At 46.1% G+C, this 144,179-nt stretch overlaps 2 pseudogenes; one reads left to right on the plus strand and one right to left on the minus strand.

Annotated features, from left to right (window-relative positions):
• Positions 1–137,199: 137,199 nt before the first annotated feature.
• On the minus strand, positions 137,200–137,318 carry LOC134946181 (5S ribosomal RNA; annotated as a pseudogene).
• A 2,653-nt stretch (positions 137,319–139,971) lies between these two features.
• On the plus strand, positions 139,972–140,090 carry LOC134946193 (5S ribosomal RNA; annotated as a pseudogene).
• Positions 140,091–144,179: the final 4,089 nt, after the last annotated feature.

Here is a 144,179-nt window from a genome sequence, read left to right on the forward strand (position 1 = left end):
AAACCACCTTTTTAGACAGTCTGGAGACAGATGCGTCAACTATAGGTGGGTTTTCCCATTTTTTCCTATCCTCCTCAGGGAAGGGAAAAGCAACCAGAACCCTTTTGGGATCTGCAATTTTTTCTCCGGGTTTTCCCAGGATTCCCAGCATTTAATTATTTTGACGCAGGGAAGGTTAGCAAGGCTTTCTTATTGTCAGTGAAGTAAGCCTCCTCAACCTGCTCAGGTGGTGTGTCATTAATGTTTAACATGTCTCTAATGGCCTCAATCATGAGCTGCACCCCCTTTGCAAGGGATGCCGCTCCCCTCAGCACGTCCAAATTACCGTATGCTGTATCAGAGTCGGTATCCATGTAATTTTGCATAATCTGGGCAAGTGCACGTTTCAGTGGGAACATACTAGGGGATTTTGCAGGAATAGGAACAGAACCAGACCAAACTGCCATAGAGTTCTTTAGCACTTTAGAGTTTCAGTCTCAGTATGAGCTACCCTGGTAGAGATCTGAGAGATCATCCCCATAAGAGAGGACAACCACTCAGGCTCATTAATTGGGATCTGAGACAAAACAATACAATCCTGTGTACATGGAATGGATCCCTCCCTAGAGGAAACATCCTCTGCAGCATATGACACAGAGTCCCTAGACATGGCTATGTGAGACAACAAACACCCACACACATACACACAGGGAAATGTCAAACACAGTTTCCCCCCAAGTATGCCACAGAGAGACACAGAGATTGGAGCCAACCCACACACTGCGCTTACTGAGGTAGATATAATACAACTACCTAGGGCTTGCTGTGTACCTTAATAGACTACACAGAATTTACACAGCCTCCCCCCTTCTACAACCCCCTGGTACCGCACAGGATAGCTGGAGTTGCTTGGAGGGACAGCTCTCCCTGTCAGCGTCTCTGTTATGATCTGCAGGCAGGAAAATGGTGCTGAACGTTGCTGGGTCCGCTCTGAGGAGAAGCTCCGTCCCCTGAACATGGCGCTGCTACCCGCTCTTCCATTCTTTATACTGGCCTGAGGATTTCTGCTGGCAGTGTAACCGAGGTCCCTGACAGGCTTTCTGACCAGTGTAGGGTGTAGGCGCTGGCTCAGGGCGCCCCTCACAGCACCGCACTATATACCACTGAGCCTACGGAGCGCAGTTAATACTGCGCTCCCACCCTGTTGCCACCATCTTCACACTGGCTCCCCGCTTGCTGAGGTGGGCCGGTGACTCACACGCCACCGGAATCTTCTGGCTCTGTTAGGGGGTGGCGGCATGCTGCGGGAGTGAGCGGTCGCTTGGGGCGGCTAACGATCATCAACCTCAGGAGCTAATGTCCTGTCAGCGGAGATAGTGGCTCAAAACCCCTCAGGGCGGACACTACTCCCCCCCTAAGTCCCACGAAGCAGGGAGGCTGTTGCCAGCAGCCTCCCTGTGCCTAACTTACTCTTAGAAAAATAATAAAACTAAAGAAGCTCTAGGAGCTCCCCTAGCTGTGACCGGCTCCTCTGGGCACATTTTCTAAACTGTCTGGTAGGAGGGGCATAGAGGAAGGAGCCAGCCCACACTCTCAAACTCTTAAAGTGCCAGTGGCTCCTAGTGGACCCATCTATACCCCCATGGTACTAATGTGGACCCCAGCATCCTCTAGGACGTAAGAGACTTTTTTTTTTTTTAATAGTATTTTGTGCTTTATCCTTCTAATATACATCCAGGCATGCTTCGTCCATCACAGGGTGCTGTCTCCATAGCTCATATTCTTACATTATAACTTACTGTCCTATTTTCATAATTCTTATCACAACATTGTGATTCATTCAAATTAATATTATTAATAATAATAATTATTATAAATTAACTAAATTGAAATTAATTTAATATAACTAAACTCTCCACACTTGAATAGTGAACCTTCTGCATGTTGAATATATCTTTGAGGAATAGAAGATCTTAATCCTAATTTGAAAATAATTTTTAACAGATGATTAGCGAACCTTCTCAATGTTGAATATATCTTTGAGGAAAAGAAAAATTTAGGAGTCTATTTACTAAGTCTTGGAAGGAGATAAAGTCGCTGGAGACAAAGTACCAGCCAATCGGCTCCTGACTAATTTTTCAAACCCAGCCTGTGACATGGCAGTTAGGAGCCGATTGGCTGGTACTTTATTTAGGGCCGTCTTTTCATATGGCCTCAATGGACTCTTGCCCAAGGGCCCCAGGAGTATAAGGGCGCTAGGCTGATAGGTGGGGTTCCCCTCTTTCCAGGGGTACTAGATTTTTGAAAATCGGCCCTGTGGAACCAGAGAAATCGGACTTCAAAGAAGTGGTCCCCATCCAGCCTGTTATTTGCTCTTCCCAGCCAGATATCTCAGGTTCTGTCTGACATAGAGTTTTTCTGAGGGTATACTCAAAAAGCTCCCCTTTCAGATGACACTGGCAGCTTGTCCCTACTATGCCCAGAACCAGAGATATCAGCCTTTCAGCAGCTGGTCACTGTTCTAGCTCCACCCGTCTGGTTTAAAATATTTGTCTAAGGATTGCTCTGGCTCCTGAACTCTAATCCCCAGGAACTGGTGATATCTACAGTCAAGCAAGCTGCCCTCCCACCAGAAAATGATGAATATTAAGCCCACTCCAATATCCACCTCTCCCCTGCGTATTAAACACCCCCTACCACCCTGTAAGTCATGGACCGGGGCCCCTTCATTCAGCCAAATTCCTCCTTCTAAAGTTTAGTGTTTTCCTTCCCGCCCCATCTGTGCAGTAAAGGAGGAATTAGCAGAAATTACTGCTCCAGGTCCTACATGCTGAGCGTAAGAAAGAACACCCCCTACCACCCGCAGGACATCAAAGCTGCCAGTGATAGTACCCCCCACTCCTACCGCTGGAGAATGGGTAGGGGCCCCTGTACATTGCTTTGCCCAGCGGCCTACACTGCTGTTAAGACGGCCCTGACTTTATCTCCAACGACTTTATCTCAATCCAACGCTTAGTAAATAGACCTTTTAATCCTAATTTGAAAATAATTTTTAATCGATGATTAGCGAACCTTCTCCATGTCGAAGATATCTTCCAGGAACAGAAGAATTTATCCTAATTTTAAAATAATTTTAACAGATGAATACAGCATTTAAAAATATATTGGCCCTCATTCCGAGTTGTTCGCTCGGTATTTTTCATCGCATCGCAATGAAAATCCGCTTAGTACGCATGCGCAATGTTCGCACTGCGACTGCGCCAAGTAACTTTGCTATGTAGAAAGTAATTTTACTCACGGCTTTTTCATCGCTCCGGCGATCGTAATGTGATTGACAGGAAATGGGTGTTACTGGGTGGAAACATGGCGTTTCAGGGGCGTGTGGCTGAAAACGCTACCGTTTCCGGAAAAAACGCAGGAGTGGCCGGAGAAACGGTGGGAGTGCCTGGGCGAACGCTGGGTGTGTTTGTGACGTCAACCAGGAACGACAAGCACTGAACTGATCGCACAGGCAGAGTAAGTCTGAAGCTACTCTGAAACTGCTAAGTAGTTAGTAATCGCAATATTGCGAATACATCGGTCGCAATTTTAAGAAGCTAAGATTCACTCCCAGTAGGCGGCGGCTTAGCGTGTGTAACTCTGCTAAATTCGCCTTGCGACCGATCAACTCGGAATGAGGGCCATTGTTAACTGCCATGTGTTTGCTGCCCACTGCTGTCGCTTTGCTTAGTCATCCAGCTACATTGGTGCAACCTTTTGGCCTAAACTGGATAAAAACAATATTGTGAGCTGTGAGGTGTTCAGAATAGACTGTAAATTAGTAGAAATGAATGTTATTGAGGTTAATAATACTGTAGGAAAAAACCACCCCCAAGTTTTTATGATTTTTTCAAATAAATCCAAAACCAAAACCCACAAGGGCGGTTTTGGCAAAACCAATGCACACCCCTACCTAATAAGCGTTAGCCTATTATAGCCTATGTGCTACACTTTTTAAACTAAAGTAACCTCCGGAAACCTCTCAAGCAGTGGCCGCTGAGCATGCGCCATTCCAAAGATCTCACAGGGATGGGCTCCTTTCAGAGAAGATAGTTTTAGACTGACTTGCCTGATGTGAAATACCTGAGGAGTCTCATTGCCCCTTGTATTCAGACCTGAAACAGCTCCTTAAAAGGCTGCTGTGCACTGGTGCAGATTGCAGACCCTGATGCAGGGCCTGGGTATCAGTAGCCCTTGAGGGTATCAGTAGCTCCTTTCCAATTTATGGCGCTCTTCCTCTCCTCCCCTCAGGGTCACTTGAGGGGGTAATGAAGCACACAGGTCCCTCCTCTCCTAACTCAGAAACTGCCTGACTGCCCTCAAACAGGCCCTCCACTGCCTCCTTCCTGGCAGAGGCACATGCTGAGTCCCAGGAGGGTGATTGCACAGCAGTCGCTGGAGATCTCTTCTTGCACCAGAATCAGCTGACATCCGCAAGGCTGGTACCATAGTAACCTTATTCTCTACTGCAGTCAGTTGTGGTATATTATAGGATGTTGTATATTTTGTTGACATTCAGAATGTCAACAGCATAATGTCTACGTGTTCTGAATGTCAACAGTCTGGATGTCAACATCTTCAGAATAAGACATTGGACATGCGGACATTATCAATGTCGAATAATTGTATACTAGCACTTTGACACACATCCCTTCAGGCTGGCACTTGTATGTGCTATACCTACTTATGACACACCTTAAGCTGGGTATACACTTGTCCAGTCCTCGGCAGATCAGACTGTTTATACAATCATTCTGCAGACCTGCTTGCAGATTCCACAGCCAATCCTCCCTACACACTTGTCCAATTTTTCAGGAGACCAATCTGTGACCAATTCTGCTGAAAAAAATTAATTCTGCTGTGGGAGAAGAGGGATATATTATTGAGGAATGTAATTAATTATAATGGTCAAAGAGGATGGGGATAGCATTTCAATGTTACTTTAAAAAATAAAAATAAAGTTGGTCCCCCACAAAAGGTATAACCAGCCACAGGCTCTTTGAACCAGCACTGGTCTAAAAAATACGGGAAACAAAACATGTAGGGTTCCCCCATATTTAATGAAGAAGCACCATGTTCTTGGTGCTGGCCCTGGTTCTAAAAATATAGGGAACAAAATGAGTAGAATTCCCCCATATTTTCATAACCAGCACTGGGATCCACTCGCAGGGGAGTAATATCACAACCAGGTCCCGTGGTCAAAGCATCCATCCTCCTTAACTACTCAGCCCAAGCTAGGGATTCCTGGGGAAGTGGGGACCCCCCTCCCCCCCAAATAAAGGGGTCTTCCCTCTCTAGGGTACCAAAGGCTAAGGCAGAAGCCCAGAGCTATCCCCAGCACCCAGGGCCAGTGCTAGGGTGTTTGGCGCCCTCCTACAAACTATAATTTTGCGCCCTCCCTCCCTTAACTCATAAGGGGACAACGCGTGCCAAAGTGTGTCCCAGAGCACCTGCTGTACCGTAGTCGTGTTCCTGGTTTTCACTGGGCGGACGGCTGATGTTAGTGATATGCCTAACAGGTGGTCCTGTACACATTCGGACCACCCGTTACTTTTACCTATGACCACAATCAAGAAGGCAGGGAGCCAGAAAGGAGGAGATGGGCACCGCTCTTCGTGCTGTTGGCGCCGCTGCTGCCCGTCATACAGTATGAGAGGCGCAGACAGCGGCAGTCGGCAGCAAAAGCATACAGTATCAGCAAGGACGCAGTGTGGGGAGCACCTCTCCAGGCCAGCGCCGGGCATGGGTGACACAGTGACAGGACCTAGGGGGGGAGGGTGACACAGTGACAGGACACGGGGAGGTGACGCGGTGACAGGACACGGGGAGGTGACACAGTGACAGGACACGGGGAGCTGACACGGTGACAGGACACGGGGAGCTGACACGGTGACAGGACACTTGAGGGTGACACGGTGGCAAGACACTTGAGGGTGACACAGTGACAAGACACTTGAGGGTGACACAGTGATAGGATGAGGGGGTGACACAGTAACAGGATACAGGGGGGTGACAGGACACGAGGGTTGACACAATGACAACACAGGGGAGGTGACACAGTGACAACACAGGGGAGGTGACACAGTGACAAGACACTTGAGGGTGACACAGTGACAGGATGAGGGGGTGACACAGTAACAGGATACAGGGGGGTGACAGGACACAAGGGGTGACACAGTGACAACACGGGGGGGTGACACAGTGACAACATGGGGGGGTGACACAGTGACAACATGGGGGGGTGACAGTGACAACATGGGGGGGTGACACAGTGACAATACAGGGGGGTGACAGTGACAATACAGGGGGGTGACACAGTAACAATACAGGGGGTGACACAGTGACAACATGGGGGAGTGACACAGTGACAATACAGGGGGGTGACACAGTGACAATACAGGGGGGTGACACAGTGACAACATGGGGGGGGTGGCACAGTGACAATACCCGGGGGTGACACAGTGACAATACGGGGGGGTGACACAGTGACAACACGGGGGGGGGGTGACACAGTGACAGGACACTGGAAGGGGGTGGGAAAGAGACACAAAGTTTGGTCAGAACACAGAAAGGAAGGGCCCGAAGCAAGGGTGACACAGTAAGAAGTAAGAAGAGGGCGGAGGATCCGCTCCCCTCATGTTTATCAGTGTATTGTAGACTAACGTGGTATCTGCCGGGTACCGGACTTCTGGGTGCCCCTGTTCCCTTCCTCCGCCCAGTGACCTCACCTGCTGTGCAGATTTACTGAGCGTTTCTGTCTCCGGCGCGTCCTGTGTCCTTGGCGCCGGTGGCCACGAAGCTGAGGACTACGAGAGCGCACTTCCGCCCGCAGCTGGGGGCTTCCTAGCAGCCGGGGAGGGGCCAGCCGCAGCAGCGAGAGATAAGGCGCTGCGGATCGAAATGGGGTGGAGCTTGCTTCTATTACACTGGGGTGGGGGGGGGTTGGTTTGCCCACTGTTTTGTTTTATAACTGGTGACCACTTAATTATTTTAGTAAATGCCGTGGTTCATTCTGCCTGATGGCGCCGCTGCCTGTGTGACAAGCGTGGCAGCATCAGTCATGTATAGAAGGAGGGATGCAGAGCGCCTCTCCAGGCCGGTGCCTACCTGCTCTGCATCCCTTTGCTGAGCGGGTAGCGCCGGCTCTGCCAGCACCCCTTTTTAAATATACAATATTGTCTTTTACAGGAGAACTATAGGTCCCAGCAAGCCTTCCCTGCATGCTGGTACTTGGAGAACCACAAGTACCAGCATGCAGGGCATTAAGGGCCTACTGGTAGTTATAGGCCCCTTGTAAATGAAATATTAAAATAAAAACAGGACAGATTGTTTTAGTATTTTTATTATTCAGCACATTCACTCTAATAATTGCTGACACAAGGGGGCGGAACAATGATGCGGCGAGCCGCGTTTGGCTAGCCATGGCCATCTTGAATTTCAAAAATAGCGTTACGTGACATTTTATAAATGGGAAGCCGCACCCATTACCATACTCTGCTGTGAAGGTATAGCCTGCCAGCCCGCCGCCATGGCCACACCGCCCGCTGTTCATGCCCACGCCTCCTCCCACCATCATGCCCTCCAACGCCAAGGCCGCGTACTGAAGCCTGGTAGATCTCTCTGGATCCCGCACTGCCGCAATGCTGATAGTGTGCTGTGCTGCTGGGACCAGAAATTTGTCGCCTGCATTGGTTTCTGCAGCCTACACACTACAATGTCTGTTGCCTAGATGACGGTTGGCTCTCCTTGTTTTTAAGCAGGCTTAAAAACCAGGAAACATGACAGGCGACCAGGATTGGGTGTACGGGTTGGTCGGCAGTGGGTACACACTTTTACAATGTCGGGCAAACCCGTCAGTCAGACGTCGGATCTCAAGGGGATTGGACAAGTGTGTGCTTTAGACAATTCCACCGGTAACAGAAAAAACTTTTACTAGAGATGTGCTCAGACCCCCGTGCAGTGGCGGAACTAGCGAGTGGTGGGCCCAGGTGCGACAAAATGCTTTGGGCCCCCCTACCCATCCCATCCAAGTCCACCCCCTCACCCCTGGAGGGGATCTGGTGAGGGGGACCTGCTCAGGGCCAGAGAAATGGATACCTAGCAACAGTGCCGTAACTAGACATTTTAGCACTGTGTGCAAGAAGCGGCATCGGAGCCCCACCCCTGCATGCAAAACAGGGGCAGTGGCGTGGCTTCGTGGGGAAGGGGTGTAGCCACAAAATAATACCAATTCATAAAACGGTGCACAGTAGTCTCCATTATTCAAATTACGCCGCACAGTAGCACCACTACACCAGGTAGAGACCCTTTTACACCTTACAGCGGACAGATTCCTCTTTTTACACATTACGGCAGACAGCGTCCCCTTTTTACACATTACGGCAGACAGTGTCCCCCTTTTTACACATTACGGCAGACAGCGTGCACTTTTTACACATAACGGCAGACAGCGTCCCCTTTTTACTCATAACGGCAGACAGCGTGCCCTTGTTACACATAGCTGCAGACAGCGTACACTTTTCACACATAACGGCAGACAGCGTGCCCTTGTTAAACATAGTGGCAGACAGCGTACACTTTTTACACATAACGGCAGACAGCGTCCCCCTTTTTACACATTACGGCAGACAGCGTCCCCCTTTTACACATTACGGCAGACAGCGTCCCCTTTTTACACATAACGGCAGACAGCGTCCCCTTTTTACACATTACGGCAGACAGCGTGCCCTTTTTACACATTATGGCAGACAGCGTCCCCTTTTTTACACATTACGGCAGGCAGATTCCCCCTTTTTACACATTGCGGCAGGCAGATTCCCCATTTTTACACATAGCGGCAGGCAGATTCCCCCTTTTTACACATTGCGGCAGGCAGATTCCCTCTTTTTACACATTGCGGCAGGCAGATTCCCCATTTTTACACATAGCAGCAGGCAGATTCCCCATTTTTACACATTGCGGCAGGCAGATTCCCCATTTTTACACATAGCGGCAGGCAGATTCCCCATTTTTACACATAGCGGCAGGCAGTCCCAACAAAGACAGAAAGAAAGACAGAAAAAGAAAGAAAGAAAGAAAGAAAGAAAGAAAGAAAGAAAGAATTATACTTACCCTCTCCGCTGGCTCAGGCTCCTCGGTGCAGCTTGACGATTCCCGGGCAGTAGAGAAGGAGGAGGAAGGAGGTGGAGGAGGGAGCCGCAGCAGCTCTTTGTTACTGGTTGAGGCGCTGCTGCTGCTGCCCCTCTGCTTCACTATAGGCTGTTCTCAGAAGACAGCCTATAGTGAAGCAGAGGGGCAGCAGCAGCAGCGCCTCAACCAGTAACAAAGCGCTGCTGCGGCTGCCTCCTCCACCTCCCTCCTCCTCCTTCCCCCGTACCGCTGCTCCTCTCCTCTCTGTTCGGGCGGCTGTGTGCTGCGGGCAGCGGTTGCCCGCAGCACACAGCGGCATGTAATGAGTCAGTTTGACTTATTACATGCTTTGGGCCCCTGGACAGAGGCGGGCCCCAGTGCAACGCACTGGTTGCACTGGCGGTAATTCCGCCTCTGCCCCCGTGTTATGTTTCTAATTCATCATTGTGTTTTGGCTTTGGCAAAATCACCGTCAAGTGTTTTGGTTCAGCTTTAGTTTGGTTAAAAATAGAGATGTGCACCGGAAATTTTTCGGGTTTTGTGTTTTGGTTTTGGATTTGGTTCCGCGGCCGTGTTTTGGATTCGGACGCGTTTTGGCAAAACCTCCCTGAAAAATTTTTGGCGGATTCGGGTGTTTTTTTCCCCAAAACCCCCTCAAAAACAGCTTAAATCATAGAATTTGGGGGTAATTTTGATCCCATAGTATTATTAACCTCAATAACCATAATTTCCACTCATTTCCAGTCTATTCTTAACACCTCACACCTCACACTATTATTTTTAGTCCTAAAATTTGCACCGAGGTCGCTGGATGACTAAGCTAAGCGACCCAAGTGGGCGGCACAAAGACCTGGCCCATCTAGGAGTGGCACTGCAGTGTCAGACAGGATGGCACTTTAAAAAATTAGCCCCAAACATCACATGATGTTGTATAAACAGGACATGCACACTTTACAAACCCATAATTTCAGCCACAGGGTCTGCCACACGACTGTGGCTGAAATGTCTGGTTGGTTTGGGCCCCCACCAAAAAAAAAGCAATCAATCTCTCCTTAAACAAACAGGCTCTACAGAGGCAAGATGTCCACCTCCTCCTCATCGTCCGATTCATCACCCCTTTCACTGTGTACATCCCCCTCCTCACAGAGTATTAATTCGTCCCCACTGGAATCCACCATCTCAGGTCCCTGTGTACTTTCTGGAGGCAATTGCTGGTGAACGTTTCCACGGATGAATTGATTATAATTTATTTTGATGAACATCATCTTCTCCACATTTTGTGGAAGTAACCTCGTACGCAGATTGCTGACAAGGTAACCGGCTGCACTAAACACTCTTTCGGAGTACACACTGGAGGGGGGCGCAACTTAGGTAAAATAAAGCCAGTTTGTGCAAGGGCCTCCAAATTGCCTCTTTTTCCTGCCAGTATACGTACGGACTGTCTGACGTGCCTACTTGGATGCTGTCACTCATATAATCCTCCACCATTCTTTCAATGGTGACAGAATCATATGCAGTGACAGTAGACGACATGTCAGTAATCGTTGGCAGGTCATTCAGTCCGGACCAGATGTCAGCACTCACTCCAGACTGCCCTGCATCACCGCCAGCGGGTGGGCTCGGAATTCTTAGCCTTTTCCTTGCAGCCCCAGTTGCGGGAGAATGTGAAGGAGGAGCTGTTGACGGGTCACGTTCCGCTTGAGTTGACAAGTGTCTCACCAGCAGGTCTTTGAACATGTGCAGAATTGTGTCTGCTGGAAAGAGAGAAACAACGTAGGCTTTAAACCTAGGATCGAGCACGGTGGCCAAAATGTAGTGTTCTGATTTCAACAGATTGACAAACCCGTGAATCCTGGTTAAGCGAATTAAGGGCTCCATCCACAAGTCCCACATGCCTAGCGGAATCGCTCTGTATTAGCTCCTCCTTCAATCTCTCCAGCTGATTCTGCAAAAGCCTGATGAGGGGAATGACCTGACTCTGCCTGGCTGGCAGTGGCTGAACTGACTTCACATGTGGCAAGTTCAAAGGGTTAGAGAACCTTGCACAAGACGGAAATCATTCTCCACTGTGCTTGAGTCAGGTGCACTCCCCCTCCTTTGCCTATATCATAGGCAGATGTATAGGCTTGAATGGCCTTTTGCTGCTCCTCCATCCTCTGAAGCATATAGAGGGTTGAATTCCACCTCGTTACCACCTCTTGCTTCAGATGATGGCGGGGCAGGTTCAGGAGTGTTTGCTGGTGCTCCAGTCTTCAGCAAGCGGTAGCTGAATGCCGAAAGTGGCCTGCAATTCTTCGGGCCACCGACAGCATCTCCTGCACGCCCCTGTCGTTTTTTAAATAATTCTGCACAACAAAATTCAATGTATGTGCAAAACATGGGACATGCTGGAATTTACACACATGTAATGCACACACAATATTGGTGGCGTTGTCCGATGTCACAAATCCCCAGGAAAGTCCAATTGGGGTAAGCCATTCTGCGATGATGTTCCTCAGTTTTCATAAGAGGTTGTGAGCTGTGTGCCTCTTATAGAAAGCGGTGATACAAAGCATAGCCTGCCTAGGAACGAGTTGGCGTTTGCGAGGTGCTGCCGCTGCTGTTCTTGCTGCGGGAGGCAATACATCTACCCAGTGGGCTGTCACAGTCATATAGTCCTAAGTCTGCCCTGCTCCACTTGTCCACATGTCCGTGGTTAAGTGGACATTGGGTACAACTGCATTTTTTAGGACACTGGTGACTCTTTTTCTGACGTCTGTGTACATTCTCGGTATCGCCTGCCTAGAGAAGTGGAACCTAGATGATATTTGGTACCGAGGACACACTACTAGTGATGAGCGGGTTCGGTTTCTCGGAAACCGAACCCCCCCGAACTTCACGCTTTTTACACGGGTCCGAGGCAGACTCGGATCTTCCCGCCTTGCTCGGCTAACCCGAGCGCGCCCGAACGTCATCATCCCGCTGTCGGATTCTCACGAGGCTCGGATTCTATCGCGAGACTCTGATTCTATATAAGGAGCCGCGCGTCGCCGCCATTTTCACACGTGCATTGAGATTGATAGAGAGAGGACGTGGCTGGCGTCCTCTCCGTTTAGAATAGAAATAGATAGTGAGAGTGAGACACTTGATTTACTGGAGCTTAGGAGTACTCAGAGAGTGCAGAGTTTACTAGTGACTGACCAGTGACCACCAGTGCAGTTTTATTATTATTTAATATAATCCGTTCTCTGCCTGAAAAAAAACGATACACAGTGACACAGTATACCATATCTGTGCTCAGCCTCAGTGTGCTGCATCATCTATGTATATCTGACTGTGCTGAGTGCTCACTGCTCACACAGCTTAATTGTGGGGGAGACTGGGGAGCAGTTATAGCAGGAGTACATATATTTAACAGTGCACACTTTTGCTGCCAGAGTGCCACTGCCAGTGTGACTGACCAGTGACCAGTGACCACCAGTATATTGTGATTGTCTGCCTGAAAAAGTTAAACACTCGTCGTGTGGTGTTTTTATTCTATAAACGCATTCTGCTGACAGTGTCCAGCAGGTCCGTCATTATATAATATATACCTGTCCTGCAGTAGTGATATACATATATTTTTTATATCATTATCATCCAGTCTATACTAGCAGCAGACGCAGTACGGTAGTCCACGGCTGTAGCTACCTCTGTGTCGGCAGTCGCTCGTCCATCCATAATTGTATACCACCTACCTGTGGTGTTTTTTTTTCTATCTTCTTGATACTAGTAGCTTACTTTAGGAGTCTGCAGTGCTGACAGTGTCCAGCAGGTCCGTCATTATATAATATATACCTGTCCGGCTGCAGTAGTGATATATATATATTTTTTATATCATTATCATCCAGTCTATATTAGCAGCAGACGCAGTACGGTAGTCCACGGCTGTAGCTACCTCTGTGTCGGCAGTCGCTCGTCCATCCATAATTGTATACCACCTACCTGTTGTGTTTTTTTTCTTCCTATCTTCTTGATACTAGTAGCTTACTTTAGGAGTCTGCAGTGCTGACAGTGTCCAGCAGGTCCATCATTATATAATATATACCTGTCCGGCTGCAGTAGTGATATATATATTTTTTTTATATCATTATCATCCAGTCTATATTAGCAGCAGACGCAGTACGGTAGTCCACGGCTGTAGCTACCTCTGTGTCGGCAGTCGCTCGTCCATCCATAATTGTATACCACCTACCTGTTGTGTTTTTTTTTTCTATCTTCTTGATACTAGTAGCTTACTTTAGGAGTCTGCAGTGCTGACAGTGTCCAGCAGGTCCGTCATTATATAATATATACCTGTCCGGCTGCAGTAGTGATATATATATATTTTTTATATAATTATCATCCAGTCTATATTAGCAGCAGACGCAGTACGGTAGTCCACGGCTGTAGCTACCTCTGTGTCGGCAGTCGCTCGTCCATCCATAATTGTATACCACCTACCTGTGGTGTTTTTTTTTCTATCTTCTTGATACTAGTAGCTTACTTTAGGAGTCTGCAGTGCTGACAGTGTCCAGCAGGTCCGTCATTATATAATATATACCTGTCCGGCTGCAGTAGTGATATATATATATTTTTTATATCATTATCATCCAGTCTATATTAGCAGCAGACGCAGTACGGTAGTCCACGGCTGTAGCTACCTCTGTGTCGGCAGTCGCTCGTCCATCCATAAGTATACTAGTATCCATCCATCTCCATTGTTTACCTGAGGTGCCTTTTAGTTGTGCCTATTAAAATATGGAGAACAAAAATGTTGAGGTTCCAAAAATAGGGAAAGATCAAGATCGACTTCCACCTCGTGCTGAAGCTGCTGCCACTAGTCATGGCCGAGACGATGAAATGCCATCAAAGTCGTCTGCCAAGGCCGATGCCCAATGTCACAGTACAGAGCATGTAAAATCCAAAACACCAAATATCAGTAAAAAAAGGACTCAAAAATCTAAAATAAAATTGTCGGAGGAGAAGCGTAAACTTGCCAATATGCCATTTACCACAGGGAGTAAATGAAAAGACTCAAGCTGGCAAAAGCACAGCAAAGAACTGTGCGTTTTTCGAAATCACAAATCCACAAGGAGAGTCCAATTGTGTCGTTTGCGATGCCTGACCTTCCCAACACTGAACGTGAAGAGCATGCGCCTTCCACCATTTGCACGCCCCCTGCAAGTGCTGGAAGGAGCACCCGCAGTCCAGTTCCTGATAGTCAGATTGAAGATGTCAGTGTTGAAGTACACCAGGATGAGGAGGATATGGGTGTTGCTGGCGCTGGGGAGGAAATTGACCAGGAGGATTCTGATGGTGAGGTGGTTTGTTTAAGTCAGGCACCCGGGGAGACACCTGTTGTCCGTGGGAGGAATAGGGCCATTGACATGCCTGGTGAAAATACCAAAAAAATCAGCTCTTAGACAGGAACGCCAATAGTCCTGCAGGCCATGTCACTAGCAAGTCTGACGAGTCCTCTCCTAACTGGGATTCCTCCGATGCATCCTTGCGTGTAATGCCTACTGCTGCTGGCGCTGCTGTTGTTGCTGCTGGGAGTTGATGGTCATCCCAGAGGGGAAGTCGTACTCGTAAGACCACTTTTACTACTTCCACCAAGCAATTGACTGTCCAACAGTCCTTTGCGAGGAAGATGAAATATCACAGCAGTCATCCTGCTGCAAAGCGGATAACTGAGGCCTTGGCATCCTGGGCGGTGAGAAACGTGGTTCCGGTATCCATCATTACTGCAGAGCCAACTAGAGACTTGTTGGAGGTACTGTGTCCCCGGTACCAAATACCATCTAGGTTCCATTTCTCTAGGCAGGCGATACCGAAAATGTACACAGACCTCAGAAAAAGACTCACCAGTGTCCTAAAAAATGCAGTTGTACCCAATGTCCACTTAACCACGGACATGTGGACAAGTGGAGCAGGGCAGGCTCAGGACTATATGACTGTGACAGCCCACTGGGTAGATGTATGGACTCCCGCCGCAAGAACAGCAGCGGCGGCACCAGTAGCAGCATCTCGCAAATGCCAACTCTTTCCTAGGCAGGCTACGCTTTGTATCACTGCTTTCCAGAATACGCACACAGCTAAAAACCTCTGTTATGCACACCAGTGCCTGCAGGAATGTACTGGTGTCTGAAGTGTTATGCACACCAGTGCCTGCAGGAATGTACTGGTGTTTGAACTGTTATGCACACCAGTGCCTGCAGGAATGTACTGGTGTCTGAACTGATAGGGATGCAAAACAAATGAACTCACAGACAGACTGGGGAATATGACATTACGTACACAGAAGGTGATAGGGTAACAAAATAAACACAAAGTGAACAGAGAAGCCCAGAGGCTAAGAAACTGGGTGTCTCCCTAGTATTAGTAATGCTCAGATGGAAAAAGCAAGATGTTGTGTTTTAATACGTAGAGAACCCGAAATGCTGTTGCTAAGGGCAACAGCAAAACCCTAAAAGGGTTACCAACGGGTGTGGCAGTAAACTCCTTGGTCAGAGATGGAATGATAGACACAAGGAGAGTCTCCACAATACTAATCCTCACTTGCAGTGCACAGGTTCAGCTTACTGCCACTAAACTGACCCCTGAACACCTTGCACAGTGAGACAGGATTTAGGCAGGCAATTCTGAGAATACAGCCGCAAACTTGCTAAGTTCACAGAGTAGCAAAAGAACCCCAGCAAGTTAAACGACTGACTCCAGTCTTACTGCTAGGTCTGGATTGGCAGAGTGTAATACCAAATCCCCAGGCCTATTTGCAGTAAGCAACAACAAATACAAAGCTACACAGTACTGGCTAACTTTTAGGAACTGACTAACCAACAAAGATTCAGCAGCATCTGGTTAACCTGAGAAGCGGCCTTATATAGCAGGTGCTGTCCACGCCCCACTCAGACCTCACAGACTGTGAGCACAAAAACCAGCACCGGATCCCCTGCCGTGCACAGAGCCTGTAACCACTGCACAGCAAAAGACCCGAACCGGAGTATCAGCTGCGCTCAGGTTACTCCGCTAGCACTTGTCTCCCGGTTGCCATGACGACGTGGCAGCACAGGGCAGGAGACCCTAACAACATCTTACGGCAACTGAGGAAGATCATCGCAGAATGGCTTACCCCAATTGGACTCTCCTGTGGATTTGTGGCATCGGACAACGCCAGCAATATTGTGTGTGCATTAAATATGGGCAAATTCCAGCACGTCCCATGTTTTGCACATACCTTGAATTTGGTGGTGCAGAATTATTTAAAAAACGAGAGGGGCGTGCAAGAGATGCTGTCGGTGGCCAGAAGAATTGCGGGACACTTTCAGCGTACAGGCATCACGTACAGAAGACTGGAGCACCACCAAAAACGCCTGAACCTGCCCTGCCATCATCTGAAGCAAGAAGTGGTAACGAGGTGGAATTCAACCCTCTATATGCTTCAGAGGTTGGAGGAGCAGCAAAAGGCCATTCAAGCCTATACAACTGAGCACGATATAGGAGGTGGAATGCACCTGTCTCAAGCGCAGTGGAGAATGATTTCAACGTTGTGCAAGGTTCTGCAACCTTTTGAACTTGCCACACGTGAAGTCAGTTCAGACACTGCCAGCCTGAGTCAGGTCATTCCCCTCATCAGGCTTTTGCAGAAGAAGCTGGAGACATTGAAGGAGGAGCTAACACAGAGCGATTCCGCTAGGCATGTGGGACTTGTGGATGGAGCCCTTAATTCGCTTAACAAGGATTCACGGGTGGTCAATCTGTTGAAATCAGAGCACTACATTTTGTCCACCGTGCTCGATCCTAGATTTAAAACCTACTCTCTTTCCGGCAGACACAAGTCTGCTGGGGTTCAAAGAACTGCTGGTGACAAAATTGTCAAGTCAAGCGGAACGCGACCTGTCAACATCTCCTCCTTCACATTCTCCCGCAACTGGGGGTGCGAGGAAAAGGCTCAGAATTTTGAGCCCACCCGCTGGCGGTGATGCAGGGCAGTCTGGAGCGACTGCTGATGCTGACATCTGGTCCGGACTGAAGGACCTGACAACGATTACGGACATGTCGTCTACTGTCACTGCATATGATTCTCTCCCCATTGAAAGAATGGTGGAGGATTATATGAGTGACCGCATCCAAGTAGGCACGTCAGACAGTCCGTACTTATACTGGCAGGAAAAAGAGGCAATTTGGAGGCCCTTGCACAAACTGGCTTTATTCTACCTAAGTTGCCCTCCCACAAGTGTGTACTCCGAAAGAGTGTTTAGTGCCGCCGCTCACCTTGTCAGCAATCGGCGTACGAGGTTACATCCAGAAAATGTGGAGAAGATGATGTTCATTAAAATGAATTATAATCAATTCCTCCGTGGAGACATTGACCAGCAGCAATTGCCTCCACAAAGTACACAGGGAGCTGAGATGGTGGATTCCAGTGGGGACGAATTGATAATCTGTGAGGAGGGGGATGTACACGGTGATATATCGGAGGATGATGATGAGGTGAACATCTTGCCTCTGTAGAGCCAGTTTGTGCAAGGAGAGATTAATTGCTTCTTTTTTGGTGGGGGTCCAAACCAACCCGTCATTTCAGTCACAGTCATGTGGCAGACCCTGTCACTGAAATGATGGGTTGGTTAAAGTGTGCATGTCCTGTTTATACAACATAAGGGTGGGTGGGAGGGCCCAAGGACAATTCCATCTTGCACCTCTTTTTTCTTTCATTTTTCTTTGCGTCATAAGCTGTTTGGGGAGTAGTTTTTGGAAGGGCCATCCTGCGTGACACTGCAGTGCCACTCCTAGATGGGCCAGGTGTTTGTGTCGGCCACTTGGGTCGCTTATCTTAGTCACACAGCTACCTCATTGCGCCTCTTTTTTTCTTTGCGTCATGTGCTGTTTGGGGGGTGTTTTTTGGAAGGGCCATCCTGCGTGACACTGCAGTGCCACTCCTAGATGGGCCAGGTGTTTGTGTCGGCCACTTGGGTCGCTTATCTTAGTCACACAGCTACCTCATTGCGCCTCTTTTTTTCTTTGCGTCATGTGCTGTTTGGGGGGTGTTTTTTGGAAGGGCCATCCTGCGTGACACTGCAGTGCCACTCCTAGATGGGCCAGGTGTTTGTGTCGGCCACTAGGGTCGCTTATCTTAGTCACACAGCTACCTCATTGCGCCTCTTTTTTTTCTTCTTTGCGTCATGTGCTGTTTGGGGAGTAGTTTTTTGAAGGGCCATCCTGCGTGACACTGCAGTGCCACTCCTAGATGGGCCAGGTGTTTGTGTCGGCCACTTGGGTTGCTGAGCTTAGTCAACCAGCGACCTCGGTGCAAATTTTAGGACTAAAAATAATATTGTGAGGTGTGAGGTGTTCAGAATAGACTGAAAATGAGTGGAAATTATGGTTATTGAGGTTAATAATACTTTGGGATCAAAATGACCCCCAAATTCTATGATTTAAGCTGTTTTTTAGGGTTTTTTTAAAAAAAACACCCGAATCCAAAACACACCCGAATCCGACAAAAAAAATTCGGTGAGGTTTTGCCAAAACGCGTTCGAACCCAAAACACGGCCGCGGAACCGAACCCAAAACCAAAACACAAAACCCGAAAAATTTCCGGTGCTCATCACTACACACTACCTCAAGCAATTCTCTAATTCCCTGTGAATTAACGGTGGATACCGGACACACGTTTAACACCAACACAGCTGCCAAGGCCTGAGTTATCCGCTTTGCAGCAGGATGACTGCTGTGATATTTAATCTTCCTCGCAAAGGACTGTTGGACAGTCAATTGCTTACTGGAAGTAGTACAAATGGTCTTCCGACTTCCCCTCTGGAATGACAATCGACTCCCAGCAGCAACAACAGCAGCGCCAGCAGCAGTAGGCGTTACACTCAAGGATCCATCGGAGGAATCCCAGTTAGGAGAGGACTCGTCAGACTTGCTAGTGACATGGCCTGCAGGACTATTGGCGTTCCTGTCTAAGGAGGAAATTGACACTGAGTGAGTTGGTGGTGTGGTTTGCAGGAGCTTGGGTACAAGAGGAAGGGATTTAGTTGTCAGTGGACTGTTTTCGCTGTCACCCAAAGTTTTTGAACTTGTCAATGACTTCTGATGAATGCGCTCCAGGTGACGTATAAGGGAGGATGTTCCTAGGTGGTTAACGTCCTTACCCCTACTTATTACAGCTTGACAAAGGCAACACACGGCTTGACACCTGTTGTCCGCATATCTGTTAAAATAATTCCACACTGAAGAGCTGATTTTTTTTGTAATTTGATCAGGCATGTCAATGACCATATTCATCCCACGGACAACAGGTGTCTCCCCGGGTGCCGGACTTAAACCAACCACCTCACCATCAGAATCCTCCTTGTCAATTTCCTCCTCAGTGCCAGCAACACCCATATCCTCATCCTGGTGTACTTCAACAGGGACATCTTCAATTTGACTATCAGGAACTGGACTGTGGGTGCTGCTTCCAGCACTTGCAGGGGGCATGCAAATGGTGGAAGGCGCCACCTCTTCCCGTCCAGTGTTGGGAAGGTCAGGCATTGCAACCGACACAATTGGACTCTCTTTGGAGGTTTGTGATTTAGAAGAACGCACAGTTCTATGCTGTGCTTTTGCCATCTTAACTCTTTTCAGTTTTCTAGCGGGAGGATGAGTGCTTCCATCCTCATGTGAAGCTGAACCACTAGCCATGAACATAGGCCAGGGCCTCAGCCGTTCCTTGCCACTCCTTGTCGTAAATGGCATATTGGCAAGTTTACGCCTCTCCTCAGATGCTTTTAATTTAGATTTTTGGGTCATTTTACTGAACTTTAGTTTTTTGGATTTTACATGCTCTCTACTATGACATTGGGCATTTGCCTTGGCAGACGATGATGATGGCATTTCATTGTCTCGTCCATGACTAGTGGCAGCAGCTTCAGCACGAGGTGGAAGTGGATCTTGATCTTTTCCTATTTTACCCTCCACATTTTTGTTCTCCATTTTTTAATGTGTGGAATTATATGCCATTAATATATAAATAGCAATGGCCTACTGTACTGTACTATATGTATACTGCTGGTCACCAAAATGCTGCACTGTCCTACTATATACTGCTCACAATAATGTAGCACAGATATGGATAGTATACTTGACACAGAGCTGCAAGATACAGCAATGGCCTACTGTACTGTACTATATGTATACTGCTGGTCACCAAAATGCTGCACTGTCCTACTATATACTGCTCACAATAATGCAGCACAGAGATAGTATACTTGACACAGAGCTGCAAGATACAGCAATGGCCTACTGTACTGTACTATATATGTATAATGCTGGTCACCAAAATGCTGCACTGTCCTACTATATACTGCTTACAATAATGCAGCACAGAGATAGTATACTTGACACAGAGCTGCAAGATACATCAATGGCCTACTGTACTGTACTACTATAATCATATACTGGTGGTCCCCATTCCCCACAATGCAGCACACTGAGCACAGATATTTGCAGCACACTGAGCACAGATATGGAGTGTTTTCGGGCACAGAATGTAGATATTTTCAGCACACTGAGCACAGATATTTGCATCACACTGAGCACAGATATTTGCAACACACTGAGCACAGATTACGGAGCTTTTCAGGGTGAAAACGCAGCCACGTCCTCTCCGTTCAATCTCCAATGCACGAGTGAAAATGGCGGCGACGCGCGGCTCTTTATATAGAATACGAATCTCGCGAGAATCCAACAGCGGGATGATGACGTTTTGGCGCATTCAGGTTAATCGAGCAAGGCGGGAAGATCCGAGGCTGCCTCGGACCCATGTAAAATAGGTGAAGTTCAGGGGGGTTTGGATCTCGGAGAACCGAACCCGCTCATCTCTAGTTAAAAATCGATAAATCAATAATCATTCTATTTTTTACAATCCAAAACCCGAAATTCAGATTTAAAATCCAAAACACGATTCAGAATGGATCTCATCAGGAGATCCGGACCGAGTTTTGGTTCGGTTTGGACCCACAAAATTTGGGGGATTCTGATTTCTGGACAACAGAACTGCACATTTCTACTTTTTACAGTGATAAACTCTATTCATTATACAACTGTCACCAATAATGTGAACAAATTATTTTAATCCAATAGCCCACAATAACCCCCATATAAAATGCTATCAAAATAATAAGTGCTATCTTCTGAAAGTTTTCCTTGATAAATCAGCATACCTTCAAAGTCAGTAACAGAATCACCATTCATGAGACATGATACTATGACCCTCATTCTGAGTTGTTCGCTTGCTAGCTGCTTTTAGCAGCAGTGCACACGCTAGGCCGCCGCCCTCTGGGAGTGTATCTTATCTTAGCAGAATAGCGAACGAAAGATTAGCAGAACTGCTACTAAATATTTTCTTGCAGTTTCTGAGTAGCTCCAGACCTACTCCTAGATTGCGATCAGCTCAGTCCGTTTAGTTCCTGGTTTAACGTCACAAACTTGCCCTGCGTTCGGCCAGCCACTCCCCCGTTTCTCCAGACACTCCCGCGTTTTTCCCTGGCACAGCTGCGTTTTTTAGCACACTCCCGCAAAACGCTCAGTTACCACCCAGAAACGCCCCTTTGCATTTTTCAACAAATCGCAGCATAGCGAAAATCGGCAACGAGCGAACAACTCGGAATGACCACCAATGTGTGTACACAAACTTAAAAAAATCAGCTTCCAGAATTAAATCTAGATTTAACAATTTTATTGCAAGATGGGGACATCCTGGGGATAGAGCTACATAAATTTGGTAAAAGTATGACAATTTGTATAACGTTATTACAAAATTTGCGATAATATCTCAAAATCTGAATAAGTAATCAAACTTTTTAAATGTTTAATAATTTATAATAATAATAATAATAATAATAATAATAATTTTATATAGCGCTCTTTCTCCAACAAGACTCAAGGCGCTTTATAAAACAATAAACATAAAACAGAAAGTTTAAGTATAACAGCAATTGACCGCTTCATAGACAAAAAAGAAAACCTTGAGCACACATAAGCATAATGCAGGAATTGGTGTAGGCATTTTGTGTAACAACTTCCAAGGGTTGTGTATTCCACCCTCACAAGGTACCAGGTGAGGCAGCCATCTTGGGCGCACTGCGTAGGATTACCCTGGGTGGAATAGTCTATCACTAGAAGAAATGACACAAAATGGGGTGATTGTGTAACGTCTTAATGCTCAGAGTAAGGTCCCAACAAAACCACCAAGTCCATGTATTTTTCATCCCATCCACAAGAGTACCAGATGAGGCAGTCATGAAGGTGCACTGTGAAGGTTACAATGTAGGAGGTGAGCCATACAAGGCCCCAGTGCCGTAACTAGACATTTTAGCGATGTGTGCAAGAAACAGTATACAAAACAGGGCTACTGTGTGCCGTAGGGGCGTGGCTTCATGGGGAAGAGGTGTGGCCACAAAATAACACCAATTCATATTACGCTGTACAGTGTTCTTCATATTTCAAATTATGCCACACAGTAGCACCACTTACACACATTACACCAGGTAGTGCCCCTGTCACACATTATGCCAGGTAGAGCCCCATTTTACACATTACTCCAAGTAGAGCCTCTATCACTCATTACGCCAGGTAGATTCCCCTTTTACACAATATGGCAGGTAGAGTCCCCTTTTACACAGTACGGCAGGCAGTGCCGTAACTAGACATTTTAGCGCTGTGTGCAAGTAACCGCATCGGCGCACCCCTTGTCATGTTTTTAAATGAATGCTACCTCTCCGCCCCCTCACTCCCTATCAATCACACACCGCTAGTTACGCCACTGCCAGAGCAGTAACTAGACATTTTGGTGCCCTCTGCCAGAAAGAGAATTGCCCCCCCCCCCCCTCCGTTAGCCACATTACACTGCATAGTCACATTACACTGCACGGTAGCATCCACCAGTCACATTACACAGCACGGCAGCGTCCGCCAGTCACATTATACAGCACGGTAGCGTCCGCCAGTCACATTACACAGTAGCGTCCGCCAGTCACATTACACAGCACGGTAGCATCAGCCAGTCACATTACATAGCACGGTAGCATCTGCCAGTCACATTACACAGCACGGTAGCATCTACCAGTCACATTACACAGCACGGTAGCATCTGCCAGTCACATTACACAGCACGGTAGCATCCGCCAGTCACATTACACAGCACGGTAGCGTCCACCAGTGACATTACATAGCACTGTAGCGTCGCCAGTCACATTGCACAGCACGGTAGCATCTGCCAGTCTCATTACACAGCATGGTAGCGTCTGCCAGTTACATTACACTGCACGGTAGTGCCTGCAGTCACATTACACCACACATTAGCACCCATTACTTACATTACACCGCACGGCAGTGTTCATTAGTCACATTACACCAGACAGTAATACTCCAAATAATAATATATATAGTTTTATACCATAGGAGAAGAATATTTACACACAGTATTATGTATTCAATTTACAGGGGATATTACATTAATGTATATGCAGTTTTGGGGTTTGTTTGCTTTTTTACAAAATCTCTACACTAGTAGTTTATCCTTTTTTCTTTATTTCAGATAAACTACACAGTAGTTTATCTAAAAAGTCACTGAGAGACAGTCCAGAATTTCCAAACACAAGAAATGTCTTTCTTAATGTTATTTGTTTTATTGAAATAAGTAATAATAAGCACATACCTACAATATAAGCAGCACTTGCACGAGGGGTGGGAGGGACGGAGGGAGGGACTTCACTTGCTGTGTTAAGCAGCAGCAGCAGCTGTCTCTCCAGTACCCGGAAGCCAGTGTACAGTGCAGGAGAGCAGGAGGAGGGGGGGGGGGGGGCAGAGCAGAGCACAGCACACAGAGGAGAGACTCACAGACACAGATTGCCCAGTGCTGCCTGCTGTGCCTGTGATCTATATTAGCAGCACTGCCTTCGGCAGGGAAGGAGCCGGGCGCAACGCTACTAATATACTGTGCACTACAGTGGGCAGCACAGAGCTGGTGGCAGCTAATCAGTGTGGATGCGGATGGTGCGCCCACAGAGCAACTCCGCTGTGTGCAATGCCCCATTCGCCCACACCTAGTTACGGCCCTGACGGCAGGTAGAGTCCCTTTTTACACATTATAGCAGCAAAAAAGTCCCCTTTTACACTGTATGGCGGGTAGAGTACTCTTTTAGGCTACGGCCACACATAGCGGCCAAGCATGTCCCACTGAACGGGACCCACTTGGTAGGGAGGGAGGTTCTATGTTCACACGGATCCTGTTCTGCGGGATGCTGCAGAACAGGATCCGGCCAGTGACACACAGGTTTTCAATGTAACACAGTGTGGCACAGCTGCACTGTGTGAACACATACATTGAAATGTATGTGTTCACATTGAAATCCTGTTGTCCCGCCGTCTGGCACAACCGCAGCATGCTGCGGTCGGACCCGGCCGCATATGGGTGGCACCTGCATAGGCACCCATCTGCGCTCTCCTTCTGGCCAAGCGGGGCCGCGGGTTCTCTCCCTGACACCCTCTTTTTCTGTCCTTACTTCTCTTTCCCTGACACCCTCTCAATCTCTCTCTCTCTCTCCCTGACATTTCTCTTTCTTTCTCCCCCCCCACTCTCTCTCTCTCTCTCTTTCTTTCTACCTGACACCCTGTTGGTCTCTCACTCTCTCTCCTACACTGCTGATGGGCATAGAAGTAACAGCGGCGGGGTGTAGAGTTAAATTTATTGGAGGGGGGCTCCAGATCTTTGTTGCCCGGGGACACCACAAGCCTTAATCCCACCCTGATACCAGGTAATATAAGTTATACGGTACTAGTGATAGTAGTTGGTGTATTGTCTTTTTCATTTTGGGAGTTGATTTGCCTCTTATCCAGTCTGTAACAACTGTTACATTACTGTACACATGTACTGTATATATTCATATTAACTTTGTGACTGAGGGACTTTATGTGTAGAGAATATTGAAGTGTGACTGAACCCGATAAATATATTTGATACAACATAGAGGAGAATGAACAGCTCTGTTTAGAAAACTGTATATACCTCATCTTGAGCCATACTTTAAAAAACAAACTGCCCTGCATGATAGAGCTAATTTTATTTTTACATTCTTTATGTTTACATGTCTTAGTTTTTATAATAATAGACATTTGGAGCAGAACATTTCTTATTATATCTTATAATATTCTATGGTCTTGATGTCACCCTGATCATTATGGCAGTTTGCACTCCATAAATCAAAGCTTGTTAAAAATCCTGTAATTTATAATGACTTTAAAATATACACTTGTTGTACTCATGTTGGCTAAATGCCTCTAGCAAATAGTGTTTTCAAATAAATTCTAATTTTTGCAGTTTAGTTTACTGTGGAAATATCAATAGATCAAAGTGACTGCAGCAAAATGTACATATCCAGAGGCAGGTATGCTGATTGTGAATATATAACTTTCCAGATTAATATGTAACTCGTGCAAAAAGACATTACCATTAATTCCTAATCATTTTCCATGGCACCTGTAGGCTGCAGAGAGCTGATAGGTTAGGGACTGTGAAGAAAAGTGAACAGGAGAGGGGAGCAGAGACGTTAGGGGTCTGGGTGTAAATAAAGAGATAACAGGAGCAGAGAGGTAAAGGTCTGTGAAGAATAGGAAACAGGGTAGCGTAGCAGAAAAGAGAGGTATAGGGCCTGGGAGAGGTGACAGGAAAGGGGAGCAGATACTGTAGGTAAGGGTATGTGAGGAACAGGAGAGAGGGAACAGGGGAGGGGACGGGAGGAGTGAGGTAAGGGTGTATGAGAAACAGGGGAGAGAGGGGACGGGAGCAGAGAGGTAAGGGTATGTGAGGAACAGGGGATAGAGGGACGGGAGCAGAGAGGTAAGGGTGTATGAGGAACAGGGGAGAGAGGAAACAGGAGAGGGGAGGGGAGCAGAGAGGTAAGGGGATGGGAGGAACAGAGGTGAGAGGAAGCAGGAGAGGGGATGGGAGGGGAGCAGAGAGGTAAGGGTATGTGAGGAACAGGGGATAGAGGGAACAGGAGAGGGGACGGGAGCAGAGAGGTAAGGGTATGTGAGGAACAGGGGAGAGAGGTGACGGGAGCAGAGAGTTAAGGGTATGTGAGGAACAGGGGAGCATGTGAACAGGAGAGGGAACAGGAGCAGAGAGGTAAGGGTAAATTAGGAGAGAGGGAACAGGAGAGGGGAGGGAAGCAGAGATGTAGGGGTACATGAGGAACAGGAGATAGAGGGAACAGGAGAGAGGAGGAGAGCAGAGAGGTAAGGGTATGTGAGGAACAGGAGAGGGAACAGGAGAGAGGGAACAGGAGAGGAGAGGAGAGGAGAGGAAGAGAGGGAACAGGAGAGGGGAGGGAAGCAGAGAGGTAAGGGTATATGAGGAACAGGAGATAGAGGGAACAGTAGAGAGGAACAGGAGAGAGGAACAGGAGAGAGAGAAAAGGAGAGGGGAGGGAAGCAGAGAGGTAAGGGTATATGAGGAACAGGAGATAGAGGGAACAGGAGAGAGGAGGGGAGCAGAGAGGTAAGGGTATGTGATGAACAGGGGAGAGAGGAAGCAGGAGAGGGGATGGGGGGAGCAAAGAGGTAAGGGTATATGAGGAATAGGGGATAGAGGGAACAGGAGAGAGGACGGGAGCAGAGAGGTAATGGTATGTGAGGAACAGGGGAGAGAGGGGACGGGAGCAGAGAGGTAATGGTATGTGAGGAACAGGGGAGAGAGGGGACGGGAGCAGAGAGGTAATGGTATGTGAGGAACAGGAGAGAGGACGGGAGCAGAGAGGTAATGGTATGTGAGGAACAGGGGAGAGAGGGGATGGGAGCAGAGAGGTAAGGGTAAATTAGGAACAGGGGAGAGAGGGAACAGGAGAGGCGAGGCGAGCAGAGAGGTAAGGGTATATGAGAAACAGGGGATAGATGGAACAGGAGAGGGGAGGGGAGCAGAGAGGTAAGGGTATGTGAGGAACAGGGGAGAGAGGGAACAAGAGAGGGGACGGGAGCAGAGAGGTAAGGGTATATGAGGAATAGGGGAGAGAGAGGGAACAGGGGAGGGGAGCAGAGAAGTAAGGGTATGTGAGGAACAGAGGAGGGGAGCTGAGAGTTAAGTGTTTGTGAGAAACAGGAGATAGAGGGAACAGGAGAGGGGAGGGGAGCATAGAGGTAAGGGTATGTGAGGAACAGGAGAGAGGGAACAGGGGAGGGGACGGGAGGAGTGAGATAAGGGTGTATGAGAAACAGGGGAGAGAGGGTACGGGAGCAGAGAGGTAAGGGTATGTGAGGAACAGGGGATAGAGGGACGGGAGCAGAGAGGTAAGGGTGTATGAGGAACAGGGGAGAGAGGAAACAGGAGAGGGGAGGGGAGCTGAGAGGTAAGGGGATGGGAGGAACAGGGGAGAGAGGAAGCAGGAGAGGGGATGGGGGGGAGCAGAGAGGTAAGGGTATGTGAGGAACAGGGGATAGAGGGAACAGGAGAGGGGACGGGAGCAGAGAGGTAACGGTATGTGAGGAACAGGTTAGAGAGGTGACGGGAATGGGGAGTTAAGGGTATGTGAGGAACAGGGGAGCAAGTGAACAGGAGAGGGAACGGGAGCAGAGAGGTAAGGGTAAATTAGGAGAGAGGGAACAGGAGAGGGGAGGGAAGCAGAGATGTAGGGGTATATGAGGAACAGGAGATAGAGGGAACAGGAGAGAGGAGGGGAGCAGAGAGGTAAGGGTATGTGAGGAACAGGGGAGGGAACAGGAGAGAGGGAACAGGAGAGGAGAGGAAGAGAGGGAACAGGAGAGGGGAGGGAAGCAGAGAGGTAAGGGTATATGAGGAACAGGAGATAGAGGGAACAGTAGAGAGGAACAGGAGAGAGGAACAGGAGAGAGGGAACAGGAGAGGGGAGGGAAGCAGAGAGGTAAGGGTATATGAGGAACAGGAGATAGAGGGAACAGGAGAGAGGAGGGGAGCAGAGAGGTAAGGGTATGTGAGGAACAGAGGATGGGAGCAGAGAGGTAAGGGTATGTGATGAACAGGGGAGAGAGGAAGCAGGAGAGGGGATGGGAGGGGAGCAAAGAGGTAAGGGTATATGAGGAATAGGGGATAGAGGGAACAGGAGAGAGGACCGGAGCAGAGAGGTAATGGTATGTGAGGAACAGGGGAGAGAGGGGACGGGAGCAGAGAGGTAATGGTATGTGAGGAACAGGGGAGAGAGGGGACGGGAGCAGAGAGGTAATGGTATGTGAGGAACCGGGGATAGAGGGGATGGGAGCAGAGAGGTAATGGTATGTGAGGAACAGGGGAGAGAGGGGATGGGAGCAGAGAGGTAAAGGTAAATTAGGAACAGGGGAGAGAGGGAACAGGAGAGGCGAGGCGAGCAGAGAGGTAAGGGTATATGAGGAACAGGGGATAGATGGAACAGGAGAGGGGAGGGGAGCAGAGAGGTAAGGGTATGTGAGGAACAGGGGAGAGAGGGAACAAGAGAGGGGACGGGAGCAGAGAGGTAAGGGTATGTGAGGAATAGGGGAGAGAGAGGGAACAGGGGAGGGGAGCAGAGAAGTAAGGGTATGTGAGGAACAGAGGAGGGGAGCTGAGAGTTAAGGGTTTGTGAGGAACAGGAGAGAGAGGGAACAGGAGAGGGGGGGGGAGCATAGAGGTAAGGATATGTGAGGAACAGGGGTAGGGAGCAGAGAGGTAAGGATATGTGAGGAACGGGAGAGAGTAAGCAGGAGAGGAGAGGGGAGCAGAGAGGAAAGGGTATGTGAGGAACAGTTAGGCTGGGTACACACGGCGCGATGCGCCGTATAGCCCGACATTGACTATTCGACGTGGCCGGAGCCCGACCCTGCCACTATAGTCAATGTTGGGCTGCCTGCACAGTCTATGCCCGCATCGGTATCTCAAGGACTTGACACATGGTACGATATGCACTATATTTTTTTTACGGCATTGAGTATATAGTAAAGATCGAAAGAAATATTGCACCGTGTGTACACAGTTTTAAATGGAGAGGGAAGCAGAGAGGTAAGGGACCTAGGGGAAGAGGGGATCGGGTGCTAATTACCTGGGCCTAGGCCTGCTGGGGCCCATCATGGCCCTGAGCCAGCTGCTTAGGGGTGCCGCACAAAAAGAATTATTTAATTATCCCTCACAATAATCCCCAGAGGCAGGATTCTTTTGCCTCAGAGGCTGTGAGGAAAAACCACATTAAATGCACAATTCTGCATTTATGGCGTGGGGAAACCCATTAGAGTCCACATATTACGCAGTCGATGGGTTTCCCATGTTAACCTTGCACCTATTTGAATCCCATCCATAGTATTTGACATTGATTTTTTTGTTGTTGCAGTATGGCCATGCTTCACATATTAGGCCATGCTCCTCTCAGTACCCAGCCCCTGTGGCTGTCTCAAGAGTCCTGTCTCATCATATCCATGCTTAAGCATAGTTGATTTAATTACTAAACTACCTTAGTCAGTTTAATGTAATCATCTGGGACCATGCATGGGTATATTTAAACTAAAGCGTAAGCAGTCCACTGACACCTAAATCCCTTCTTCCTCCTATACCCAAGCTCCTGCAAGCCACACCACCAACTCGCTCAACGTCAACTTCCTCCTCAGTCAGGAACATCAGTAGTTCTGCAGGCCATGTCACTGTCAAGACTGAGGAGTCCTCTCCAAATCGGGATTCCTCCATAGGATCCTTGAGTGGTACGCCTGCTGTTGCTGCCGCTGCTGTTGTTGCTGCTGGGAGTCCATCGTCATCCCAGATGGGAAGTCGGAAGACCACTTGTACTGCTTCCAGTAAGCAATTGACTGTCCAACAGTCCTTCGTGAGGAAGATGAAATATGACAGCAGTCATCCTTTTGCAAACTGGATAACTGAGGCCTTGACAGCTTTGTTGGTGTTAGAGGTGCGTCCGGTATCCACCATTAGTTCAGTGGGACTTACAGAATTGATGGAGATAGTGTGTCCCCGGTATCAAATCCCATCTAGATTCCACTTCTCTAGGCAGGCGATACCGAGAATGTACACAGACGTCAGAAAAAGAATCACCAGTGTCCTACAAAATGCAGTTGTATCCAGTGTCCACTTAACCACGGACATGTGGACAAGTGGAACAGGGCAGACTAAGGACTATATGACTGTAACAGCCCACTGGGTAGATGTATGGCCTCCCGCAGTAACAACAGCAGCGGCAGCAGTAGCAGCATCTGGCAAACACCAACTCGTTCCTAGGCGGGCTACGCTATGTATCACCGCTTTCCATAAGAGGCACACAGCTGACAACCTCTTACGGAAACTGAGGAACATCATCGCAGAATGGCTTACCCCAATTGGACTCTCCTGGGGATTTGTGATATCGGACAACGCCACCAATATTGTGCGTGCATTACATCTGGTCAAATTCCAGCATGTCCCATGTTTTGCACATACAATTAATTTGGTGGTGCAGAATTTTTGGAAAAATGACAGGGGTGTGCAGGAGATGCTGTCGGTGGCCCGAAAAATTGCGGGTCACTTTCGGCATTCTGCCACTGCGTGCCGAAGACTGGAGCGCCAGAAAACACGCCTGAACCTGCCCTGCTATCAACTGAAGCAAGAGTTGGTAACGAGGTGGAATTCAACACTATACTGTAGGAAGGAGGAGCAGCAAAAGGCCATTCAAGCATATACATCCACCTACGATATAGGCAAAGGAGGGGTAATGCACCTGACTCAAGCGCAGTGGAGAATGATTTCCGTCTTGTGCAAGGTTCTCCAACCCTTCGAACTTGCCACACGTGAAGTCAGTTCAGACACTGCCAGCTTGAGTCAGGTCATTCCCCTCATCAGGCTTTTGCAGAAGCAGCTGGATAAATTGAAGGAGGAGCTAAAACTGAGCGATTCCGCTAAGTATGTGGGACTTGTGGATGTAGCCCTTCATTCGATTTGCCAGGATTCAAGGGTGGTCAATCTGTTGAAATCAGAGCACTACATTTTGGCCACCGTGCTCGATCCTAGGTTTAAAGCCTACATTGTAGCTCTCTTTCCAGGAGACACATGTGTGCAGAGGTGCAAAGACATGCTGGTTAGTAAATTGTCAACTCAAGCGGAACGTGACCCGTCAACAGCTTCTCCTTCAATTTCTCCCGCCACTGGGGCTGCAAGGAAAAGGATAAGATTTCCTAGCCCACGCGCTGGCGGGGATACAGGGCAGTCAGGAGTGAAAGCTGACATCTGGTCCGGACTGAAGGAATTGCCAACAATTGCTGACATGTCTACTGTCACTGCATATGATTCTGTCACCATTGAAAGAATGGTGGAAGATTATATGAGGGACAGCATCCAAGTAGGCATGTCAGACAGTCCGTACGTATACTGGCAGGAAAAAGAGGCAATTTGGAGGCCCTTGCACAAACTGGCTATATTTTACCTAAGTTGCCCCCCCTCCAGTGTGTACTCCGAAAGAGTGTTTAGTGCAGCCGGTCACCTTATCAGCGATCGGCCTCGGAGGTTACTTCCACTAAATGTGGAGAAGATGATGTTCATCAAAATTAATTATAAATTCCTCCGGGAAGACCTTTACCAGCAATTGTATCCTGCCACAGCTTTAGCCAATGGATTTCCATTACTGGGATGTGTACCGAGGCCCGAAGGGGGGTAGGCGGGGTTAGCAATGCAGGGAGGTGCGCCCTCCCTGCTCCACAACTGTCAGCTGTTAGAGAACAGCAGTTCTTATAACCCTGGCCGGGTCTCCCCTCCCCCATCAGAGACGGATACGTTTTTCTTCCTGTTACAGCAACAGCTTCCATTCAGAAGCCAAGGCTCCACCCCTAGCACAGCCCTGCCCCATCCAGTGGCCCGCGATCCCTCTCCTCCCCAGCTCAGAGACAGGGGAAAAAAATCTTGGTGCTGCAGCGGCAGCCATCCAGAAGCCAAGGCCCCACCCCCTCCCGCGGCCCGCGAACATCCCTCCACCCCAACAATGAGGATCCAGCACAGAACTACTACAGGTAAGAGTTCTCTGTACTCACAATTTTTGAAGCTCAGCCACCAATATATTGCTGTTATCATTATGTCACTGTATGGGCACAGTATTTTTGCATTTAAATTGCAGTATGTGCAGTGGGAGTTTAATTTGCGACCAAGCAGGGTGGGCCCCCAAGGGGGGTTCGGCCTGAGGGCACGGCTGCAGTCACCCGACGAGCGCCATGACTTGTGTACATCCGCCCGCAGCCTCTTGCTGCACACCCACCGCCTTCCACCTAGTGGGAGGGGCAGTGTACACCCTAGCACAGTGTTTTTCAACCACTGTGCCGTGGCACACTAGTTTGCCCTGAGCAGTCCCCAGGTGTGCCGCCATAGAAGCAGAGACAGGCCCGTCAGTGTTTTGCCGCTACTGAGGCGCTGGAACAATCAATACTGGTGGGTTTAGCAGCTGCAGAGTCAGTTCTAATTTTGGGCCCGGGCAGTGTTGGGCTCTTCTGGCTTTCTCAGATGTGGCTCAGGCGTTACATGACATCTTAGGACACGCAACTGCACCATGCATGACCATAATATTTGAATGTGCCTTGGCAATATTTAAATCTTATTCAGTGTGCCGCAAATTGTAGAAGGTTGAAAATCTCTGCCCTAGCAGCATCCTCTTGTCTCATACTCAGACTGTCCCTTTGCTCTCCACCGCCTATTATTAGCAACACTTGTCATCTGTCCATGTGCATCTCAGGAATAATTTGTGTCGTTACTTAGCTTCTTTGTTTCATATGGCATTGCCCATGCTTATATTGCAGATACAGTAAGAAATGGTGTCAACATGGGATGCGGTCAAGATGCCAGCTGTCAGGATCCCAGCAATCGAAATACCGACCCCGGAATCCCGACACCAGTTTGAATCCTGAAGTCAGAACTCCGAAAGGGCCAGGAGACTGTTGTCGGAATCCCTACAGCTGGCATCCCGACCATAACAACAGACGTCAGGTTAGGTTTAGGGCCGGGGGTGGGGGGGGGGGGGGAGTAGATTTAGCTGCCATGCGGGGTGTTAGGGTTAGGCTGCTGAAGGAGGGGAGGTTAGGGTTAGGCTGCAGAGGGAGGGGAGGTTATGGTTAGGCTGCAGGGGGAGGGGAGGTTAGGGTTAGGCTGCAGGGGGGGGGGGTTGGTTGTTGGTTTTAGGCTGTGGGGGAGGGAGGGTTAGGTTTAGGCAGTGGGGATGCGGGTTTAGGTTTAGGCATCTGCGGGGGGGGATCAGGGTCAGGCACTAAGGGGTGAGGTTAGGGGGCTGGGGAGAAGGGAGAATACCCTCTACTCACCCCTGTCGGCCTGTCATTCATCGGGATCCCCGTGTCGGTGTTATGATTGCCGGAATCTCGACAGGCGGCATTACATACTGATTCCGTCCCCATTATCCACCCAGTAAAACTGAGCACAATGTGGGTGCATCATCAGTTCATATCGGATGTTACTGGCTTGCAGGTGGGTTGCCTAATTTTAGTCCATTTCAGTCTGTGTTTAAATGAAAACATAAACAGACTAAAAAACATGAAAAAGTCAAGGTTGCTAATTCAGAAGAATAATACTTCTCAGATTTATAATCTGGAGTGGGGTGGTTTACGTGTGGATTGAGGCTGATGCACAAATGGAGGTAAAATGTGGCCCCTGATGCTTGACCCGTGAGTACACATTTCTTCATCTAACAAACATTTAATTTGAAATATTGCTTGCTAGGAATAATGGTCAGTGTTATCTGAGCAGATATTGTGCATATGCTGGGTACAGAGAACGTGGCCAATACTTCTGGACTGCAGCTGTGGATGGCACACTCATCACTAGTGCAGACCCCGGGATACAGCCATGGGAGAGCCGCTTGGTCTTCCCAGAGAGAGCACACACACAGGCACATACTACTGTGCTCTCCAGGTGTAACTTAAGCAAGATCCCCTTAATTTGGTGGCAGGACCAAAGATAATATATTAAAAGGATAGCAAAGTACATTTTCTAATTTTGTACTATATATACTGTTCATATAGATTTTCTGTTTGTCTGTCTCTTCTAACAAATGTATAAGTAAATTAATATATAGTATACCAATATTATTACTTTGTTTTTTCTTTATTGCCGCTTTTAGTGTTAGAGCTTTCACCTGCCACTGCAGGGCACATCCCTGAGTGACAATAAACACGCCTACAGGTGGAGCTAGACACGCCCTTTAGGCAGAGCATGACATGCCCCCGCTACGGTGCGTCATACTGCTACCACCTGGATTCTCCCTGAAACTAGTTTTCAAAAGTAGGCAAGTATGATTTAGGCAGTCTTATGCACCATCATTGAACTGCTATTAAGCAGCTTATACATGAAAGCTGATACCCACTTGCATCTACACTGACTTTATATGAGATATATTCTTAAACTATGTACTCCATGGGCAAGTGAGAACTGTTAATAAGGACTCTGTTAAACTAATAATGTCTGGAAAGTGACACCAGAATTGACACTGTGAAGGAACGCTACACCAGTATTGACGCTGTATGAGAGCATATAAGATAATTTCAAAATAATGCGTCACAGTGCAGTCTTAACAGCATTGTAGGCCCCTGGTCAAAGCAATGGGGCCTCTTACCCATCCTCCCGATGGCGGTAGAGGGTGTTCTATCTTCTGCTCAACATGTAGGACCCGGAGCAGTTAATTCTGCTAATTACTCCTTTACTGCACAGATGGTGGGAGATGGGGCAGGAGGGAGAACACTAAACTGTAGAAGGGGGCATTGGGCTGAATGAAGGGGCCCCGGTACATGACTTCCAGGGTGGTAATGGGTGTTTAATACACAGAGGAGTGGTGGATAGTGGAGTTGTCTTAATATTCATAATTTTCCAGTGAGACGGCAGCTTACTTGCCTGCAGATATCTCCAGTTCCTGGAAATAGATTTCTTAGCTTTAGGATAAAAAAACTAGAGATGAGCGGGTTCGGTTTTACTCGGTTTTACTCGGTTCTCAAAACGGCATCTAATTGGCTCACGGATGTCACGTGTTTTGGATAGCCAATAAGATTCGGTTTTGAGAACCGAGTAAAACCGAGTAAAACCGAATCCGCTCATCTCTAAAAAAAACAGAGTCTCACCTTTCAAGAGGCACTGGAGACTTGGGGATCAGAGTTCAGGAGCCAGAGCAATCCAACAATGAAAATTTAAAAAGGCATACCACGGGTGTGCAGCTGGAGCAGGTACCAGTTGCTGGAAGGCTGATATCTCTAGTTCTGGCCAAAGAAGAGACAAGCTCCCAGCTTTTGGAGTATGTCCTCAGAAAATCTATGTCAGAAAAACCTGAGATATCTGGCTGTGAAGAACAATTAACAGGCTCAGAATGGGACCACTGCTTTGATGTTGGATATCTCCAGTTCCCCAGGGCAGATTTTCTGGTACCCATGGAAAAAGGGGACCCTCAGCTATCAGCTTAGGACCCTTATACTCCTGGGGCCTTTGAGCTACTGCCCATTGAACTCATACAAAAAGACGGCCCTGATGATTCATGTATATGAAAGACTTATAATGACACTCTTTGGGAAATACCATAAAGTGAGTTTGACTCTAACAAGTGATCTTCAAAATATGTATACATGTGTGAAATGAAAGGTCCATAGATATAGCATTATAAGGCAGCAGAATACACTGCATGATTGATTTTTACCAGTCTCTATAGACATATGTATTGTTTGCCTTTCTGAAATATTAACTATATGAACTTTCAGTGGTCGACGTAGAATTTTTGAAGTGGGGGTATGGAAAAAGGAAAGGGTTAGTGCGCGCCAAAAAATAGGGCCGTGGCTTCATGTCTGTCAGTCACATTACACCTCACAGTAGTACCCCTTGTACACATTACACCAGGTAGAGCCCCCTATACAACACATGAAATACAAAAACACAGGAATAAAAAAACTGATTCATGCCCTTTGCATTATTTGTCATTTTTACCCCTTATAGTAATGCCACTTACACATTATGCCACACACCGTAATACCCATTCCACATTATTCCACACACCGTAATGCCCATTCCACATTATTCTACACACCTTAATGCCTATTCCACATTATGCCACATATTACACCATGCACTGTAACGCCCAATACACATTATGCCACATACAGTTATATGGGAAACATGCAGCATCACCCTAGGAATAGACAGTTGCAGATGATTATCTCCATAAAAGGGACAGATTTCGGATGTAAAGTTTGGATGCTGGTCCGTCTACTGGCTGCTCAGTATATCTCCTTACCAGTGGTATAATAGGAACGTTCAATGGGGGAGATTCAAATGTTTGAAAAGTCAGTTGGAAGTCTGTTTTTTCCTATCTAATAGACAGGGGAAAAAAAGACACCCAACCAACTTTTCAAACATTTGAATCTCCCCCAATATATGTATACCACCGAGACAATTATTAAGAAAGATCAGCAAAGACTGACAGTAAAATGTAAAGAAAATGAATCTTGCATACATAAACATGGGCTGTAAACCAGGCATGGGCAAGCAGCAAGGCTGGCGTGGAACTACAAGTCCTAGCATACCCTGCTGGCTAAGAAGCAGACTGCAATTTGAGCCCAGCTGCTAGATTGTCTCCAGCAAAGGGAAGCAGACAGCTTGGATAGTGCAGGAGCAGGACAGATGAATGTACAGCACACACCGAGGAAAAGGCTTACCTATTGCAGCTTCGGGGAACCTGAGGCCAGCGCTGGTAACAGCAGATTCCAGGAAGGCTGACTGCTGCAGCCAAGCATGCCAAGATGATCTGGCTGTGGATGTGTGACAATGTAATGTGTGTCATCATATTGAAATCTCTTCTCTTCAGTGTAATGATGCAATTTGCATTAACTCAGGTGGGCAGAGCTTGGAGTTGTTGTTGGGGTCATCATGTCCCTGAGAGGAGGAAGCAGTGGGAGCTGCATAGCCAGATCCACTGCACTGGGAGTCCGGGACTGCGGCTTCTGGTGTGGCGGCGGTGGGAGGAGGACGGACACACTGCGGTCCGAGTGTGCCGCACTCAGGGGGACCGAGCAGTGCTGGGTACTGAGGTCTGGTAGCTTTGCTCCCAGTTTCCAGCGCCACAAGTAGGCAGAGCCGCTGCAGACAGAGTTTGTCTGCGCAGCTGGGGACCGGGAGCATGTCGGCCCTGCTCAGTGCTCGAAGTGGCGGTATGCCATACCGTTATATACCGCCCCACTTCGAGCACTGGTCACTTTGATATATAATCTAATACAGGGGCGTCAGTTCATCCCAGTTGCCTGGAGGCAGGTTAGTGTTTGATGCCCCTCTCCCCTTAAATAAAAAAAGGAAAACAAATGTGTGTATGTGTATATATATATATATATATATATAAAATCAGGGTCGTGCGGTGAGGTAAATGGCTGAGGTGCCACATTTACACTCAATATATGGGCCAAAGGGTAAGTGTGGGCATTATGCAAAGATGCAACAGTATAAATTCCTGGAAATTTGGTGAGTTTTGATCAGAGAAAAGATAAGCAGGAGAGCACTCCCTCACTTGCCATAAACATTTACTACAGAGTTTTGACTACGAAAATGATTAGAATAATACAAAGATATTTCTAATATATTCTTTGTATTTTTCATGAACTTTGGGCCTAACTCAGGTTGTATCGATCCAACCGCATAAACAGAGATGAAAATGCGGGCATAGTGCCCGCCATGCGTATGCGCCCGTATTTTTCATGTGGGGGGGGGGGGGGACAGTGGCGTAACTAGAAATTTTTCTCCCCCAAGCCAAAACATTCTCTGGGCCCCCCCTCATAATTGCCAAAGGCGCGCGTGCCGCAAAAGGGGACGTGGCCTTGCTGAAATGGGTGTGGCTTTGAATAAAGGGATGTGGCATTGCAGGAAAAAACTACCTTATACCCCAGTTTTGCAACCTGCACGCCGCACGCCCAGACGTTGGCCACCACAGGAAAAAAAATAATCCTGATTCATGCCCCTTACATTATCTGTCATTTCTCTAACGTCCTAGAGGATGCTGGGGACTCCGTAAGGACCATGGGGAATAGACGGGCTCCGCAGGAGATAGGGCACTTTAAGAAAGCTTTGGATTCTGGGTGTGCACTGGCTCCTCCCTCTATGTCCCTCTTCCAGACCTCAGTTTTACACTGTGCCCAGAGGATGAAGGGCGCACTGCAGGGACAGTGAGCTCTCTTGAGTTCTTTGCTACAGAAAGCATTTTTGTTTGGATTTTTACTTTTTTCACAGGGAGCACTGCTGGCAACAGGCTCCCTGCATCGAGGGACTGAGGAGAGAGGGGCAGACCTACTTAACTGACCATTAGCTTCAGAGGGGGTGAACACAGGTTCGTCCTGGGCGTCCACCCCCGGAAGCCACGCCGCCGTTCTCCTCACAGAGCCAGAAGAACAGAAGCAAGAAGACGTCTCAGGCAGCAGAAGCCTTCAGCTTCACAGAGGTAACGCACAGTACTGCAGCTGTGCGCCATTGCTCCACATCACCTCACACACTCCGCAGACTTGCCTACTCTCCCGGAATGGCCGGGAGGCTCCCGAAAATCGGGTGACCCTCCCGGCCCCCCGGAAGAGCAGGCAAGTCTACCGATTACAGGGGTCCCCCCCAGCCCGGCCGCCCACTTAGCGAGTAAAGTGGGCGGTCCGGGCAGGCGATGACGCGATTCTTGTTGAATCGCATCATCATAGCCACGCCCCCTGCTGTATAATGCCATAATAGCGGCATTACACAGCGGGGGCGTGGCTTACACGACACGATCCCCGTAGTCACGCCCCCGGCCCGCCTCCGCCACGCCCCCGGACCCCCTCCGGCCCGCCCCCCTCTGCACGCACATCGCAGCCCGCCCCCCTGCCGAACCGACCTGGCTGCTCTCTCCCGGAGAGAGCAGCAAAAAAGTCGGTAAGTATGACACTCCGGTCACTGTATGGGTGCAGGGCGCAGGGGGGGCGCCCTGGGCAGCAATAATAACACCTCTTAGATGGCAAATAAGTATATACATGTACAGCTGGGCACTGTACATGTATATAATTGAGCCCCCGCCATTTTACACGATTTTGAGTGGGACAGAAGCCCACCGCCGAGGGGGCGGGGCTTCTCCCTCAGCACTCACCAGCGCCATTTCTCTCTCCACAGAACGCTGAGAGGAAGCTCCCCGGACTCTCCCCTGCTTACACACGGTGAAGGGAGTTTAAAAAGAGAGGGGGGGGGCACATAATTGGCGGATAAAGTATAATACAGCGCTGCTGGGGGAAAGCATTCTGTGTTGGTCTCCAGGTTGTTGCGCTGGGGTGTGTGCTGGCATACTCTCTCTCTGTCTCTCCAAAGGGCCTTTCAGGGGATACTGTCTTCAGAAAAAGTTTCCCTGGGTGTGTGCAGTGTGTCGGTACGTGTGTGTCGACATGTTTGATGAGGAAGGCTCGCTTAATGTGGAGGGGGAGTGCTTGAATGTCAGGTCGCCGTCGGCAACGCCGACACCTGATAAAGCTGATTATCTTTACAGGAATGAAAGCTATACCTTAAACACACCTTAAGTACACTTTAAACCTTTATAGTAATGCAATGCAATGATATTACACTTTAAACCTTATGCAGCAATGCAGTGTAATACTATTACACTTTAAACCTTATGCAGCAATGCAGTGTAATACTATTACACTTTAAACCTTATGCAGCAATGCAGTATGATGCTATTACACTTTAAACCTTATGCAGCAATGCAGTGTAATACTATTACACTTTAAACCTTATGCAGCAATGCAGTGTTATGCTATTACACTTTAAACCTTAGCAGGGCAATGAGGACACGACACCAATTGTGATTTTACCGCTGGGCTCCGACACCACAGTGGATTACTTCTGAATGGGGGTTTACAATACAAATTATACACTACAATACAAAACAATGTAACAGAATAATGGCTACAGTCAATGTACATACGTTAGTGGATTCGCTTGCGCTACCCGGTCCGGTCCTCCGCCATCTGATAGATAGCGTTGTGAGCCTTCTGTCTGACTAAGCCTGCTGCAGGCTCTCTTTATTCACTTCATCCAAAACATAACACAATGGATACTGTAATCTCTTTGTCCATTAGACACAGGAGAGGTCATAGGTCTGTTTGAATAGGTGGGCGATGTCTATTTTCACTACTCTTGTGGGTGGTCTCCTCTGGATTCCCGCCGCATACATAATGTACAGTAAATACAGTTTATATCTATATTCTGCTCCTGCACATAACTATCCACAGGAACATGCGCTCTTCCTCAAACCAACACCGGATTGTTTCCCTTAAAATACCCTACAGCTGGATACCAAACACCACCTTGTAACCTTGTTCTGTCCCCTCCTATCCTGTAAAGGTGAATCCCTTTGTTCTGTTACCATTTAAACAGCTATAATTTTCTGATGTGGTGCAGGGAGGCTATGTGTACATTGTGCACTATTTGGATTAAATATGTAATGTGTTCTGGTGGCCCTCCATGCGTACACAAACTCTGCCGTAAATACCCATACCACGCGCCGATGCGCAGGACCGCGGGAGCAACCATACGCAAAGTGCGTACATGTGCACGCACTGCAGAACAAGTGCACGCGCAGTGGGCATGTGTGTGCAGTTTATACGTGCTGTGTGTTCTGCAATATTTTTCGACTTTGACACACCGGACTGGGTGGATATGCTAAATGTCTTGAATGCAAATGTAAATCTCCTGCATAAAAGATTAGACAAAGCTGAAGCTAGGGATCAGTCAGGTAGCCAGTCCGTGCCTGTCCCTGTGGTGCCAGGACCTTCAGGGTCTCAAAAGCGCCCCATATCCCAGGTCGCTGACACAGATACCGACACAGATACTGACTCTAGTGTCGACTATGAGGATGCAAAATTACAGCCGAAGGTGGCAAAAGGTATTAGGTACATGATTATTGCCATAAAAGAGGTTTTACATATCACGGAGGAACCCCCTGTCCCTGACACGAGGGTTCACATGTATAAAGGGAAAAAGCCTGAGGTCACGTTTCCGTCCTCATTTGAGCTAAGCGAATTATGCGAAAAGGCTTGGGAATCTCCGGATAGGAGACTCCATGTTCCCAAAAGGATTCTCATGGTGTATCCTTTTCCACAGAAGGATCGGATACGATGGGAATCTGCGCCTAAAGTAGACAAGGCGCTGACACGCTTATCCAAGAAGGTGGCACTGCCTTCTCCGGATACTGCTTCCCTCAAGGATCCTGCTGATCGCAAGCAGGAAATTACCATGAAGCACATTTACACACATTCAGGAACTATAGTTAGGCCGGCCATGGCGTCGGCCTGGGTTTGTAGTGCTGTCGTGGCATGGGCAGACTCCTTATCTACGGAGATGGACACCTTAGATAGGGATACCAATCTAATGACCATGGAGCATATCAGAGATGCTGCCTTGTATATGAGGGATGCTCAGAGAGACATTTGTTTACTAAGCTCTAGAATAAACGCTATGTCTATTTCTGCTAGGCGGCTCTTGTGGACCTGACAGTGGACAGGAGACGCCGACTCAAAGTGGCATATGGAGTCATTGCCTTACAAGGGGGAGGAGTTGTTTGGAGAAGGCCTCTCGGACCTAGTCTCTACTGCTACGGCCGGTAAATCGAATTTTTTACCTTATGCCCCCCCCCGCAGCATTCTAAGAAGGTACCACATTATCAAATGCAGTCCTTTCGTTCCAATAAAAACAAGAAGGTACGAGGATCGTCTTTCATTGCCAGAGGTAAAGGCAAGGGAAAAAAAGCTGAACTCAGCTAGTTCCCAGGAGCAGAAGTTCTCCCCTACTTCCGCAAAGTCCACAGCATGACGCTGGGGCTTTCCGGGGGGGGGGGGGGGGGGGGTGTCAGAGCAAGTGGGGGCACGTCTTTGTCTTTTCAGCCACGTCTGGGTTCAATCAATCACAGGTGGATCCCTGGGCAATAGAGATTGTTTCCCAGGGATACAGACTGGAATTCGAAGACATGCCCCCTCGCCGGTTTTTCAAATCGGCTCTGCCGGCTTCCCCGTCAGAGAGGGAGCTAGTGTTAGCGGCAATTCACAAATTGTACATTCAACAGGTGATAATCAAGGTTCCTCATCTCCAGCAAGGAGAGGGTTATTATTCATCCCTGTTTGTGGTACCGAAACCGGACAGTTCGGTCAGACCCATTCTAAATCTAAAATCCCTGAACCTGTACTTGAAGAGGTTCAAGTTCAAAATGGAATCGCTCAGAATGGTCATCGCCAGCCTGGAGGGAGGGGATTGGATGGTGTCCCTGGACATAAAGGATGCGTACTTTCATGTTCCGATTTCCCCCCCCTCACCAGGCGTTTCTGAGATTTGCAGTACAGGATTGTCACTACCAATTTCAGACGTTGCCGTTTGGTCTTTCCACGGCCCCGAAAACTTTCACCAAGGTAATGGCGGAAATGATGGTGCTCCTGCGCAAGCAGGGAGTCACAATTATCCCGTACTTGGACGATCTCCTTATAAAGGCGAGATCTCGGGAGAAGTTGCTGGACAGCGTGTCTCTGTCCGTGAAGACGTTGCAGATGCACGGCTGGATTCTCAATTTACCGAAATCCCAGCTAGTACCTGCAACGCGTCTGACCTTTTTGGGCCTGATTCTAGACACAGACCAAAAAAGAGTTTTTCTTCCAGTGGAGAAGGTTCAGGAGCTCATAGCACTGGTCAGGAACCTTTTAAAGCCAAAAAAAAAAGGTTTCGGTGCATCATTGCACAAAGGTTCTGGGGAAGATGGTGGCTTCATACGAGGCCATCCCCTTTGGCAGGTTCCATACGAGGACTTTCCAATGGGACCTATTGGACAAATGGGCCGGGTCCCATCTACAGATGCAGAAACGGATCACCCTGTCTCCCAGGGCCAGGGTATCTCTCCTGTGGTGGCTGCACAGTGCTCACCTCCTAGAGGGTCGCAGGTTCGGCATTCAGGACTGGATCCTGGTGACCACGGACGCGAGCCTCCGAGGTTGGGGGGCTGTCGCACTGGGAAGAAATTTCCAAGGTCTCTGGTCAAGCCTAGAGACTTGTCTCCACATCAATGTCCTGGAGTTAAGGGCCATTTACAACGCCCTACGCCAGGCGGAGGAGTGGCTTCAGAACAAACCGGTTCTGATTCAGTCGGACAATATCACGGCAGTGGCTCATGTAAACCGCCAAGGTGGCACAAGGAGCAGAGTGGCCATGGCAGAGGTGACCAGGATTCTGCGCTGGGTGGAAGGCCATGTAAGCGCACTATCAGCAGTGTTCATCCCTGGGGTGGACAACTGGGAGGCGGACTTCCTCAGCAGGCACGACCTGCATCCGGGAGAGTGGGGACTTCATCAAGAAGTCTTCACACAGATTGTGGATCGGTGGGGACTGCCTCAAATAGACATGATGGCGTCCCGTCTCAACAAAAAGCTAAAGAGGTATTGCGCCAGGTCAAGAGACCCTCAGGCGGTAGCGGTAGACGCTCTGGTGACACCATGAGTGTTCAGATCGGTCTATGTGTTTCCTCCTCTGCCTCTCATACCCAAGGTGTTGAGATTAATAAGACTAAGACGGGTCAGAACAATTCTCATTGTTCCAGATTGGCCAAGGAGGACTTGGTATCCGGATCTGCAAGAGTTGCTCACAGAAGATCCGTGGCCTCTTCCTCTAAGGCAGGACCTGCTGCAGCAGGGTCCCTGTCTGTTCCAAGACTTACCGCGGCTCTGTTTGACGGCATGGCGGTTGAACGCCGGATCCTAGCTGAAAAAGGGATTCCGGAGGAGGTCATTCCTACCCTGATCAAGGCTAGGAAGGATGTGACATCGAAACATTATCACCATATATGGCGGAAATATGTTTCTTGGTGTGAGGCCAGAGCTGCTCCTACGGAGGAGTTCCATTTGGGCCGTCTGCTTCACTTCCTTCAAACGGGAGTGAATTTGGGCCTAAAATTAGGGTCCATAAAGGTCCAAATTTCGGCCTTATCCATTTTCTTTCAAAAAGAATTGGCTTCTCTTCCTGAAGTACAGACTTTTGTGAAGGGAGTGCTGCATATTCAGCCTCCCTTTGTACCTCCGGTGGCGCCTTGGGATCTTAACGTGGTATTAAGTTTCCTCAAGTCACCTTGGTTTGAACCACTCAAAACAGTGGAGTTGAAATACCTCACTTGGAAAGTGGTTATGTTGTTGGACTTAGCTTCTGCAAGGCGTGTTTCGGAATTAGCGGCTTTATCATATAAAAGCCCATACCTGATTTTTCACGTGGATAGGGCAGAGTTGAGGGCTCGTCCTCAATTTCTGCCCAAGGTGGTCTCATCTTTTCATATGAACCAACCTATTGTCGTGCCTGTGGCTACACGGGACTTGGAGGACTCCGAGTCCCTGGATGTGGTCAGGGCTTTGAAGATTTACGTGAACAGAACAGCTAGGATCAGGAAGACTGAAACTCTGTTTGTTCTGTATGCGGCCAACAAGGTTGGCGCTCCTGCTTCAAAGCAGACAATTGCTCGCTGGATCTGTAACACGATTCAGCAGGCGCATTCTACGGCAGGATTGCCATTGCCTAAATCGGTTAAGGCCCATTCCCCTAGGAAGGTGGGCTCTTCTTGGGCGGCTGCCCGAGGGGTCTCGGCACTACAACTGTGCCGAGCTGCTACTTGGTCGGGGTCAAACACCTTTGCAAAGTTCTATAAGTTTGATACCCTGGCTGAGGAGGACCTCCTGTTTGCTCAATCGGTGCTGCAGAGTCATCCGCACTCTCCCGCCCGTTTGGGAGCTTTGGTATAATCCCCATGGTCCTTACGGAGTCCCCAGCATCCTCTAGGACGTTAGAGAAAATAGGATTTTACTTACCGGTAAATCTATTTCTCGTAGTCCATAGAGGATGCTGGGCGCCCGTCCCAAGTGCGGACTTCTTCTGCAAGACTTGTGTATAGTTATTGCTTACATAAGGGTTATGTTATAGTTGGTCGGTCTTGAACCGAGGCTATGTTACTTGTTCATACTGTTAACTGGGTAGTTTATCACAAGTTATACGGTGTGATTGGTGTGGCTGGTATGAATCTCGCCCTTAGGTTACATAAATCCTTTCCTCGTACTGTTCATATACTCTGGGCACAGTTTCTCTGAGGTCTGGAGGAGGGACATAGAGGGAGGAGCCAGTGCACACCCAGAATCCAAAGCTTTCTTAAAGTGCCCTATCTCCTGCGGAGCCCATCTATTCCCCATGGTCCTTACGGAGTCCCCAGCATCCTCTACGGACTACGAGAAATAGATTTACCGGTAAGTAAAATCCTATTTTTTCCTCCTTATAGTAATGCCCAGTATACATTATGCCACATACTGCAATGGCTCTTAGACATTATGCCACACACAATAATGCCCATGACACAATATGCCACACACTGTAATGCCCCGGACACATTATGCCACACACCGTAATGCCTGTGACACATTATGCCACACATCGTAATGCCCATTATACATTATGCTACACACTGCAATGCCCCTGATACATTATAGCACATACAATGCCTGTGACACATTATGACACACGCCACAGTGTCCGTGATACATTATGCCACACACTGCAATGTCCGTGATACATTATGCCACACACTGCAATGCCCGTTATACATTATGTCACACACTGCAATGCCCCTGAGACATTATACCACATACCACAATGCCTGTGATATAGTATACCATGCACCGTAATGCCTGTGATACATTATGCCACACACCACAATTCCTATTACACATTAAGCCCTACAGTAAGGCTTCTAATTACTTTTAAATTACCTGCTCGTTGCCAGGGGTTTCATGCTCTTGGTTCCATGTACGGTGCCAGGGGTTTTAATGCTCAAGATGTCTTGCTCGTTGCCAGGGGTTTCATGCGCTATGTGTTATGCTTGTTGCCAGAGGTATCATGTGCTGGGTTTCAAGCTTGTTGCCAGGGGGTAATATTCGTTGCCAGGGGTTTCATGCACCGGGAGTCATGCTCGTTGCTAAGGGTTAATGCTTGTTGACAGAGATTTCATGAGCTAGGTGTTGTGCTTGTTACCAGGGGCTAATGCTTGTTGCTAGGGCTGTGCTCCCAGTACCACATATGCCCCCAGTGCCAGATATTCACTCACAGTGCCAGATAAAAATATGCCCCCATAGTGTCAGAAACACATATGCCCCCCCAGTGCCAGATACACATATGCCTCCAGTGCCCCATATGCCCCCCCAGTGCCAGCTACACATATACCCCCAGTGCCAAATATGACCCCCCCAGTGCCAGGTACACATATAGCTCCCAGGGCCAAATAAGCCCCCCCAGTGCCAGTTACACATATATCCCCAGTGCCAAATATGACCCCCCCCAGTGCCAGGTACACATATACCCCCAGTGCCAAATATGCCCCCCCCCCAGAGCCAGTTACACATATACCCCCAGTGCCAAATATGCCCCCCCCCCAGTGCCAAGTACACATATACTCCAAGTGCCAAATATGCCCCCCAGTGCCAGTTACATACCCTCCCTGGGCTTCCCCGCTGCTGTGAGTTTTGGGAAGGAGCCGGAGGGCACAGCGCGCGCCTCTCCTGGCTGTGTGCATTCTGTATGTGTCTCCAGCGGTGTGTTTGTCAAATGAAGTGCCGGTTCGTGAGCCAATAAGAGCTCATGGACCAGCAGCTGCCGGTCCGTGAGCTCTGATTTGCTCATGAACCCACACTTCATTTAACAGACACGCCGCCGGAGACCCAGGAGGGACACAGAGGAGAGGCGCACGCTGTGCCCCCCGGCTTCTTCCCAAAACTCACAGCAGCAATCAGTGAAGGCGGCAGCGTCCCCGCAGCCCTGCGCCTCCAAGCCACCACAGTGGCTGCGGGGGCAGTAGTTACGCCGCTATGGGGGGGCGCAGAAAATGCGATCGCCCCTGCCTGTCAATCAGGCAGAGGTGGTGGCTGGGGCTGGAGCATCAAGGCTCTGTTTCCGGGGCGGAGACAAAGCGCTGCGGGGGCAGAGGTGGCCAAATGGGGGGGGGGGTGCAGTGCGAACAGGGGCATGTCGGGGGATGATCGCGGCAGCTGCATGACGTCACACGCAGCTGCCACGATTCGGAACATGGCGGCAGGACTCCAGGAGGAATCCTCTATTTCTGCTTGTTGATGGTGGTGGTGGTGGGGGGGGGGGGTGGGGGGGGGGGGGGGGAGGCAGTGGTCGAAATGCTTGGCCGCCTTGCCCTATGAGGGGCAGCACCTAGCATGCTAGCAAAAGGATTCTGCTAATTAGCAGAATTTGCAATCCTAACTAAATTGGGCCCTTTATACAGTCTAAACTCTGGTGCAAATGTAAGTATTTATATATAAACAAACAGAGAAGAATAGGCGGCACTCAGCGCCTTGATCAAAAATAGAAAAGTGTATTTAAAACACCATCATAAACCAATGTTTTGGGACACGCAGGTCCCTTTGTCAAGGTGTACAGCAATAGGTGAGAAGTGACAACATACCTTTATAGCAGAAAAAGCCCCAGAGTGACTTTGTGAAGTGCGGCGTCCGTCCACGAGGTCCGGCGCATGCTGCTGACGTCATCGGCGGGCGGCCGCCCGTTGTGAAGGAAACCAAGTACACTGTTAAGCCGCTGCCGAAAGAATGTGACAGGAGTGGTGATTGTCAGTAAAGTACTACCACCGCCGTGTTTGTAGATAACTAGCATAGCTAAAGTGGTTGGGGAAAAGTAGATACTGGCGCCGGCTGTTTCTCAAAATAAAGAACGAAAACAATTATAACAATTTAAAAAATCTCATATTTAATTAAATCTAAGAAATATGTAAATAGCACATGAATAAAATGATAAATAATAATCACATATAAATAAAATTAATAGCAATAATATCCTAATGGAAAATTGAGAGTCTCTCTGATGGCTTATTGACCACTTCCATTCAAGTGGGGCAATATCACTGGTGGTCTGGCTAGAACTCTGTCCTCCAAGTAATCCTCATGAATAAATGGTTGGAAATATTACCATGGTCTCAGTTGAAGGTCCCCTTGGTTCTCAATTGCAGATCGAGGTCCAATAGCAGCAGGGGAACAAATGGAGACGTCAGAAACGGTACCGTTTGTAGAGGTTCTTGAGGATTCGAAAAGAGTCCCAAGGTGTTGCCAGAGAATGCCAGGTGAAAATCAGTGTGATGCCCGTGGTCATATGTGAGTAATGGCTCAACGCGTTTCGCTGGTCTGTGTCCACACCAGGATCACTCTGGATCCAGCACTAATAGCCAAGGGTGCCTTATCCCAGGATGGACTGATCGATCAGATAACCAATCATCCAAATATCACACAAAAGAATGGGAATGGATCGGCACTCCGTTTTCAGTGTTGAAAAATGCGCTGGTGCCCTCTCAGCAACAATGGTTAAACAGAGAAGAATAGGCGGCACTCAGCGTCTTGATCAAAAATAGAAAAGTGTATTTAAAACACCATCATAAACCAACGTTTTGGGATACGCAGGTCCCTTTGTCAAGGTGTACAGCAATAGGTGAGAAGTGACAACATACCTTTATAGCAGAAAAAGCCCCAGAGTGACTGTGTGAAGTGCAGCGTCCGTGCACGAGGTCCGGCGCATGCTGCTGACGTCATCGGCGGGCGGCCGCCCGTTGTGAAGGAAACCAAGTACACTGTTAAGCCGCTGCCGAAAGAATGTGACAGGAGTGGTGATTGTCAGTAAAGTACTACCACCGCCGTGTTTGTAGATAACTAGCATAGCTAAAGTGGTTGACTGGTGCATATTAAACCACAGAATTGTGGAGCTGTTTGTAGGGCTCTGTCTGTATGTTTAAAGAGCCACAGCTGGGCACAATAACAATAATACTGTACCTCTAGTTTCAGTAAATAAACAATATTGTATTTAGCCAGAAGTCTATATGGCATAAAGCTATTATTAACATATAGTGAAAAAAAGTAGGCTAATAAATGCAACGTCAACCACCCTAGCTGTGCTAGGGTGAGAGAGATAAAGTGCGAAGAAATGAGAAAAGACGTGTGAAAGAGGATTTGCTGCCCATAATACATGCCTACCTAAATTATAAGTTATACAAGAGGGGGGACCGAAATAAAGGGGAGGGGGGAGAGGGGACCGCCAGAAGACGGGACCTGCTTCCTCCAGAGACTTTCCACTGTGGAAACGGTACCCAATAACGCGATACTTTGTGTAGTTGATGTGTGTAGCCTCTACACAAGTATCCCCCATCATGAAGGCCTGTTAGCCATGGAGGAATTTCTTGTCTCCGAACATATGTGTGACCTGGATCTCAAGCTATTTCTGGACCTGTTAAAGCTAACATTAACCCGCAACTTCTTCCTTTTTAATGGTCGGTTTTACCACCAGAAGACGGGGTGTGCGATTGGGAGCAACGTCTCCCCTTCTTTCGCGAACAATTTTATGTTCAAGGAGGAAACGGAGGCTTTTTTTCAGGACCCGGATATAGCTCAGCACATTCGTCTATACACTCGGTTCATAGACGATCTATTTATCCTGTGGACGGGCCCCTTGAGCCTTTTTGAATCTATGATGTCTACTATCAACATGCGTAGTTCACCTATCAAATATACCTACTCTACCAGTACCAATACCATCAGTTACCTGGATGTACAAATCACTTTATCAGAAGGAAGTATCCACACCAGTCTCTTTACTAAACCCACAGACCAAAATACCCTCTTACGGGCCAATAGCCACCGTCCCAGAAGTCTTATTAAAGGATTACCTAGATCCCAGATGATCAGGTTATCCAGAATCATCAGTGACCGGTCGACATTGGAGGATGAATTAAACAAGCTCATTGACAAATTTCTGATTAGAGGGTATGACCACAGGACTCTACAGACACAAAAAACAGAGGTCATGGCGATTCCAAGATCCAACTTATTATCTCCAAGCAACAAGAAGTCTAAAGGAGAGGTGATCCCTTTTGTCACTCAATACAGCACAGCTAGTGCAGTCATTCCACGTGCGTCAAGAGCCTTGTGGCCTCTGATCTCTACGGACACATCTATCCCTGTCTTTAAACACAAGCGCCCGATGTCTTGTTTCACGAGAGGCCGCAATATTAAGGACACAATTGTCCATACAGATATCACTGGTTTTAGTACCAGCAGTGATCGTCCATCCAACTTCCTCACGAGACCTCCAGGGTGTTATAAATGCCCAAAATGTACCACCTGCACCCATATGCTCACTGGCTCTTACTTTAATCATCCGCATGAGAACCGTAACATCAGCATCAAGCATGTACACTCTTCTTTCATCATTTATATCATAGTCTGCCTATGCAACTTGGTCTATGTGGGCAAATCTATTAGAACCATGAGGGAACGAATGGCCCTCCACAGGTCTGCGATCAAGCAAGCATAATTGAGCAAGGCATCAGACCAGCCAGTCGCCAGGCATTTTTTGGAAGCAGGCCACTGTATCAATGACCTGAAGCATATGGTTATTGACCATATTGAGAAGTCCCTCAGAGGTGGTGACCGGGAGGGCAAACTCCTCAGATTGGAAGCTAGGTGGATTCACAAACTTGGCACAATTAACCCTGGCGGCCTAAATGAAATGATGCCCTGGAACTTGTTCACCCATTAACAACTCTAGCCCTACCGGGAATATTAAGGACCTATTTCCCCTCTCCCCCCTCCCCTTTTTTTCGGTCCCCCCTCTTGTATAACTGCTCAACACCTTCAACCATACTTTTAATTTAGGTAGGCATGTATTATGGGCAGCAAATCCTCTTTCACACGTCTTTTCTCATTTCTTCACACTTTATCTCTCTCACGCTAGCACAGCTAGGGTGGTTGAAGTTGCATTTAATTAGCCTACTGTTTTTCACTATATGTTAATAATAGCTTTATGCCATATAGACTTCTGGCTTAATACAATATTGTTTATTTACTGAAACTAGAGGTACAATATTATTGTTATTGTGCCCAGCTGTGGCTCTTTAAACATACAGACAGAGCCCTATAAACAGCTCCACAATTCTGTGGTTTAATATGCACCAGTCAACCACTTTAGCTATGCTAGTTATCTACAAACACGGCGGTGGTAGTACTTTACTGACAATCACCACTCCTGTCACATTCTTTCGGCAGCGGCTTAACAGTGTACTTGGTTTCCTTGACAACGGGCGGCCGCCCGCCGATGACGTCAGCAGCATGCGCCGGACCTCGTGGACGGACGCCGCACTTCACACAGTCACTCTGGGGCTTCTTCTGCTATAAAGGTATGTTGTCACTTCTCACCTATTGCTGTACACCTTGACAAAGGGACCTGCGTGTCCCGAAACGTTGGTTTATGATGGTGTTTTAAATACACTTTTCTATTTTTGATCAAGACGCTGAGTGCCGCCTATTCTTCTCTGTTTGTTTAACCATTGTTGCTGAGAGGGCACCAGCGCATTTTTCAACACTGAAAACGGAGTGCCGATCCATTCCCATTCATATATATATATATATATATATATATATATATATATAAATATATATATATACTACAGCAGTGGTTCTCAAACTCGGTCCTCAGGACCCCACACAGTGCATGTTTTGCAGGTAACCCAGCAGGTGCACAGGTGTATTAATTACTCACTGACACATTCTAAAAGGTCCACAGGTGGAGCTAATTATGTCACTTGTGATTCTGTGAGGAGACCTGCAAAACATGCACCATGTGGGGTCCTGAGGACCGAGTTTGAGAACCTGTGTACTACAGTATACAGCACAGGACTATAGTGTATTTTCTACAGTGCATTGCTTTTATTACTCTGGTACATTATCATGCAGGCACTAGCAGCAGGGGTGGATTGGGATCGAAAACCAGCCCGGGAAATTTATGGAAGCAGCCCTAATAGGGGTGGGGTCTGTTGAGGAGGTGGGGTCTATCAACTGGGCGGGATTACTGCTCAGAAGGCCTGATTAATGCAGGGATAAAAAGTGCGTGCTGAAGGTGCGCAGCAAATTTTTAGGGGTGTGGCTTCATGGGGGAGGGGCGTGGCTACATAAAAGTGCCAATTCACATTATACCACACCACACAGTAGTGCCGTGGTTACACATTGCACCAGGTAGAACCTCCTATACACACTGTGCCAGATAGAGCATGTTATACATATTGCGCCAGACAGAGCAAGTTCTACACTTTGCGCCAGGTAGAGCACATTATACACATTGCACCAGGTAAAGCACATTATGCACATTGCACCAGGTAGAGCACGTTAAACATTTTGCACCAGGCAGAGCACATTATACACATTGGACCAGGTAAAGCACATTATACACATTGCACCAGGTAAAGCACATTACACATATTGCACCAGGCAGAGTACGTTATACACATTGCACCAGGTAGAGCATGTTATACACATTGCACCAGGTAAAGCACATTATACATATTGCACCAGGCAGAGTACGTTATACATATTGCACCAGGTAGAGCATGTTATACACTTATACATGTACATGCACACACACACACACACACACACACACACACACACACACACACACACACACACACACACACACACACACATATATATATATATATATACATAAACAACGGAAGGAGGCGGCACTCAGAGACTTTCAAATAACAAACGTGAAGTAGTTTTATTGACACATCTACGTTTCGGAGCCGTAGCCCCTTTGTCAGGATACATTTACAAACACACAAACAGTTTAAATACCTTAACCGCATGAAGGTCTCCTGCCGCCGCCGTACACGCTGCCCGGCATCCGGATGCGGCACATCCCTTCAACCCGGAAGTGACTCCCTCACGGTCCGTCCAGCGAGCGTGCAGGGGCTAAACAAAGCAACCATGGCAACGTCAATAAACAACTATGCAATGAACGTCATTATATACATATGTCTCCAAAATTAAAAAAAAACTTTACCAATCATGATATAATGCTCTAGATAAACATACATAGAAAAATACATAAAAGAATATATATCAGGTGCACTAATAAAATAAGACATGCCACATACTATACAGTGAGTCAACGTGCAAAGGCTACAACTATCATAAGAATTTATAGAACAATACTACTGCCATATCATATGAAGCCATTAAATCATGGACACTCTAAATGCAAGCTATAGAAAACATCTGAGATTCAGAGATTCATTTAATCCCCTAGGATGTATTGTATCTAATAAATGAATCCACTTGGATTCCAGCTGCAGTAATTTCTTGGATCTGTCACCCCCACGTAAAGAGGGTGGCACATGATCTATGATACGATATCTAAGGGTTGCCATATTATGCTTAGCCTGCATAAAATGCCTGGCTACTGGCTGGTCGCTGGTTCCCGATTTGATGGCTTCCCTGATAGCGTATCTATGCTGGGCCATTCTAGTTTTAAAATGACAATCTGTCTTGCCAATGTAGGCAAGACCACATGGGCAATTCAGCAAGTAAATAACGAAGCGTGACTCACATGACAGCGGGTATCGGATGCTATATTTTCTGCCCGTATGTGGGTGAAAAAACTTATCACCCGGCACCATGTAACTACAGGTTACACACACGCTACATTTATAACACCCATTTTTTCGTTGTAAAAGATGTGGTATAGGGGTATTAAATCCTGAGATATCAGTCTTCACGACGATGTCAGGAATGCTTCTATTTCTTGTGTAGCTGGGCATAACCCTGCTCTGAAACGTCTCACCTAAATCTTTGTCTGTGGCCACAATGGGCCATAATTGTTTAACCCTCTTCGTAAGTTGAGTACTGCTGGAATTGAATTGGGTAACCCAGAGAAATTTACCTACAAGGGTTTTTTTTGGCTTCTGTTTCAACAACTCCCACCGTGGGCATTCAATGGCTTTAAGTCTAGAGGCCCTGAATATGTCCAATGGATAGCCCCGTTGTAGAAATGTTTTTGTCATAAGCTCTAATTGGGCATCCCTCTCAATAACATTAGAGGAAATCCTGCACACGCGGAGAAATTGTGAATAAGGAAGACTCAGCATGGTCTCTCTATGATGGGCACTGTCGAATTTGAGTATGTTATTCCGATCAGTGTGTTTAGTGTAAAGCTTCGTAGAGATATAATTATCATCTAGACAAATGCAAATGTCCAGAAAATTAATCTGTTGGCGATCTGTTGTCATTGTAAACTTAATCGGGCTATCACTATTATTGTGCGTATCAATAATAGATGTTAGATGATTTACATGTTTGTGTGTTTGTAAATGTATCCTGACGACGGGACTACGGCTCCAAAACATAGATGTGTCATTAAAACCACTTCACGTTTGATATTTGAAAGTCTTTGAGTGCCGCCTCCTTCCGTTGTTGATATTGGGGACTGCTCTGTCCATGAGGAAGGCACCGTGAGCACATTATCATTGCAGCCGAGGGCCTGCTGGAGTGCCGGACCTTTCTGTGTGTACATGTGAGTACTGGATCCTTTGTGGAGAGCTGTACTTGGATCAAGGCACCGTTATTCAGCCCGTTTTGCACTGAAGGACTCTCTTCCACAATATTTTGTGGTTTGATCCATTGCATTTGGTGCACTTCTTTTCACGTATTGCACTTTAGCACTGTTGCACTTTCTTCATGCCATCATGTCTACTAACAGTGAGGATGTGACTGACCATGCGATACAATTCTTACAGTGTGATAACTATGACACATTTAGCTTCTCTGAAGCTGAAGCAGAGAGCATATTATACAAACAGCCATTTCTTGATTCTGACACGGGTAAAACGCATGATGATTTATTCTGAGATTTGCTGAAGTTGCACAAAAGAGAGATTGGTAATCTCTATCATGGCATGACTTTGGCAGATTATTTTCGGGCTAAGCAAATACCCCGTGGGTTCCGGGTGCATAATATGGCCACAATTGGCCGCTACAACATTGCTTTTTGTAAAAAATGGGTATCAGTTTTAAATAAATGCTCAATGGATTTAATGCTCCTTGTCATAGAAGAATCGACACGGGAGCTAAAATTAACTGTAACACCCACAAACCCATAACACATAACATTTACGGTGCCGAAAACTTAAACTAAATTGTGGGGTGCTGATGTGAATCAGGTTCGGGTGATCAGAGCGGCAGACCTGCTTTACCTCTCAGACACAATGACAACACACACATATACAGGATCTAACTTCATTTTATTATCCTAACAAAATTAACAAGTGACAGGCAAGCAGGAAACAGGTGCACGGTTGGAGCAGGCTGGTTATAGCTTCTAAACTAAAGTCTCAGGTAACCTGCGTCAGCAATCCAAGTGGCAGGTAAGCAGGAAACAGGTGCACGGTTGGAGCAGGCTGGTTATAGCTTCTAAACTAAAGTCTCAGGTAACCTGCGTCAGCAATCCAAGTGGCAGGTAAGCAGGAAACAGGTGCACAGTTGAAGCAGCCTGGTTGTGGCTTCTAAACTAAAGTCTCAGGTGACCTGCGTCAGCAATACAGGTGGCAGGTAAGCAGGAAACAGGTGCACAATTGAAGCAGGCTGGTTATGGCTTTTAAACTAAAGTCTCAGGTAACCTGCGTCAGCAATCCAAGTGGCAGGTAAGCAGGAAACAGGTGCACAGTTGAAGCAGCCTGGTTGTGGCTTCTAAACTAAAGTCTCAGGTAACCTGCGTCAGCAATACAAGTGGCAGGTAAGCAGGAAACAGGTGCACAGTTGAAGCAGGCTGGTTATGGCTTCTAAACTAAAGTCTCAGGTAACCAGCGTTTGTCAATATGAGCGACAGGTAAGCAGGAAACAGGTGCACAGTTGGAGCAGGCTGGTTATGGCTTCTAAACTAGAGTCTCAGGTAACCAGCGTTTAACAATACAAGTGACAGGTAAGCAGGAAACAGGTGCACAGTTGGAGCAGGCTGGTTATGGCTTCTAAACTAAAGTCTCAGGTAACCTGCATCAGCATACCAAGTGGCAGGTAAGCAGGAAACAGGTGCACAGTTGGAGCAGGCTGGTTATGGCTTCTAAACTAGAGTCTCAGGTAACCAGCGTTTAACAATACAAGTGACAGGTAAGCAGGAAACAGGTGCACAGTTGGAGCAGGCTGGTTATGGCTTCTAAACTAAAGTCTCAGGTAACCTGCGTCAGCAATCCAAGTGGCAGATAAGCAGGAAACAGGTGCACAGTTGGAGCAGGCTGGTTGTGGCTTTTAAACTAAAGTCTCAGGTAACCAGCGTTTGGCAATACGAGCGACAGGTAAGCAGGAAACAGGTGCACAGTTGGAGCAGGCTGGTTATGGCTTCTAAACTAAAGTCTCAGGTAACCAGGATAACTCAATTGCAGATAAGCACATTAACTCTTAAACTGCTGGGCGGAGCTTGCATGAAAGAACTACAGATACCAGCATTACTCAATTGCAGATAAGCACATTCACATTGACTCTTAAACTGCTGGGCGGAGCTTGCATGAAAGAACTATAGATACTAGAGATGAGCGCCGGAAATTTTTCGGGTTTTGTGTTTTGGTTTTGGGTTCGGTTCCGCGGCCGTGTTTTGGGTTCGACCGCGTTTTGGCAAAACCTCACCGAATTTTTTTTGTCGGATTCGGGTTTGTTTTGGATTCGGGTGTTTTTTTCAAAAAACCCTAAAAAACAGCTTAAATCATAGAATTTGGGGGTCATTTTGATCCCAAGGTATTATTAACCTCAAAAACCATAATTTCCACTCATTTTCAGTCTATTCTGAATACCTCACACCTCACAATATTATTTTTAGTCCTAAAATTTGCACCGAGGTCGCTGTGTGAGTAAGATAAGCGACCCTAGTGGCCGACACAAACACCGGGCCCATCTAGGAGTGGCACTGCAGTGTCACGCAGGATGTCCCTTCCAAAAAACCCTCCCCAAACAGCACATGACGCAAAGAAAAAAAGAGGCGCAATGAGGTAGCTGACTGTGTGAGCAAGATAAGCGACCCTAGTGGCCGACACAAACACCGGGCCCATCTAGGAGTGGCACTGCAGTGTCACGCAGGATGTCCCTTCCAAAAAACCCTCCCCAAACAGCACATGACGCAAAGAAAAAAAGAGGCGCAATGAGGTAGCTGACTGTGTGAGTAAGATAAGCGACCCTAGTGGCCGACACAAACACCGGGCCCATCTAGGAGTGGCACTGCAGTGTCACGCAGGATGTCCCTTCCAAAAAACCCTCCCCAAACAGCACATGACGCAAAGAAAAAAAGAGGCGCAATGAGGTAGCTGACTGTGTGAGCAAGATAAGCGACCCTAGTGGCCGACACAAACACCGGGCCCATCTAGGAGTGGCACTGCAGTGTCACGCAGGATGGCCCTTCCAAAAAACCCTCCCCAAACAGCACATGACGCAAAGAAAAATAAAAGAAAAAAGAGGTGCAAGATGGAATTGTCCTTGGGCCCTCCCACCCACCCTTATGTTGTATAAATAGGACATGCACACTTTAACCAACCCATCATTTCAGTGACAGGGTCTGCCACACGACTGTGACTGATATGACGGGTTGGTTTGGACCCCCCCCCAAAAAAGAAGCAATTAATCTCTCCTTGCACAAACTGGCTCTACAGAGGCAAGATGTCCACCTCATCATCATCCTCCGATATATCACCGTGTACATCCCCCTCCTCACAGATTATCAATTCGTCCCCACTGGAATCCACCATCTCAGCTCCCTGTGTACTTTGTGGAGGCAATTGCTGCTGGTCAATGTCTCCGCGGAGGAATTGATTATAATTCATTTTAATGAACATCATCTTCTCCACATTTTCTGGATGTAACCTCGTACGCCGATTGCTGACAAGGTGAGCGGCGGCACTAAACACTCTTTCGGAGTACACACTTGTGGGAGGGCAACTTAGGTAGAATAAAGCCAGTTTGTGCAAGGGCCTCCAAATTGCCTCTTTTTCCTGCCAGTATAAGTACGGACTGTGTGACGTGCCTACTTGGATGCGGTCACTCATATAATCCTCCACCATTCTTTCAATGTTGAGAGAATCATATGCAGTGACAGTAGACGACATGTCCGTAATCGTTGTCAGGTCCTTCAGTCCGGACCAGATGTCAGCATCAGCAGTCGCTCCAGACTGCTGCATCACCGCCAGCGGGTGGGCTCGGAATTCTGAGCCTTTTCCTCGCACCCCCAGTTGCGGGAGAATGTGAAGGAGGAGATGTTGACAGGTCGCGTTCCGCTTGACTTGACAATTTTCTCACCAGCAGGTCTTTCAACCCCAGCAGACTTGTGTCTGCCAGAAAGAGAGATCCAAGGTAGGCTTTAAATCTAGGATCGAGCACGGTGGCCAAAATGTAGTGCTCTGATTTCAACAGATTGACCACCCGTGAATCCTTGTTAAGCGAATTAAGGGCTCCATCCACAAGTCCCACATGCCTAGCGGAATCGCTCCGTGTTAGCTCCTCCTTCAATGTCTCCAGCTTCTTCTGCAAAAGCCTGATGAGGGGAATGACCTGACTCAGGCTGGCAGTGTCTGAACTGACTTCACGTGTGGCAAGTTCAAAGGGCATCAGAACCTTGCACAATGTTGAAATCATTCTCCACTGCACTTGAGACAGGTGCATTCCACCTCCTATATCGTGCTCAATTGTATAGGCTTGAATGGCCTTTTGCTGCTCCTCCAACCTCTGAAGCATATAGAGGGTTGAATTCCACCTCGTTACCACTTCTTGCTTCAGATGATGGCAGGGCAGGTTCAGTAGTTTTTGGTGGTGCTCCAGCCTTCTGTACGTGGTGCCTGTACGCCGAAAGTGTCCCGCAATTCTTCTGGCCACCGACAGCATCTCTTGCACGCCCCTCTCGTTTTTTAAAAAATTCTGCACCACCAAATTCAAGGTATGTGCAAAACATGGGACGTGCTGGAATTTGCCCATATTTAATGCACACACAATATTGCTGGCGTTGTCCGATGCCACAAATCCACAGGAGAGTCCAATTGGGGTAAGCCATTCTGCGATGATCTTCCTCAGTTGCCGTAAGAGGTTTTTAGCTGTGTGCGTATTCTGGAAAGCGGTGATACAAAGCGTAGCCTGCCTAGGAAAGAGTTGGCGTTTGCGAGATGCTGCTACTGGTGCCGCCGCTGCTGTTCTTGCGGCGGGAGTCCATACATCTACCCAGTGGGCTGTCACAGTCATATAGTCCTGACCCTGCCCTGCTCCACTTGTCCACATGTCCGTGGTTAAGTGGACATTGGGTACAACTGCATTTTTTAGGACACTGGTGAGTCTTTTTCTGACGTCCGTGTACATTCTCGGTATCGCCTGCCTACAGAAGTGGAACCTAGATGGTATTTGGTAACGGGGGCACACTGCCTCAATAAATTGTCTAGTTCCCTGTGAACTAACGGCGGATACCGGACGCACGTCTAACACCAACATAGTTGTCAAGGCCTCAGTTATCCGCTTTGCAGCAGGATGACTGCTGTGATATTTCATCTTCCTCGCAAAGGACTGTTGGACAGTCAATTGCTTACTGGAAGTAGTACAAGTGGGCTTATGACTTCCCCTCTGGGATGACCATCGACTCCCAGCAGCAACAACAGCAGCGCCAGCAGCAGTAGGCGTTACACGCAAGGATGCATCGGAGGAATCCCAGGCAGGAGAGGACTCGTCAGAATTGCCAGTGACATGGCCTGCAGGACTATTGGCATTCCTGGGGAAGGAGGAAATTGACACTGAGGGAGTTGGTGGGGTGGTTTGCGTGAGCTTGGTTACAAGAGGAAGGGATTTACTGGTCAGTGGACTGCTTCCGCTGTCGCCCAAAGTTTTTGAACTTGTCACTGACTTATTATGAATGCGCTGCAGGTGACGTATAAGGGAGGATGTTCCGAGGTGGTTAACGTCCTTACCCCTACTTATTACAGCTTGACAAAGGGAACACACGGCTTGACAAATGTTGTCCGCATTTCTGGTGAAATACCTCCACACCGAAGAGCTGATTTTTTTGGTATTTTCACCAGGCATGTCAACGGCCATATTCCTCCCACGGACAACAGGTGTCTCCCCGGGTGCCTGACTTAAACAAACCACCTCACCATCAGAATCCTCCTGGTCAATTTCCTCCCCAGCGCCAGCAACACCCATATCCTCCTCATCCTGGTGTACTTCAACACTGACATCTTCAATCTGACTATCAGGAACTGGACTGCGGGTGCTCCTTCCAGCACTTGCAGGGGGCGTGCAAATGGTGGAAGGCGCATGCTCTTCACGTCCAGTGTTGGGAAGGTCAGGCATCGCAACCGACACAATTGGACTCTCCTTGTGGATTTGGGATTTCGAAGAACGCACAGTTCTTTGCGGTGCTTTTGCCAGCTTGAGTCTTTTCAGTTTTCTAGCGAGAGGCTGAGTGCTTCCATCCTCATGTGAAGCTGAACCACTAGCCATGAACATAGGCCAGGGCCTCAGCCGTTCCTTGCCACTCCGTGTGGTAAATGGCATATTGGCAAGTTTACGCTTCTCCTCCGACAATTTTATTTTAGGTTTTGGAGTCCTTTTTTTACTGATATTTGGTGTTTTGGATTTGACATGCTCTGTACTATGACATTGGGCATCGGCCTTGGCAGACGACGTTGCTGGCATTTCATCGTCTCGGCCATGACTAGTGGCAGCAGCTTCAGCACGAGGTGGAAGTGGATCTTGATCTTTCCCTAATTTTGGAACCTCAACATTTTTGTTCTCCATATTTTAATAGGCACAACTAAAAGGCACCTCAGGTAAACAATGGAGATGGATGGATACTAGTATACAATTATGGATGGACTGCCGAGTGCCGACACAGAGGTAGCTACAGCCGTGGACAACCGTACTGTACTGTGTCTGCTGCTAATATAGACTGGATGATAATGAGATGTAGTATGTATAAAGAAGAAAGAAAAAAAAACCACGGGTAGGTGGTATACAATTATGGATGGACTGCCGAGTGCCGACACAGAGGTAGCTACAGCCGTGGACTACCGTACTGTACTGTGTCTGCTGCTAATATAGACTGGATGATAATGAGATGTAGTATGTATAAAGAAGAAAGAAAAAAAAACCACGGGTAGGTGGTATACAATTATGGATGGACTGCCGAGTGCCGACACAGAGGTAGCTACAGCCGTGGACTACCGTACTGTACTGTGTCTGCTGCTAATCTAGACTGGATGATAATGAGATGTAGTATGTATAAAGAAGAAAGAAAAAAAAACCACGGTTAGGTGGTATACAATTATGGATGGACTGCCGAGTGCCGACACAGAGGTAGCTACAGCCGTGGACTACCGTACTGTACTGTGTCTGCTGCTAATATAGACTGGATGATAATGAGATGTAGTATGTATAAAGAAGAAAGAAAAAAAAAACACGGGTAGGTGGTATACAATTATGGATGGACTGCCGAGTGCCGACACAGAGGTAGCTACAGCCGTGGACTACCGTACTGTACTGTGTCTGCTGCTAATATAGACTGGATGATAATGAGATGTAGTATGTATAAAGAAGAAAGAAAAAAAAACCACGGGTAGGTGGTATACAATTATGAATGGACTGCCGAGTGCCGACACAGAGGTAGCTACAGCCGTGGACTACCGTACTGTACTGTGTCTGCTGCTAATATAGACTGGATGATAATGAGATGTAGTATGTATAAAGAAGAAAGAAAAAAAAACCACGGGTAGGTGGTATACAATTATGGATGGACTGCCGAGTGCCGACACAGAGGTAGCTACAGCCGTGGACTACCGTACTGTACTGTGTCTGCTGCTAATATAGACTGGATGATAATGAGATGTAGTATGTATAAAGAAGAAAGAAAAAAAAACCACGGGTAGGTGGTATACAATTATGGACGGACTGCCGAGTGCCGACACAGAGGTAGCTACAGCCGTGAACTACCGTACTGTACTGTGTCTGCTGCTAATATAGACTGGTTGATAAAGAGATGTAGTAGTATGTATGTATAAAGAAGAAAGAAAAAAAAACCACGGGTAGGTGGTATACAATTATGGACGGACTGCCGAGTGCCGACACAGAGGTAGCTACAGCCGTGAACTACCGTACTGTGTCTGCTGCTAATATAGACTGGTTGATAAAGAGATGTAGTAGTATGTATGTATAAAGAAGAAAGAAAAAAAAACCTCGGGTAGGTGGTATACAATTATGGACGGACTGCCGAGTGCCGACACAGAGGTAGCTACAGCCGTGAACTACCGTACTGTGTCTGCTGCGACTGGATGATAAATAATGATATAAAAAATATATATATATCACTACTGCAGCCGGACAGGTATATATATTATATAATGACGGACCTGCTGGACACTATAGATACCAGCATAACTCAATTATAGATAAGCACATTTACATTGACTCTTAAACTGCTGGGCGGAGCTTGCATGAAAGAACTACAGATACCAGCATAACTCAATTGCAGATAAGCACATTCACATTGACTCAAACACGGCTGGGCGGAGCTTGCATGAAAGAACTATAGATACCAGCATAACTCAATTGCAGATAAGCACATTTACATTGACTCTTAAACTGCTGGGCGGAGCTTGCATGAAAGAACTACAGATACCAGCAGAACTCAATTGCAGATGAGCACATTCACATTGACTCTTAACCTGCTGGGCGGAGCTTGCATGAAAGAACTACAGATACCAGCATAACTCAATTGCAGATAAGCACATTCACATTGACTCTTAACCTGCTGGGCGGAGCTTGCATGAAAGAACTACAGATACCAGCATAACTCAATTGCAGATAAGCACATTCAACTTTTAACTGTAATGTAAGCTGCTGGGAGCACATATAACCAATACTTTTTCACTATCTCCGCAGCACTTACCAAGGGGTGTCTACACTCCTACCCCCTACCAAACAATCCCAGATGTGGGTACCAATATATACGGGCAGCCTACCCCTTTTACAACATTCCAAAACAAATATGCGGGGCACAGCACTAGTGGGGAGCCTCTTCCCCTGGAATACAGTATATTGCCCCCAGATTGCAGAGTCTTTGCAGCGGAAGGGGTTTAGCCGGGCACATACAAATGAGGGGAGCGCAACCCCTGATTATCTAAACTTGCGGGGGTACTGTGATGAGGGGAGCCCACCCCTTTTATTATTAATTGTCTCACCGGGGCACTCATGAAGGGCAGCCTACCCCCTTATTAAATATGTTCCCCAAATTGCAGAGTTTGGCAGCGGAAGGGGTTAACTTCATGGGCAGAGTTTCTGGCAGCGGAAGGGTTACTGGGGCACCAGGGTCTCACCACCAGATGCGGCGCTTCTGCCACCTCCGATCCTCCGCATCTTCAGCGCTGCTGTCTGGAGTCACCCTCCTCCTGCCGGCGATGTCTTCGTCAGCTCCGGTCCGCGGCGTCCTTTCCACGCTGGGGTCTGCGCTGTCCTCTCCACGCTGGGGTCTTCTCGTTGCAGCCTCCGGTCCGCGCCACTGGTCACGGGATCCCCTCCTCCATACCGCACTCCCGCCGTCTGTCTGCGCCGTCATCACTCCGCAGCCAGGGGTCCTCGCCAGGGGTCTTCTTTGCAGGGTCGTCCTCCGCGATGCCTGCTCTCTCAGATGTCATCACTGCTCTACTGGACAGGCTGCGGTTCCTCCGGCCCAGCGCTCCAGTCTCTCGGCAGCGGCGGCTCTTCTCCGCGCTCCATCCCCGCTGGCACTGACGCGGCCAGCTCTTCTCCTCAGGCAGGGTCTCCGGCATTCTCCTGGCACTGGTGCTCCGGTCGCTGGTTCTCCCCTCGGCTTCTTCTCTGCGCAGACGGCCCTCACACACTGGCAGGCGGCTCCTGGGGCTACATGGCGACACCTTCCCCAGGTAATCTTCCCATTCCTCCAGGGGCTCCTCTGGCAGCGATCCTCCCAGCGCTGCATACTCCAGTCTTCAGGCTCTGGACACTACATGGCTCCACTTCCCCAGGTACATATTCCCATTCCTCCAGGGCTCTTCCCTCCTGTGCTGTGAGGCTTCTTTTAAGGGTCCTGGTGCTCCTCCACCTCCCCTCTCCTCTATGATGACTGGCTCCCGGGGCCCCAGCAACAGACCACCCCCTGGTCACTCTGCCCTACAACCCAGGGGACCCAATCAGCTGGGGACATGTTTCCCACACTTTTTAAGTTGCTGGGTAAGAGGTGACAGGACCAGAGAATTGGCGGCAAGATCCCTGTCAGAAAGGCTGACAGGGTCACATAAAGTTCAGCCCTGTCATACTATAGGGCTGCATAGGGACAGTATGCAGACTTTCAATATTTAAATAAAAACAAGGGGTCCCCATTTAAAAAAAAAAAAAAAAACCACTTCAGGGTATTACATAACCAAGGAGCAAATTGCCAGTTTTGAATTAGAGCATGGGATCAATAAAGATTCCCCTCCAGAATGGTTGAATCAACTGTCCACTGAGATTGAGCTATATAAGAACAACCTGATTAAATTCAAAAAACAAGAAATTAGTCCGGGCGCAGCAGGACTATGAACAGCATAGGGTCTATGCATGGTTGGGCAATAAATCTGAGAAACGCAGGAACCCATATTTATCATCAAACAGACGATGTATGGTACGTTTCCATCATTCCAGTACCTCAGCAAGCGAACCTGAGGAGACCTCCACACAGCCTGAACGTCATCCATGGGATATCCCTTTAGGGGTACGCACCAGAGCCATCATCGCCGGCCGAGAAGTACCCCAACGAGACGAGGCGGGCAAACGAGGAGGCAGGAAAGGAGTAAGAGCAAACTCCAAACCACCGAGGGGGAGCCGCCATTAATATTTAATTTGTCTGCCAAACCACTTACCGTGATGGAGGATTGAGTATTGAGCAAAGGTTTAACATTTATTCCAACAAGCTCGCTCAATTCACTTCAATGGAAGATTGACTCTCATAAACTGGTTAGATCAATCAAATTAAAGGAACATTTCAAAGAACATAACTGTGCTGAAACTTCAAGTGTACCTGCACAGGTAAGAAAACTAAATCCCTCTTCTTTTGAACCCAACACGTACAATAACTCCATTAAAACCTTTCATAGATTGTTGGACTCGGCAGGAGAGGAAAAATGTGTTAAATCTCACCCTAATCTTAGTAAAAAAGAATTTCAGGCATTAAAAGATTTATGTAAACGTGAGGATATTATAATACGTAATGCCGATAAGGGTGGAGCTATTGTTGTGTTGTATACGTGTAAATATCGGCAAGAATGTGAGCGGTTGCTTGGTAACCAACAGACCTATGGCCGGTTACAGGCTGACCCTACTGTACAATTCAAAGCTGAATTAGATTTGTTGTTGAGGTGTGCTGTTGAGGATAATATCATTACTGATATCGTAGCTAAGATGCTGTCTAGGAATCACCCAGTGGTTCCTGTATTTTATGCAATCCCAAAGCTGCATAAGGATCCTCTTAATCCCCCTGGCAGACCTATTATATCTGCCAGGGGTTCTTTATGTAAACCCTTAGCTGTCTATTGCGATGCGTTTCTACAACCGTGTATCCAAAACACGTTTACGCATCTCAAGGACTCTGCAGCATTACTCAGAATTTTGCACTCTCTAGGGAGATTGCAAGATGACATTGTTCTAGCCTCTATAGATGTGACGAGCCTCTACACCTGTATTCCGCATGGAGCAGGTGCTGAGGCCGTCAGACGGCTTGTTACTAACAATCATCTATATACGGGACCTGATATTAATTTTTTTTTTGAGTTGATTGCATTCACCCTCTCACATAATTATTTTTTATTTGACAAATGGTTTTACATTCAGCGCACTGGGTGCGTAATGGGGTCGGCGGTCGCGCCTTTCTTTGCAAATACCTTTATGTGGGAGGTGGAACGGGAATTGTTTTTCCAGGATGTTGGTGTTAGTCAACAACTTTGTCTCTACCAGAGGTATATAGATGATGTATTACTGTTTTGGAAGGGTCATGTAAATCATCTAACATCTATTATTGATACGCACAATAATAGTGATAGCCCGATTAAGTTTACAATGACAACAGATCGCCAACAGATTAATTTTCTGGACATTTGCATTTGTCTAGATGATAATTATATCTCTACAAAGCTATACACTAAACCCACTGATCGGAATAACATACTCAAATTCGACAGTGCCCATCCTAGAGAGACCATGCTGAGTTTTTCTTATTCACAATTTCTCCGTGTGTGCAGGATTTCCTCTAATGTTATTGAGAGGGATGCCCAATTAGAGCTTATGACAGAAAAAATTCTACAACGGGGCTATCCGGAAGACATATTGAGGGCCTCTAGACTTAAAGCCATTGAATGCCCAAAAAAGAAATTACTGCAGCTGGAATCCAAGTGGATTCATTTATTAGATACAATACATCCTAGGGGGTTAAATGAATCTCTGAATCTCAGATGTTTTCTATAGCTTGCATTTAGAGTGTCCATGATTTAATGGCTTCATATGATATGGCAGTAGTATTGTTGTATGATAGTTGTAGCCTTTGCACGTTGACTCACTGTATAGTATGTGGCATGTCTTATATCATTAGTGCACCTGATTTTTATGTATATATTCTTTTATGTATTTTTCTATGTATGTTTATCTAGATCATTATATCATGATTGGTAAAGTTTTTTTCATTTTGGAGACATGTATATAATGACGTTCATTGCATAGTTGTTTATTGACGTTGCCATGGTTGCTTTGTTTAGCCCCTGCACGCTCGCTGGACGGACCGTGAGGGAGTCATTTCCGGGTTGAAGGGATGTGACGCATCCGGATGTCGGGCAGCGTGTACGGCGGCAGCGGGAGACCTTCATGTGGTTAAGGTATTTAAACTGTGTGTTTGTAAATGTATCCTGACGACGGGGCTCCGGCTCCGAAACATAGATGTGTCATTAAAACCACTTCACGTTTGATATTTGAAAGTCTCTGAGTGCCGCCTCCTTCCGTTGTTTATATTGGAGACTGCTCTGTCCATGAGGAAGGCACTATCACTGACCTGGGTTGAGAGTGTTGTGAACTCAGGGGTTCTTCCGGTGACCGGGAAGGGGAACCACAGCTGGGCCGAAGTAGAGATGGCCAAATGTAGGTTTTCTTCATGCAGGATTTAGCGGCAGGCAAGGTTCGTGATGGATACTGGAAGCCACCTGAAAGACAAAGACTTGAGAATGGTACTAGTGAATACTGTGAGAGATGCTGAAGAATCACTGTGAGTGATGCTGAGGAGCACTGGGGTTGAGGCTGACAAGCACAGAGACAGGGATTTAAGGATGATGCTGAAAGCACAGTGATTTAGAGGATTTGTGAGCGATGTTGAAGAACACTGTGACAATTGATTGTGAGTGTTGCTGAAGCACTTGGTAACAAATGATTGTGAGCGTTGCTGAAGCACACGGTGACAAAGGATTGTGAGCGTTGCTGTAGCACATGGTGACCGATGATTGTGAGCGTTGCTGAAGCACATGGTGACCGATGATTGTGAGCGTTGCTGAAGCACACGGTGACCAGTGATTGTGAGCGTTGCTGAAGCACAAGGATGCTGGAAGCACAGAGGTCCGTTCAGCAGAAGAGCACGCTGAATGCTGGAGCACAGGATGCTGGGAGCACAGAGGTCCGTGCAGCAGATGAGCACGCTGAATGCTGGAGCACAGGATGCTGGGAGCACAGAGGTCCGTGCAGCAGAGGAGCACGCTGAATGCTGGAGCACAGGATGCTGGAAGCACAGAAGCTCGTTTGGCAGAAGTAGGAGACACTTAGAACGCTGGAGCACTGGAGTTCTCTTATCCAAGAAAGAGATGATACTCAGGTGCCGGAGCTCTGCCCGGTGTCAGAATTTGAACTTCCCGCCTCCGTCTGATTGGCGGGGAGCGGCGATGATGTCACCCGCCCACTCATCCTCCGTGGACGCCGGGCGTACCCGTGGCGTCCACACTCTGAATGACCGCTGGGACCAGCGCCAACGGGACACCGGGACCCGGAGACCACCAGCGGGGATGGCCGCCAGGAGACCCAGCGCACCCGGAGGGGTAAGCGCGGCGGCGGCGTGACAGTACCCCCTCCTCTAGGAGTTGCCCCTGGACACTTTCCTGGTTTTGTTGGGTGTCTAGAATGAAAGATCCGAATTAGTCGAGGAGCAGTGACCTCAGAAGCCTTTATCCAACTTCTTTCTTCAGGTCCATAACCCTTCCATTCTACCAAATATTGTAGATTCTTATGATAGTAACGAGAGTCCAGAATAGTTTTGATCTCAAATTCTGTTCCAGTTTCAGTCTCTACTGAGGTTGGACTAGAAGGCTCCGAATGGAAACGATTTAGGATGAGAGGATGAAGGAGAGAAACATGGAAAGAATTTGGTACACGAAAGTGAGGGGGCAAACCCAATTTGCAGACCACAGGATTCAGGACTTGTAAAACAGGGTAAGGACCGATGAACCTTGGAGCAAATTTCATAGCGGGTACTTTTAGATGGAGGTTGCGGGTGGAGAGCCATACCCTATCGCCAACCTTGTATTGAGGAGCGGCCCGCCGTTTCTTGTCCGCAAAGAATTTGTATCGGACGGAGACTTTCTTGAGGTTAGCATGAACCCTACTCCAAATTTGACTGAAGTGTTGTAAAGTGGAAGTTACAGCCGGAACCTCCTCCGACAGAACGGAGATTCGCCAGTGGAAGAATGAAACAAATGGTTATGGGCAAACTCTGCCCAGGGTAACAGTTCGACCCACTCGTTCTGTGAAGGAGAGAGATAAACGCGGAGAAATGTCTCCAAATCCTGGTTGACCCGTTCAGTTTGTCCATTTGTTTGGGGATGATAGGCAGACGAGAATTTGAGTTTAATTTGTAAGGCAGAACAGAGAGCTCTCCAAAACCTGGCAGTGAACTGTACCCCTCGATCTGAGACCACCACCTGAGGTAAGCCATGCAAACGATAGTGCTCCAGGATAAATAGTAGAGCCAGTTTGGGAGCCGTCTGTAGACCTGTCAACGGAACGAAGTGTGCCATCTTCGAAAAACGGTCGACAATCACCCAGATGGTATTGTAACCTTTGGAGTGGGGCAACTCGGTAATGAAGTCCATAGAAATATGGGTACAGGGTTTCCTAGGAATGGACAGAGGATGAAGCAATCCGGGCAGGAGGCAGACAAGGAGTTTTGTGCTGCGTGCATTGTGGACAAGAACTAACATAATCTTGTATATCCCTCCTCATGGTGTTCCACCAGTAAGACCTTCGCAGGAATTCGAACATTTTTTGGACCCCCGGATGACCGGAGAACTTGGAGATATGGGCCCACTGCAGTATTCTTGGTCGGAATTCAACTGGTACAGACATTTTTCCAGGAGGAGGACCTAGAGAAGTGGAAGCAGCGGAAATGGAGATTGAACTGAGAATTAAACTCCTCTCAAAGGAATTCTCTTCATCTGAGGCAGTTAGAGAACGAGACAGAGCATCAGCTTTTGTATTGAAAGTCCCGGCCCGGTACTTAATAACAAAAGAGAATCGAGTAAAGAAGAGCGCCCATCTGGCTTGACGGGGATTCAAGCATTGTGCGGTTTTGATGTACAACAAGTTCTTGTGATCGGTGTAAATAGTAATCAGATGTTTGGCACCTTCTAATAAGTATCTCCATTCTTCCAAGGCGGATTTTATTGCCAAAAGTTTCTGATCTCCAATAGTGTAGTTTTGTTCAGCAGGCGAGAACTTACGAGAATGGAAACCACATGGATGCAATTTCTTATCCGAAGAGTACTGGGAAAGAACGGCTCCGACTCCGACTGAGGAAGCATCGACCTCCAGGAAGAACGGTTCTTCAAAATTTGGTTGTTGGAGTACCGGAGCTGACAAAAAAGCTGATTTCAACCAGGTGAAAGCTTCCACAGCTTCGGAAGACCACAAACTCGGGTTGGAACCTTTTTTGGTCAATGCGGTAATGGGTGCAACAATGGTGGAAAAACCCCTAATGAATTTCCTGTAGTAATTTGCAAAGCCCAAGAACCTTTGTACTGCTTTCAAAGAGAGAGGCTGAGTCCAATCGCGAATGGCAGTGAGTTTTCCCGGATCCATGCGAAGCTCCGTACCCGAGATGACATAACCGAGGAACGGAATTGACGATACCTCAAAAGTACATTTGGAAATCTTGCCGTAGAGACGATACTTTCGTAGTCGGAGAAGTACCTCTTTGACCTGTGTCCTGTGTTCTGCAAGATTCTTGGAAAAAATCAGAATGTCATCTAAATACACCACTACACTTTGGTATAACATGTCTCGGAAGATTTCGTTAACGAATCCCTGGAAAACGGCAGGAGCATTGCTAAGGCCGAACGGCATTACCAGATATTCGTAATGCCCATCTCGGGTATTGAAGGCGGTTTTCCATTCGTCCCCCTGTCGGATACGTATAAGATTATAGGCTCCTCTCAAGTCGAGCTTCGAAAAAACGTGGGCTCCACGTATCCTATCAAATAGCTCCGTGATTAGCGGCAAGGGGTATTTATTTTTGATGGTGATATCGTTTTGGCCACGATAATCGATACATGGTCTTAACCCCCCCGTCCTTCTTCTTCACGAAAAAGAAACCTGCTCCAGCTGGAGAGATAGAGGGGCGAATGAATCCCTTAAGAAGATTGGATTTAATATAGTCCAACATAGCTTGGGTCTCAGGTAGAGACAGAGGATAAGTGCGACCCCGAGGCGGCATCTTCCCTGGGATGAGGTCAATGGGGCAGTCCCAAGGTCTATGGGGTGGTAACTGATCAGCCGCCTGCTCAGAGAACACATCCGTGAACTCCTGATAGGCCTCCGGAATGAGCTCTTCGTCCGACCTAGAAGATGCACGGAGCGGACAGACGGGAGTAAGGCAATTAGTGTGACAGAATGAACTCCAAGACAGAATTTGTGAAGACTTCCAGTCGATGTGGGGATTATGAGTTTTGAGCCAAGCAACCCGAGGACAAGATCGTGAGGCATCTCCGGAATCACTAGGAACTCCAGATGTTCTTGATGTAGAGCTCCGACCTGCAGCCTAACGGGCTCGGTGCGACATGTAATGAGGCCATTGGATATTCTGGTACCATTGATAGCAGTCAATGAAATAGGCAGTTTGATAGACTGCAACTTTAAATCCAGACTTTGGACACAGGAGAAAGAAACGAAATTCCCAGCAGCCCCAGAGTCCAATAGGGCATTAAAAGATTTGGCAACTGACTTGGAGATCAAAGACACGGAAAGTAAGCAATCCAAATTCGGAGAAGATTTGGACGTGACTCCCAACTTGACTCCTCCGGAACAAGCTAGGCCTGCCCGTTTCCCGGACGGGATTTACAAAACTTGATGAAATGATCTGCGGCTCCACAGTAAAGACAGAGTTTACCCTCACGACGACGCTGACGTTCCTCCGGAGACAGTCGGGACCGGTTAATTTGCATGGGTTCGTCCGGACTTGGTACAGCCGCTGGCCTAGGAGGAGGAAGCCGGAACCTGGAACGATCCGATCGACTACGTTCTCCTCCACGCTCCTGCATCCGGAGATCCACCTTGACGCAGAGGGAGATCAACTCTTCTAATGGATCCGGCAGATCCCTAGTGACCAACTCATCTTTCAGACTGTCGAAGAGACCGTTCCAGAAAGCAGCCCTCAGGGCATCATTATTCCAGCGAAGTTCAGAGGCAATGGTTTGGAAATGAACCACGTACTGACCCACGGAGCGGGAGCCCTGACGGACACGGAGCAAGTCGTAAGAAGCAGTGGTCATCCTGCCGGGCTCATCGAAGATTCTTCGAAAGGACGTGATGAAGTCAGTGTAGTTGGAAACCAATGGATCAGATCGTTCCCATAGCGGAGACACCCAATCCAAAGCTGACCCTTCGAGCAGGGAAATAATATACGCCACCTTAGACCGATCCGTAGGGAAATTATGTGAGAGAAGCTCGAAGTGCACTTCGCACTGGTTTAAAAAACCACGGCAATTCTTTGGATTCCCATTATAGCGGGAAGGAGTAGGAAGCTGAAGGCGTGACCTGGTACCGGCCGAAGGTTGGACATTACTGGAAACTGCAACTGGAGCGGTTACGGGAACTGGAACCGGAATTACTGAAGCTAAAGATGCTTGAATTTGATCCAATCGACCGGACAATTCCTGGAGATACTGCATCACCTGGCCCTGTGTCGCCTCCTGACTCTGAACTCGGGAAGCCAAATTTTGGATGGCGCTCGACTCTGTGTTCCGATCCCCCGGGTCCATGAGGCCTGAGTATACTATCACTGACCTGGGTTGAGAGTGTTGTGAACTCGGGGGTTCTTCCGGTGACCGGGAAGGGGAACCACAGCTGGGCCGAAGTAGAGATGGCCGAATGTAGGTTTTCTTCATGCAGGATTTAGCGGCAGGCAAGGTTCGTGACGGATACTGGAAGCCACCTGAAAGACAAGGACTTGAGAACGGTGCTGGTGAATACTGTGAGAGATGCTGAAGAATCACTGTGAGTGATGCTGAGGAGCACTGGGGTTGAGGCTGACAAGCACAGAGACAGGGATTTAAGGATGATGCTGAAAGCACAGTGATTTAGAGGATTTGTGAGCGATGTTGAAGAACACTGTGACAATTGATTGTGAGTGTTGCTAAAGCACTTGGTAACAAATGATCGTGAGCGTTGCTGAAGCACACGGTGACCGATGATTGTGAGCGTTGCTGAAGCACAAGGATGCTGGAAGCACAGAGGTCCGTGCAGCAGAAGAGCACGCTGAATGCTGGAGCACAGGATGCTGGGAGCACAGAGGTCCGTGCAGCAGAGGAGCACGCTGAATGCTGGAGCACAGGATGCTGGGAGCACAGAGGTCCGTGCAGCAGAGGAGCACGCTGAATGCTGGAGCACAGGATGCTGGAAGCACAGAAGCTTGTTTGGCAGAAGTAGGAGACACTTAGAACGCTGGAGCACTGGAGTGCTCTTATCCAAGAAAGAGATGATACTCAGGCGCCGGAGCTCTGCCCGGCATCAGAATTTGAATTTCCCGCCTCCGTCTGATTGGCGAGGAGCGCCGATGACGTCACCCGCCCACTCATCCTCCGTGGACGCCGGGCGTACCCGCGGCGTCCACACTCTGAATGACCGCCGGGACCAGCGCCAACGGGACACCGGGACCCGGAGACCACCAGCGGGGACGGCCGCCAGGAGACCCAGCGCACCCGGAGGGGTAAGCGCGGCGGCCGCGGCGGTGTGACAGGCACCGTGAGCACATTATCATTGCAGCCGAGGGCCTGCTGGAGTGCCGAACCTTTCTGTGTGTATATATATATATATATATACATACATACATACATACACACACACACACATACAGTACATATATATACATATATATATATATATATATATATATATATATATACAGGTTGAGTATCCCATATCCAAATATTCCGAAATACGGAATATTCCGAAATACGGACTTTTTTGAGTGAGTGTGAGATAGTGAATCCTTTGTTTTTTGATGGCTCAATGTACACAAACTTTGTTTAATACACAAAGTTATTAAAAATATTGTATTAAATGACCCTCAGGCTGTGTGTATAAGGTGTATATGAAACATAAATTAATTGTGTGAATGTAGACACACTTTGTTTAATGCACAAAGTTATAAAAAATATTGGCTAAAATTACCTTCAGGCTGTGTGTATAAGATGTATATGTAACATAAATGCATTCTGTGCTTAGTTTTAGGTCCCATCACCATGATATATCATTATGGTATGCAATTATTCCAAAATACGGAAAAATCCCATATCCAAAATACCTCTGGTCCCAAGCATTTTGGATAAGGGATACTCGACCTGTATTTAGACACACACACACACACACACACACACACACACACACACACACACACACACACACACACACACACACACACACACACACTAATTAAAATATATATATTATATATATATACTATATTAAAGATATATGATGCAGCATGCAGGCACACTATATAATTATTAAATGTGGTAGAGTAGTGTAGACAGTACTTACTGACTGTCACATAACTTGTGTGTGATTCAGTCAGAATTGGCTGGTTGCCACGTCCAGGTTCGCCTGTTATCAGCAGCCGCTCCTTTGTGCACTGCAGTGTGACGGAACACGTGATGCCGCTGGCGGGAGGCAGAGCCGTCAGTAGTGACTGATGGCTCAGCTCTACAAAGCATTATGGAGAGAAGGGGCTGCTGCGCATGCGCAACAGCTTCAATAGTGGCCATTTTTTAAATGCTTCACTGAGCTTCTGCGCATACGCAGAAGATTCGCTCAACGCAATCGCGGCTGGCAGCTGGCGGCGGCCTGCATGGAGGATGACGGCCAGCCAATGAGGGGGGCGCCTGACTGGCCAAACGTAATCCGGTCCGGCGTCCCGACATACCAATCCGCCCCTGGGGGATGACATGCATAATGAAATTGCGTATCCACTGACCTTGCTCCTCCCTCTGCCATCGCAGGTCACATGGTTGTGATGTCAAAGGTCCTTGAATCTAGCATCTACCACAGGGTCACACAGGAGGCCATCATTCCAGGGAGGAGTGACTAGTTCCCAGTAACAGGGACACCAGTGACTGTGGCAGGTGTCAGTGATACAGCCCCCTGTGGGACCCACACACTGCCTGAGACATAGATTCACAGTGAAGCTTCGGTTGATGCTAGATTCAAGTGGCTAAGGGACCTATTACGTCAGAGGGAGGAGCCACAACACAAGGGGGAGGAGCTAGGCCAGCGGGATAGTTCCTCTACTATCCACGCCACCAACTATTACCTTTAGTAACCTGGTGGCGTGCGAAGCGAGCCACCGAGCCCGAAGCGTGGTGAGCAAAGCGAGCCCAACGAGTGTACTTTTTGGGTACCCTGTTCAGCCGTAGCTCCTCCCCCTGGTGACGTGTCTCCTCCCCTAGTGATGTCAGAGGGTTCCTTCTCCCACTCCAATTTAGAACCAACTGTGAACCTTCCTCCCTGATGAGGGGTGGAGCCTCAGGCAGAAAGTGGACGGGGCCTCGGTGGAGGGGGTGGGGCCTCTGCCCGACCACTGCCTGATGGTAGGTTACAGTAGCTGTGGGCCCCTTTCTGTCAACACTGTCCAGCACTGCATGTAGACGCAGTGCTGCAGGTGGCTGGCATTACCTGCAGCGGCTGCTGCACTGCCGCACGCTCCCTCTTGATCTCTCTCTACGTCGGTGCAGTGTCGTGCGTGGGGGGGATCTGCAAGCCGTGTGTTGGGTGATGTCATAAGGGGGCAGGACACCGCGGGTGTAATGTGAGCAATGGGGAGGGAGGTGGAGACGATCCTAACACTGGAGCCAGGTACCGATAAATGATGATGCTGTGCTCAGCTCTCCTTGGCTCCAGATACCACAGCTCAATCGCACCCGCTCCAGCCAGGCTGCGACTTAGCGTTCACTAGCCAGAGGATCACAACTTCTGGTTTGCATTCCACAATGGTGGAACGCAAATCCAGGAAGTTCAGCACCCGACAGCAACACAAGGATCAAGCCGGCCACAGGCAGGATGAGCCAGCCCAGCCAAGTTAAAAATGTGACCAGCTGGCCGGGAACTCACATGTTTTCCCGGTGGACCAATTCGCCTCTGACTAGCAGTATTTACCACACATATTTTTTATCAAGGGGACCAGATCAAGCGCTCACTAAGAGTTAGCCAAGTCTCTAAGCATGGGCCCCTACCACTGCATTCCCCCGGTGGGCCCTTTATGCCCCAGTATGATACTGCTCACTTGTATATATGACAATTATCTGTCAGAACGAGAAAGGCACAGGCGGCACGCCATGCACTTCAAATAGAACAACTGTGTATTAGTAAAAAAATGAGTTTTATGGTAAGAACTTACCTTTGTTAAAACTCTTTCTGCGAGGTACACTGGGCTCCACAAGGACAGACATAGGGGTGTAGAGTAGGATCTTGATCCGAAGCACAAAACAGGCTCAAAAGCTTTGACCTTCTTCCCAAGATGCATAGCGCCGCCTCCTATATCACCCCACCTCCGTGCACAGGAGCTCAGTTTTGTTAACCAGCCCAATGCAGTAGCAAGTAAAAGAGACGACAACTGCCAGTTGCCAGAAACACCACACTCTCATGACAGGAGAAGTGTCAGCAGCTAATGCCATACCAACCCAAAGAAGCTAAGTGCGTGAGGGTGGGCGCCTTGTGGAGCCCAGTGTACCTCGCAGAAAGAGTTTTAACAAAGGTAAGTTCTTACCATAAAACTTGTTTTCTGCTGCGGGGTACACTGGGCTCCACAAGGAATAGACATAGGGGATGTCCTAAAGCAGTTCCTTATGGGACGTGATGCACTGTAGCAGGCACAAGAACCCTGCGTCCAAAGGAAGCATCCTGGGAAGCGGCAGTATCGAAGGCATAGGACCTTATGAACGTGTTCACTGAAGACCACGTAGCCGCCTTGCACAATTGTTCAAGGGTCGCACCACGTTGGGCCGCCCAATAAGGTCCAACAGACCGAGTAGAATGGGCCTTAATGTGATCAGGAGCAGAGAGACCAGCCTTCACATAAGCATGTGCAATCACCATTCTAATCCATCTGGCCAGAGTTTGCTTGTGAGCAGGCCAGCCCCGTTTGAGAAACCCAAACACAACAAAAAGAGAATCAGATTTCCTAATAGGAGCAGTTCTCTTCACATAGATACGGAGAGCCCGTACCACATCCAAAGACCGCTCTTTGGGAGACAGATCAGGAGAAGCAAGTGCCGGAACTACAATCTCCTGATTAAGGTGGAACGAAGAAACCACCTTAGGTAGATAGCCGGCGAAGTCCTAAGAACCGCCCGGTCACGGTGAAATATCAGATATGCGGAACTACAGGACAAGGCACCCAAATCTGACACTCTTCTAGCTGAAGCAATAGCCAGCAGAAACACCACCTTAAGGGAAAGCCACTTAAGGTCAGCTGAACCAAGAGGTTCAAACGGAGACTCTTGTAACGCCCCCAAAACCACCGACAAGTCCCAAGGAGCCACAGGCAGGACATAGGGAGGTTGGATACGCAACATGCCCTGAGTAAAGGTATGCACATCAGGTAAGGTCGCAATTTTTCTCTGAAACCACACTGACAAGGCAGATATTTGAACCTTGAGGGAGGCCAGACGCAGGCCTAAGTCCAGGCCCTGCTGAAGAAAAGCCAACAACTTGGCTATACTAAACTTGGAAGCGTCATAATCGTTAGATGCGCACCAAACAAAGTAAGAATGCCAGACCCTATAGTAAGTCCGAGCAGAAGCCGGTTTCCGGGCCCGCAACATAGTTTGAATGACCGCCTCAGAAAACCCTTTAGCCCTTAAGACGGAAGCTTCAAGAGCCATGCCGTCAAAGACAGCCGGGCTAGGTCCTGGTAGACACAGGGGCCCTGAACGAGGAGGTCTGGGCGTTGTGGAAGTAAAATTTGACGCTCTGACGAAAGGCCTTGCAGGTCTGAGTACCAGTGCCGTCTGGGCCACGCTGGAGCTATGAGAAGCAGAATTCCTTTTTCTTGCTTGAACTTCCGAATTACCCTGGGTAGGAGTGACACCGGAGGGAACACGTACGGCAGCCTAAACCCCCACGGTACCGCCAGCGCATCCACGAATGCTGTTTGAGGATCCCTTGTCCTTGCTCTGAAGACCGGAACCTTGTGATTGTGTCGAGACGCCATCAGATCTACGTCTGGAAGGCCCCACCTTTCCACTAGGAGTTGAAACACTTCTGGATGGAGGCCCCACTCGCTGGCATGCATGTCCTGACGACTGAGAAAGTCCGCTTTCCAATTCAGGACTCCCGGAATGAATATTGCTGATATGGCCGGTAGATGGCGTTCTGCCCACTGTAGAATCCGTGAGACTTCCTTCATTGCTAGGCGGCTTTGAGTGCCGCCTTGATGATTTATGTAAGCCACTGTGGTGGCGTTGTCCGACTGTACTTGAACAGAATGGTTCTGAATTAAATGCTGGGCTAGGTTCAAGGCATTGAAGACAGCCCGTAACTCCAGAATATTGATTGAGAGGAGGGACTCCTCCTTGGTCCACCGCCCCTGAAGGGAGTGTTGCTCCAGCACCGCGCCCCAAACTCTTAGACTGGCATCTGTCGTCAACAGGACCCAGTCGGATATCCAGAACGGACGGCCCCTGCACAGTTGCTGGTCCCGGAGCCACCAGAGCAGTGACAGACGGACCTCCGGAGTCAATGAGATCATTTGAGACCTGATCCGGTGAGGCAGGCCATCCCATTTGGCTAGAATCAGCCTCTGGAGAGGGCGAGAGCGAAATTGAGCGTATTCCACCATGTCGAATGCTGACACCATGAGGCCCAGCACCTGCATCGCCGAATGTATCGACACTTGCGGATGAGATAGGAAGCAACGAATCCTGTCCTGAAGTTTCAGGACTTTCTCCTGAGACAGGAACAACCGCTGGTTGGGAGTGTCCAATAGTGCTCCCAGATGCACCATGCTCTGAGCAGGGATCAGGGATGACTTCTTCCAGTTGATGAGCCACCCGTGGGCTTGCAGAAACCGGACTGTCACATCTAGATGATGCAGGAGAAATTCTGGGGAATTTGACAGGATTAACAAGTCGTCCAAATACGGCAGTATCCTGACCCCTTGACGGCGGAGTACCACCGTCATCACAGCCATGACTTTTGTAAAGACTCGCGGAGCCGTTGTTAAACCAAAAGGTAACGCCCAAAACTGGTAATGGCAGTTGCCAATCGCAAATCTCAGGTATTGCTGATGAGACACTGCTATAGGAATATGCAGGAAAGCATCCTGTATATCCAGGGAGACCATGAAGTCCCCAGGTTCCAAGGCCAGAACTATATAGAGAAGGGTTTCCATCCGGAACTTGGAAACCTTCACAAACCTGTTCAATGCCTTGAGGTTGAGAATGGGCTGGGAGGACCCATTTGGTTTCGGGACTAGAAACAGCGGAGAATAGTACCCCCGGCCCCTCTGCACAAGAGGCACCTGTACTACGACTCCTGTATCCAGGAGGGTCTGTACCACCGAATGTAGAGTGTTTGCCTTTGTCTTGTCCAACGGGACATCTGTCTGGCAAAATCGATGAGGGGGTCGGTTTTTGAAGGCTATGGCGTAACCTCGAGTGACGACTTCCCGTACCCAAGCATCTGAAGTCGTCTTCAACCATTCCTGGGTATACCCTAGAAGCCGGCCCCCTACCCTGGGATCCCCCAGAGGGAGGCCCGCCCCATCATGCGACAGGCTTATCTGTCTTGGAAACTGGCTGACGGGCCGCCCAGGCTCTTTTGGGCTTAGGCTCACCAGGTTTGGAAGTGCGGGCCTGCTTGTTGTATGCCTGACCTTTTGCTTTACCTGAAGGACGAAAGGGGCGAAAGGAAGTACCTTTAGCCTTCGACACAGAAGGAGCAGTACTTGGCAGACATGCAGTTTTGGCAGTAGCCAAGTCAGCCACAATCTTATTTAAATCCTCCCCAAACAGAATATCTCCCTTAAAAGGGAGTACCTCCAGGGTTTTTCTAGAGTCCAGATCCACAGACCAGGATCTCAGCCACAATATCCGGCGAGCCAGGACTGACGTAGTAGAGGCCTTGGCTGCCAGGATACCGGCATCAGAAGCCGCCTCTTTAATACAGCGAGAAGCTGTGACAATATAAGACAAGCATTGTCTAGCATGGTCAGAGGAGATTTCAGCATCCAACTCGAAGGCCCATGCTTTAATGTCCTCTGCAGCCCAAGTAGCTGCAATAGTGGGCCTTTGTGCAGCACCCGTGAGGGTGTAAATCGCTTTCAGACAACCCTCCACACGTTTATCCATAGGCTATTTTAGAGACGTGACGGTGGTGACCGGTAGAGCTGAGGAAACCACCATCCTAGCCACATGTGAGTCCACTGGAGGAGGCGTTTCCCAATTCTTAGACAGCTCCGACGTGAGGGTATAGCGAGCCAGCATCTTCTTTTGAGGCACAAACTTCGTACCCGGGTTTTCCCAGGGTTCCTGACGTATATCAATTATGTGATCAGAGTGAGGTAAAACTTGTTTAATCACCTTCTGACGTTTGAACCTATCTGGTTTTTTAGGAGGAACGGATGGCTCGGGATCATCCGTAAACTGTAAAATCAACTTAATAGCCTCCAAAAGATCAGGAACATCCACATGTGAACCACCCTCCCCATCAGCCGTATCTGAGTCAGAACCTGTGGGGTCAGTGTAAGTGCCGTATTCATCCGACGAGGTGTCAGTGACAGCAGTGGATTGTGAGGAGACAAGCGCTCGCTTAGAGGACCACTTGGACGTAGGCGAGCGCCAGTCAGACTTTTTAGTAGTCAGGGACTGGTTCAACTTCTTTATTTGAGCAGATAAATCGTCCGCCCACGGCGGGTTAGCTGCAGGGACCACAAACGGTTGTACCGGCATTTGGGGTCCCATAGGGGGTTTTAGTTTATGAACTAGCGTATGCAGAAGCGTGGAAAAAGCGGCCCACAGCGGGTCATTATTTGCCCCCGTTGCCACTGTCCCACTGGGGGGCAAAGAGCTCCCAGAACCAGAGCCCAAAGCTGCTATAGTCTCCTCATAGGTATCTGCGGCTTCAGCAACACCGGCAGTGTGTTCAGCCCCAGAACCGTTACCCTCAGAAGCAGACATGATATACCTTGCAGTATCAGGTAACACAGTACAATTTGTCAGCAGCACAATACCTCTAGCCCAAACCCCTGCGCAGTGTAGTCAGCACCAGCAGAGATAAAGGAGAGATATGGTGACTAAATCACAGAGAAAAATACGTAATACAGTATATCTTTGTGAAAATCCTATATTAGATAAAACCTGACGCACCAGGCCCCCTCAAGTTATAGAATATAGGGATAGCAAGTTGAGTGAAAGACACGAAATGGACACCACTCAGCTATCAAATGCACACACAAATAGTCACAGTCTGTACAATGCAGAGGTTATTACTAACAATAATACTGCACTGGACTAGCTTACACAGCTATATAACAATAGATATAACAGTACACAGTAAGAACTGGATGTATATCACAGGGTAATTGTACTAGGAAACCCTGATTAAGTGCACTCTTTCTTAACTAACACTGACTAAAAAAGGCAGGTAGAATACTTAAGTGTCTTGTAAAGTCACAGCACTGACAACCAGGCGGCTTTACATAGGAGGATTTGCCCAAGCATTCCCAGGAACAGTGAGCTGAGGGATAATGGCGCCGCAGACACTGCCAGGGAGTGAGGGAGAGACAGATATGCAGCTCCAGGGTGGGAACATTTGCGGGAAATGGCGCCCTGGGGCTGGGGGAGGGGCTCCAGGTCTAAGCCTTATCCCCTCTGCTGGCAAAACCACCGGGTACTGCGGGCTACTTGTAAAAAAGGTTTAGAGAGAAAACCTGACCTGCACCCATGCCCTGGTGATCTAGTGGGATCGCCTGTACTGCAACAGTGTCCACCGCCAGCGCACGCGGGCCGCGAGCGGGACCCACTTACCTCCTCCCGAAGTGCGGCCACGCGATCCCGGAGAGCCCCAGCCGTGTGTGACTAACTTGGAAGAAAACCTGCTGCAGGTACCCGGCAACCAGGGCACGAAAGTGTACAGCGCCACTGGGGGAGAGATGGAGCTGCAGCAAGCAATGTCTACTGACATCCAGCACAATCTGTGCCTCTGCTGCAGCCCTTGTAGTCTTCTTTTTTCCTCAGAAAAAGCTTTTTCTAGAGCTGCTGTGAGCAGCTCTTCCTGTCACATGCTTGCACTTCAAGCACCAACTACAAACTGAGCTCCTGTGTACGGAGGCGGGGTGATATAGGAGGCGGCGCTATGCATCTTGGGAAGAAGGTCAAAGCTTTTGAGCCTGTTGGTGCTTCGGATCAAGATCCTACTCTACACCCCTATGTCTATCCTTGTGGAGCCCAGTGTACCCTGCAGCAGAAAAAATCTTACTAATACACTACACAGTTGTTCTATTTGAAGTGCATGGAGTGCTGCCTGTGTCTTTCTTGTTCTGACAGAGAATTGTCATATATACAAGTGAGCTACAGTATATGTTTATTTATTTATTAACAGTTTCTTTTATTGCGCAGCATATTCCGTTGCGCTTTACAATTAGAACAACAGTAATAGAACAAAACTGGGTAAAAACAGACAGACATAGAGGTAGGAAGGCCCTGCTCGCAAGCTTACAATCTATAGGGAAATAGGCATAGATACACAAGGATAGATGCTTTCTATTGCATAATGGTCCCCCAGATTGCTAAGTTCTTAATGGGTTGCATGATGATACCCCGCAATGTTGGCCAAGTGTCAGGAGGGTGTGAGAGTAAAGAAAGACAAGATATGTGATGTTATGTGTACTGTACAGAGAGAATGTTTTTAGATAGGGAAGCACTGAAGGTTATGTGGGTGGGTCTTGTTTTGTTCATATGTTTGTAAATCCAGTCACACTGCACACTGGACCACCCACTTCCCAGCATCCCTCTGGTCCCAGGGACCATCACTGAAGATTCAGGCTTACACAGATTAGTAAGGGAGTGTCTACAAATATTAAGCATTCTAATTCACTAACATCATATCCTCTTTTCTTTAAAGATAAGCCCTGTACGCTTCAATGCAACAATTAACAACATCATATTAAGAACATCATCTAACACGTTTCAATGAGTCTCTCAGGTCTGCGTATTTCCCTTTTGGGTCTTTCATACACAGTCTGTGTTTCATCTACCATGTTGGACCTTTCTAGAATCGTGGTTTGTTCACCATTATGAGGATCATCATACATGTCAGATGAAGGGTATTCTTCAGTCATGTTGTCTTCATTATGGTTAGGTTGAGATCTTAAATCCACCCGATTTCTTCTTACTTCCGTTCCATGCTTTGTACGTACAGTATAAGATCTTGGTGCTACTTGTGCTTGCACAATACCTTTCTGCACCCAAATACCTTTCTCGTGATCTCTGAAACGGACTTGTTCACCCAATTTTAGATCAGATAAGCTTTTTGCTCGCCTGTCATTGAAAAGTTTCTGTTTCGCCTGTTGACGTTACTTACTCAGTCTGACCAACGCTGAGTTATGTGTATTAAGCAGTTCATCATGTATCGGGAGATTTGCTCTAATCCTCCTTCCCATCAGCATTTGTGCAGGAGAAAGTCCATTCTGTAAAGGTGCACTGCGGTAGAGTAAAAGACTTTTGTAGAAATCTTCTTTACCTTCTTGAGCTTTTTTCATGAGACTCTTTACAGTTTTTACTGAACTTTCCACCAACCCATTTGAGCGTGGATAGTGGGGACTTGACGTAGTATGGACAAATTCCCACTCATCAGCAAACTGTCTAAATTCAGCACTGGAAAACTGAGGACCATGCCTTGCAAAGATTGACTACATGCAATTGATTACGGTTTTACTAGTAGTTGTATGTAGTGTCTTCACCTCAGGGTAGTTAGAGTAATAATCAGTCACGACAATGTACGTTTTCCCATTACAATCAAATAAATCTGCGCCAACTTTCTGGTATGGTCTCTCTGGCACTGCGTGAGGACTCAGTGGCTCGACTTGTTGTTTCGGTCTATACGTAAGACATAATTCACATGTAGCTGTAGTCTGTGCTATGTCTTGGTTCATTCATGGCCAATACATAACTTCACGTGCTCTCCGCTTACATTTTTCTTCTCCTAAGTGGCCTTCATGTATCTTGCACAGCATAGTTTTTCTTAGTCGGGCAGGTATGACAAACCTATTGCCTTTGTAAATAATACCACCGACAACTGTAAGGTCACTGCGGTACATCCAATAATCATGGATAGACAGCGGGCACGCATGTTTTTCTGCTGGCCAACCTTTCAGAATGATATCTTTCAACACTTTCATTGTGTCATCTGTCTCAGTTTCTTTCCTAATCTGTTCTTGTCTTGCAAGAGACACTGGTAGAGAAGCTATGATCAAATTAACATAGGCTTCTATCTCTTCATCCATCAGACTTTTGGAACCTTCACTTTTGTCCACAGCACGAGAAAGTGTATCAGCAATGTACATGTATTTGCCGGGACAGTACAGTGTACATCATATTTCTGTAGTCTGATAAGCATTCGTTGAATTCTCATGGGACAGTCATGTAATGATTTAGTCATGATAGCTACCAATGGCTTGTGGTCAGTTTCCACTGTAAATGTTTGACCATACACAAACTGATGAAATCGCTCACATGCATATGTGATCGCTAGAAGTTCTTTTTCTATCTGAGCATACCTTGTTTCAGCACTTGTCAGTGCTCTTGATGCATAGATTACTGGTTGCCATGTATCCTCATGTTCTTGTAACAACACTGAGCCTAGGCCAAATTGCGAAGCATCTGCTGAAATTCTTATTCTTTTCGCAGGATCAAAGAATTTTAACACTGGTTGCTCTGTAATGATCTGTTTCAAGTTTTGCCAGAATCGTGAAGATGCGTCCAATTTACTGAACCATTTTGCTCCCGCAAATTGCGACATGATTTCATCTCTGGTTGGTAGTTTGAACTGTTCTCGTTTAATAGCTTTGTTTAAATCTCTGGGGTCTAGACATATTCTGAGTTGTCCATTTTTATTTTCAACAATTACTAAGGAGCTTACCCATTCAGTAGGCTCATCAACTTTCTGTATCACACCCAAGGCTTCCATGCGATTTAACTCTTGTTTCAGTTTTTCTCTCAGCGCAAACGGCACTTTTCTACAGGGGTGTATCACTGAAGAAACTTGCGTGTCTATATTTATTTTATGCTCTCCAGGCAAACAACCTAGACCTTCAAACAAGTCTCTATATTCTGTAAACAATGATTTGCAGTCATCTTCTACTTGTGATGTCACCATAAAAACTTTCCTTAGCAAGCTTAGTTTCTCACAGGAACTTAATCCTAGAATCGGTTGCACATTTTTATCCACATACAATACGATCTCTAATCAGTGAATCCTTTAAATCACCAAACTCACAGGTTTTACTGAGTGATTGCAGCTCTGTAACATACTGATCAAATCCATCTACAGACTTCTGATCACATGTGAAAAACTTATATCTTTCATACTGTATGTCACATTTTTCCTTGGCACAAAGTAATCTTCAAACTTTTGCATTATAGAATATAGCACCATATTCTGCCCCTCATCAAACTGAAAACTATTATAAATGTCCAGTACATCCTCTCCTATCACATGGAGGAAAATGGATGCCTTCATTTTGTCAGCCTCTGTATCAGCTCCACATGCAGCAAGATATATATTAAACCTTTGCTTAAATCTTTTCCGATTTTCAGACAAGTTACCAGACATCAGCATGCTGGTTGGAGGAGCTAGTTTATCCATGGTTACTCACTGTTTGAAGAGAGGAGCACACGGCAGGCTTTGCAGACACTATCACAGCCTTACAGACTGCTGCAGGATTCTTTCACACTCTGAGAGCACTAGCAGTCCAAGTTATACTTCTTCTGACACCATGTTTTGTTCATATGTTTGTAAATCCAGTCATCAGGACACAGAGACATGTGAGTTCACTGCTGTGCTGTTTATTCCATCACCAACTCCAGACACACTGCACACTGGACCACCCACTTCCCAGCATCCCCCTGGTCCCAGTGACCATCACTGAAGATTCAGGCTTACACAGATTAGTAAGGGAGTGCCTACAAATATTAAGCATTCTAATACACTAACATCACAGGTCTGGAATTTGATAGGCTTGTCTGAAGAGGTGAGTTTTCAGGGAACGTTTAAAGCTTTTGAGACTAGAGGCGAGTCTTATTGTGTGTGGGAGGGCATTCCACAGAGTGAATGAAGCCCGGATAAAGTCTTGTAGTTTTGAGTGTGAACAAGTAATGCGTGTGGATGAGAGACGCAGATCTTGTGCAGAGCGGAGAGGTCGGGTAGGGAGATATTTTGAGATGAGTGAAGAGAAATATGTTGGTGCAGTTTGGTTAATAGCCTTGTATGTCAGTAAAAGTATTTTATATTTAATACGGTAGAATACCGGTAACCAATGGAGGGACCGTCAGAGCGGATCTGCAGACGATGAACGTATAGCAAGGAAGATTAGCCGCGCAGCTGCATTCAGAATGGATTGTAGTGGTGAGAGCCTATGTTTGGGAAGACCGGTCAGGAGACTAGTACTATAATCAATGCAGGAGATAATGAGAGCATGGAGTAGTTTTTGCTGTGTCTTGTGTAAGATATGGTCGTATTTTGGATATGTTTCTTAGATGTATGTAACATGATCTTGAGACAGATTGAATGTGGGGAACAAAGGACAGTTCAGAGTCAAGAATGACACCTAGGCAGCGAGCTTGTGGGGTAGGGATGATTGCCGAGTTCTCAACAGTGATAGAGTTATCAGGTTGGAAACTACTATTGGCCGGTGGAAATATAAGTAATTCTGTTTTGAAAATATTAAGTTTGAGGTGGCGAGATGTCATCCAAGATAAAATGGCAGAAAGGCATCAGTGACACGGCCCAATACAGATGGTGACAAATCAGGAGGGGATAGGTAGATTTGAGTATCATCCGCATACAGATAGTACTGAAATCCGAAAGAGTTGATTAGTTTGCCAAGAGATGTGGTATAGATAGAGAAAAGCAGAGGACCTAAGACTGAGCCTTGCGGTACTCCAACTGAGAGAGGTAGCGAAGAAGAGGTAGATTCAGAGAAAAGAACACTGAAGGAGCGATTATATAGGTAGGATGAGAACCAAGAAAGGGCTGTGTCCTGAAAACCTAGGGATTGTAGTGTTTGTATGAGAAGAGAGTGGTCAACAGTGTCAAAAGCAGCAGAGAGATCAAGGAGAATAAGTAGAGTAATGTCCTTTAGATTTAGCAGTGACCAATTCATTCACTACCTTAGTCAGTGCTGTCTCTGTGGAGTGTTGGGCACGAAATCCTGACTGAAGTGGGTCCAGTAGGCTGTGTGAGTTAAGAAAGTGTGTGAAGCGAGTGTAGGCAAGTCTCTAAAGTAGCTTGGAGGGGCATGGGAGCTGAGAGTTTGAGAGAGAGTTCGGGTCAGAGTTTTGTTTTTTTAAGAATGGGAGTAATCACTGCATGCTTGTACAGAGAAGGAAAGATACCAGTAGACAGAGAGAGATTACAGATTTTCGTTAAGGTTGGGATGAGCACAGCAGACAGAGCTTAATATGTTGCTTTATACCAATTTAAGGATGGCACCCCGGCATTACTAACATTGACTGAGTGCCTATTATACAAGATAGTCCAGTCTGGATGCCACCCCAAGTGTTTGCAGGACAGGGCACAACAGTTCGGGTACCCTGGGCAAAGGCAACCTGGGTTTAGGACTGGACCAAGAGGAAGCCCAGGGAGGTGTTGGGACACAGCAGGTTGTCTCTTTAATGTTGTGTCAAAGATTATCTGGCAGTTGGAAATTATAGTATTGTATTTCTGTTGATACACAGAAATACCCTGCAATTTCATACATGAGATCCCATCCATGCAGGTCCGGTTCAGGTATTGGAGTAAGCGCTCCCAGCAATCAGGCACACCTGTGCCACACTTTTATAAAGCTACTTAGGGCACGGGCTCCAGCAGGCTTGCCTACCCTCCCGCAGTCAGCGGGAGGCTCCCTATTTTTAATTGAGCCTCCCGTTGCCCCACATACCTTGTCAACCTTCCCGGTTTTTAACTCTTCATCCCCGTGAATCCGGACTGCGCATGCGTGATTCCTGAAATGCAGGGGGCGGGGCCTGAACCAGAGAGGCAGACTGTGTCCTGTGAGAGTCCTGATCACTGCACTGTATCAGAGTCATGCAGTCTGAGCAGCAGCAGGGTGTAAATATGCACAGCAGCCACCAGTGAAGCACATGACCCGGAAGCAAGGGGCTCTGCATCGCTGTGGCTGGCCCCGCCCACCACACTAACAGTAGGCTTTGTGTAACAGCCCAGATTTCCTGCTGCTGGATGTGGCTGCTCTGTGCTACGTCCCCCACCACACTGTCCCAGGGCTGCCACCCTGCTCTTCACAGGTGTGAGCAAAAAACAAGGTGGGTACTGTGTCTACTGGGGGTTATTGGGGGTTGGGGGACTATGTATAATGTAATGTGCTACTATGGGGTGGGGGGTATTGTAATGTGCTACTGTGTGTAATTAAAATGTAATGTGCTACTGTGTGTAATATGGGGAGTGTAATGTAATGTGCTACTGTGTGTAATGTGGGGGGGTGTAATGTGTGATAAAGCTGATTAACTTACAGGATAGAAAAAGCAATACCCCTAACAGATGCGTACACGTTGCGTAAGCATGCCGTCACGCTGTAAGCATGGAGTATTTACACGTGAGGCGGAATACACATTGTAACCCCTAGCAGGAAAGGAACACGACACCAATTGTATTTAAATATGTTGGGGTCCGACCCACCCACAGTTATTTACTAACAGGGGGTTACAATAATAATGCAATCACAATAAGAGATACAGGCTACAATCAATGATACATACGTTTGTTTCGCCAGCGCCACCCGGTCCCGTCTTCTTGTTTGTCCTGGCTTCAAGTAAAACAATGACAGTCCAGTATTTACTGTCTTCGACAGATACTGGACAACTCTAGAACAATGGGGGTAACCAAAGGTATTTGCCTTCTTCATAGGATTACATTGCTTTGCGTAAACAAGTCAGTCTGGTACATTCAAGGCACTTGTTTTTGCTTGAGTTTCTAGGAGAATAATTTGTGTGAACAGTAACTTGCTATTAGAAGGATGTACAGACAGTGTGTGATTTATGCATTACATGGGTAAAATATTGAATATGGATTTTCTGTGCGAATGCGTATACTACCGTATTTACTCATACCACGTGCTAACACGCAAGACCGCCTGAGCAGTTATACGTAGCTTGCGTGTATGTGTACGCATGGCAGAACAAGCATCCGCACGGAGCCATCTGTGTGGTGTTTGTACGTGATGAGTGTGCCTATAATATTTTCGACTTTGACATGTGCTACTGTGTGTAATATGGAGGGTGTAATGTAATGTGCTACTGTGTGTAATATGGGTGTGTGTGTAATGTGCTACTGTGTAATATGGGGAGGTGTAAAATGTAATGTGCTACTGTGTGTGATATGGGTTTGTGTGTGTGTGTGTGTGTAATGTGCTACTGTGTAATATGGGGGGGTGTAAAATGTAATGTGCTACTGTGTGTAATATAGGGGGTGAAATATAATGTGCTACTGTGTGTAATATGGGTGGTGTAATGTAATGTGCTACTGTGTGTAATATGGGTGTGGGTGTGTAATGTAATGTGCTACTGTGTGTAATATGGGGGACTGTAATGTAATGTGCAACTGTGTGTAATATGGGGGGGTATAATGTGCTACTGTGTGTAATATGGGGGGTGTAATGTGCTTCTGTGTGTAATATGTCGTGTGTGTAATGTAATGTGCTACTGTGTGTAATATGCGGGGTGTATAATGTGATACTGTGTAATATGGGGGGAGTGTAAAATGTAATGTGCTACTGTGTGTAATGTGGGTGGGTGTGTAATGTGCTACTGTGTGTAATATGGGGGATGTAATGTAATGTGCTACTGTGTGTAATATGGGTGTGTATGTAATGTAATGTGACATTGTGTGTAATATGGGTTTGTGTGTAATGTGCTACTGTGTGTAATATGGGGGGTGTAATGTAATGTGCTACTGTGTGTAATATGGGGGTGTAATGTAATGTGCAACTGTGTGTAATATGGGTGTGTGTAATGTAATGCTCTACTGTGTCTAATATGGGGGGGGGGGTGTAATGTGCCACTGTATGTAATATGGGGGGGTGTAATGTGCTACTGTATGTAATATGGGGGGTTGTAATGTGCTACTGTGTGTAATATGGGGCGGGTGTAATGTAATGTGCTACTGTGTGTAATATGGGGCGGGTGTAATGTAATGTGCTACTGTGTGTAATATGGGGGGTGTAATATAATGTGCTACTGTGTATAATATGGGGTGGTGTAAAATGTAATGTGCTACTGTATGTAACATGGGGTGTGTAATGTAATGTGCTACTGTGGGTAATATGTGTAAGAGGCTACCTGGTGTAATGTGTGTAAGAGGTTACCTGGCGTAGGCTACCTGGCATAATGTATGTAAGAGGCTACTTGGTGTAATGTGTATAAGAGTCTACCTGGGGTAATATGTGTAAGAGGATACCTAGCGTAATGTATATAAGGGGCTGTCTGGCGTAATGTGTATAAGGGGTACTACTGTGTGGTGTAATGTGCCAAATGTACAATATCATGCAGGGTAATGTAATGTGAATTATGTGGTCATGCCCCTTTCCCATGAAGCCACGCCCCTATATTTTTGATGCACACTTTCGGCGCGCAGTCCCTGTCTAACATGGGTGGGTGGGGGGGCACACCAATTTTTTTTCTGGCACGGGGCACCAAAATGTCTAGTTATGGCTCTGGCTGTGTGTATAATGTAGTGGATTACGGTGCTGTGTGTACTGGGTGTGATGTGGGGTCTGTGTATAATGTAATGTATTATGGTTCTGTGTGTACTGGGTGTACTAGGTGTAATGTGTGTGTGTATGTGTGTGTGTATATATATATATATATATATATTTACTGTATATCACACAATCGCACACCAGTGTATATACTGTTGGTTCTCTATTTGTCCGTCTCCTCACAAGTGTACAGTACACAGTAGCTTAATATATAGTGTACCTATATTATTACTCTTTTTTCCCCTGCTTTTAGTACTATAGTTTTCGTCAGGACACACCCCTGAGTGGCAATAAATACCCTCACAGGTGGACCTAGACATGCAATATCCCGATACCCCCCCCCCCCTTCAACTGAAAGCGCTGCGTATCCTGCTGCCACCTGAAATCTCCCTGAAAGTAGTTTTCAAAAGTAGGCAAGTATGGGCTCAGGGCTCCTGATGCCATCAAGTGTCCAGGCGATATAGGGTGGGTCAGTGGGTTAGAGACAGGGAGCCTGAGATTGTGTACATGCTGTTTGTGAACTGGTGCCTAATTAAGGTACCCATTGAAACTTGCTGTGAAAACTCTGTTTACTATGCTGTGGAAGTAAACGATCTGCATTTCTTTCATACAACTGTGTCAGCGTCTTGTCTGGTGGAAGGTCGCTTGTCACAAATTGGCGCCCGAACAGAGACCCTCTGCTGGATGCACCAAGCACAGCGGGAACCCAGCGGCTGCAGGAGCCACCGAAGCCGTGACAGTCTCCACAGTCTCTGCAAACTTCCTCTGGTCAGGTTAGCAACCAGCCAGGGTATGTGTGTGTCAATTATTTAAAAAATGAAAAGGTGTTTTTTTTTCTCTTTGTTTTTTTTTTATTGTTGTTGAATTGTGGTTTGGTGGTGTATGTTAAGGGACGCAAGATTCATTTATCATGCATTCGTCCTGTCTACCATGGAGGAGTTGTTAATGGCCCTAACTAATGTGGCTGCGGGGCAACAATCCCAGATGCAGCTTCTCCAAACACAAGTACAGGCTCAGCAGGAAACCCTGCGCCTGATTCGTGATGAAGTGGGTTTCCTGCGACAGCATCACCAGGAGCCTAGGCCGTTGCAAAAGATGTGTCCCTCAAATGATGTAGAAGCCTACCTGGAGTCCTTTGAGCGCGCAGCCGCATGCCTTGGATGGCCAGATGGCTTGGCAAATAAGCTGGCCCCATATTTGACGGGGGATCCCCAGAAAAGGTACCATGACATCCAGGGATCTACCTATTCACAGCATAAAGCTGCCATACTGGGTCGCATTGGCATCACCAAGGCCTGCAAAGCCCAGAGGTTCCAGGACTGGTGTTGGACCATGACAGAATTCTCAAATCCAGCTGGCTGAACTTCTAAAAAATGGCGAGGTCTTGGCTTCAGCCGTAAAAGAATACGGCTGCCCAAGTGGTGGAGACTGTAGCCATAGACCACTGTGTGCGGGTCTTAGAGGCATGCAGAGGTGCCTTCTCCAGACTGACCCTCAAAATATGGAGGTCCTAGCCACCGCAATAGAGAGATATGCCTCACTTGGGAAAATGGGTAGGTTCCTTAGGCCAAGAGACTCGACCAGTCCCAAGACCCTGGACCCGTCAAACTCCGGAAACTGGGGCCCAGACCAATCCGGTCATCTGCTTTGAGTGCAGGGAACAGGGCCACATCTGAAAGAACTATACCAAGCAACCTGAGCCTATGGAGTGTGGAGCAGGGAAATCAGAGCAACCAGCCTACAGCTGTGTCGGAAGCAAGGGTTCGTCTGTGCCTTCCCGGTTCCAGGTGACCCTCCAAATCGCAGCACGGCCAATCCAGGCGCTTGTCAATACCGGGAGTAAATTGTCAATTATCTCCGCGGGGTCGGTCCCTGAAGGCGCTGACCAGGTCTTACCTGCGGTTGAGGTGGTCTGGATCCATGGTGCCACTCGCAAGTACCCCAGAGTGCGGTTTCCAGTACAACTTCGGGGGCAGACAATCCAGCTTGTGGCAGCCGTCGCCCCGCGCTCGCCCTATCCTTTGATCCTGGGGAAGATTTTCCTGGCCTATCAGAACTGCTGGCGTTTCAACTCGAGGAGCTGCCTTCCTTTCCCAGCTTCATAGGTCAAGTAAGTCCTCTGGAACCAAGTGTGTGTGTGTGTGTGTGTGGAGTCGGTACATCTATGCCAGAAGAGCCGACCGATTCGGAGGAGGCGAGTAACGAAAGAACATTCAGAACTGTCATGTCGCTTCAGAATTTCGGATGAGACCAGCGGGAAGACCCGAACCTTGCAAATGCTTTCCAAAACATTTGTACTTATAATGGGAAAATGTATTCGCTCTTACCCAGGGGGGGCAGACCTTATTTCATAGCAGAGAAGGATTTACTATATCGGGTTGTCGAGGAACGGGGCAAGAAAGTTGAGCTGCTTATAGTACCACGGGTCCATCAAGCTCTGGTCCTGGAAGCTGCTTATTCACAGTTGTGGGGAGGACATTTGGGGAGGAGAAAACTCTGCAGAGGATACAGCAGCGTTTTTTCTGGCCGGGAATCCTAGCATCGGTAGCAAAGTACATTGGGAACTGTCATGTCACTTCAGGATTTCGGACGAGACCAGCGGGAACACCGAAATTTTGTGAATGCTTTCCAGAACATTTGTACTTATAATGGGAAAATTTATTCGCCCTTACCCAGGGGGGAATCCTTTATTTCATAGTAGAGAAGGATTTACTATATCGGGTTGTCGAGGAACGGGGCAAGAAAGTTGAGCAGCTTATAGTACCACGGGTCCATCAGGCTCTGGTCCTGGAAGCTGCCCATTCACAGTTGTGGGGAGGACATTTGGGGGAGGAGAAAACTCTGCAGAGGATACAGCAGCAGTTTTTCTGGCTGGGAATCTGAGCGTCGGTAGCAAAGTACTGTCAGGAGTGTCCCATCTGCCAGTGTACCGCACCAAAGCCCCAGTACAGAGCTTGCCTCATCCTTCTTCTGGTAATTTCCATTCCTTTTGAAAGGATTGGGATGGATATTGTGGGCCAAGTGGAGAAATCAGCAAGGGGACATCAGTATATCTTAGTCCTCCTTGATTATGCCACAAGATACCCTGAAGCCATCCCTCTAAGAAATATGAAGACAGCAACCATTACCAAAGAATTATTGCCGATCTTCTCCTGCCTGGGCATACCCAAGGAGGTCCTCACTGACCAAGGGACCACCTTTATGTCCCGGCAGATGAGTGACTTATATCGGCTGCTGGGGGTTAAGAAGATTTGCACCTCAGTGTATCATCCCCAGACTGATGGCTTGGTGGAGCGTTTTAACTGCACACTCAAGCAGATGCTCAGGAGGGCAGTCGCCCAGGACAAAAGGGATTGGGACCAGCTCCTACCTTTTCTGATGTTTGCCATCTGAGAGGTTCCCCAGTCCTCTACGGGCTTCAGCCCCTTTGAGTTGTTGTACGGCAGACAGGCCCAGGGAATCCTGGACCTCATAAAGGAGGTATAGGAACAACAGATGTCCCCAGAGCCAAATGTAGTACAATTTGTTCACCAGCTCTATGGGCAGTTCCAGCAGATAGCTTCGTTGGTCAGGGACCATATGACTCAGGCCCAGTCTAGACAGAAACGTCATTATGATGTCCCATCTGAGAAATGGAGTTTTAACCCTGGAGACAAGGTCATGGTCCTGGTACCCACAGTGGAGGGCAAGCTTTATGCCCATTGGCAAGGGTCATATACAGTGCTCGAGGCTATGAGACCAGTGAATTATCGTGTGAGCCAACCGGGAAAGCGAAAGCTTACACAGATCATATAAATCTGCTGAAACCTTGGAAGGAAAGCTCAGAGATGGCAACTGCAAGAGTGGCCAAGATCTCAGCATGTGCGTTCCCGATGGACAGATTTCTCAACGAGGTCAAGCTCAAGACATGATCAGGAAAAATTTAGATGTCTTTTTGGCGATTCCAGGAAGGACTAAGATCATCAAGCACGATATCGTTACTCCTCCGTGGGTAGTGGTCAATCTGCGGCCGTACCGGATACCCGAGGCAAAGAGGGACGCAGTACACAAGGAAGTGGAGGAAATGTTACGCCTGGGGGTTATTGAAGAATCCATCAGCGGGTGGAATAACCCCATAGTGCTGGTTCCCAAGCCGTGTGTTGATGAGATGATCGAGCAACTGGCCCAAAGCCAAAACTTGACCACTCTTGACCTTACTAAAGGCTATTGGCAGATTCCCCTCACGAGGCTGCCAAGGCAAAAACAGCTTTTTCCATCCCAGATGGCCTGTTTCAGTATTGAGTCTTGTCATTTGGTCTTCACGGGGCCCCGGCCACATTCCAGCGGGCTATGAATAAGCTCCTCCAGCCCCACAGGAAGTACGCAGCTGCGTACCTAGATGACATTGTTATCTTCAGCAACGACTGGGAGTCTCATCTGGCCAAAGTGGAAGCCGTATTAAAGACTCTGCACTTCCACGGCTGCACGGCCAACCCAGAGAAGTGTGCAATAGGTATGTCGGAGGCCAAGTACTTGGAGTACGTGGTGGGCCGGGGCCAAATCAAACCTCAGGTCAATAAGGTGGAGGCGGTTGCTGCCTGGCCAAGGCCTGAGAGGAATACCCAACTCAGGGCCTTTTTAGGCCTGGTGTGATATTACCGCAAGTTTATCCTGAACTTTGCCACCAGAGCAGCCCCGCTCACTGATTGCTTGAAAAAACAAAGTCCATACAAGCTTGTGTGGACATTCCAAGTACATGAGGCCTGGGAGGATTTAAAAAGTGCCCTGTGTAAAGTACCAGTGTTGGTAGTCCCAGACTTTGGTAAAAGGTTCATCCTGCAGATGGATGCTTCAGGAACAGGCCTCGGTGCAGTGTTGTCTCAGGAGGTAGGTGGGGAAGAGAAACCAGTCCTTTACCTCAGTAAGAAACTACTGCCTAGGGAACAGCAATAAGCCACAGTAGAGCAGGAATGCCTGGCTATCAAGTGGGCAGTAGAGACTCTGAAGTACTATATCCTGGGATGGGAGTTCACCTTAATCACCGATTACACTCCGCTCCAATGGATGAGCCTGAATAAGGAGACCAATGCCCGGGTAACACAGTGGTTCCTTGCCCTCCAGCCGTACCACTTCAAGGTCCAGCACAGAGCAGGAGGATTACAGGGCAAAGTGGATGACCTTTCAAGGAAGTTCCTCTCCTCAAATGATGCAGAGCTCCGTGGGGTGAAGCTAGAGGAGGGGGAGGACTCGGAGAGAGACCGACCCAAAAAGGGGTACGCCTGTTGAGATTGGCAAGCAGGTATGTGCGCCAATGAAGGACTCAGCTTCACCCATAGGCTCGAAGCTTAGGGGGAGGATATGTGTCAGTCCAGTCCGGATGCCACCCCAAGTGTTTGCAGGACAGGGCACAACAGTTTGGGTGCCCCGGGCTAAGGCAAACTGGGTTTAGGACTGGACCAAGAGGAAGCCCAGGGAGGTGTTGGGACACAACAGGTTGTATCTTTAATGTTGTGTCAAAGATTATCTTGCAATTGGAAATTATAGTATTGTATTGCTGTTGACACACAGAAATATCCTGCAATTTCATACATGAGATCCCATCCATGCAGATACGATCCAGGTATTGGAGCAAGTGCTCCCAGCAATCAGGCACACCTGTGCCACACTTTTATAAAGCTCATTAGGGCAAGGGCTCAGGGCTCTTGATGCCAGGCGATAGAGGGCGGGCCAGTGGGTTAGAGACAGGGAGCCTGAGATTGTGTACATGCTGTTTGTGAACTGGTGCCTAATTAAGGTACCCATTGAAACTTGCTGTGAAAACTCTGTTTACTATGCTGTGGAAGTAAACGGTCTGCATTTCTTTCATAGAACTGTGTCAGTGTCTTGTCTGGTGGAAGGTCGCTTGTTACGCATATACATACATAAATATAAGAAGCACAACTACCAGAATTATATAGATAGTGCTCTCAGCTGGTCTACAGGGACCGGAAATGTAAATATGAGGAGCGCTTATGAACAGTTAAAACTAAGTTATATATGGCAATGAATTATAATGAAATTAGAAATAAAATTGTGTATGCAAATGTATATAAAAGAATGTGTGTAAAAAAGCAATACCTGTCAAAGAAAAATAAATGTTTATAGCTCCTTTATGAGCAGTTGGAGAGTAGTAAGTATGTGCAGTCAGAAAGCGGGTTCCATTGTATGAATTGCCGGCGGCTGGGTCCGCGTGAGGATGATCAACAGGATGCACGCTAACTAAGCTGTCCCTAGTTCTTACTAACCTCTGGCGGCATAGATCCTCCCGCCGGCTGGTTCTCTCACTCCTCGTTGTGAATTTGAGTAATGCGTCCAGCCGCATGTGTTACTGGCTGTAGGCGCAGCACTTTGGTGTCACTGAGCGTCTCATGCACGGCGTGTAGTGGGCGTCCAATCCGTTTCGGGCTCGTAAGCCCTTTGTCCAGGATACTACCCCTGATCTGGGTTCTCCTTTTTATAGTTAAAAGTCTCTCTTTAATATAATTAAAAGGCAATTAGCTTCAATTTAGAACATATATAGTGTTAAGAACGATTGAATTGCAGCAGGAGCACAATAATTTGTAATTCCCGGAGCCCGCAGTGTATTTGGTAGGACTCTAGCTACTCTATGTGACAATGGGCAATTGGTTAGGGTCAGACTTACAAGATTCAGCCATCTGCAGCATGCAGAATCAGCGTCCAGCTATGTGTCCCACATCACAGTGGGTACATCGTCGCTTGTTACACAGGATGAGCAGTACCATGTGGGTGCCGTCTTGTCCTCTATTGCAGGTGTTAGCAGGGCTCCTGGGATAGAACCAATGAACTATTCAGCAGCAGGTGTGCAGCAGATCTCCACCGGAAGAGCAGCGTTTACAGTTGGATCTACATAGGTCCTGCTGTACATGCAGGTGAACCTTCAGGGCTTGGAGCCCGGAGGCAGGTGTCTCCATTGCCTCTGGGAGTCATGCCCCTGATCAAATATATTTCAATTAGTTCAGCTTTGAGGGGACCATTTAACACTATGTGAGTAATTCAGACCTGATCGGTACCAAGCAAGTTTTGTGAATGCCTAGGTAAATGGGTCCTTCGCACAAACCTATCGCTGAGTGGTGATCCGCTTTGTTCTCATGCAACACGCCTGCGCATCGCAGGGCATACGCATGCGCAGTTTAGACCTGATCGCCTGCTGTACGAAAACGCAGCCTAGCGATCAGGTCTGAATTACCCCCTATATGCATATATAACTTGTTGAATAGGGGATAACTTATTTAAAAGACCTCAAAAATAAGAACAATACCAGTGAATACTTATACTACTATAAGACACTATGGGGGACATTTACTAAGCAGTGATAAGAGCGGAGAAGTGAGCCAGTGGAGAAGTTGCCCATGGCAACCAATCAGCACTGAAGTAACATCTATAATTTTAATAATGGGTTTTCACAGGTGCGCCTGGCATGGATTGTGTCTTAAAAAGAAATATATAGTGGCCTGATTCCTAATTAAAAATACATTGATGCCCTTGACAAATGAGAGATATGGTAATGGTAATGACAATATGCAATAAACGATATTGAAGTAAAAACTGTGTTTTTATTCTGTAAATAAATAGCAATAATTAATGCTTAGAAGCAAATCAAGGGGGGGGGGAGGGGGTAGTGGGTTGTAGGGAGATTCCTCTGCTGTCAATGGCAGTGATGGAGTTCCTCGTTATATACAGGTAGGAATATCTATAATGCTGCTCACTTCAGAAAGATGGCGTCCCACCTCTGAGTGAATTCTTTAATACGTGCAAAAAAATGTCCAGAGCTGGTAGTGGAGTAACTGAATGTCTTTTAATGCCGGTGGGAAAAGAAAAAAGAAAATAAGGGGTACCCCTGAATTGCCGCTGGCGATATGGGGTCAGGATAGGGCTGGTGCTAAGGTAGTGAGGACTCCGGACAGGCTGTACCCCTCTACACCCTGGGTTACCCCGATGTCGCTCTACTGAGCCAGCCAGTCATGTGCATGGGGGGCGCCAAATTACTGCCTTGCCCCTGGTGCCAACAATCCTAGTTTCGGCTCTGACTGCACAACCAAATTTTATTTCATATGGTTTACGTGTTGTCTGTTGTTTAATACAACGTGTATGGGTGTCCCAATTTATCACATTGAATTCACACTGGTAAGTTCATGGGTTTTATTACATCAATTGTCTAACTATTATAGTATAGTCAAGTGCCTGTAATATTGGGCTGTATTGCCCCAGAGTGGCACTTAGACTATAAATTGCTATTATTAGGCTTTAACACGCTACCAAGGAGATAAAAAGCCCAATACGTTACACAATCACTATCTAGGCTTTGCTATCAACTGTCATTCACTGAAGCGATAGAAGAACTTAGTAATGGCCCTGAACATTAATGTACACATTGGTCTATTTATACACAGGATACTATAATGAATACAGTATTAATATTTACCACTATAGACTATCGTATAGGCTGTATCAAACATATTTCTCTAACGTCCTGGGGATACTGGGAATCCATTTAGTACCATGGGGTATAGATGAGTCCACTAGGAGCCATGGGCACTACAGAACTTTGAATGTGTGTGGTGGCTCCTCCCTCTATGCCCCTCCTACCAGACTCAGTTTATAAAATGTGCCCGGAGGAGCCGGTCACGTCTCTGGCAGCTCCTGAAGAGTTTTCTGCATTTATTTTAAAAGTTTGTTATTTTCAGGCAGGACTGGATGGCACCAGACTGCCTTCTTCATGGGACTTAGGGGGAGGACGGCCCAACCTTACTAAGGGTTCCTTTCCCAGCTGACAGGATGCTAGCTCCTGAGGGAACTATTCGCAAGCCCCACCACGGTGAGCATACATTCCCGCAGCACACCGCCACCCCTAACAGAGGCAGAAGACAGAAGAGTGTTGAGTACTATGTCGGAGTCCCAGTTAGCGGGTCGCCGGTCAATATGGTGGCATGAGGGTTCGAAGACGCACGGCTTCTAAACGGGGCGGACTGCGTCTCCTGACTAAGTACACTATAGTGTACACAGTACCCAGACTGGCACTACATCCATAAAAGGGGGCTTACTTCATTTTATGCACACAGACACGTAAGCCAGTATAAAGAAGAGCAGGAAGACCGCGCACCATTGAAGGGGCGGGGCTTCACTATGAGCGGATCCATCAGCTCACCAGTGCCATTTTCCCTACTGCAGCTGACGCAGACGCTGACTGACAGGGACGCGCAGCTCCTCCGGAAATTCTCTAGTTTACCTCAGCGGTACCAGGGGGTCATAGCGGGGGAAGGGGGGGGGGGGGGAATGAGTGATTTCTAGTGTTCTAAGTCCCTAATCTAGGTACTTAGTCTGCGACCCAGCTAAGCTTGGCATTAGCGATAAGGGCGCTGTGTGCTGGTTCCATACTCTCTCTGTGTCTCTCTGGAAGGGCTCTTTGTGGGTTAATTGTGCTTTTAACCTTTTCCTGTGTGTGTGTGTGCTGTCACTATTGAAGTATGTCAGGCAAAGAGTGTATTTCATGTAAGGCACAGTGGGGGTCATTCCCACCCAATCGCTCGCTGAATTTTATCGCAGCGCAGCAATCGGGTCAGAACTGCGTATGCGCCAGGGCCGCAGTGCGCCGGTGCATGCCAGATGGCCGAAGGCAGTCATTGCCTAGCGATCGCCTCTGAGGCCGAGGCGGTCACTGGGCGAGAAGGGGCTGAACGGTGGCGTTAAGCCTCCGTTTAGGGGGTGCAGTCCGTCCAATGCAGGCATGGCCGGACCGTTGCGGGGGCAGGCCGCGGCGGATGCGTGATGTCACACGCAGCCGCTGCGACCCGGGGCAGTGAAGATGTTTTCCCGGCCAGCCGCAGGAGCTGCGCTGGCCGGGAGTAACTCCTGAGATGCAAAAGCATCGCCGCTGTGCAATGCTTTTTAATTTCTGCAGGGGGGGGGGGCGGCACTGACTTGAAGGGCGGACTAGCCCTGTGCCTGACAAGCCTGACATGCGGCACTGACATGCGGCGCGGACTACCCCTGCCCTCTTTGCTGCGGCCCGGGGCAGTGAAGAGGTTTTCCCGGTCAGCCGCAGGAGCTGCGCTGGCCGGGAGTAACTCCTGAGATGCAAAAGCATCACCGCTGTGCGATGCTTTTGCATTTCTGGGGGGGGGGGGGGGCGGCACTGACATGCAGACTAGCTCTGTGCTGGGCGTCCCCCCTCCCCCCCCCCGCATGTCAGAGTGCCGTATCGTAGCTGTGCTAAATTTAACTCGGGATGACCCCCTGTGTTCCTCTTCTCCAGGGGCTTCACTGGTGTGTACTCAGTGCAGTGTCCCTTCCCAGGCTAATGGGGCAGAGCCAGCATGGCTGGACTCCATTAGGGGAATGATTTCCACCATTTCTACAAAATTATCACGTAATGAGAAAGAGACGCAATACTTAAGGCAGTCTATGGATGAGTGTATGAAAAAGGACTCCGTACCCAGACCAGCGTCTCAGTCCTCTACCGTTTGTCCACAAAAACGCACTATGGCCCATATACTGCATTCTGGCTTTGAAGACGAAGGGTCAGAAATTGAGGAAGGTGAGGTGGACACAGTGGTAGGGGAGAGTACTCTGTCGCAGGGTGTAGAGGCTCTCATAGACGCTATCACAGAAGTTCTAAATATCCATGATAAGGTGACAGAGGAGAGTGAGGAATCTAACTTTAATATTAAGAAAAAATCCTCAGCCACTTTTCCTGTGTCAAAGAACCGTGGATTAAACCAGATAAGAAATTTCAAATTCCCAGGTGGTTGTTATAATTTTTTCCCTTTCCTCCTGAGGATTGGAAAAAATGGGAGAATCCACCGATTGTGGATGCATCAGTCTCCAGGCTCTCATGTAAAATTGTACTACCTGTGCCTGGTGCAGCCTCCCTAAAGGATGCAGCTGATCGCAAGATTGAGACTACACTCAAAATCTTTGTATTCTGCTGCTGGGGTGGCCCAGAGACCCACTATAGCATGTGGGTGGATTACAAAAGCCATTACTAACTGGTCAGGTAATTCAATTGAGGGGTTAGACACCTTATCGCAAGAGGAAATTATTTTGCTTCTGCAATATATACAGGACTCTGCAAACTTTATGGTGGAAGCCATAAAAGAAATAGGTTTGCTTAATGCATGCACTACAGCTATAGCAGTGTCCGCACACAGAGGATTATGGCTACATCAGGAAGGGAGTGGAAGGCCTTCCTTTCACAGTAGAGGCCTTATTTGGAGATGAGCTCGACAAATGGATCTCCCGAGCTACTGCAGGTAAGTCCACATACCTACCTTCTGCAGCTCTGCCAGCTAGGAAGGCCTACTCAGGAACTAATCTGCAGTCCTTTTGGACTGCCAAGTTTAGGGGCAAGGCCAGAAGTTCTTCTACCGCCGCAAGAGGTGCTAGAGGGAAACCAGCCAATCCAGTGACTGCCTGTTCACAGGAACAGGATTTAGACTCTGCTTCCTCAAAACCTTCAGCATGACGGTGGACCGCGATGCCTGGAAGACATGAGAGTGGGAGCCCGGCTAAAATTCTTCAGTCACATATGGACCAGATCATGCATGGATCCCTGGGTCATAGACCATATATCCCAAGGCTACAAACTGGAGTTCCAGGAGATCCCACCTCACAGAGTCTTCAAATCAGGCTTACCAGTTTCACAAGAGGCAAGAGTAAACTTACACGATGCCATTCAAAAACTGTTACAGACCCAGGTCATTATTCCAGTTGCACCTCATCTACACAACAAGGGTTACTATTTCAGCTTGTTTGTAGTACAGAAACTGGACGGTTCGGTAAGACCAATTCTGAACTTCAAGTCATTGAACCCATACTTACGTGTGTTCAAATTCAAGATGGAGTCGTTGAGAGCGGTAATCTCAGGTCTGGAGGAGGGGGAATTCCTAGCGTCTCTGGATGTCAAGCATGCGTACCTTCACATTCTGATCTGGCTGCCTCATCAGGCTTATCTACGGTTTGCTCTGCAGGACTGCCATTACCAGTTTCAGACCCTGCTATTTGGTCTCTCCATGGCACCGAGGGAGTTCACCAATGTGATGGCAAAGATGATGATGTTGGTCCACAGACAGGGAGTGAACATAGTTCTGTACCTGGATGATCTTCTGATAAAGGCACCGTCCAGGGAGCGGTTGTTGGACAGCATTGGCCTCTCAACCAGACTACTCCTGGATCACGGGTGGATTCTGAACCTACCGAAATCTCGTTATACAAACAAAAACGAATGTTTCCGCACCGGTATAGTATGACCTAATCCCCATATAACATATTAATATAGGGATCTAGATATCTACCTGAGGGGACGTGCTACCTGCTACCTAAAAGGTCGATATTTAATCAAAAAAGAAAAAGAAAAAGGGTAGCGTTGTGGTGCACAAGGTCATAAATTGGCTGTTTATTAATGAATTAAAACGTAACTTTTATCAGTAATTTAGAATAAAATAAACTCCCCACCGATCAACAAAAAGGCGAAATATTAAAAACTAAAAGATAGTAAGAAATGAAATATTAAAAACTGGCGCTGAGACACCTGATATTGCTCCTATAGTACTAAATGATTGATCCAAATATCAATGTTAGTATTGTGTAGTGGTGTGTAAATTATCACCTACTAAATATAAATGTTAGTCTCACGAAGTGGTGTATAAATTATCACCACTGTAAATATAGTGATCCTCTAACTAACACCGATCGAAACAGAAATAAAGGACGTTCCTCCTATATTTATGTTGTTATATCATTCGGGGGTGGTGAATAGATTTTACAAATATCCCTGAGTAATAGACTTGAATACTATGTCTCCCTCATACACTGTTGCAAAATTATGTTCTGCTAGACTCTCCACCATCTGAGAGTGGCAGAATGAATCACTAGAGATAGAATGTAACAAGTGAACTAAACATTCTTTTTACTATGAAATGCTGTGAAACGGAGCAGAGTCTGTTTGGGTGATTGTTCACACTGCCTGGATGAATGGTGCACTCTAGGGTAACAGAATAATTAATTAATAGGTATGATCACTAAATCTTTCCTCTATATACTCCTAGAGTATATAATAGATTTGCAAAATGAGTTCTCCACACATCTCGCTGAAGCGATAATTGCTCATCTGCACAGTCTTATAGGCAGTAATTAATTTCTCACAGTCAGTAAAATTAAAGATGACATGTATTTCATAACAGGGGTCTAAACGTTTATATCCACAATCAAGTAGTGTCTCTTTATGTGGTGAGCTGATAGCAGTCTGCTGGGTTCACGTTAGCCGTGTTAAATAGAACGGCATTACATAGTCCCCATCTGCACGATGTTGCTGGCAGGTATAAATCACTCACAGTGAGAGAGATAACACATGTCTCGTGTTTAAGGAGGCAGTGTTATATTGTATTTAAGGAGTGTTGATTGGTGGGGAGTTTATTTTATTCTAAATTACTAATAAAAGTTACGTTTTAATTCATTAATAAACAGCCAATTTATGACCTTGTGCACCACAACGCTACCCTTTTTCTTTTTCTTTTTTGATTAAATACCTACCGAAATCTCACCAAGAACCAACACAGAGGCTTCCTTTCCTGGGAATGATACGGTACACAGATTATCAGAAAGTGTTCCTTCCCTTGGAAAAGGCAATGGTAATCCAGTTGATGGTTTGGGCTGTCCTGAAGCCAACCCGGATATTGGTGCATCTGTGCATTCGCCTTGTGGGGAAAATGGGAGCCACTTACGAGGCGCTTCAGTACGGAAGGTTTCATGCGAGGCCCTTCCAGCTAGATCTGTTGGACAAATGGTCCAGATCGAATATTCACATGCACCAGAGGATCCGTCTGTCGACGAAAGCCAGGATCTGGCTTCTGTGGTGGCTGCAGACTTCTCACCTAGTCGAGGGTTGGAGGTTCAGGATTCAATATTGGATTCTGCTAACCACAGACGCAAGCCTCAGAGGTTGGGGTGCAGTCACCCAGGGTGGGCAGTTTCAGGGAAGATGGTCAAGTCAGGAAGTCGTCCTTCTAATAAACATCCTGTAACTCAGGTCTATCTACAACGCCCTTCTGCAGGCCTCATCTCTACTTCAGAATCAGGCCATTCAGGTCCAGTCGGACAATGTGACGGCGGTGACGTACATAAACCGATAGGGCGGAACGAAAAGCAGTGCCGCAATGTCAGAGGTATCAAGAATTATTTTCTTAGCGGAAAAACACGCCGTGGCATTGTCGGCGATCTTCATTCCGGGAGTAGACAACTGGTAAGCAGACTTCCTCAGCAGACACGACCTGCACCCGTGGGAATGGGGCCTCCACCCTGAGGTGTTCCAGTGGTTAACACGTCGGTGGGGGTATCCACAGATCGACATGATGGCCTCTCGACTCAACAAGAAGCTCAAGCGGTATTTTTCCAGGTCGAGGGACCCACAGGCAGTAGTGGTAGACGCCCTGACAACTCCATGGGTTTACCAGCTGGTGTACTTGTACACTTCTCTGATCCCAAGAATTCTGAAAAGAATAAAAAAGGAAAAGGTTCAAGCAATCCTCATTGCTCCAGACTGGCCACGAAGGGCCTGGTATGCGGATCTTCTCGAGATGTTGATTGAAGATCCGTGGCCTCTGCCTCTTCAAGAGGATCTTCTGCAGCAAGGCCCGTTCTATCAAGTCTTACCATGGCTACATTTAACGGCATGGAAGTTGAACTGTTGATTCTAGCCAGGAGATGGATTCCTGACAAGGTCATTCTGACTATGATCCAAGCCAGAAAGGAGGTAATGTCTACATATTACCATCGTATTTGGAAGAAATATGTCTCTTGGTGTGAGCGCAGACAATATTCTGTGGTAGAATTTCATATGGGATGTTTCCTGCTTTCTCTACAGTCGGGAGCTGACGTGGGCCTATGCCTCGGCTCCATTAAAGTTAAGATTTCGGCCTTGTCTGTTTTCTTTCAGAAACAATTGGCTTCTCTCCCTGAGGTCCAGACATTCTTAAAAGGTGTTCTGCACTTACAGCCTCCCTTTGTGCCTCCTACGGCACCTTGGGATCTCAATTTGGTACTGCAGTTCCTTCGATCAACTGGATTGAACCATTCAAGGAGGTAGACATAAAGTACCTTACATGGAAGACCGTCACACTGTTAGCCTTGGCTTCGGCAAGAAGTGTGTCAGAGATGGGGGCGTTGTCTTACAAGAGCCCCTACTTAATTTTCCATGAGGATAGAGCTGAACTCAGGACTCGTCAGCAATTTCTTCCTAAGGTGATGTCCGCGTTTCACATCAACCAACCTATCGTGGTTCCGGCTGTTACGGACGCCTCTGCTACGTCAAAGTCTTTGGATGTCATAAGGGCTGTGAATGTCTATGTGAAGAGAACAGCTAGTCACAAAAATCGGACTCGCTGTTCGTTCTTAATGATCCCAATAAAATTGGGTGTCTTGCTTCAAAGCAGTCCATTGCACGCTGGATCAGGCTCACTATCCAGCATGCTTATTCCACAACAGGTTTGCCTATTTCGAAATCTGTTTAAGCCCACTCTACTAGGTCAGTGGGTTTCTCTTGGTCGGCTGCCCGGGGTGTCTCGTCTTTACAGCTCTGCCTAGCAGCTACTTGGTCGGGTTGGAACACGTTTGATAAGTTTTACAAGTTTGACACTTTGGCCTCTGAGGACCTTCAGTTTGGTCCATCAGTTCTGCAGGAACCTCAGCACTCTCCCACCCGGTTTGGGAGCTTTGGTACTTCCCCATGGTACCAAATGGATTCCTAGGATCCCCTAGGACATAAGAGAAAATAGGATTTTAATTACCTACCGGTAAATCCTTTTCTCGTAGTCTGTAGGGGATTCTGGGTGCCTGCCCGGTGCTTCATTCTTCCTGCTCTGTTACTTGGTTCAGTAATGTTGTTTGGTTCAGCTGTTGCTGTCCCTATTTGCAAGTTTGGTTAGCATGGCTTTCCTCTTGTGCTGGTTGTGCTGGTTCGAATTCTCACCACTTTCCTTTTCTATATCCTCTCAAAGTATGTCCGTATCCTCGGGCAGTTTCCTAAACTGAGTCTGGTAGGAGAGGCATAGAGGGAGGAGCCAGCACACACATTCAAACTTCTATAGTGCCCATGGTTCCAATGGACCCATCTATACCTCATGGTACTAAATGTATTCCCAGTATCCCCTACGGACTATGAGAAAAGGATTTACCGGTAGGTAATTAAAATCCTATTTTAACTAATTTAAATAAAATAAGTGTTCATGAAAAGGTTAAACGTCCCACAATTAATAAATACACAAACATTAGAGAACAAGTAGGAGACAGAACTGCACTTTCTAAACACACATCCCACCTCATGGTAAGGCTCCTATCTCTTCTTCCTGGTAGCTACTCTCTGGTCCACTGCACTGATTGAGTTCTCAAATCCACACACACAGCAAACTGGGTAGAAGAAGATTTTGAACCCCCTTGTGTCTCTCTAGCCCCCTTCTGTCACTCCAGCCCTTTGTGCCTCTCCAATCTCCTGACTTTCCCGCCCCTTGTGTCTCTCCAGCTTCCACTAAAACTACAGTCCCTTCTACAATAGAAAACTTATGAATTGTCTTGAGTGCGCAAAAAGGATGCTGCCTATACAGATTTGTACAAGAAAGGGTGTTCCCTCACCCTAGGTTAACATACAATACAAAAAAAGTACAGATCACATATATGGCGCTTCCACAACAATGCAGATTCTTTTTTCACAGTAAACCCAGGAATCACAATGTAATAGTAGTATATTAGTTACATTCCTGTAGTGAATAGATCAGCTGGCATGTACTGTATAGGCATCTTTCAACTGCTTTTTCTCCTCTCAAATGTTGTCCCCAAGATTTCAGATCATGATATTCATAAAAGATATAAGAATGCCAATATCTCATACAATACGTCTTTAATAACAATCACGCATAAAAACACTCAAAATTAAAGGTAAAAATATGAATAAAAATTCCTATCTATATATAGGGCTAACACAATGGGTGCAGGGGAAATCCAAAGGTGGTATAGATGAAAAAATTACTGGAATATTTGAGAACCAACACTAGTTCTCAAATGGATGTTATATAATCAGCCAAATGGCCACCCGGGAAGCACTGGTCTGGACTCCGGCAATCAGACCCTCTAGATACCACAGCGGGGCTCACCTGCACCTGACCGACGCGTTGCAAACCTATTCTAGGTTCTTTTTCAAGGTAATTGTGTCCATCCCTACACATTGAATCCTTAAATACTCCCATCTTCCAATCCTGATACAAATTGCATAACTGTAACACCTGTGGCAAAATGGCCGCTTCCATTTGTCTATATCCGTTGTCATGGAAACGGAGTGTCTCAGTTACCAAATTGAAAAAGGGGTTACCTTTAGTATTAACATAGCTGAGACAGCCCAAATCAGCCTTTTACTATCAAGGCATCTACAAATGTACACTGCTCGGAAGGACGCGTAAAGCCCGTCTATTCCGATGGTATTCATATCTCCCAGACGGCTCATCATGCATCACGTCACTTCCGGGATCTCGATCGCATATGTATACCTGTTGCTAGGTGACCAGGACATTACTAAATTCAAATAGAAAGAAAGTGTTTCTTTCAGTATGAACATGGCTCAAACGGCCAGGATCAGCCTCTTTCTTACGAGGCTTCTAACTATTTATAAAAACTACTCGGAAGGAAGCATAAAGCCCGTCCATTCCGATAGTACTCCCGGTATCTCTATGACGACTAACCATGCATCACATCATTTCCGTGATCTTGTCTCATGTATACCACATAAGTATCCACTATTACTAGGTAACAAACAACGTTATCCTAATGAGAATGAAAAAGCTAAAATAACATTAATCAATATCTCAGGATCCTCCTATATGGATTTGTTAAGCTAATACTAAACTCATCCCTCCTTTTAAAAGAAATTTGGAAAGCCCAAAATTTGATATAATATCTGGACCAACCTTAACCTTTTAAACAGACCTAAAAAAAACATTCCTTATAATAAAATGTCAATAGTTGGTAATGAAGAACAGTACACGTCAATCTCGTTGTTTCAGAGTCATTTTCATACTTCATCAAATGCAGTTTATATATATAAAGAACGACTTTCATTCAATTCTTCATTCCTCTTCAGATCTTCCACCACAACTTGATTTCATCAAACAGCAAGACTCTACCAAAACATACATACATCATGTCCAGGAGCACAATAAAGTGAACTCCGCCACAAAATACTGTATATCAGATACAGGAACATAATGATAAATAACAATGTCAAATGAACCACTTCAGTTCAAAATCTATATTAATGCCCCCTAGTGCTAGGGTATTATATTTGTATATCATTTCCATTTCAGGTTTCGCAAACATTTTTGACAGATTCCTCTGTCGGTGGTTGCATTCCATTTTTTTCAAGCCCACAAATCGTACAATGAGCTGAGGATCACAAATGTGATATAACTTAAAATGGTTTGCTAGGGCATGAGTTTCTACTCCTTTCCTTATATTCCTAACATGTTCACCAACACGTACTTTAAGTGCTCTTGAAGTCCGTCCTATATAAAATAGGTGACAGGGACATTCTACTGCATAAACTACATTTTTTACGTTGCAAGTAATGAAATCTTGTATTTTATGTACTTGGCCATTGATTTAAATTTTTTCTAATTTCTTTCCCATATCTGTTCTAACTTCCTTACAACCAATACAACATCCACATCTGTGAAACCCTTTTGTATTTATTTTCCCCACCTTTTGTGTGTGGGGGAGATCACTACGAACCAATTTGTTCTTTATGTTAGGGGCCTTTCTGTAGATAAATATTGGTCGTTCAGGTAGGACTTCTTTTGGAATTGGGTCTTTCTTTATAATGGCCCAATGTTTTTTAAAAGAGCGCTCCAATATTTTGTGTTGCGTGTTATAACCTGTTATAAAGGCATATTCAAAGTGATTGGTGTCCTCTTCATTCTGAACCTTAGTGTCTAGAAGAGTGTTCCTATCCAATTCAGCCACTTCTTCTTTTACTGCCCTAACAGAGGTTTTGTCATAACCACATTTGTTGAATCTCTTCTCTAATAGGTCAGCTTGTTGTTTATAGATCTGCTCTTCTGAGCAGTTACACTTTATTCTTTTAAATTGGCTATTTGGTATCGAGTTCAGCCAATTTTTGTGGTGACAACTATTTCTGTTGATATACGTTTGACAGTCAGTTAGTTTTGTGTATGTTTCTAAACTGTTGGTATTAAGATAAGTGCAAAACTCTTTCAAGCGTGATCTCTCACCCTTTCATATGAAGACTACATCATCGATGTACCATTTCCATGACACCAGGTTCACCCCAAAGGGATTGGGTTCCCAAATGAAATAATTCTCCCATTTGCCCATAAAGATGTAAAGCATAGCTGGGGGTGAACCTGGTGCCCATCGCTGATCCAATTTTTTGAAGGAAAAAGTCCCCATTAAATTTCAAATAATTATTTGCAAGGATGAATTTCACTCCTTCTATTATACATTTTTGATCAGAATTATCTAAGTGGCTCTTACCCAAAAAGTCTGTCACTGTCAGACAACCTGCCTCGTGATTTATAATGGTATTTAAAGACCTAACATCCACTGTCACTATGTACATACCTTCTTCACACGGGACCGTGGGTAAGAAGGTTAAAAGGTCTTTAGTGTCCTTCAAATGTTATCTATTATTGACCACTAATGGTTGCAAAAACTGATCAATCATTGCTGATAGGTTGGCTGTTACAGAATTAATCCCGGAGACTATAGGGCGTCTGGGAAGGTGTAATGGATCCATATGGACCTTTGGTAATAAATAAATGTATATTACAGACAAAAGAGAATGGGGTTGTACAAGTAAGGTGCACATAAAGTCAATTAAAATATAACTTTTAATATCACATTAAGAGGCCGTAAATCGGTCAGCATGGCGAAATATATGGTTAAAAATAAGTATAAAGAAAAAACTTAAAGTGCTCTAAGATAGAAAGGTGATGAAATTAAAAATATCTCCACTTTGATGGATGCAAGAACTACGAATGAGTAGGAATTCGTTAAATTTTTAATTATCTAATAAGTTTATTATATACACATATAACTAAATCAAGCCTGTATTTGCTGGCTGCTGTGAAACTTTCAATTCTCGGTGTTCTATCTGATATGTGTCTCTATCGTAAGTTTTTGATATATCTCACACCTTGCACCTTCAGCCTTCAGATATCCTCATGTGTCATGGGGATTTCTCAAAGATATTTGGATTAGTGATAAAACAAGGAGTTAATGAACATACCAATAAGTGTGCCCTGGGTTCACTGTTCTATATCACCCAGGCAGCCACTCCCGTTGCATAGCCGTATCAACAATAATATGTGAGACAGTTTGGTTATAAATCGGCTTAATCACGGAGTGTGTCCTATCTGACTGGGGTTAATTGTAAAAATGTACACACTGGAGATTAATATCTCCTTGAGTATTTTTGTATAAGATACGATTAGTGGATGCTTCCTATTCACAGTAAAGTGAACACTGCTTAAATTATCCTTTATTGTCATAAGCTTATTTCGTAATGCCTACTACTACAACGTATGCCCAATCCGTGTTTGCCCCCTTATTATTGCACCTGGTCTTATATTAAACCCGGTAAATGCATACTATATGGATGGAATGCATGGCAAAGTTTGTTTCAAAATTGCTGTGTGAACATCTAATAAGTCACATATTTTTCTATTACCATACAACTATTCTATCCCTGAATGTCAGGGCCCACATCAAATAAGTGGAGTAGGGAGCATTAAGAGTTAGCTCAATCAGCATGTGTAGAGGCAATACATATGTTCTTTTATTAATCCTATGATCAGTGCCCCAGAGATATAGACGATTGTAGTTTGTAAAGAATAATTGTATCATTGATCACTCAATTATTCATATACCGGTATTTCTTTTACTCCTATAGTGACCATCTGGTATAATTGATATAATCAATATAACGGAAAACACATGTGGCTGAAGGTTTGCAAAGGTGAAGGTATTGTTACAGACATATACAATACACGAGAGATTGGGAGGCTGAGACACGCTGCAGCGGCATCTATCAAATCGGCATTTGTCCGATCACGGGTGATCCCGTTTAGCCGTGCAGTAGTCCTGCTCCCTATTGTATATAGAGTTTGACAGATAAATTTAAGGTAAACATAATACACGAGAGATTGGGAGATTGAGACACGCTGCAGCGGCGCCTATGAAATCGGCATTTATCCGATCACGGGTAATCCCGTTTAGCCGTGCAGTAGTCCAGCTCCCTATTATATGAGGAATTTAACAGATAAATTTAAGGTGGACACAATACACGAAAGATTGGGAGACTGAGACACGCTGCAGCGGCGCCTATGAAGGGTAATCCCGTTTAGCCGTGCAGTAGTCCAGCTCCCTGTTGTGTATAGAGTTTCACAGATAGATTTAAGGTGGACACAATACACGAGAGATTGGGAGGCTGAGACACACTGCAGCGGCGCCTATGAAATCGGCATTTGTCCGATCACGGGTAATCCCGTTTAGCCGCGCAGTAGTCCAGCTCCCTATTATATCTGAAGTTTCAACAGCTAACGTAGTTAATGCAAGAACATCTCAGTGGAGGAAGATGCCGATGCGCGCATTTCGCATATAGCAAGATATCTTGATAAAGGCCCAGATGTGGGCTGAAACGCGTCGATTAACAGGAGTGTGAGTAGCCATTTTATCCGGATTTTTTAATACTGTATTTTGCTTCCCCATTTTTTTAATATTTTTCCGTTTTTTTGCAAGAGCTTACCATCTCTCTTTGCCGTTTTTATTCATCTGTCTCCATCTATCTTATGCACCATTATGCATGGTTTTCCATGCGTGTATTTTAATGACATGTATTGTTAAATAAAATCTGTAACCCCCTTTTCTACCTACTTTGGTACGAGCATTGCCATTTTCCTTTTTTTTGGGGCTAACGGAAAAATACGAGATTTAAGTACATAAGTTGCACCGGTCACCTGAAGTCCAAAGATACCCTGATAGGAGTCCTCTAAAACTTCAAACTGTGAGTTGGGGTACGCAACATTGAATTATCATCTATTACTCTGGGAGAAATAAAAGATACCTTTATGAGTTTACCACCCACCTCTAGAGTGTGAGTGTTGGGGTACGCATCAGCTTACACCTTTTGAAGGGCGTTTGAACCCCGGGCATATTCAATTTTTTAAAAGAAACTGCTATACACTTAAGGTGTCTGACATATGTGATCTGTTACACATTGGTTTGTTTCTATTCCTTTATGACTCATGCCGGGAGACTACACTAGGAATTCCCAGTCGTCATCCTCATATGAAAATTGAAAGATACCTTGATAGGAGTCATACAGTTCTCCAAATTGTGAGTTGTGGTACGCGATTTTGGATTACCTTTGAAGGAGAGAAAGATACCTTTATATGTTTACAGCCCACTTATAGAGTGTGAGTGTTGGGGTACGCATCTCTTGCCCGCTTCAGGGAATGATCACAATTTATTATTGAGTTTGAGTGATACCCTATTTCTGATACACCGGCCGCCATATGAACAAATGAAGGCCACCTCTATAAAAGAAACCTTGATGTGTTTTACACTTCCACTTTTAGTGTGAGTGGGGTATGCTCTGAATTCATTTCAAATCATCTAAAGGCATCATATGTATATCAATAGGTCTTGACATTTTGTACTACACATTGCTTGTTTTTGTATTCCATCTCTTTTATGATATCCACACCTGTGAATCCTATGGTTGTTAACTTGAATGGGAGATATACCCGAGAGGAAAGGATCCGTCACTCAGCCTAAAAGGGACGTTATGGTGATATCTCATCTTAGCGCTTGTGGTATATGACCGTGTTTCAAATTGCTGGTTTTTTATTTCTTGATTTAAATGTGGTGACATTTATTCTGAAATCTGTTACATCTGAGCAGCTTAGCGCCAGTTAGGACCATCCTGACATTTTTTTTCCATACTTTCTTTGTTCTCTTCACCGCTGCCCAGCGATGGCAGCGATGGCAGCGAGGCGAGTGCGCATTGTGGCCCGCACGCATGCGCTTTTGAGACCAGATCGCATGGCTGCAAAAAACTGTAGCATGCGAACGGGTCGGAATGATCCCCATAGGATGCTGCAGTAAAAGGATTTTTTTCCTTATCTACAGCGCAGAGACTTGCTGCAGATGCAGTGGCATACCCTCCAACTGTACCTTATTGGCAGGTACAGTACCTTTTTTTATGGTCTGTACCAATTTTTGGCTCTCCAAACTTCCATTAAAAGTATAGGAAAAGGGGCAGGGCCACACCACTTTAACAGTGGCCACGCCCCCTTTTTGAATTTGTAGACATTTTTATGTGTAAATTGTTGCAGGGTATGTTGCTGCAGATGCAGTGGGACGATTTTGGGGTGTGGACCTGGAGCTGCAGCTTCATCAGCCCCATTGTTAATCCTGCTCTGGGAACACACAGCAGCCAAAGGGCAGAGCCTCCCATTGGATGTAACCTGTGTGGGAGGGCGTTTCTCGCCCAATCATCTGTGGACTGGGTGTGATAGACCTGCTGCTAACACAATGAGAGCTCCTAACCACACCCAGCATTATACACACAGGCACAGAGTCACAGATCTGGGCTATTATATATAGGAGATGTACTACTAACATTTGCTCATAGAAGACATGAAACATATGTACTGTAGGTGACTCCCCCCCCTAATAAGGGTTATAGACTAATATATATATATATATATATATATATATATATTGCTAGTAGTGGTGGTAAATGGCGCTGAGTCCTTCTTATAACGACCTATCCTTTCCACAGTGATAAATTTCCAGTATCTAAAGTACACTCCCCCAATATTCTATTTCGTGGGGTGGCAGCCCTTTTCTCCAGTGGTTAGCTGTTCAAGCCAACCAGTTGTAAGTCTGGAAAATAAAAGGTGAGAATAGGCGCCTCCTAGTGTAGTATTAAATATATGATATGACCATCACCCTTAGTCTCACCCTGTAAAGTGGAACTGTACCGTATATGGTGGAATTCCAACCACCTTAAAAAGAGCATAGGGTCACAATCTGAGCGACGTCATCAGTAATGTTCTGTTAGTGTTCCTCCTTGTTGTTACTCACATGGTCAGGAAAAAGTAAAAGAAAGGACCGATAGTGTAATACTTTTTACACAACAATATACATTTATTTGGAACTAGTCCGACAGTAAAAACATTGCCCGTACCATATAATAAATTAAAAACAGCTTATCTGTATTTTAAGTCGTCCATACGTGTAAACACTCAACGCGTTTCGTCCTTCCCCGCAATCAGCCTGGACTTCCTCAGGAGTGTGATGATAGTGAATGTGTGGACACATATTTATACCCCTCTTAATTAATTCAATTACACATGGAATTGGTGTTTTTCCTAGTTTACCGGAAGTGACGTCATTTCCGTCCGGAAAATTTGTCTAATAATATTATTTCAAAGTGCATATTGAGCCCAACACATGACTCTCTAGTTCATGTGTTTTACCAAGTTATGTGCTGCCTATTTGGAGCGTTTATTATGCCCCCGTCCGCCGCGACTGCCGGAAGTCACGGACAGACCTGAGCAGTAATGTCCGCCCTGTCTCAAACTGGCTTCACGGAGCCCAGTACGCATGCGCCTGCCAGGTCAGTCACAGTGCTGCCCGTCGCCGCCGCGTCTAGGCTCTTTCCGTCAGTGAGATCTGTCTATTGTACGGCGCCATCTTATCGAAGACTGTATACTATTGTGATACCTGATGCTACTAACAGATAAATAATATAAGACAGGGATTATAGATATGTGTCCCGTGCTATTGGTTAGTAATGGGGAAGGATTAAAGAGCATTGTGAATGGAAAATCTTTACCTTTTCATGTGAACGGAATACCGCAATTTATATAAGTGCAATATTCAAAGTGCTTGTGCAAAATGCATATACTTTTTTTATATATAAAAATATAGTGCACAATTTTATAATATTCAAAGTGCTTGTGCAGTGAGATTTGTGCATACTTAGATTAATTGTCCAATGTGCATATATTAGGGACATAGTGAACATATTATTTGTGAATTTAAAGTGACAGTGCAAATTAAAATGAACAATCTTTAAAAATTATTAAAACAATGGATTTAGAGAAAAGGTGCTATTTCATAATTGTCATTAAGACCTCTTGGGGCCAAGGTTTTTAATTCATATATCCAGTGCATTTCCCGCTGTGAGAGTTTCTTCTCTCGATCGCCTCCTCTTCGTCCCATATGGACTATTTCAAGGGTTCTGATTGTGAGACCTTTTGGATCAGATCCATGACATCATTTAAAATGCTTGGGTACTGAATGATGCTCCTGTTTATTCTTTATGCTTCTGATATGCTCTTGGATACGTAATTTTAATTGTCTCTTAGTTTTCCCTATGTACCTAAGTTTACAAGGGCATTCGAGCATATATATTACCCAAGATGTGTTGCATGTTGCTCGATCCTTTGAAAAGTATGTTTTGGAACCATCTGTATTAGAGAAAGATTTTGTATAAGGGTTCACAAATTGACAGATATTACAGTGCTGGCATTTGACAAGTCCCTTTATATCCAAAAAGTTATTTCTATCCTTTTCATGTTGGATAGGAAGCAGCATGCTTGGTGCAAGATGGTCTTTTAAATTCTTTGCTTTTCTAAAAACCACCTGTGGTTTATCTGGTAGGATTGAGCTTAAAATGGTGTCTGTATGTAGGATCCCCCAATGTTTGTTTAAAATGCTCCGAATTTTCTTATCCTGACAGTTAAAAGATGTAATAAAATTCAGCCCTTGGTTTTGTTTGTCTTTGACCCTGTATTCCAAAAGTTCCTGTCGGTCTGTAGCATGAGTCCTAATTTGTGCTTCATCCACTAGAGTCTTGGGATAACCCCTCTCTAAAAAGCGTTCTCCATATAGAGTAAGTTGTTCCTCCGTGTCTTCTAATTTCGTACAGTTTCTTTTTATTCTACAAAATTGTGAATATGGGGTGTTCGTCTTCCATTTAGTTGCATGTCCGCTTTTATAGTGTATATATGAATTGGTGTCTACCTGTTTAATGTAATTCTTTGTTATTACTTCAGTATCTTTACTGCTTAAAATCAAGTCCAAATATTCAATTTCTGTTGCACTCACTTTGTAGGTAAAGGATAAATTGTAATCATTCCTTTCTAAATGTGTCATAAAATCCATAAAACATTCCCTAGTTCCATCCCAAACTAGAAGTATGTCATCTATATAACGTTTGTACACAACAATATGTTTAAAATAAGGATTATTACTGTATACATACTTCTGTTCCCAGCTCCCCATGTGCAGATTGGCGAAGCTGGGTGCGAAAACAGTGCCCATCGCTGTCCCGCGAATTTGTAAATAAAATTTCTCTAAGAATTTAAAATAATTGTGTTTAAGTATAAAATCCATAAAATTACATATAAGTTCTTTGTGTATACTGTCCAAGGTATCATCTTTGTCCAAAAATTCTTTGCAAGATTCTATCCCTTTTTCCTGTGATATGGATGTATACAGGGATTGGACATCGATTGTTATCCATAGATATTCTTGTTTCCATTTAAAAGTTTCTAAAAATTGTAGCAGTGATGTTGTGTCTTTGACATAGGAGTCTAACTTTGGAACATATTTTTTAAGAAATACCTCAACATATTCAGATAAATTCGCAGTTAATGAACCTATGCCTGCCACAATTGGCCTACCTGGAGGATCAATCAACCGTTTATGTATTTTGGGCAAATAATAAAAAATAGATAAAATGGGATGGTTGGTTATTAAAAATTGATATTCATCTTTCGTTATGGTTTCTTGATGTAAAGCTGTAATCAACATGGACCTGAGTTCTTCCACATAGATCTCCGTGGGGTCTGCGGATAATTCTCTATATGAATCTGTGTCTCCTAGTAGACGATATGCTTCATTCTCATATTGGATACGGTTCATGACTACCAAGCCTCCTCCTTTATCTGCTTGGCGTATCACGATCTGTTGATTGTTTTTCAGATCTTTCAATGCTTTTTTCTCAAAGTTGGATAGATTAGTTTTTGTGTTCGGTTTGAGTAACTCAAAGTCCTTTTTAACTAGTTCGTAAATAAGGTCAATTTGATTACTCCTCGACTCAAGTGGATAGTATTTTGATTGGGGTCTAAGTCCTGACTTAGATCCAGCTTCAGGATTTCCATTCTGGCTGCTAACCTTCTTCTGAAAATGTCTCTTTAATGTAAGCTTTCGTACAAATTTATTTAAATCAGTGAACGCTTCAAAGTCATCCATCTGGGATGTGGGAGCAAAAGAAAGTCCTTTTGACAGTAATGTCCTTTCAGCATGGGTTAAGACATAGTCGGACAGGTTAAAAATCCCCTTTTCCCCCATCGCTGGGGTGTCTAATGTCTGAGGTTTCTTCTTTTTTTGTAATCGCTTAGAGCCCCCCCTTCTTCCTCTTCGAACCTTCTTTTTAGGGGTGATGCTCTTTGTATTGTTTCCTTGACATAGGGATCCCGCCTCATCCTTTGTTCTGAGGCTGTTGGGGATAAAAAAACCTCCGCATCTGTCTCCGAATGTAGTCTGCTAAGGGCTGAGTATCTGTTCTGAGTTTCAAATTTCACCTTTCCTGGTGTTCTAGGTTTATAGAATCCATTATCCTTATAATTTCTTTGTTTCTGTGGGATGGTTCGCCAGTTTTGATGTCTTTGATTGGAAAGGTCCCGTTTCCTAAGGTCTTCCGGGTCTCTAAATCCGTTCCATTTCTTTACTCTACCGTTCGTATAGTCATTTTTATCCCGTTGATATTTCCTTTCTTTTAGGGTTACAACTTCATCCTCAATTTTTTCCAGTTTCTTCACCAGAACAATCTCATTGATCTTGTAATCTTCTTTCCCCTTGTATGGTTCCATGGCAACTTCCTCCTTCTTTATATCTTCTTCAAGTGTGACTAGTTCTCTCTTTTTCTCTTCAATGATTAAGCTCATGAGTTTAGTTGAACAATCATGTAAAATTGTGTCCCAATTTTTCATAAAAGTATCGTTTTGTGTGTTAAAAGTGGGTTGTTTAAATACCCTCAGTCCCCGTGGTACTCTGTTTACTTTAATATACTGCTCTAAAACGGTAATGTCCCACCAGGTTTTTAGTTCCTTGGTGAACAATTTTTCTATGTTCCAGAATTTATCATCCAAACCTTCATTTATTCGTGGTGTAGGTTCGTTATTCTCATTAAAAATCCTTTGGCATATATCTCCTCTCTTTGATCCTCCTAACTGTGATCTGAGGGTATTCATTTTATTTGAGAGGAGAAAGAGAAGGTAGCAGCCTTATACCCAAAAGAACAAAAAAATTTTTTGCTAGTAGTGGTGGTAAATGGCGCTGAGTCCTTCTTATAACGACCTATCCTTTCCACAGTGATAAATTTCCAGTATCTAAAGTACACTCCCCCAATATTCTATTTCGTGGGGTGGCAGCCCTTTTCTCCAGTGGTTAGCTGTTCAAGCCAACCAGTTGTAAGTCTGGAAAATAAAAGGTGAGAATAGGCGCCTCCTAGTGTAGTATTAAATATATGATATGACCATCACCCTTAGTCTCACCCTGTAAAGTGGAACTGTACCGTATATGGTGGAATTCCAACCACCTTAAAAATAGCATAGGGTCACAATCTGAGCGACGTCATCAGTAATGTTCTGTTAGTGTTTCTCCTTGTTGTTACTCACATGGTCAGGAAAAAGTAAAAGAAAGGACCGATAGTGTAATACTTTTTACACAACAATATACATTTATTTGGAACTAGTCCGACAGTAAAAACATTGCCCGTACCATATAATAAATTAAAAACAGCTTATCTGTATTTTAAGTCGTCCATACGTGTAAACACTCAACGCGTTTCGTCCTCCGCAATCAGCCTGGACTTCCTCAGGAGTGTGATGATAGTGAATGTGTGGACACATATTTATACCCCTCTTAATTAATTCAATTACACATGGAATTGGTGTTTTTCCTAGTTTACCGGAAGTGACGTCATTTCCGTCCGGAAAATTTGTCTAATAATATTATTTCAAAGTGCATATTGAGCCCAACACATGACTCTCTAGTTCATGTGTTTTACCAAGTTATGTGCTGCCTATTTGGAGCGTTTATTATGCCCCCGTCCGCCGCGACTGCCGGAAGTCACGGACAGACCTGAGCAGTAATGTCCGCCCTGTCTCAAACTGGCTTCACGGAGCCCAGTACGCATGCGCCTGCCAGGTCAGTCACAGTGCTGCCCGTCGCCGCCGCGTCTAGGCTCTTTCCGTCAGTGAGATCTGTCTATTGTACGGCGCCATCTTATCGAAGACTGTATACTATTGTGATACCTGATGCTACTAACAGATAAATAATATAAGACAGGGATTATAGATATGTGTCCCGTGCTATTGGTTAGTAATGGGGAAGGATTAAAGAGCATTGTGAATGGAAAATCTTTACCTTTTCATGTGAACGGAATACCGCAATTTATATAAGTGCAATATTCAAAGTGCTTGTGCAAAATGCATATACTTTTTTTATATATAAAAATATAGTGCACAATTTTATAATATTCAAAGTGCTTGTGCAGTGAGATTTGTGCATACTTAGATTAATTGTCCAATGTGCATATATTAGGGACATAGTGAACATATTATTTGTGAATTTAAATTGACAGTGCAAATTAAAATGAACAATCTTTAAAAATTATTAAAACAATGGATTTAGAGAAAAGGTGCTATTTCATAATTGTCATTAAGACCTCTTGGGGCCAAGGTTTTTAATTCATATATCCAGTGCATTTCCCGCGGCAGTCGCGGCGGACGGGGGCATAATAAACGCTCCAAATAGGCAGCACATAACTTGGTAAAACACATGAACTAGAGAGTCATGTGTTGGGCTCAATATGCACTTTGAAATAATATTATTAGACAAATTTTCCGGACGGAAATGACGTCACTTCCGGTAAACTAGGAAAAACACCAATTCCATGTGTAATTGAATTAATTAAGAGGGGTATAAATATGTGTCCACACATTCACTATCATCACACTCCTGAGGAAGTCCAGGCTGATTGCGGAGGACGAAACGCGTTGAGTGTTTACACGTATGGACGACTTAAAATACAGATAAGCTGTTTTTAATTTATTATATGGTACGGGCAATGTTTTTACTGTCGGACTAGTTCCAAATAAATGTATATTGTTGTGTAAAAAGTATTACACTATCGGTCCTTTCTTTTACTTTTTCCTGACCATGTGAGTAACAACAAGGAGGAACACTAACAGAACATTACTGATGACGTCGCTCAGATTGTGACCCTATGCTATTTTTAAGGTGGTTGGAATTCCACCATATACGGTACAGTTCCACTTTACAGGGTGAGACTAAGGGTGATGGTCATATCATATATTTAATACTACACTAGGAGGCGCCTATTCTCACCTTTTATTTTCCAGACTTACAACTGGTTGGCTTGAACAGCTAACCACTGGAGAAAAGGGCTGCCACCCCACGAAATAGAATATTGGGGGAGTGTACTTTAGATACTGGAAATTTATCACTGTGGAAAGGATAGGTCGTTATAAGAAGGACTCAGCGCCATTTACCACCACTACTAGCAAAATTTTTTTTTGTTCTTTTGGGTATAAGGCTGCTACCTTCTCTTTCTCCTCTCAAATAAAATGAATACCCTCAGATCACAGTTAGGAGGATCAAAGAGAGGAGATATATGCCAAAGGATTTTTAATGAGAATAACGAACCTACACCACGAATAAATGAAGGTTTGGATGATAAATTCTGGAACATAGAAAAATTGTTCACCAAGGAACTAAAAACCTGGTGGGACATTACCGTTTTAGAGCAGTATATTAAAGTAAACAGAGTACCACGGGGACTGAGGGTATTTAAACAACCCACTTTTAACACACAAAACGATACTTTTATGAAAAATTGGGACACAATTTTACATGATTGTTCAACTAAACTCATGAGCTTAATCATTGAAGAGAAAAAGAGAGAACTAGTCACACTTGAAGAAGATATAAAGAAGGAGGAAGTTGCCATGGAACCATACAAGGGGAAAGAAGATTACAAGATCAATGAGATTGTTCTGGTGAAGAAACTGGAAAAAATTGAGGATGAAGTTGTAACCCTAAAAGAAAGGAAATATCAACGGGATAAAAATGACTATACGAACGGTAGAGTAAAGAAATGGAACGGATTTAGAGACCCGGAAGACCTTAGGAAACGGGACCTTTCCAATCAAAGACATCAAAACTGGCGAACCATCCCACAGAAACAAAGAAATTATAAGGATAATGGATTCTATAAACCTAGAACACCAGGAAAGGTGAAATTTGAAACTCAGAACAGATACTCAGCCCTTAGCAGACTACATTCGGAGACAGATGCGGAGGTTTTTTTATCCCCAACAGCCTCAGAACAAAGGATGAGGCGGGATCCCTATGTCAAGGAAACAATACAAAGAGCATCACCCCTAAAAAGAAGGTTCGAAGAGGAAGAAGGGGGGGCTCTAAGCGATTACAAAAAAAGAAGAAACCTCAGACATTAGACACCCCAGCGATGGGGGAAAAGGGGATTTTTAACCTGTCCGACTATGTCTTAACCCATGCTGAAAGGACATTACTGTCAAAAGGACTTTCTTTTGCTCCCACATCCCAGATGGATGACTTTGAAGCGTTCACTGATTTAAATAAATTTGTACGAAAGCTTACATTAAAGAGACATTTTCAGAAGAAGGTTAGCAGCCAGAATGGAAATCCTGAAGCTGGATCTAAGTCAGGACTTAGACCCCAATCAAAATACTATCCACTTGAGTCGAGGAGTAATCAAATTGACCTTTTTTACGAACTAGTTAAAAAGGACTTTGAGTTACTCAAACCGAACACAAAAACTAATCTATCCAACTTTGAGAAAAAAGCATTGAAAGATCTGAAAAACAATCAACAGATCGTGATACGCCAAGCAGATAAAGGAGGAGGCTTGGTAGTCATGAACCGTATCCAATATGAGAATGAAGCATATCGTCTACTAGGAGACACAGATTCATATAGAGAATTATCCGCAGACCCCACGGAGATCTATGTGGAAGAACTCAGGTCCATGTTGATTACAGCTTTACATCAAGAAACCATAACGAAAGATGAATATCAATTTTTAATAACCAACCATCCCATTTTATCTATTTTTTATTATTTGCCCAAAATACATAAACGGTTGATTGATCCTCCAGGTAGGCCAATTGTGGCAGGCATAGGTTCATTAACTGCGAATTTATCTGAATATGTTGAGGTATTTCTTAAAAAATATGTTCCAAAGTTAGACTCCTATGTCAAAGACACAACATCACTGCTACAATTTTTAGAAACTTTTAAATGGAAACAAGAATATCTATGGATAACAATCGATGTCCAATCCCTGTATACATCCATATCACAGGAAAAAGGGATAGAATCTTGCAAAGAATTTTTGGACAAAGATGATACCTTGGACAGTATACACAAAGAACTTATATGTAATTTTATGGATTTTATACTTAAACACAATTATTTTAAATTCTTAGAGAAATTTTATTTACAAATTCGCGGGACAGCGATGGGCACTGTTTTCGCACCCAGCTTCGCCAATCTGCACATGGGGAGCTGGGAACAGAAGTATGTATACAGTAATAATCCTTATTTTAAACATATTGTTGTGTACAAACGTTATATAGATGACATACTTCTAGTTTGGGATGGAACTAGGGAATGTTTTATGGATTTTATGACACATTTAGAAAGGAATGATTACAATTTATCCTTTACCTACAAAGTGAGTGCAACAGAAATTGAATATTTGGACTTGATTTTAAGCAGTAAAGATACTGAAGTAATAACAAAGAATTACATTAAACAGGTAGACACCAATTCATATATACACTATAAAAGCGGACATGCAACTAAATGGAAGACGAACACCCCATATTCACAATTTTGTAGAATAAAAAGAAACTGTACGAAATTAGAAGACACGGAGGAACAACTTACTCTATATGGAGAACGCTTTTTAGAGAGGGGTTATCCCAAGACTCTAGTGGATGAAGCACAAATTAGGACTCATGCTACAGACCGACAGGAACTTTTGGAATACAGGGTCAAAGACAAACAAAACCAAGGGCTGAATTTTATTACATCTTTTAACTGTCAGGATAAGAAAATTCGGAGCATTTTAAACAAACATTGGGGGATCCTACATACAGACACCATTTTAAGCTCAATCCTACCAGATAAACCACAGGTGGTTTTTAGAAAAGCAAAGAATTTAAAAGACCATCTTGCACCAAGCATGCTGCTTCCTATCCAACATGAAAAGGATAGAAATAACTTTTTGGATATAAAGGGACTTGTCAAATGCCAGCACTGTAATATCTGTCAATTTGTGAACCCTTATACAAAATCTTTCTCTAATACAGATGGTTCCAAAACATACTTTTCAAAGGATCGAGCAACATGCAACACATCTTGGGTAATATATATGCTCGAATGCCCTTGTAAACTTAGGTACATAGGGAAAACTAAGAGACAATTAAAATTACGTATCCAAGAGCATATCAGAAGCATAAAGAATAAACAGGAGCATCATTCAGTACCCAAGCATTTTAAATTATGTCATGGATCTGATCCAAAAGGTCTCACAATCAGAACCCTTGAAATAGTCCATATGGGACGAAGAGGAGGCGATCGAGAGAAGAAACTCTCACAGCGGGAAATGCACTGGATATATGAATTAAAAACCTTGGCCCCAAGAGGTCTTAATGACAATTATGAAATAGCACCTTTTCTCTAAATCCATTGTTTTAATAATTTTTAAAGATTGTTCATTTTAATTTGCACTGTCACTTTAAATTCACAAATAATATGTTCACTATGTCCCTAATATATGCACATTGGACAATTAATCTAAGTATGCACAAATCTCACTGCACAAGCACTTTGAATATTATAAAATTGTGCACTATATTTTTATATATAAAAAAAGTATATGCATTTTGCACAAGCACTTTGAATATTGCACTTATATAAATTGCGGTATTCCGTTCACATGAAAAGGTAAAGATTTTCCATTCACAATGCTCTTTAATCCTTCCCCATTACTAACCAATAGCACGGGACACATATCTATAATCCGTGTCTTATATTATTTATCTGTTAGTAGCATCAGGTATCACAATAGTATACAGTCTTCGATAAGATGGCGCCGTACAATAGACAGATCTCACTGACGGAAAGAGCCTAGACGCGGCGGCGACGGGCAGCACTGTGACTGACCTGGCAGGCGCATGCGTACTGGGCTCCGTGAAGCCAGTTTGAGACAGGGCGGACATTACTGCTCAGGTCTGTCCGTGACTTCCGGCAGTCGCGGCGGACGGGGGCATAATAAACGCTCCAAATAGGCAGCACATAACTTGGTAAAACACATGAACTAGAGAGTCATGTGTTGGGCTCAATATGCACTTTGAAATAATATTATTAGACAAATTTTCCGGACGGAAATGACGTCACTTCCGGTAAACTAGGAAAAACACCAATTCCATGTGTAATTGAATTAATTAAGAGGGGTATAAATATGTGTCCACACATTCACTATCATCACACTCCTGAGGAAGTCCAGGCTGATTGCGGGGAAGGACGAAACGCGTTGAGTGTTTACACGTATGGACGACTTAAAATACAGATAAGCTGTTTTTAATTTATTATATGGTACGGGCAATGTTTTTACTGTCGGACTAGTTCCAAATAAATGTATATTGTTGTGTAAAAAGTATTACACTATCGGTCCTTTCTTTTACTTTTTCCTGACCATGTGAGTAACAACAAGGAGGAACACTAACAGAACATTACTGATGACGTCGCTCAGATTGTGACCCTATGCTATTTTTAAGGTGGTTGGAATTCCACCATATACGGTACAGTTCCACTTTACAGGGTGAGACTAAGGGTGATGGTCATATCATATATTTAATACTACACTAGGAGGCGCCTATTCTCACCTTTTATTTTCCATATATATATATATATATATATATATATATCTTTATGAAAGTCATCAATACCGGAGGGATAGGGGATGGCAGCCAGAACCATAACCTCAGCAAGAAAAAAATGTGATAAGACCATTCATTTTAATATATGACCCATCACATGTCTTTCTCACATAAATATCCATGTGTCTATTGCATTTACTCTTAGTGATGATGCTTGTGGTATAAGCTCTCCACCCCACACTGTGGATGCTCGTATATCCCTGGCGAAGATAACTTGTACGTGGGACTTACATTTATATTCCTCAAGTTGTATGTTATTATATGTAATGATATATAGAAGACATAGACGTGTGCCAGGTAAAGAGCTGCAGCTGCCAGGTGAAGGGGGGGGGGGGGGGGGCGATGATTTAAGTCGAGGCTTGTCCCCTCCATCAGGTCTGGGCCTGGAAAAGGAGTACCTGCTCCGCCCCGTCCCTCCTGGCAGCACTGGTAACCAGTTGTAACACTGCTTAGCCTATTAGATCAGACATGTTCCATTTTGTGGTTATACAGTAGGTGGTCTTTGCACCTCAGCTTCCCTCTCCAGCAGAGAGTTATCTTACATATCACATTTATCTTACATAAAAGTATCTAACATGTCAAAGACACCGCAGCAACGCTACCAAGATCTAACAGCTACCATGTATTCATTTGGTGTATGCAGTGCACACTGTGGAACGCTGAATTGCACAGTGCTATCAGCCTTTGGGCTGAAATATGGCAGGATTAGGCAGACAAATAGAGGACTTCATGAGAATTGTAAGATGGACCTACCTCAGTTGTCCATCCATTGCAGGGACGTGCGATGAGGTAAATGTCTCAGGAGGCACTGGCTAGTACCACAGCCAGATTTACACTCAAAATTTGAGCCAAGGCTTCATGTGGGCATTATACACATGTGCAGCAGATATATTGCTGGAAATTTGGTAAGTTTTGATCAGAGATGTGCAGAAAAGATAGGCAGGGAAGGCACTGCCTCACCTACCATAGACTTTTCTCTTACGTCCAAGAGGATGCTGGGGTCCATATTCGTACCATGGGGTATAGACGGGTCCACCAGAAGCCATGGGCACTCTAAGATCTTTGATAGTGTGGTCTGGCTCCTCCCTCTATGCCCCTCCTACCAGACTCAGTTTAGAAAATGTGCCCGGAGGAGGGGTGCTGTGTGTGCTGGCTCCAATCTCTGTGTTTCTCTGAAGGTACTTGGGGAAAACTGTGTCTGACATTTTCCTGTGTGTGTGTGTGTGTGTGTGTGTGTGTGTGCGTGTGTGCGTGTGTGTATGCTGATTATCACATAGCCATGTCCAGGGACACTGTGTCTTGTGCGGCAGAATATGTATCTTCTCCAGAGAAATCCATTCCTTGTACCCAGGAATGTAATCTTTTGTCTCAGCCTTCCGAATCCGAGCCCCAGTGGGTGGCATCTATTAAGGGAATGATATCCCAGATTTCTACTAGGATTGCACATTATGAGACTGAATCACAAATTTTAAAACAATCTGTGGAGGTTATGTCTGGTTCTGTCCCCACTACCTAAAAATCACCTGGTGTATCCAAGAAACGTGCGCTTGGTGCGCTTGCTCAGATTATGCACACCGACTCTGACACGGCAGAGGGTGATGCGGATTTGGGGGGGGGGGAGGGGGGGCTTCCGTGGCAAGAGGGGTGCAACTCATGATTGAGGCTATTAGGGATGTGTTACACATTACTGACAAACTACCTGAACAGGTAGAGGAGGCTTACTTTACAGACTATAAGAAAGCCTCCCTGACCTTCCCTGCGTGTAAGGAATTAAACGCATTATTTGAAAAATCCTGTGAAAATCCAGATAAAAAATTCCAGATCCCAAAGAGGGTTCCTGTGGCTTTTAATTTCTCTGAGGATGATAGCAAAAAGTGGGAAAACCCACCTATAGTAGACGCCTCTGTATCTACCGCTTTGAAAGAACTGGCAGACCGCAAGATTGAAACTACGCTCAAATCCATATACACTGCTTCAGGAGTGGCGTTAAGGCCCACTATTGCCTGTGCACGGATTTATAAAGCCATAGTAAAGTGGTCAGGCACATTACTAGAGGACTTAGATTCTATTGATAGAAGTGACATTGAATTGTTTTTACGTAACATACAGAATTCTGCGGGTTTCATGGTGGAGGCCATTAAGGACCTGGGCAATCTGAATGCAAGGACGTCGTCCATGGCTGTCTCAGCACGCAGAGGACTCTGTCTACGCCAATGGTCTGCAGATGCGGAATCCAGGAGAAGTGTGGAGAACCTACCCTTCACAGGTCAGGCTCTATTTGGGGAAGCATTCGATGCGTGGATTTCCACGGCAAACGCTGGTAAGTCCACCTTTGTTCCCTCAGTCTCTCAGATGATGAAGAAACCCTTTTCTATGTCCTTTGTGCAGTCCTTTCTGTCTGCAAAAGCTAAAAAGTCCAAGACTCCCACCAATTTCTTCAGGGGTGGCTGAGCTAAATCCAAAAAACTGGCACCTGCAGGTTCCCAAGACCAGAAACCTGCCTCTGTGTCCTCAAAATCCTCAGCATGACGGTGGACCTCCCAGCCTGGAGAATGGGCAGGTGGGAGCAAGCCTCAGATGTTTCAGTCACGTCTGGGTGTCATCCGGTCTGGATCCCTGGGTACAGGATATTGTGTCCCAGGGGTACAAACTGGAGTTTCAAGAGCTCCCACCCCACAGGTTCTTCAAATCAGGTCTGCCAGCTTTGCTGTCACACAGGGCTATCCTTCAGGTAGCCATTCACAAATTGGAAAGGGCAGATGTAATTGTTCCAGTTCCACCTCCTCTGGTAAACCAGGGTTACTATTCAAACCTCTTTGTGGTACAGAAACTGGATGGTTCGGTCAGGCCAATTTCGAACCTGAAGTCGCTAAACCCTTATTTAAGGGAATTCAAGTTCAAAATGGAGTCTCTGAGAGCGGTGATCTCAGGGCTGGAAGAGGGAGAGTTTCTGGTATCCTTGGACATCAAGGATGCATATCTCCACATTCCGATTTGGCCACCACACCAGGGTTATCTCAGATTTGCGCTGTTGGACTGTCACTATCAGTTCCAGGCACTGCCGTTTGGCCTCTCCACAGCACCAAGGGTGTTCACCAAGTTAATGGCGTAGATGATGATCCTCCTCCGCAGGCAGGGGGTGAATATAATCCCTTATCTGGATGATCTGCTGATAAAGGCATCTTCCAGGGAGAGGTTGTTGCAGTCCATTAGTCTCACGACTCGACTGCTCAGGGAACATGGATGAATCCTGAATCTTCCAAAATCACATTTGGAGCTGACAAGGAGATTGTCTTTCCTGGGGATGATCCTCGACACGAAAGTGCAGAGGGTATTTCTACTGGTGGAAAAGGCATTGGTGATCCAAAGTATGGTCCGGGATGTCTTGAAACCTACCCGGTATCGGTTCATCAGTGCATTCGCCTTCTGGGGAAGATGGTTGCTTCCTACGAGGCTCTTCAGTACGGAAGATTTCATGCACGGTCCTTCCAACTGGACCTCCGGGACAACTGGTCGGGATCTCATCTGCACATGCACCAGAGGATACGTCTGTCACCAAAAGCCAGGATTTCACTCCTGTGGTGGCTAAAATTGCCTCGCCTTCTAGAGGGTCGCAGGTTTGGGATTGAGGACTGGATTCTTTTAACCATGGATGCAAGTCTCAGAGGTTAGGGCGCAGTCACCCAAGGGGAAACCTTCCAAGGAAGGTGGTCAGGTCTGGAATCCAGTCGTCCAATCAACAATCTGGAACTAAGGGCCGTACAATACAATGGTCTTCTGCAAGCGGCGCATCTTCTACAAGATCGGGCTATTCAAGTGCAGTTGGACAATGTAACGACAGTGGCCGACATAAACCGACAGGGTGAAATGAAGAGCAGAGCTGCACTGTCAGAGGTAACAAGAATAATCCTCTAGGCAGAAAGGCACGCTTTGGCGCTCTCAGCAATCTTCATTCCGGGAGTGGACAACTGGGAAGCGGACTTCCTCAACAGACACAATCTCCATCCAAGAGAGTGGGGCCTCCATCCGGAGGTATTCACAGAGGTGACAAATCTTTGGGGTGTACTCCAAATAGACATGATGGCCTCCCGTCTCAACAAGAAACTTTGGAGGTACTTTTCCAGGTCAAGAGACCCACAAGCAGTGGCGGTGGACGCCCTGGTGACTCCGTGGGTGTTCCAGTCATTGTACGTGTTTCCTCCACTTCCATTTATTCCAAGGATTCTAAAGCTCATAAAGAAAACAAGAGTTCAGGTGATCCTCATTGCTCCAGACTGGCCAAGAAGGGCTTGGTACGCGGATCTTCTGGATCTACTGCTGGAAGATCTGAAGCCTCTTCCTCTTTGGGAGGACCTACCGCAACAGGGGCCGTTCGCTTATAAAGACTAACCGCGGCTACGTTTGACGGCATGGAGGTTGAACGCCAGATATTAGCTCGGAAGGGCATTCCGAATAAGGAATTCCTACCCTGATACAGGCTAAACGTCTAAACATTACCATCGCATTTGGAAAAGTATGTATCTTGGTGTGAATCCAAGAAGCTTCCTACGGTGGAGTTTCAACTGGGACAGTTTCTCCTCTTCCTGCAAGCAGGTGTGGATATGGGCCTGAAGTTGGGATCTGTAAAGGTCCAGATTTTGGCCTTATCCATTTTCTTCCAGAAACAACTGGCTTCCCTCCCTGAGGTTCAGACTTTCTTGAAAGGGGTTCTGCACATCCAGCCTCCCTTTGTGCCACCTACGGCACCCTGGGATCTTAACGTGGTGTTACAGTTCCTCCAATCGGATTGGTTCGAGCCTCTACAGGAGGTTGAGGTCAAGTTTCTCACGTGGAAGGCTGTCACTTTGTTGGCCTTAGCTTCTGCTAGATGTGTGTCGGTTGGGGGCTTTGTCTTGTAGCAACCCCTACTTGATCTTCCATGAAGATAGAGCTGAGCTCCGGACACGTCAGCAATTCCTTCCAAAGGTTGTGTCGGCTTTTCATATCAACCAACCTATTGTGGTGCCAGTAGCTACTGACTCCTCAATTCCATCAAAGTACTTGGATGTTGTAAGGGCTCTAAAAAATCTATGCGAAGAGGACTGCTCGTCACAGGAAATTGGACTCTCTGTTTGTCCTGTATGATCCCAAGAAAATTGTGTGTCCTGCTTCTAAGCAGACAATCTCTTGCTGGATCAGGGTCAATATCCAGCATGCATATTCTACGGCAGGATTGCCTTGTCCAAAATCAGTTAAGGCCCACTCTACTCTACTCGTAAGGTGGGTTCTTCCTGGGTGGCTGCCCAGGGTGTCTTGGCTTTATTGTTTTGCCGAGCGGCTACTTGGTCTGGGTCGAACACGTTTGCTAAGTTCTATAAGTTCGATACTTTGGCCACTAAAGACCTAAAGTTTGGCCAATCAGTTCTGCAGGAGCCTCCACGCTCTCCCTCCCATTTTGGGAGCTTTGGTACATCCTCATGGTACTAATATGGACCCCAGCATCCTCTAGGATGTAAGAGAAAATAGGATTTTAATTACCTACCAGTAAATCCTTTTCTCGTAGTCCGTAGAGGATGCTGGGCACCTGTCCAGTGCTTTGTGATCCCGCAGTGGTTACTTAGATCAGTACTGCTTTGATCTTGGTTAAGTACTGTTTTTTCTCACTTGGTTAAGTAATATTGGTGGTCATTCCGAGTTGATCGCTCGCTAGCAGTTTTTAGCAGCCGTGCAAACGCTATGCCGCCTCCCACTGGGAGCAGTGGTGGATTTACCGCAAGGCAACCCAAGTGGACGCCTAGGGCCCAACAGGTTTCAGGGGCCCGACGACAGTGCTATTTATAGAGTGGTAGAGTACTTGTGCTGGCCGTGCAAGCCACTGGGTCTCCTAATTACAGCCGGCTTGAATGAAGAAAGGATGGTGGATGCGGAGGAGGAGCTGCTGCAGTACCGGCAGCCGCCGGAAGGGGCCACTGTGAAGACAGAGCAGCAGGTGGAGTGAAGGGGGCAGTCCCTGCTGTGTTACTGCTGCTGCCGGGTGTCTGGCCGGGACCCGCCGCAGCTACCACTATTGCCGGGTGTCTGGCTGCTGGGCACCACGCACTTCCTCCACCGGGACCCGCCGCAGCTACCGCTACTGCCGGGTGTCTGGCTGCTGGGCACCGTGCACCTCCTCCCCCGGGACCCACCGCAGCAGCACCTTCATGCCATGGGGTGCCCTGGGCCGTGACACGGAGCCAGAGCCCTGCACAGCAGCAGCAAGATTGCGACTTCCAAGGTGCGGCTGCACAAAGGTGAGCATCTATATGTGTACACTGCACACCTGGGGGACCCCAGGGGGCCACACCTGCACATACACCTGGGGGAAAGGGGGCCACATCTGTACACACACAAAGACAGGGGCCACACCTGCACGCACACACACTCTCACTTGGGGGCCCCACACCTACACACACACACACACACACACACACACACACACACACACACACACACACACACCTGAGGGCTCCACACCTGCACATACACACACCTGGGGGATTGGGGGGGGGGGGCACACCTGCACATACACACACCTGTGGGATCCGGGGCCATACCTGTACATAGACACCTGGGGGCCACACCTGGGATCCCCAGGGCTCCACCTCCTGGGTTAGTATAGTGTATTAGACGGGTCTGGTATGCAATCCCGACGGTCAGGAGACTGAAATCCTGGACAGCCACGAGCCACGATTTATCTGGGATTTTGTTTCCCCTGCCTCAGGCAGACGGAACCAAATCCCCAGAAACAGCCTAGTTTTCATCCGAAAATGGGGGTGTTTCTACAGAACACACACACAGGTTTCAGTGGACCTGTGTATTTTCGTGAGAAAATTAATTTTTTTACAGGTGACCAAATTGGATAGCCTGTAAAAAAAAAATGCAGGTGAACCATCTGGAAAGTTCGCGAAAAACATCTGCTTTTCACACCTGATGTTTCTTAATAGGATAACCCACTAATAGTATAAACCTGCCTGTGATTTTTTATTTTATTTTTATTGCTGGAAAAGCCTAACTGGTGTATACTGTAGCAAACCATCAGGTGAATAAAATATAGTAATTAATGCTTTTTTAATGTTCCTTAATTTATTTTTTTAAAGAAATGAAATTCAGATTTTTTTGGATCATTTATTTGTATTGTGCAAACATTTTATACACATATCAATCTATATATAACCAGTCATTTATATAGCGCACACTTATTCCGCCGCGCTTTACTGAGAATATTTGGCCATTTACATAATTCCCTGCCCCAATACAATTGATAATTCCTATCACATTTACATACACACACATTCACGCTAGGGTTCATTTTGTTGTTAGTCAAGTAACCAACCATAACATTTTTGTAGTGTGGGAGGAAACCTGAGCACCCGGAGAAAACCCATGCAAGCACAGGGAGAATATACAAACTTCACACAGTTAGTGCCATGGTGGGAATCAAACCCATGACCTCAGTGCTATGAGGCAGTAATGCTAACAATACACCATCCGTGCTGCTCATATACACATATTTTAACATAGGGAGGTACATATTCACATTGCATCTAAATGTGTGTGTGTGTTTATATTTTAGCATGACACCTCAGTCTCCCTCCTGTCCGGTTCTGCGGTCTACTGTCAGACCCCTCCCCCTCTGTATTTATGACTCCAAACCATACCTCGTTCTTGCGGAGTGCTGGGGAGCCCTTTCAAAATGTTGCTATGGGGCCCACAAAGGTCTTGTTACGCCCCTGTCTGGATTTACTGGCTATATGTAGACAGGAGACACCACACTTCTTTAAAAAAAAAAAAAAATTAAATAAAATTTTTCTTTATAAATATGTTCATAACTGCATCTTTATGATCATTGTAATTTTATATATTTGAACATCCTGCCCATTTGCAATAGTGTTTTTTTTTTGGTGCTTGAGGTTGGGCAGAATGAGTTTGCAGCTCCCTCCTTGCTCTCCTATTTCAGGAGCTTGTAGTGCTTGTCCTCGTCCGGCTGGTGTCATGTCCAGGAGGTTGCCTGTGACAGCTGTCGCCAGTGAGGGAGAGATTATATTACCCCATCTCTGGAGCATACAGGGAGGTGACCCCCCCCCCCCCCCCCCCCCCCCAGACAGGACACTTCCTGGACAGGGACGAGCACTACAAGCTCCGGGGTACTTTGGGGACAATTCTGTTCATCTCCACCATCAGCAGCTCTCCCAGCCGCAGTGGGCTAATGGGAGAGCTGCTGCAGGTGGTGGAGGATGGAGATGAGAAGAATCAGTCCCCACGTTGCCGGAAAGGAGGCTACAGAACTGCCCCCACTGCACAGCATGAGCCGCCTCATGGACGTGTGAGGGAGGGAGGTACAGTCAGGGGGCGGTGATGCCAGCATATAGTGCTATGGATTGCTTGAGGAAGGGGGGCCCCAAATCAGTGTCTTGCTTAGGTCCCCATGAGGTCTAAATCCGCCTCTGACTGGGAGTGTATTTTAGCTTAGCAGAAGTGCGAACGAAAGGATCGCAGAGCGGCTACAAAATAATTTGTGCAGTTTCAGAGTAGCTTCAGACCTACTCAGCGCTTGCGATCACTTCATACTGTTCAGTTCCTGTTTTGACGTCACAAACACGCCCTGCGTTCGTCCAGCCGCGCCTGTGTTTTTCCTGGCACTCCTGCGTTTTTTCGAACACTCCCTGAAAATGGTCAGTTGACACCCAGAAACGCCCTCTTCCTGTCAATCACTCTGCGGCCAGCAATGCGACTGAAACGCTTTGCTAAACCTTGTGTGAAACTACATCGTTCGTTGTAATAGTACGACGCGCATGCGCAGAAGTGCCGTTTTTTTGCCTGATCGCTGCACAGCGAACGAAAGCAGCTAGCGATCAACTCGATTGTTCAGCCGTTGCTGAGTTTTCAAGCTGGTTAGCTTGGTTTGCCTTGTATGTGTGAGCTGGTGTGAATCTCGCCACTATCTGTGTAAAATCCTTCTCTTGAAGTTGTCCGTCTCCTCGGGCACAGTTTCTAGACTGAGTCTGGTAGGAGAGGCATAGAGGGAGGAGCCAGCCCACACTATCAAAGTCTTAAAGTGCCCATGGCTCCTGGTGGACCAGTCTATACCCCATGATACTAATATGGACCCCAGCATCCTCTACGGACTACGAGAAAAGGATTTACTGGTAAGTAATTAAAATCCTATTTTTACTCCACAGTTTTAACTATAAAAAATTATTAGAATAATACAAAGAAGATATTTCTAAAATATTTTCTCTGACGTCCTAAGTGGATGCTGGGACTCCGTAAGGACCATGGGGAATAGCGGCTCCGCAGGAGACTGGGCACAACTAAAGAAAGCTTTAGGACTACCTGGTGTGCACTGGCTCCTCCCACTATGACCCTTCTCCAGACCTCAGTTAGAATCTTGTGCCCGGCTGAGCTGGATGCACACTAGGGGCTCTCCTGAGCTCCTAGAAAGAAAGTATATTTTAGGTTTTTTATTTTACAGTGAGACCTGCTGGCAACAGACTCACTGCAGCGAGGGACTAAGGGGAGAAGAAGCGAACCTACCTAACTGGTGGTAGCTTGGGCTTCTTAGGCTACTGGACACCATTAGCTCCAGAGGGATCGAACACAGGACCCGACCTTGATTGTTCGGTCCCGGAGCCGCGCCGCCGGCCCCCTTACAGAGCCAGAAGCAAGAAGTGTTCCGGAAAATCGGCGGCAGAAGACTTCTGTCTTCAACAAGGTAGCGCACAGCACTGCAGCTGTGCGCCATTGCTCCTCATGCACACCTCACACTCCGGTCACTGATGGGTGCAGGGCGCTGGGGGGGGCGCCCTGAGGGCAATATAATACACCTTGGCTGGCAAATCTACACCATATATAGTCAGGAAGGCTATATAGGTGTAAAAATACCCCTGCCAGAATTCCAGAAAAAGCGGGAGAAGTCCGCCGGAAAAGGGGCGGGGCCATCTCCCTCAGCACACTGGCGCCATTTTTTCTTCACAGTGCAGCTGGAAGACAGCTCCCCAGGCTCTCCCCTGTAGTTTTCAGGCTCAAAGGGTTAAAAAGAGAGAGGGGGCACTAAATTTAGGCGCAATTTGTGTATACAAGCAGCTATTGGGGGAAAAATCACTCAGTTATAGTGTTAATCCCTGCATTATATAGCGCTCTGGTGTGTGCTGGCATACTCTCTCTCTGTCTCCCCAAAGGACTTTGTGGGGTCCTGTCCTCAGTCAGAGCATTCCCTGTGTGTGTGCGGTGTGTCGGTACGGCTGTGTCGACATGTTGGATGAGGAAGGTTACGTGGAGGCGGAGCAGAGGCCGATAAATGGGATGTCGCCCCCTGTGGGGCCGACATCAGAGTGGATGGATAGGTGGAAGGTATTAACCGACAATGTCAACTCCTTACATAAAAGGCTGGATGACGTAACAGCTGTGGGACAGCCGGCTTCTCAGCCCGCGCCTGCCCAGGCGTCTCAAAGGCCATTAGAGGCTCAAAAAAAAACAAAAAAAAAAACGCCCGTTACCTCAGATGGCAGACACAGATGTCGACGCGGAGTCTGACTCCAGTGTCGACGAGATTGAGACATATACACAATCCACTAGGAACATCAGTTACATGATCTCGGCAATGAAAAATGTGTTACACATTTCTGACATGAACCCAAGTACAGAAACCAAGGGCGATCCGGCACCGGATTTTTATTAGGTAAGGATGATAGTAGAATTAGGAAAGAGAGACCAAAATTGGACAGTATTTTTGTTACCCTTAACAAATAAGGGAGAAAAAAGCGGCAAAATTAGCCCTTTTTGGTAAAAGGTATATAAAAATATATACGTATATGTGTTATGCTGTCCTAGTTGGTGGTGCACCCGGAGCCAGAAAGTATGCAAACTTTGAAAAATGGGAAGAAAAAAGAAAGCTCTTGTGTGGGCGCACTCTTATGTAAGAAGTAGATTAGATATAATAATTGAAATGGAATATTTAAAACATAACTTTTAATTCACATTTTTATGATGCAGAGTTCTTCCCTGAAATCTGTCCAATAAGTTGCCAGTTAGAACGTATCTTTATAAATAAAATGTTCTGGTCTCTTATCGGTAAAGAGTGTATGGAAGGGTTGTAGACATGAGAAGGTCATACCCCCATTCCCCTTTGACCAGTACAGGATTACTGTATTGATGGAACCACGGGGTGGTCAAGACACAATGGTATATAGGGCTATGCTCTTTGGCTATGATTGATTAGGGTAATGATCATATGTCAAACCTCTCAAAGTGATACCAAGAATTAGCATACATATATCAAGATTCTAGAAAATGGAAAATACATATCATGAAAACAGTGCCAATGACCATTATATTTTAAACACCGAGATGAGAAAAAAAGTATTAAGAGATTTATTGAATAGAAGAAATTGGTGATACTGCTGTTGGTGTTGATATCGCATAAGCTAGGAAAATCCTACTCTACAACACCAGGTATTCACAGGTGGTCACCCTTCCTGATACTGACCTGGCCCAAAGCTGTTTAGCTTCCAAGATCAGACGAGATTGGGCGCTGGCAGCGTGGTATGGTAGTAGAGAATTTTATGTGAACACCAATGAGAGTGCACCTATTTAGGAATGCTGAAATTTTAGAGAAACCGACAGAAAAGTGATAGAGATAGAATCGTGGAAATATGTGGATCTGCTTTCCACGTTAGACCCGATTCCAAAATTCCCACTCACGTGGTGCAATGTTACGGGAATCGTGAATGAGAGTCCACGAAATTAGTGATCTCGGGAAGAAGAGGTTGCCAGGATTGGCACTGTAGTTTGCAATCAGAAAACTCCCTAACTACTACGTGTGTCACGATTTGACCCACTAACCAGTTACTAGTAATGTATATGAAGTGACACTAGTAACGGAAATGTTGGAATCATGAATAGAGTTTTAGAATCAATCAATTTACATACTGAAATGTCAGATCCAACTTAACTGGTAATTAAGAGAGATATGCTATTCATATTCATATATCAGCTGAGGAGACATAAGCAATAGGAGAAAGCATTGAAATCAAAATAGCAGACAAATATAACAGACAAATATAGTAGATATCTGTTAATATTGTGTGATCTCTAATGAATCTTAGGATATTTGCCACTTAACCTCAGACAAGATGATAAAATGTTTGATAAATATGAGTGGTATATGCTTTTCATATACATATATCAATTGCTGAGGAAACAGGAGAAAGGAGAAAAAAACAACATTGAGAAGTACAAGGCAAATATTTGCAGTTTAGTCTCAAAAGAAGTGCTAATTACTTGGTAATCTATAAGGACCCCTAAACAGTTGCCGCTGTGATATACACTAACAGTGGGATCAATTAGGCAATTCTGCCTGGGTTTACAGTGGAGATTACTATCCGTGGCAGACAGCCACAGGATAGTGGGGCTTACGATTTCACCAGATGGATGAGAGAGCCATCAAGAGCAAGTAGATAAGTGAGGTTAATGCCAATCATTCACTACCCACTATCTCCCCCCCACAGCTTCACCCACACCCTAGGCACCACAGCTCATTCCCCAACCCCCCTTATCTCCATGCACACCCCGGTTTCTCTCCCCTATTCCACCAACCCCAGTCTATCCTCCCCCTCAACCCCCAACCATCAACACCCCACCTATCAACCACTAGCCCCCATCTAATCAATCCCCGCCAATCCCAACCACGCACACCATCAATACCAGCCCCCATCCACATATACCCAGGGTTTCTCCACTTCATCTCGCTTCCCCCAGTCCACCCTCCTGTCAACCCCCAACTATCAACACTTTACGCATCAACCACCGCCCCTATCCAACCAATCCCTGCCAATCCTAACCACTCACACCCCTCCTAAAATTTCCCCCCCCCTCCCTACCTCCACCCCATAACAACTCCTCTTGATCCATGTTGCATTTAGTTAATTTACACTTTTACTTATTTATTTTTCAGTCTAGTTATTTATTCCAATAACCCGGCATTTGCCATCAATTCATTTTCACATCATTCCTACATCCAAAATGGCGTCCGTAATCTCGCGATTTTTAATCACTTCCAAGTCCTCCGGGTTTGTCGTCATAACGTGGCTACCGTGGTCTCTTAGCAACCGCTCACACGAGCAGTAATTACAAACGTCATCCTACACTTTCTGATTGGTCAGTCTGACCTCCTGCTGATACAAAAACCCGCTCCCCACACCGGAATATACGGAACCCGGAAGTGAACAAGCCTTAGGGCGAAACGCGTCTTCCACATCCAGCAAAGGGGTCTCGTCGACACAACTTCATCTTGGCATTAACCTCACTTATCTACTTGCTCTTGATGGCTCTCTCATCCATCTGGTGAAATCGTAAGCCCCACTATCCTGTGGCTGTCTGCCACGGATAGTAATCTCCACTGTAAACCCAGGCAGAATTGCCTAATTGATCCCACTGTTAGTGTATATCACAGCGGCAACTGTTTAGGGGTCCTTATAGATTACCAAGTAATTAGCACTTCTTTTGAGACTAAACTGCAAATATTTGCCTTGTACTTCTCAATGTTGTTTTTTTCTCCTTTCTCCTGTTTCCTCAGCAATTGATATATGTATATGAAAAGCATATACCACTCATATTTATCAAACATTTTATCATCTTGTCTGAGGTTAAGTGGCAAATATCCTAAGATTCATTAGAGATCACACAATATTAACAGATATCTACTATATTTGTCTGTTATATTTGTCTGCTATTTTGATTTCAATGCTTTCTCCTATTGCTTATGTCTCCTCAGCTGATATATGAATATGAATAGCATATCTCTCTTAATTACCAGTTATGTTGGATCTGACATTTCAGTATGTAAATTGATTGATTCTAAAACTCTATTCATGATTCCAACATTTCCGTTACTAGTGTCACTTCATATACATTACTAGTAACTGGTTAGTGGGTCAAATCGTGACACACGTAGTAGTTAGGGAGTTTTCTGATTGCAAACTACAGTGCCAATCCTGGCAACCTCTTCTTCCCGAGATCACTAATTTCGTGGACTCTCATTCACGATTCCCGTAACATTGCACCACGTGAGTGGGAATTTTGGAATCGGGTCTAACGTGGAAAGCAGATCCACATATTTCCACGATTCTATCTCTATCACTTTTCTGTCGGTTTCTCTAAAATTTCAGCATTCCTAAATAGGTGCACTCTCATTGGTGTTCACATAAAATTCTCTACTACCATACCACGCTGCCAGCGCCCAATCTCGTCTGATCTTGGAAGCTAAACAGCTTTGGGCCAGGTCAGTATCAGGAAGGGTGACCACCTGTGAATACCTGGTGTTGTAGAGTAGGATTTTCCTAGCTTATGCGATATCAACACCAACAGCAGTATCACCAATTTCTTCTATTCAATAAATCTCTTAATACTTTTTTTCTCATCTCGGTGTTTAAAATATAATGGTCATTGGCACTGTTTTCATGATATGTATTTTCCATTTTCTAGAATCTTGATATATGTATGCTAATTCTTGGTATCACTTTGAGAGGTTTGACATATGATCATTACCCTAATCAATCATAGCCAAAGAGCATAGCCCTATATACCATTGTGTCTTGACCACCCCGTGGTTCCATCAATACAGTAATCCTGTACTGGTCAAAGGGGAATGGGGGTATGACCTTCTCATGTCTACAACCCTTCCATACACTCTTTACCGATAAGAGACCAGAACATTTTATTTATAAAGATACGTTCTAACTGGCAACTTATTGGACAGATTTCAGGGAAGAACTCTGCATCATAAAAATGTGAATTAAAAGTTATGTTTTAAATATTCCATTTCAATTATTATATCTAATCTACTTCTTACATAAGAGTGCGCCCACACAAGAGCTTTCTTTTTTCTTCCCATTTTTCAAAGTTTGCATACTTTCTGGCTCCGGGTGCACCACCAACTAGGACAGCATAACACATATACGTATATATTTTTATATACCTTTTACCAAAAAGGGCTAATTTTGCCGCTTTTTTCTCCCTTATTTGTTAAGGGTAACAAAAATACTGTCCAATTTTGGTCTCTCTTTCCTAATTCTACTATCATCCTTACCTAATAAAAATCCGGTGCCGGATCGCCCTTGGTTTCTGTACAGTATCTTCTACTGTTGTAAAAACAGTCTCTGATCCTTGGCACGGACTCCCATTATTACCTCACTCTATGATAACTTCTTCCTTCCCGGATTTGTCCATTTTAGCAGTAATATTCTTATATATATCTTCACGTTAGTAGGCCTCTATTATGACCACTTTTTCACTCAAAGCGGAGCTAACAAAACGACAAAACCCGGAGACTTTTGGTGATCCCTTCTCAGAAAACTTTGAAGAATCCCCCATTGACTCTGATTGGAAGACTACTTTTACAAAATTACAAAAAAGTTTGCAGAAAAGGACCCGTCTATCGTGGGACGTCACCACTTTACAAAATTACATTAAACACAAGATTGTGCCCCGGGGGTTAAGACCCAAAATATTCCCCTCCTTTCCACTCGCTACGGAGAATTTGAAGACCGAGTGGGAGGCAGCACTCTTGAAGTGTTCCCACGAATTATTACATCTTTTGGTCAAACATGACACACTACTCATAGATCAAGTGGAAAAAGAAATAGACGAATTGGGTCACAATTTGGAAATCTGGGAAAAAGATTTATCCTTTCAGACAGCTTTTGAGAAATATCAAAAAGAATTAAAACAATATGAACAAACAATAGTAGATCGGAAGCGGAATAAATTTATCAGGGACAAAAGAGATTTCTCACGTGGGGATATTTTTAGGTGGAATCCTATACCCCAGAGTAGGAATCGAAGACAGAGGGACGACCCGACTTTTTCAGAATTCGAATCCTCTAATAGTGGAGATTCATCCAGTGAGACTTCAGATAACGCCAGATTCAATCAAGGAGAAGGAGATTTTTCTCCACGTTTTTTAGGTCAGGGTTCGAAACAAAGAGGTCGAGACAAAAATCAAGGAAAACCCGGCGGGGGGGAAAGAAGAGGCGACAGGCGCAACCCCGATTGGGATACATCGAAGACCGCCCGGTATCCGGCCCGACAGAGGAAGACCTTGCGATAACCCACCCGATTACATCCTCCTTACAGGTCATCAACCTGTCTAATAGACCTCTATCATCTGTACACATGGATGTTTTGGCCAAAGGCCTCTCTTTCTCACCCTCTAGAACATTTAACAGATTCTCCTGGGAGAAAGATCTCAGACTATTCGGCAGAAAACTTCTTTTAAAAAAGTTTTTTGCAAAACACCGTGCAACACAAGATAGAAACAGCAGCACAGATTTATCCCCTGACGATCTTCAAGTAGTCCAAGCCCTCGAGGACCTATTACTGGAATCTAATACACAAGACAGCATTCCCTGCCGACCCAAGTGTAAACCCAAATCCTCATTTTTCCCACCCGATAATACCAGCCCGGAAATTAGGGTTTTCCTTAACAGGGTGTCAAAAGAATTTGACGATATTTACGTCCAAATCAAAACTGCCCATCAATATCCATCTAGAAATCTCAACTTCCAAGAAAGGAAAGCACTACGAGAGATGGAAACATGGCGAGACGTAATTATAAAACCTTCGGACAAGGGGGGCAACATTGTTCTATGGCCTTTACAAATGTATATCACCGAAGCACATAGACAATTGTTCAACCCCCTATGTTATCAAAAACTTCTCAATGACCCCACCAAAAGGTTCCAAAAAGCCTATACCTTTTTGATACAAGAGGCTGCCACACAGGGAACCATCACTAAACAAGAAGCAACATATCTGACTGTCCAAAATCCAAGAACCCCAACTTTTTATCTTCTGCCGAAGATTCATAAGGACACCCAGCAGCCACCCGGCAGACCAATAATGTCGGGCAATGGAGGACTTTTGGAGCAGCCGAGTCGGTTTTTGGATTTACACCTACGTGACTTTGTCCTTGACTTACCATCTTATTTACAAGACACCGCCGACCTGTTGCGAAAAATTCACGACATCCATTTTGAGAATGACTTTCTTCTGGTGACCTTAGATGTTGAGGCACTTTACTCCAGTATCAACCATCATCAAGGCCTGTCAGCAGTCAAATTCTTTCTAGACCAAATTGGCACCAATGACTTCTCTGATTTTCTTTTACAGTTACTCACCTTTGTTCTCTCCAAAAATTATTTCGTTTTTCAAGATCAATTTTTCCTACAAATTAGAGGAACTGCTATGGGTGCAGCATGTGCACCCACATATGCAAATCTCTTCTTAGGGTGGTGGGAGCACCTTTACGTGTTCAACACCCGTAATGAAAAATATACCACACATATAATACTGTGGTTGAGATACATCGATGATGTCTTCCTGATTTGGAATGGAAATAAAAGCCTGCTCATTGAGTTCATTCAGATCCTTAATCAAAATGACCTTAATATTACCCTGACACATTTCATCAGCTCAGAAAGGGTACCATTCTTAGATCTTAGTATCTACAAATCACATGCTGGCTTCCTTGAAACGGAATTATTTCGTAAGGAGACGGCAACGAACAGTCTCCTTCATCAAACAAGCTCGCATTTCCCGCCCACCGTGGAAAACATCCCCAAAGGGGAATATTTGCGTTTGAGACGCAACTGCTCAGAAGACTCCACTTTCAAAACCAAAAGTTTGGAACTCACTAACCGCCTCCTGGATAGAGGCTACAGCAGACGCTCACTCAAACGGGCATACACTGCCACGGCAGCAACCAAGAGAGAGAATTTGATTTTTGGAAAGAAAAGGAAGAGTACCGAGCAGGAAGATACCATTCACTTCATTGGGACTTTCTGTCCTGAATGGAGGAAGTTGAAAGGAGCTATAACCAGACATCTCCCCATCTTACAACTGGACCCAGATTTGGCACCATTTTTTGACTCTCCACTACAAATGAGCTGGCGCAGATCTAAGAATATGAAAGACCATCTAGTGCACAGCCATCTGATTTCCACAAACATAAAAAAACCCTCTATTACAGGTTCCTTCCCTTGTGGACATTGTAAATCATGCCCCCAGATCCTGCAAACCAACACGGTCATGGATAGATTTGACCAGTTGGTCAAGTTACAACACTTCTTTAACTGTAATACGCAGGCTGTGATATATTGCATAACTTGTGAGTGTAATCTAAAGTATGTAGGCATGACTACACGCAAATGGAAGGAAAGAATATTAGAACACCTGGGAAACATCCGTAATGCCTCCAGAGATCTTGAACGAATGAAACAGCTTACATCAGTAGCGAGACATTTCAACTCTGTCCATAAAGGATCCATCAAAGGTTTCAAGACCTTCTGCTTAGATCGGGTACATCTTGGAATACGGGGAGGAGACATAACCAAAGAACTATTTAAAAAGGAAAGTGAGTG

Source organism: Pseudophryne corroboree, chromosome 7 (genome assembly GCF_028390025.1).
Source record: "Pseudophryne corroboree isolate aPseCor3 chromosome 7, aPseCor3.hap2, whole genome shotgun sequence".
Classification (NCBI taxonomy): Eukaryota; Metazoa; Chordata; class Amphibia; order Anura; family Myobatrachidae; genus Pseudophryne; species Pseudophryne corroboree.